This window comes from Ruditapes philippinarum, unplaced genomic scaffold (assembly GCF_026571515.1).
Source record: "Ruditapes philippinarum isolate M1 unplaced genomic scaffold, ASM2657151v2 ctg1457_1_1_1_1, whole genome shotgun sequence".
NCBI classification, from domain to species: Eukaryota; Metazoa; Mollusca; class Bivalvia; order Venerida; family Veneridae; genus Ruditapes; species Ruditapes philippinarum.
Genome location: NW_026853398.1, coordinates 114636 through 258814, shown reverse-complemented (window position 1 = coordinate 258814; position 144179 = coordinate 114636). Strand labels below are relative to the sequence as shown.

Sequence of the window (144179 nt, the reverse complement as noted above, 5' to 3'; positions counted from 1 at the left end):
CAGTGGGTATAGACTTGGCATTGTCTGTCTATTTGTCTGTCTGATGTCCATCTATCTGTCTCACACAGGAGCACAAAGCTATTTCACCTTTAAACCTAATACTTAATATGTGGTTACATCTCAATGAGAAGAAGTGTATGAGAAAAAAAATAGAACTATCTTTTGCAAAACTTTCGAGTTAATGCCCTTTGAAATTTTTCATGCGTAATATTTGTTAGGGGCATAACTCAAGCTGTAATGAAGATAAAAATTTCAAACTTAAAAAATTGAGAATTAAATCTATAACTCTCACTGGTTTAATTTTGGAGCTATTCTCCTTTGCTATTCTTCACACATAATTTTTGTCAAGAACATAATAAATGAAAATTACAGTGTATGTAAAATAACAATTAAAACCTTCACAGATATATGTCACTCCATGTATTGGTTCAGCACACAAACCTGTATCAAAATATTATCACCTTTTGTTTGCCAGTGTCCTTCACAAGGTTCTATTATTGGTTTGGGTATATGTCTGATTAAGTTTTTTTTAAACACAATTAGAATAGCAGATGATGTAATAAGCTTTTAGAGGGCTTTCTTGATATAAACTTGGTTGGCACAAAAAAGTCACTAAGATAATAAAAGTTAAAAGATTGATAATAATTATGAAGTTGTATTTATTTATCTCTTTAATTTAGTACACATGGTGGAGCCCTATTCGAGACATCACTGACTACTGGTTTGAATGGTTGTTCAACATTATACTGGTTACAATATGGTTGGCAATCACCTTTGGTCTACCTGTACCTGGGTGTCCTAGGTTAGTCAGAAATTTTTTATGTGGCTCAGAGTGGTTTTATTCAACAGTAAATCTATTTAGATGAATGTGTTTTTCCTTTATCTCATTTTCAGCCCCCAAACTGACAAAACTTTAATTTCTCAGCAATAAAGAATTTGATATGGAAGTAAAATACCACTTTGTTACGTTTAAAAAAACTTTTTATGTTTTTAAAAAACTTTAATTTCTCAGCGATAAAGTATTTTATATGAAAGTAAATTATCACTTTGTTACGTTTTAAAAAACTTTAATTTCTCAGCCATGAAGTACCGGTATTTGATATGGAAGTAAAATACCACTTTGCTACGTTTTAACATTCAAAGCAGCTTACTTTCTGCAATTTACAGCTAATGTGTTTTAAGTCTATTGTCAAAATATTAGTAAATACAGATTTGCTTCTTCTGAGGAAGAACAGATAAAAAAATTAGTCATAATGTGCTGTTTAAACCTTTCATTTATTTATGAGTAGGTTATCTTCCCACTTAAAATGTTGGGAATAACATTTTGTTGACATTTTTATGCCCCCGGGCATATAGTGATTGAACCGTCCGTCCGTCTGTCTGTCCGTACGAGGTTAAGTTGGATTTTGTCTTAAGTTCTACCTGTACCAATGGCTTCTAAGTTTACACACTTACTAATCAATACAAAGTACATGATCTGGGCAAGTTACATAACTCTGGCTTTCATATTTACCAAGTTATTGCCCTTTTCAGCACTTAGAAAATGAATAATGGTTAACCTAAAACGGCAAGTTGGAAATATCTTAAGTTCTATCTATACTAATGGCTTTATAATTTCCACACTTACTTATCAATATAAAGTACATGATATTGCCAAGTTATATAACTGTGTCATCCATATTTCCAAGTTATTTCACTTTGAAAATAGGGCCTTGTCTGGTTAACCTATTTCTGCAAGTTGGATTTATCTTAAATTTCTCCGAATTGCTTAATTTCTTTAATGATATCTTTCATATTTAGTAGGTGGATACCTTTGATGGTCCTCTAATTTTTTGTGGAGTAAGCGGTCTCTAGGGTCAAGGTCACTGGTTTAAAAAATAAATATAAACATTTTTGCTCATACAGCCTTTATTTTTTAGTTGATGACTTAGTTTAATACAAACATGCCAAGGGAGGTCCTCCTTCTTTAGTAGTAAGGGGTCATTTGGGTCAAGGTCAGTGTTACCAATGTCAAGGTCACCAATGTTAAAAACAGATTTTTACATTTATTAAGTGACAGATATATTTTATATTTGGTAGGAAGATAACTTGCATGGTATTATTCCTTTTGGGTCACTTGTGCTAAAAATAGATTTTTACACTTTTGCCCATACAGCTTTTATTTATTGACAGATGTATTTCATATTTAGTAGGAAGATAACTTGCATGGTATTCTTCCTTTGGATGGAGTAAGGGGTCAGTTGGGTCAAGGTCACCAGTGCTAAAAATAGATTTTTACACTTTTGCCCATACAGCCTTTATTTATTGACAGATGTATTTCATATTTGGGAGGAAGATAACTTGCATGGTATTCTTCTTTTGGATAGAGTTAGGGGTCAGTTTGGTCAAGGTCACCAGTGCTTAAACTAGATTTTTACACTTTTGCCCATACAGCCTTTATTTAATGACAGATGTATTTCATATTTGGTAGGAAGATAACTTGCATGAAGTTGAATATTTTTCAACTTCACAAGTCAGAGCAATGACTTGGCAACTTATATTTTTCACAATTACAAAATGCCATGACTTTGTCCAGCTATATAACTTGTGTTTACAATTTTTTGGCAATTTTTCTGTCCATAACTTAGTGAATGGGTAAACAATTTAAAACATATTGCTACTGACAAGAATCTGAGCCGGGGGCATTTGTGTTTAACAAACACGTTCTTGTTTCTATATCCTTCCATCTATACAATCATAGTGTAAGATTTGTCCAAAATACGAGTTAGAGAGAAAACATTAACTCAAAAAGTCCTGATGAAGAGTAAATTTTGAGTTGACAATTACAGGGGGTATTTAGGCCCAGGTGGTCTAGCTAATGATGGAGATGGTAAGAATGTTTCATTGTGCACTGGTGGCGCAGCATCGTACATTGACAGGACAATTTTCGGCGAAGGCAGAATATATCAATCACCAACTTGCAAGGTAATTGTGTCTATTTATAACCTGCCACATTCTGGAAACTTCAAGTTCATTGATTGAAAGAAAGCAAATTTAATTCCAACAAAAGGTTTATGCTGCATGGGACAATATGATCTTGAAATTGTCACTCCTCAAATGGATGGTGAGAAGTTAGTTGTATATATAGGCTCATTTTCACTACTACAACATAAATGTAACAACTACATGATTTCTTTATTTTGTTAAAACCTGTAAAGAAGCAATTTCATTGTTTATATGATTAATCGTAATACCTAGATTTAGAGTAAAATTTGTATGGGCTTTAGTGATTAACAGTCAAATGTGTGTCTCAAGGTAATTGCAGGAAAAGATGTAGAAAAATGTTCACAATTCTACTTGTAACAAGCAATTATCATAGTATTGCAAGCAATCCATAAGTCCCCTACCGGTAAGAGCCCAAGCAACATTCTGAAGGGCCATTGGCCATTCACTTATGTTCCTATTTTAAGTAAATTTGTTGAAAATGTTTTTTAAAAGTGATCACAGGAAACAGTTTTTATGTACAGACAGACGGACTGAGGGACACTCAAAAGTTATTTTTTAAACATCCCTGTTATCAAAATATAACATTTTTAAAATCCTATCATGATTGAAGAAGTTGGAGTAAAAATTACCAATTTCTCAAAAAAAAGTCTAAGTTCAAAAGGGGCATAATTCTGGAAATAGTCTTGCTAGAGTATTGAACACTCACAAATGTTGAGTGATAATAAGAAACATTTATATGAAGTTTGAAGTAGATACATTCAGAAAAAGAAGTTGTTCAAAAAAAAAAATGTTTTTTTCATGAAAATTTTAAGTTCAAGGGAGGTAATTCTGATAAATTTTGTGCTAGAGTTGTAAACCTTGTCACATATGATGTGGTTGATGACAAGCAACTTATATTTAAAGTTTGAAGAAAATACCTTAAGAAATAAAGAACTTATAGTGAAAAAACTTAAAAACTAGAATCAGAAATCTTGAAATTAAGTCTATTTGTTGCCATAGCAACCAGAATTTTCAACATAGGAAGATAAGAAAAGGATGTGCATAATTTCCATACTGCCATCTACCCATATGTCAAGTTTCATAAACATATTTTCAGTACTTTTTGTGTTATCACTGGATCCAGGTTATGTGTAAAATTTGCCATATTTTCAGTCTATTTGTTGCCATAGCAACCAGAATTTTCAACATAGGAAGAAAAGAAAAAGACGTGCATAATCTCCATACTGCCATCTATCCATATATCAAGTTTCATAAAAATATTTTCAGTACTTTTTGCGTTTATCCCGGGATCCAGGTTATGTGTAAAATTTGCCATATTTTCAGTCTATTTGTTGCCATAGCAACCAGAATTTTCAACATAGGAAGAAAAGAAAATGACGTGCATAATCTCCATACTGCCATCTATCCATATATCAAGTTTCATTAAAATATTTTCAGTACTTTTTGCGTTATCGCGGGATCCAGTTTTGTGGACAGACGGACGGAGGGTAAACCTAAAGTCCCCTCCGGTAAACCGGACTAATAATCATATCTTATATACCAAAATCTGAAATGCATGAACATTTTAAGATTTGTAAGCAAAACCCAGAAAATATTTTGAAAACAAAGCCAAGGTGCTGCATTTTTTGTGATAAAAAATTGTTAATGGAATGATTTTATAATGTTTGAAAACTTGTTTTCAGGAAATATACCACTCAACAGTACCACATGATCCAGAGGGACTTCTTGGCATACTCACTTCCTGTTTTATGTGCTTTCTAGGTCTGCAGGTAAATAAAGTTGCTATAATAATAAAGTCAAGTAAATTTACAAAATATCCTTGGTGAAAATGATTCATATATTTATATACTTACTTCAATTTGTTCTTGTTACCATGATATTGCAAATGTAAAATGTAACTTCCAGATGTGTTGTTGTTGTATATAAGAATTGGATGGGGTTTCACATGTCCATGAAAATATATACTATATCTAATTTATATACATGTGTATTAAGTAGAGCTGATCTACAAAACTCTCTAAATATTTAAAGTTTATGGAAGTTATGAAAACTTCCTTTATCTTAAAACCATAAAATGAAATTCTTATATAGATCAACTGATGCACTTAAAAGGAACAATATGCATAAAGTAATACAGAAATATACTTGGAAAGTAAATTGAAAATTATTCACTGTTATTCTTAACCCAATTTGAGGTAGAAAAAATCTGTATAAAGTTCCCTCGGAAGCATTTATCACTTCATTTTTGGGTCATTTTGCACTATAAAAATGATCATTTCGGAATATTAGTGCACACAAGTTATTAGCCAATACCCAAATCAAATTAACGGTACACAAATCTAAAATAAAGACGTCCAGTCCCTTATTAAATGTCTATAAAACTTAAGTGGATTTCTATTTATGTTGCTGTGAATTACTTCTGGTTATATATTTTATCATTTAAATTTAAAAAATTTAATATTGTGGTTTAATTTATTGACAGTTTTTAGTAATTTCATGCATTTTTGTATTTTTCAGCCTGTGAGGCAACATTTTGTTGAGCATTTTTGTATTCTTATACTTTGTCATGTATTTTACAGGCAGGCAAAATTTTACGTACATTTCCTGATTGGAAGGCTAGAGTCAAGAGATTTATAATATGGGGAATTATTTTAGTAAGTACAACTAAACATGTATATTTGTCCTACTGCACAATGCCTATTAAAAATTTTAAAAACATTTGTATTGATCAATATTTTTACATGTATTTGTTTTTAATGCTAATTGATTTTAGTATGAACTGAATACAACTTGAAACCTAGATCTTTTATAGCGTTTTACAAATCAGATGTCTGTGGTACTAGGAAATGTAGCACCAAGTATTCTCTTGCAGTGTCTTCAGTTATAAGAGAGAGAGTTATATCAGGGCAGAAAAATGATATTCTGGCAGCTACAATTATGATAAACATCTACATACATAGCAAACTATAGCAAAATCTTTGCAACAGACAATTGGAAAAAGGGATTCAATAACAAAAGAAGAAAAAAAAAGAAACTAACAATATGTAAACTGGTAAAATTTAATAGCTGACCAGACATAAAGCTGGTTCTATATTGGTGGAATAAGCTTGCAATTACTATGGTAACATTATACATGTGTATGTGAAACATTATATAGGAATTTTCCATTTCAAACTGCTATTTAACCCTGAACAAAATGCTACTTGAGTTTTCTTTATTATAGGGAGTTATAGCTGTTGCTCTCTGTAAAGGGGAGAAAAATGGTGGATATATACCAATCAACAAAAATCTCTGGTATATATGATTTACTTCATTTAGCTTAATACGAGGGTTGTTCGGGAAGTTCTGAGAATTGTTTTATAGCACACGTTGTAGTCGGGTTAGCGTAAATATAAATATATACGCATTTATTTCAATATATACTGTACAGTATCTGAAAATATCATCATCATACACACAGAAACTAAAACATAATTAAATAGTAAATAACCATATAACAAACACCCGGAGCACGCCGACGTCATTTGCAACGTTATGCGACGTTAAAGTCCATCGATCGTCGCACCTTTTCAACGTAGTCACCTGCAATTTCGATGCATTTCCTGTGTCGGCTGATCCACTTATTGTATGTTTCCACGTACTCGGTAAAGGACGAGACTATAGCTTGCGTATGCTTAACAAGATCGTCAGCTGAGTCAAAGCGTTTTCCACGCAGCTGTGATTTGAGCTCCGGGAACACACGGAAGTCCATCGGAGCGAGGTCCGGGCTGTATGGAGGGTTTCTTCCTTCTTTAAAACGAGCATGCCATCTATACACTGTAGCCGGACTGCATTTCTTGTATTTTCCTGTAGAATTGATCATTTTCATTGTTTCTGTGGAAGACTTTTCCAGCGCAACACAAAATTTCACGATGCTTCGCAATTCAATGTCACCTATCGACGTCATGTTGTTTACTCAGTGGCTCTGGGCAACAACTTTAAAACAATGTTGATCCGTTGAGAATTTAAATAACGTTATGATATTTTCAGGAAATGACGTCTTGACGTTCCGCTGCTGACCAGCGTTTTCGCGCATTTTTTACGTTATCAAAATTACGAAATATTATTAGTGTAGCGCGTTATACCTTTCTTTAGAGTCCGGCTGCTCCGGTGCGGCATTATAGTGTTGCTATGGTTACTGCTATTTCCGGCTATTGTTGTCTGAGTCTATTCAATTTTTAGGAATAGTTCCGTGATATGCTTATCTTAGTATGTGCAAAATATTACGTCTTAGAAACAAAAAATATAGGAGATATGACAAAATTCCCAGAACTTCCCGAACAACCCTCGTATTGTATGTTCACATTTATAATATTTTTTTGTGTGTGTGGTTTGTTTTTGTCATGAAGATAATTTCTGCTATTTCTTTAAGTATGACATTGTGTAATTTCATTTTACCTGACATTTTCAAGGTTTAACTATTAGGATTAGGAATTTTAAAATTATACCATTTATTAACTTTAATTATTGAAATTTATCATAGACTTATATCAATAAATGTTTTATATTTCAGGTCACTGTCGTTTGTGATATGTTTGTCATGTTTTGCATTTTTCCTGTTTACCTTTTGCTATATTACTATTGATGTGTATCAGATATGGTCTGGGGCACCATTCTACTACCCAGGTAATGTTTTTCTTATCAACTTTTAATGCTTCTTAATTGTGATTTATTAAACTAGACAAAATAACTTTTTTGATAGATTGTAGACACTAACATATATATATATGTATTTACATGCATTACTTTATGGCTTGAATTTGTAAAATATCTAGGAGTATACAAAAGTGCCTAAATGGAAAGAAAAATAGTTTCTAACAAATCCAGCTACCAAAAGCTCATAATGACTTGAATTTGATTAGAAATCTGGCTGAAAACAATATAGCTTTACATAACATGATACAGGCATGTATAATTTGATATTGTTACATATAGGCAGGAACTCGATCTTCATGTATGTAGCTCACCTGGTGTTACTGCCATACTTTCCTGTAAGCATTTATGTAGACGAGACGTCTCACTGGGCCCAGCTTGCTATGAACCTATGGGGACCGTCATTCTGGTGTCTTGTTACTTATTATATGCACCAGAAACTGATCTTCTATACAATCTGAGCATATACAGCTGTTATATTGTGATTATATTTACATGTTGACCTTTTATTGCACAAAATTATTATCCGTAACAATGCACTTTAAGCTAGTCATAATTATTTTCATGGTCCTAGTATGTTAATGTTGAAAAATATGCATCAACATACACTATATATTAAAAAAAAGCTAACTGTATTTCAGTATTTGTTTTAAGTCCTGATAAATACAGCTGGCAGTTTGTTTGTTTCATTTTACGCATTTTCCCAACAGCATTTCAGTCATATAGGCAGAGCAATTTATTAATTGAATATATATTCTACACTGGCAAAACTATTTTTTTTGAGGTTTCCCATCATTCAGAAACCAATGTATTATCTCTTGTATTTATACTCGGCACCAAATGTTTAAGATACCACCTTCCACCTACTTGTACCTTCAACCTGTTCTATTTCATTTTATACCTTTGGACAAAATTCTAGACAAACTTTTCTAGACTGACTTGGGCTAAGATCAGACATGATCACATGCCTAGCTTTTTAATGCAAGGAATTAATAGAAAATGGCTGTAAATTGTTTAACTAGACTTCCATCAAATTAAATGCTGAGGGACATACTGTTTCCACGGTGATTTATAGAAACTCAAAAAAAGTACAATAATATACTGTACATGATTGTTTATATAACTAAAGATGAATTTTATCGTTTTTATTTATAATATATGAAGATAGTTTATTTACACTAGCCACTTATTTTGTTATTTTTATTACATGTTTTATTTTTGCATACACTTTTTAGCTCGACTTTTCTATGAAAAGGGGAGCTATCCTACTCGCCCCGGCGTCGGCGTTAGCGTTGGCGTCACACCTTGGTTAAGTTTTTCGTACCACCCCACTTTATTTCAGAAGTATTACAAGTATGGCTTTGAAACTTACCATACTTGTTCACCATCATAACCTCCATCTACAGACAAGAGTACATAACTCTGTCAAGGTTTTTGACAGAATTATGGCCCTTTTTTGACTTAGAAAGTGTATTGAGCTTGGTTAAGTTTTTTGTACCACCTCACTTTATTTCAAAACCATTGGAGGTATTGCTTTGAAACTGACCATACTTATTTACCATCACGACCTTCATCAACAGACAAGAGGACATAACTCTGTCAAGGTTTTTGACAGAATTATGCCCCTTTTTGACTTAGAAAATACATTGAATATGGGTAAAATCCACTTATTGCCTTAACCCTTTGAGATATTGCTTTGAAACTTTTAATGCTATTTCACATCATTACCCCCATCTGTACGCAAGAGAAGGTAACTCTGTCAAGGATTTGTTTTAAAAATTAAGGCCTTTTATCGACTTAGAATCTTGGTTAAGTTTTTAGTACCAGTCCACTTTTTGACTGAACTGTTTGAGATATTAATTTGAAAGTTGGAATACTTGTTTACAATCATGATTCCCAAACATGTCCAGGAGAAGGTAATTCTGTCAAAGATTTTATTTGAATTATGGCCCTTAACTGTCAATGTTTTGTATTATAGGCAAGCACTAAAAAAGTCGAGCGCGCTGTCTTACGGACAGCTCTTGTTTGCTTTTAAAATTATAGTTAAATGTTAAATATTTCAGGTATGAATGCCATTTTATTGTACCTAGGACATGAGATTATCAACCAACCATTCCGGACATTCTGGGGTATAAAACCTAATTCTCACATGGTGTATTTACCAATCAACATTTGGGATACCGCAGTCTGGATAATACTGTCTTACTTCTTGTACTACAAGGAAATCTTCTTTTCTGTATGAATCTACAACTGTTGTATCAAAAAAGGAATCTTTACATGTGAAGAAGATGTTTGGACAGCGATTTTAACAATTTACTTTCCATGTTTTTAATGGAGATTAATCTTTGGACTTGGTGAATTGGACTGACCCTGTCTGGAAAGGGAGATGTCAATATTAATTCTAAAGAATGCTTATTAGTTATTTATTAAGCTATAGCATTATTGTTGTTCAAAGATGTTCAGAGGTTTATAATATACTTGAGGCAGAATTGTTATATATAATAATAAAGGTAGCTATTTTATATGTAATGTTAACAGCTTCATAAAGTGACTATCAAATCTTTATATATATTTATAAACAACTTTTTATTAAACTACCTTCAGTTTCTGCAATCAAGACTGGAAAAGTGTATATACAGTTAACTGTAAATTGTCATCAGTATATCTTATTGTGTACTAGTCAGTGTTTTAGCCCTATGCATCACTTTACAAATTAATCAAGTTTGCATATTCCCAGTTTTACTATATGCTTTAACCGAGTGATGTGCATCATTCATTGGGGATATCAAGTCATTAAACCTGCATATTTTACAGTTTTGATTATCTGATTTAAAATATTTTGAATGACCAGTTATATTGTCCAAATTGGTAAGTACATTTAAGATATTTAGCTTGGTAAAGGTTTAAATACTAGATAGTAGGGTTCATTAAATACTTATCATCTTATGCATGCAAATCTTTTAGTTCAACCTAGGGTTTGTTCCTTATGTCATGTTGAATTTTTCTTTTGTGTAACTTACTAAGGTTTGAATATTCTGTAAGGTTGCTTTTTTTCTTTTTGATATATTTTTCTATATGATAAAGGCTTGGATACCGGTGATTTACTTATCTTAATGCATGCAAATCTTTTAGTTCAATGTAGGGTTGAAATAACGTTTGTATTTGTCATGTTGATTTTTTTGTTTGGTTTAAATATTCTGTATGGTTGCTTTATCTCTTTTGATATATTTTTATATAATAAAGGCTTGAATATTTTTAAGGTTGACCTTTGTATAAGTAACATACAAAAAATAAGGGTTTTAATATTTTGATAGGTTGATCTTTTACTTTTTTTCTTTAACCTAAATTGTTTTTCCTACTTGTTAAATGTTGAAGAGTTTGTAAGATTGTAATTTTTCTGTTTTCTTTTTTTTTGATAATTTAAATGTTTACATTTTTTTCCACTGAATTTTGTCAGATTTCATTTTAAAGGTACTGTACTGCTAGCTGCATTTTTTGTCTGAATTTAAACATGTCAAAATTTTACATTTAATTTCCATAAAATATATATAATGAATGCTGTGCAAAACTTGCTCTACTAAGTGATCATAATTAACGATTCTTTCGCCATTTTATATATGATTGCATAGTTGGGTAAATTTTAACAGTACCTTTTACATAAATACTTTGAAATAGAAAGAGTCAATTTGCTTTGTTTGCTATCACAAAATGGATTATAATTGATAGTTTTTTATTGATATTAGATAACTTTAGTTCGGTCAAAAATGATAACTTTATTTTGGTCAAAAAGTCAGTTATCAAATAGATATCTGACAAAAAGAATCATTACAACTTATTTTTTTCTATTACTACAATTGATAAAGAGATGAATGTTTCATTTACATTAGTTTTCTGTTACAAATGGAAGGAAGATTGCTGCTTTTGATACCTTAAAATTGCCACAATGTGGCATGGCAAATCTGAAAGCTTAATACAAAATATAAAATGTTTGAATATTTTATTAAACTATGCTTATTATTTTTCATCAAGTATTTACATCTTAACATTAAAAAGTTGTTATTAATTAAATTAATAAAATTGTTTGCATTATGTAAATTATATATAATGGAGATGTACATTTTGTTAATAAAATAATCTTTAAAAGAATGTACTAGTGTACTTTATCTGTCATTTAATACACTTTCCAAATTTCTAATTTGTCACCCCTCGAATGAATTGTTTTGAAAATTCTTAGCTATATTTAAACATTTATATGAGCCGTGTCATGACAAAACCAGCATAATGAGTTTGTGACCAGCATGGATCCAGACCAGCCTGCACATCCGTGTAGTCTGATCAGGATACATGTTGTTCACTGTCAATTTCTCTACTTGTTATTGGGTTTATAAGCAAACTGCATGGATCCTGATCAGACTGTGCGGATACGCATGCTGGTCTGGATCCATGCTGGTTGCAAACAGATTACGTTGGTTTTGTAAAGGCGTGGCTCATATATTCTTATAAATTGTTTAAATTATAACTACCATACTTGATTTTTTTCTTATTAAAATCAGTCACCCATTATCAAAGTATTAAAAATACAAATTGCAATCACAAATGTCAAGGGGTTTTCAAACCAAAACAATTTAATGCAAAAACAATGGGATTAATTAACTTGTAGAGAATAGTTAATTAACAGTTAAATTGATATGTGAAATTGTTTCTGTCTTTGCCATATGCAAATGAATTATGTCATAAATGACCACCATTACAATACCAGGGTTAAAGGGAAAGATCATATTGTACTTTGTATTTTGAAATCTGGGTTTCAATAGTCCTACAGTTGGACTGTACACTACTACTTGCATTCTCAGTGCTCGATAGTAAAATGCAGGAATTTCCAAAGAAGATTTTGTTCACAATACATAGTTATGAACCTTATTTGGTGACCTGGAATTTCTAAGTTTACTAAGGGTCATAATTCAGTAAAAATCAATGCTAGAGTAATCGGTCTTTAACAGTGACCTTCAAACACGATTGCGAAAATGTGTGTGAAGTTGCAGGCAAATATCTGTAGGAAATGATATGAAACTGTACAAGAAGTTGCAACTAAAACTTTTACAAAGTCAAAAGTGTAATGCTGATAGAAGCACAAGCAACAAGGTAGACACACCATTCTTAAGATAGACAAGCTTATAATGTCCTTGCTGTGATAATGGCAGATATACATACAAGTGTTCATTGTTATGTTACGTAACAATTAAAAACCATATGACAACTTTCCAGCTGAGATGATTTCATAATTTATTTCTGGCTCAAGCAGGCATCTGGGTGGAAACCATTGATCCTGTATAATGTTCATGTACTTACCGGTATATATATATTGAAAATCAAATTGTCGTTTGTAGTTATTGGATTCAAAAGAGCAGGACTGTGTCTATGAATCTACGTAGAATGCATGCTAACATGCATGTTCAACAAGTTAACTCTACAGCAAGATTTATTTTTGGCACAATATACTTGAAAGTTATAAACAAGCTGTCTGTAGGACAGCAGGCTCAACTATTCTCAATACTAGATATTAAAATAAGAGCCTGGATATTGTTGGAATTAACCATAAAAAGATTGCAATTAATAATTCATGACATAGTTATTCCAAAGAATTTTCCTATGTTCACATAGGGCCATATGTCATTAAAAGTTCATGCCAAGAGTCAGAGACCTCAAATTAAGATCCCAGATGTTGTATGTTTTGTTTTAGTGACAAGTATATTATCGAGAATATTATATCTCAAATGAAACTCAAATGAAATGTCCAGGTAAAATACACTATTGTATGATTTTTAACTAGAGACAACAAGAGTATGTCTTAAAATTCCAAGATTTAATACACAAATGATGTTACATGTAGCATGCTTTGGAGGCAAAGCTTATCAGTAACTAAAGTCTGTTTCAAGATTATCAATATAGAACACCAGAGATTTGCTTAAAGAAAATTCCCTCAGGAGCTTTGAACATGTATCTTGTATGCAACTTTAAAATTACCAAAATTTTAAGTTAACAAAGGACCACAATTCAGTCAAAATCCATGCTTGGATAGTGACCTACAATTATGGTTACAAAAACACGTGTAAAGTTTAAAATGAATGCCATCAGCAGTTTTGAAGATTGATGCTGCCTATAAAACTTAACCATGGGCAATAATTCAAAATCCACATCAGACTTATTGGCCTTGGAGAGTGATCCAAACACGTTTTAAGTTTCAAGTGGGTGTTTCAGTAATTTTAATTTTGATGTTGCATGTAAAACTTAAGCTGAGAATTTTCTAAGTTCAAAAAGGACTATAATTCAATTAAAATCCATGTCAGTTATGGGACTTGAATAGTGACTACACTAGTACAGGTTACAAAGACACGTATTAAGATTTAAGTAAAAGCTTTCAATAGATTTGAAGAATGGTCTTATATAAAAAACTTAAACCATCATTAATTTTCTAAATTTGCAAAGGGCCATAATTCTATCAAAACCCACACTAGAGTTTTGGGCCTGGGAAAGTGACCTCCTTCTTCGATGTAAAACAAGTGTGTGAACCAAATATCTTTAGTGGTTTCTAATATATGATTATGCTGATGCAGACTCAGACACCTGGTTTATTAAGATAGCTCCATATTCATCGACAAGCAATGTCTTGTGTTGTACCAAATCATTCTTTCATCAATATCATATAGCTTTTTTAAAAGGAACTAGATATGTGTCATCATGCCACGGATGCCCCCGCATGCAGCCAAAATTTCAGATGTTATAATATTTAGTTCCAAATTTGTTTGCACAAATAATTTTTTTCATTTTAAGTTCAAAGCCCTTAAAACTTTTCAATGTTAACACAAACCATTTTCATACAATGTTCAAGGCACTGAAATTATTCAGTCTAAACCTTTTGAAAATAGCATATTTCATATTTGTAGCCAAAATAATGGCTACATACATTTCAGTGCTGAAACTGAAAGTTCAAAATTTTTACAACATTCAAGAAAGATAAGTTTGTCCAAAATCATTGAACCACGACCAAATTCAAACTTAAACTGCTTATTCCTAAGATGTATCTATATTATTTTCAAAGTGAAAGGGACATAACTCTGCAAAAAAGTCATCGAACCATGACCAAATTCAAACTTGACCTGCCCATTCCTTTGACATATCCATATGTCAAATTTGAGTAGTTGGGTAGATAATGAACAGAAACTGTAAATTTCATATTATTTTCAAAGTGAAAGGGGCATTACTCTGCCAAAAATCATTGAACCATGACCAAATTCCAACTTGGCCTGGGCATTCCAAAAATATATCCATATGTCAAATTTGAGTTGAATGTGTTTTACCATTGGGGAGATAATAAACAGAAACTGAAATTTCATATTATTTTCAAAGTGAAAGGGGCATAACTCTGCCAAAAATCATTGAACCATAACCAACTTTGAACTTGACCTGCGCATTCCTGAGACGTATCCATATGTCAAGTTTGAGTTAAAAGTGTTGTACCATTGGGGAGATAATGACCGGAAACTGAAAATTTCATATTATTTCCAAAAGTGAAAGGGGCATAACTCTGCCAAAAATCATTGAACCATGACCAAATTCGAACTTGACCTGTATTTTTCTCACGACATATCCATATGTCAAATTTGAGTTGAATGTGTTGTACTGTTGGGGATAATGAACGGAAACTGAAAATTTCATATTATTTTCAAAGTAAAAGGGGCATAACTCTGCCAAAAATCATCGAACCATGACCAAATTCGAACTTGACCTGTATTTTTCTCATGACATATCCATATGTCAAGTTTGAGTTGAATGTGTTGTACCATTGGGGAGATAATGAACGGAAACTGAAAATTTCATATTATTTTAAAGTAAAAGGGGCATAACTCTGCCAAAAATCATCAAACCATGACCAAATTCGAACTTGACCTGTATTTTCTCACGACATATCCATATGTCAAATTTGAGTTGAATGTGTGCAACCGTTACTAAGATAATGAACGGAAACTGATGATGACGGAATGACAGAATGACGGAATGACGGAAGGACGGAACAGGGTAACACTATATGCCCCGGCCATTACATGGCGGGGGCATAATAAAATACAGTAAAAACAAACAAAATTTTAAGAAATAATGTATTTAATTTTTCATATGTACAATAAAGTTTTAAGGAAAATTTTACACACTGGCTCATAAAATGATAAAAAGTATGTCACTTAATTAACATCAATTGATATAAAATGATAAAAAACTTGTTGAAAACACATATCAGCACATTTTTTGTTGTTGAATTTTTATAATAACAAAATAAAACAGGAATTTTTTTTAATTAGAGACAAAGTTTACAATGCTAATTTTATTACATTATGTATGATGTAGAAATATGCTGTTGCTGAAAAATAACACAAACTTTCACATAAACCACATTTACACCAATATTTATTTTATTGTTCTCTGATTTTCTGACCATTTTAGTGAAAACACAAATAATTTACACATTCATCATTTTAATTTATTATCCATATAAAATATTTCAACCAATAATTCAATTAGTGCTGCTTTACCTTTAATTTCATTACCAATTATCAATGTGAACTTATTTTTACCATTACCTTAAGTATACCTGGTAACTGTCAAAAAAAAAAGACATTAAAATAAGGAGTCTAAAACATGTCCATTGATAATGTTACATGTATTGCTACCTTGTAAAGCTTCCTCTCTGTCAAGTTCAGTAACCCTGAGTTGAGTTGTTTAGCACTTGATTTTGAAAAAATCATATTATAACATCAGGCTAAAACCAGTTTCTACAAACGTAACCTGGTGTTAACTGTTAACATGCATCATTTTCATATAGTCTTCAATTTCACAATATTGTCATGTCGTCAGGAAAATATATTAGCTGAAGTGCTTTAAAAAGCACATTCCTTGTCAATGGTTTATTTCTTGGCTATTTTCTTTACCATATTAAAAACAGTCACACTGATTAGCTAAACTTAAGAAAATACAGTTTAGCCTTGAATATCTGATAAAAGTAAAATATTAAATAGGTGATAATAATTTTAAAAGAAACTGTTAATTATTGTGCAGTCGCCAACTAAATGTTGGGGGTCTTACACCCAACAACTCCTTCAGATTTTTCATGTTGTAGCACCTTATTTCTATGAACAGATTTTATCCATTAAGTTTAATGCTTTTTCATTTTATTAAAACTGCATATTGCAAATAAGTATGAAAAATCTTCAGGAAATTGTGACCACTTTTATACATCTAAGTTCTGGCTAATCTAAAGAAATAACTTCTGTTTTACTTTGTAAATGACAAAGCATTAGGATTTTGTTCCTTTGAAAGAACATTCTGTAACAAGCTCTACTTCTTTTTGCAAAGAGTCAAAGCAAATGGAAAATAACAAAGAATTAATTCAATTCATTTCTGATTTTGTTAATTAAACTGAAGAAGAACCCAACTATGACCAGTCAAGATCTTCCAAATGAGCTGGTCATACAATATATTAAGATAAAGCATTTTTTCTCATATTCTCCCTATCAAATGAGCATGCAAGTGTTAATTAAAATCTGAAGAACTTTTTTCACCTACCATTTATCTTAACTGTAGACTACTTCATCTTTGAAATTTCACTGTTAAAAGAAAACAAAGCACCCTGATGCATGCTATCCAATAGGTTAAATGAAAGGCAACTGTATTTTCAATATAAATATAACTATTAATTTACACATAATTCTTCCTTCATTACAATTTTATGCCATTACTTAACTTTATCTACTTTTTGTTTGGCATTCAGAATAGATCTTAACCAAAAATTGATAATGTCTAGAAAAAAGAAATAACTATTCATTTTTTATATTAAAGAAAGTCAATAAAAATTTAGTCACCAACATAATACATATATCATGTTGGGGGCAAAAAGGCCCAACAGCAAATTGCTGTGACAACTTGCCTGCTTTTTTTTCAGGATTGTCTAACAAGAGAACAATTCTACATGACAATGTTGCATTTAAAATTTATCTAATATTGTAATATAAAGAACAAGTCACCAACGTATTGTTGGGGGCCAGTGAAGCCCAACAGCAGGTATATGTACCTGCTGTGACGACTTGCCTTTCAGTTCTGGTGTTTCCCCTGCAGTCTTCTACCAAGAACATGTACATTTTATAATATCAGCTAAAGACTTTACAAAAACAAGTCACCAACTATTGTTGGGGACCATATACCAGAAATGCTAATATTTATTGAGCTTAATTGTCCTCATGAAAATCATGTATGATAAGCAATAGGTCATCAAGGTTGTTGATGCATATTGATTTCTCATTCAGTCATAAATTAATGAATATGGCATTTAAATTGTAATATGTTGTTGTTTTTACAAAGTCTAAATTAAGAGTTACAACAGGAACCACATACTAGCATCTCTGAAAGGTCCAACAGTAACATAAAAATGTAACTGTGACATGACTTGCCTTGGTTCTGCTGCCGATTTCCTCAATATTTAGCACTAACCAAAACAAATGCCTAATATTCATTAAGAAAAAACTTCTGCAATTAGTTTTCAACTTTTAAAGTAACCCTGTATTTTCTGAAATGTTCCTTTTTAAGTGATACTATTATCCAATTGCTTTTTATTTTGAAGGTGTTTAAAAATCTCTTATTTAAATTTTATCTGTGGTAATAGTTCTTTTTTAAGTGATACTATTATGCAATTGCTTTTTCTTTTGAAGAGGTGTTTAAAAATCTCTTATTTAAATTATATATGTGGTAATAGATCCTTTTTTAATCACAACACCTATAATACATATATTTCAAGTAAAACTTCCACAAATAACGCAGTACACAATCATGTCTAATAAATTGATTTAAAACACAATCACACTTTACATACCTTTCAACTGCTGAAAGATCTGTTCATTATTTACAAATACTATATACATCATCAAATATTTCAAACAAAAAGTAAAATATTTATTCTCTGCACTTACCGCAGACTTTTTCACAAGCACAAGATAATTAAAAACTCTTCTCCATTCAATTTAACAGGCTTACCTTTTTAAAACTTTTACACAAGAATTGACCAACATCTATATTGAAATTCTGTTTTGAATTTTCAAACAGCATTACACAAGATTTAAATTTTTTACACATTGCACTATGCACTTAACTGATGGAAATCTCACAGCATTTCATTGTCGCTTGATTATTCCACTCAATTCCAGTTATTCCATGACAATAAAATAAATCTTTTTTCAATAACGTCCTGGGTACATTGGAGGCCGGTTTCCTTGGTAACCCATATTGTACATTCCCTGATTTGGCATACCCATCATGGCTGAAAGCAAACAAGTGAGATATATTTAAATATGTTTTTTCTTGTTTTTAGTTAGTTAACTGCTATACATTTTAAGATGTTTCAAATGGACTTGTCCATCTCAAAATATGGACAAAAACATTCATTATTTTTAGGAAAAATTTCATAATATGTACTGACTGAAAAGTAAACAGAGCAGTTAATGATCAGACATCATGAATGTGGCAGCTTTATCTTGATGTGCAATGGCTGCATGGGAAGATCGTGTTACTGCCAGCAGGCTAATGGTTAAATATGTATCAATCATAAACACTAACTGTCTGATGCATGTGTTATAAGACAGTGCATATATTTCTGATAGTTTCCATCAAATCTCATCAGAAGAACAAGACCTTTAACCCTTACAACACTGATAAGTTTCTTTTAATTTTAACATATATAATTTACCTTGTGGTGGCATTGGTGGTCTCATGCCTGGTGCACCTGGACCCATACCTGTGAAAATTTAACTCACAATAAATGAACTAAAATACATATAATAGAAATGCAGTGTTTCAACTATAATCAATGCAGGTTGGTTTTTTTTGTCCTCTTAGTCACATATAGTTTTTAAGTAAGAAAACATATTTAATTATAGTAGTCCATAATTTCAAAGAAAATTCTTTTAAAGAATTCAATACTCTAACAATATTCTAAGTCTACTAGAATCTTTGAAAGCATTTCATTTTTTTTGGAGGGGGGGGGGTTAAATTTCCAAGAACGAATAATTACATTTTTATGATGAGTGTACAACACGACAGTTTCAATATGTATTAATAAATAAGAGGGCCATGATGGCCCTGAGGTTGCTCACCTGTATATAGGCCCCCCCCCCCAACGTTGCAGAGCCAATTTAACCCAAGGGCTTTTATTTGCACAAACTTGGTAGACACCCATAAGAAGATGTTTCATTTGAGTTTTTACTATACACATATAGTTAAAAACAATGACACCCCTGGGGCCGGGCCAGTTTTGACCCCAGGGCTTTTATTTGAACAAACTTTGTAGACACTCACTAAAAGATGTTTCATGCTTAATATCTTAACTCTAGCTATTTGGGTTTTTTCAAAAAAGATTTTTTAAGTTTTTGCTATACACATATAAGGAAAATCAATGACCCCCGGGGCGGTGCCAATTTTGACCCCAGGGCTTTTATTTGAACAAACTTGGTAGACACCTATTAGAACATGTTTGATGCTAAATATCTTAGCCATAGTTCTTAGAGTTCTTTAAAAGAAGATTTTTTAAGTTTTTACTATATGCATATAGGGAAAATCAATGACCCCCCGGGGCGGGGCCAATTTTGACCCCAGGGCTTTTATTTGAACAAACTTGGTAGACACTTATTAGAACATGTTTCATGCTAAATATCTTAGCTCTAACTCTTTTGGTTCTTTAAAAGAAGATTTTTTAAGTTTTTAGTATATGCATATAGGGAAAATCAATGACCCCCTGGGGCAGGGCCAATTTTGACCCCAGGGCTTTTATTTGAACAATCTTGGTAGACACTTATTAGAACATGTTTCATGCTAAATATCTTAGCTCTAACTCTTTTGGTTCTTTAAAAGAAGATTTTTTAAGTTTTTACTATATGCATATAGGGAAAATCAATGACCCCCTGGGGCGGGGCCAATTTTGACCCCAGGGCTTTTATTTGAACAAACTTGGTAGACACCTATTAGAACATTGTTTGATGCTTAATATCTTAGCCATAGCTCTTTGAGTTCTTTAAAAGAAGATTTTTTAAGTTTTTACTATATGCATATAGGGAAAATCAATGACCCCCCGGGGCGGGGCCAATTTTGACCCCAGGGCTTTTATTTGAACAAACTTGGTAGACACTCACTAGAAGATGTTTCATGCCAAATATCTAAGCTCTAGCTCTTATGGTTTTTTAAAAGAAGATATTTAAAGTTTTTTCTTTCGGTTGCCATGGCAACCAGAGTTCTGCATGGAATTAAATTCTTTGAACAATTTTTAAAGGTGACCACCAAAGGAACATTCCTGTGAAGTTTGGATGAAATTGGCTTAGTGGTTTATGAGGAGATGTCATTTAAAGTAAAAGTTTACGGACGGACGCCGGACGGACGCCGGACGAAAAGCGATCACAAAAGCTCACCCTGTCACTTTGTGACAGGTGAGCTAAAAATAATATTAAGAAAATACTTACCCATTCCCATGTTATTAGGAGCCATACCCATAGCTGGATTTGGTGCCATGCCCATTGCCGAGACAGGAGGCATGCCCATAGTCGAAGTTGGAGCAGCCATGCTTTGAGGTAAAGGTGTGAAACCTTTAGTTGCAAAATGTGCATACTTGGACATAGACAATCTTTTCTCCTCCTGTTGCAAAAATAGAGGCAAACACATACACCATTAAAATAACCTAGTCAACAAATACAATCTAGATATATTAGCTCTTACCTCATACTAGCAGCACTGTACACCTGAAACCTTAGAACATCATTTTTACAGAAGATCATTTTACAATTACAAAACCAATAAAAACATTAAACCCTTAGAGATATCAAGGAAATATCTTACCTGAGAGACCACATTAGAACTGTAACACTTTTTTGGGGGAAAAAAGAACATTAAAAAAAAATGCAATATACTACACTTGAAGGAGATCTTAACGTATTTAGAAATAAATTTCACAGTACCTGCCATGTATAAAAGAGAGTCAAAGTAGCATACAGTCTACATACCAGAGAGATATCCTCATCAGGGTGCATCAATTTAGATGTCAAACCTGAACTAGATTCTGGTTTCTTTATCTGTGGTGCTCCTGTAATGGTTGCACTGTTTGATGTTGACGGTGACGATGTGATGGTAGCAGCCGAGGGGAATGTTGGCTTTGGCGGACCAGCCGTCGTAGCTGATGAGGAAGGTGAGGATGACTGAAATAAAGTTAATCATAACTTTTATTAAGATCAACCTATACCATGCTTTTGTATTATGTTGGTTTTTAAATAATATTCAATTGTTTTAGCTTGGTCATTTTAAAATATCTAAGGAATGACAGACAATAAGAAAATGGTAAATATAGTTCTTATACAGATAATGACGGCAAATGAACAATGATTTAAATGAAGGGATATATATATGGGGCAAAGATCCCTTGTTCAGCCTCAATATACAATCATCAAACTGTTTAGGTCAAGACATAACCAGGGGTGCAGACCACCTATGCCCAAGTTGTTCAACTCAGGACTTTTTGTCACAAGTAGTTTTTCCTGTACAACTTGTCCACAGACAAGAGAAAATGTCAGCCAGATTACAAGCAAAGTACTGCATTTTTATCCCTAAACAAAAAGAACATTTAAACTCCAAATTTTGTTATGAATTAAATGCCTAATTTGTGAAAATAGAACTTAAAATATTAAATACACCATATAAATGTACTGCCAAATCTCCAGACTGTTCCCATTGACTAACTGTTAAAACGATATCAGGTCTTTCTTTCAGGGAAATCTTTCTACACTTTACTATGCAAGGAAGCTGTAAGGTCATTTAAAACATTTATCATTTTCTTATATGGGCAAGTAAAGTTCAACTAAAGACAAATTTTCTGCAAAAAAAAATATATAAGCCAAATCATCAAAGAAATGAACACTTACTGCAGCTGCTGAAGGAAATAAAGGTTTAGAGGGGGCTGACATCTGGGATGCCGACATTGGTGGCACTGCAGCACCAGGCATTCCCGGCATGTAAGGTCTAGGTGGCATTGGACCCATACCAGGACCCATCCTGAAAAAATTTCAATCACATACAATGCCAAACATGTCTATTAAAGTTTATTTTCATTTTTTTAAACTGGTTGAACATGAATATTTCTTTCACTACAGTTCTATTTCGCACTACACAATTGGCAAAGTACATTCACAACATATCAATATGTATACTTCATAATTCAATGCATGAAATTTGGTATCAATACTACATCATTATTTTACAAGAAAATATGAAAAACAATTGAGGTATAAACTTACATAGGTCCCATTGGCCCTGAAAAATAAGAAGAAAAAACATTCAGTAATAACAAACTTGTGTTTTTCAGACTGAAGCTATATTGTTAAAAAAATGTTTTCACATTACAACCATGTTGTCACTCTCAAACCAAGAAACAGTTTCATATCTATAAGAACATAATTCTTTGCATGTTTCGCAGTTTAAATCTGGATATTTTTGTATCAAACAATCTGGTCTAATTGTTTTACCAAGTTAACTTAATGACTCAAGATCATTTAGAAAATGTCAAAATAACATCATTTTTGTATTCTTATTAACATGTTCTTATATACCAGTAAATTAAACAAGAGCGATCAGTAATCACATGTGTCGCCTCATGATGGCCAATTTCATGTTGGGACAAATTTTGTGACAGACGGACAGACAGACGGACAGTGCACAACTAGACTAACAACTTTGTTCTGATCATCCCTGTAAAGTTTGGATAAAATTGCACCAGTAGTTTATGAGGAGTAGTCCGGACAAGCTTTTGCGTATCTGGCAACACACAGAAAAAAACACCTTTTTATCAAAGGGCCATAACTCAGCCAAAAATCATTCAACCGGAAAACCCGTGCAATATGCACAAGGACTTGAGCTACAGATCAATCCTGTAAAGTTTCATTGAAATTGCATAAGTGGTATAAGAGAAGTAGTCCGGACAAACTTTAAAAATAAAAATTATTAAAGGGCTATAACTCAAACAAAAATCATTGAACCGGAAAATGCTGACAATATGCACAACTAGACTTGGTACTGATCATTCCTGTAAAGTTTGGATGAAATTGCACCAGTAGTTTATGAGGAGTAGTCCGGACAAGCTTTTGTGTATCTGGCAACACACAGAAAAAGAAACCTTTTTATCAAAGGGCCATAACTCGGCCAAAAATCATTCAACCGGAAAAGCCGTGCAATATGCGCAAGGACTTGAGCTACAGATCAATCCTGTAAAGTTTCATTGAAATTGCATTAGTGGTATAAGAGAAGTAGTCCGGACAAACTTTAAAATTAAAAATTATTAAAGGGCCATAACTCTGACAAAAATCATTGAACCGGAAAATCCTGACAATATGCACAACTAGACTTGGTACTGATCATTCCTGTAAAGTTTGGATGAAATTGCACCAGTAGTTTATGAGGAGTAGTCCGGACAAGTTTTGTGACGGACGGACGGACGGACAGACAGACAGACGGACAGACAGACGACGGAGAAGTGATCCCTATATGTCGCCACTACTCCGTAGAGGCGACACAAAAATGTTTCAAATATTCCAAATTCTTACCCATAGGTCCCATCCCAGGTCTCATACCCATAGGAGCCATGCCCATTGGTGGAGGTATAGGTGGCATTCCACCCATGAATGGCATAGGTGCAGATGCTGGTACTGGGGGTGCTGGTATTCCATTAGCCGCTGGCACAGGAGGCTTAGGTCCCTGGTTAGAGTCCTCATCACTATCATCACCTCCATCTTTGGCTGCTGCTGCTACAACATACAAAAAATTTCTTTCTGTTTCAAGACAAAATAAAACTATGCTCATTAATATTCCTAGTACTTCAGTCAACAATAAATATCAAAGATTAACTGTTCTTATTCTAATCATGTAATTCATGTTTGAATCTGTTTACATTTATTTAAGTATTTCAATGACTACCTTTGTTATGTTTTTGTCTCTCATGTTCTCTCAAATCATCATCTGGGATACCTTCCATGCCATATATTTCTATTTCTATATTGTGTCTACCTGGTACTGAATTAGGTACTTTGTCTACCTTTTCTTTATGAACCTAGAGATCAATGGAAAAAGAAGTTAAAAACACTAATCATTTCATAAAACACATATAATCTATCTTGTCATAAAACACATATAATCTATCTTGTGGTCAGCGATTCAGATAAGTGTCAGCCATGGGCAATATGCCAAATTTGACAACCAGTAATGTGTTAATGAAGTATAAGTGTAAAATACTTTTGAAAATAGTTTTAATCTCATTAATTATTATATCTTCACTAAAGTAAAATAAAGTCAAATCTGAATCACTGAACAAATTACGAATTACCGAACCAGATCTCTCATTTCACTTTTTTTGGCCACCAAAATTCAACCCCATTCCTTTCTACAATTCAAACATATTTTCCCCTATTTTTGAAAAAGTATACCCATATTTTTTATATACATAACTTTACTGTGTTCCTTTACAATAATTTTTTCTGCAATATACACGTTAGTGTTTGAAATTATTTTTTTTGTCCTATAGGATTGCAGTATTTCAAATGAATTGTAACACATTTACTTTGGTAAATCGGAAAACTGTTAATCAGTCTAGTAAATCAACTGTTTATGAAAATAATTTAAAACACTATGCTGATTAAATTTTTTTAGTATGTATTATAAAATTAAATTTTGTGGCTGTGCTGTGCCTGACCAATTATATTTTGTAAATATGTACTAATATCTTTAATCTATACTTCACTCTTTACACAAGTTATCCAAAATGTCATATCTATCAAATTTATATGAGAGAGAAGAATACCAAGACCCAGCAAACACCCGACGTTGACACAACGTTGGATCAACGTTGAAAATTGGTCGCGACGTCGGCGACCTTCACACAACGTCAAACCAACGTTGAAACCCCGACGTCTAACAATCGTTTCATTTTGACGTCGACCCGACGTCGGATTTTGGTCGGTAATCTGACAATTGGTAAATTTAATTTATAAAACCAATATATATAAATATAAGCATAAACAGTGAGAATTTTAAGTTTCTTTAGAAAGGGAAAATTATAAATTTATTTGCCTAATCAAAACAACAACAGTGTCACGTGGGTGGCTACCGTACGATATTCGATAGGTGGCGCTCGGTAAACGGATAGCCGCAGATCAGTATAATATATATTTGCTCTATTTTCTTTTTAATAATAACTTATCTCCTCGAATTAGTAAAAGAAGATTGTTAAATAATTAACAATGAAGTTGTAATCATTTTTGTGGGCTTCATTTAATAGTGGTAAATAATCTAGTAAATTCGAATTGGAGTCTTATCGGATTTGAAATTCAATTGTATTGGCGGACAAAAACGACGGGTTGACAGACAAAGTTGTATATTCCAAACAAATAGAAAAAGGTAGGCATACTTTATACATTGTTTTTAATGCTTATTTACCGCATGTTTGCATGGATTCGACGGTTAATTGATCATTGTAAAGTTTGACTGGTAAAACTTAAATTCACATGATTTCGCGAGATAAATATTTTCGTTTCCTCGTTAGAGCACTTTATTATTTGCTTTAGAACAATTTGTGTTATCGGATCATTTTTCCCACACTATATCGCCATTGCCAAATTATTTTTTTTTTTTGCATAAACAATGGTAATGGTAAAATATACTAGCAATTGAAATCAATAAAAGGTTAAATGCAGTACGTTAATTAGACTCTATTATTCAAATGCTGGCATATAAAATTTCCTCTTATTTCTTATCAACATGAATTTTTTTAATATGAGGGGCCAGTCATTTACACATGTATCAGATAACTGTAGGATCTCACGCACAGTTTTATTTTGATGTCTGTGTAGTTGTGTAACTACAGGTTACTTAGTGTTTCTTATATTATGATTATGATTCATGGCATTTTTTCCATGTAAATGATACAAATGATACAACTTTGGTAAGATATATCTGAAACCACATTGTTTTCGACTACTTATCTTTTCATTAATGTAATAAGACAACATATTATCAGTCAGTAAACTCATTATCAAGGTTATAAATCAATAAAAATAATAGTTTGTTAATTAGCCTGCTTATCAAATATAGTGAAACAAGTTATATGCTCATATCATAAAACGTTTGTACCCGCAGCCAGTCTGTCCTTTATACTCTTAGCAGGCCGGATCATGCTGGGCAGAGATATTATATCTATAAAAATGACAGTAACATGTGAATTTCTTTGATGTTGTAGCATTTATATAAATTATAATAACTATAAAAAATTTCAGTTTCATATTAAATTTTGCGCAGGCAAAAATCGTAATTTCTTACTAAATTTTCAGGTCATACTTAATGAAAATTAAATGTAATTAATTGAAGATTTTATCAGGTTTTTTTTCGTAAACGTGCTTTGATAATCGTAATATTGTTTTGTCTTTCAGTGAATATCAGAGATTGTGAAAATTATGATAATTCAACAACTGTCGAAAGTTCAGAGGAGGAAGATGAAATTATTAAGAGGAAAAGAAGAAGAAAAAAAACAAGATTTTGTGACAGGTATATTAAAAATATTACATTGATCACGAAGCCATTTTTATCAAAATCAATGGATATGGTTAGACTAAAGTAAATAAAAATATAAGCCTCTTTTGTTAAAGTAGTTGGAGAGTTTTGTCAGAATTTCATTTATTTGTAATATGTAAAAGTGATTTATTGCTTGCAATTGTAAGTGATTATTTGATTTATTTTTAAATTTCAGATAGTGTGAATGATGATATCTCAGGTTGGGGACGGTAAAGGTTCAGATTATGATATGCTTGAACTTTAAAGTATGCCCCAGATCGCCATAGTGGAGGTGGACGAAAGAAGAATGCTAATATATATGAACATTGATTTGTAGTAATATCAAATTATTCACAATATTGTTCCATTTAACATTCAGAACAAAAAGTACAAAGAAAAATATACAATCAGTGAGTTGGATAGATGATTGGAAAATCCCAACCTCAGGGTGATCGGTTCAGTCGGAAATAAGCCTTGGTGATATAAGAAAAACATGCATGAATGTTAACCATAAAAAATGTCAGTGTTAATGTTTATGAAGAATTTTGTATATCTAAAACATGATTATTTAATACATGAAGCGTTATTTACGTACATACTGTCAAGTTTAATAGTTCAAAATACATTATGTTAATGTTACATTTGTTATAGTACCACATTTATTGTTTTGTACATGTGATTCGTATTGAAAATAAATTGTTGAAATTATAAGAATGCTTATTTGTTTACCCTACTAATGAGCTTAAAATGAAAACATCATATTCCAAAAAGTTTGAAATAAGGTTAAATCATGGTCAGATAAGTTTGGATTATGGTCAGATAATGGTCAGAAAAGGTTGGATTATGGTCAGATAATGGTCAGAAAAGGTTGGATTATGGTCAGATAATGGTCAGAAAAGGTTGGTTTATGGTCAGATAATGGTCAGAAAAGGTTGGATTATGGTCAGATAAGGTTGGATAAGGGTCATTTTATGACGTTGTATAGACGTCGGATTCTGACGTCTAAAAAACTTTCAAATCCAACCTTCTGCCAACGTTTATCCAACGTCAGGGTCTAACGTCAGTACAACGTTGGTACAACGTCTTTTGTTTGCTGGGGATGACTAAAAGTACCAATTTATCTATAGAATTAAAGAGAGAAAAAAAATCATCATTCCTTACCTGCATACAATGTATAGATAATCCTGGACCGGTGTAAAGTTTCTTATGACAAATATGACATTTAAAATGTTTTGCTTTCTGATGCTGTATTAAAATCTTTTCATCATCAAATTCTCTGTTACAATACCTAAATCTTGTTAAGGAAAATTATTCTTTGATCTAATTTTAACATTTTTAATGTTATAACACCACACAAACCCTGTCAGTGAAAAGCTAGCTCACCACCAAGAGTATTTGTGCACTTATATAAAGAAAACATTCCCTTATGTTTATTCACCAACTTTAGTTTTTTGCATATTATTATGCTCATTATCAACAATATGACGTTCTGCAAAAATTGTTACATTTCTTTCCCCTCCAAGAAGTCTGGTCCCGGGACTTGGCCTTGGAACTCTGTAGGTACCATAACTCCAGTCTGGCAGTTGTCAACATTCCCCTAACTGGCCACCAAATGTAACATCTGATGATCTGATACTATACTTCATACTCATAGATTATATTATTTACAAATTCTGTAAAATTTCATAAAAGTTATTCTTTTCTCTCTTCAAATTCATAGTCTTTTTAACAATACCCTGAAAATCAACAAAATGTACCATTGAATTGAATAATTTTCCCTTTGATAATCAAAATAATGAAAATGAAAATGGATTGGGTAACTTTCCTAATAATCATCTCAAACAAATATGGGAGTGAAACGTCCATACAATTGACATAATGGGAGTGAAACGTCTAGGTGTGAACCATCTCAATAGTGAAATGTCTTGGGAGTGAAATGTCTGGCATTCCCCGGAAAGAGACAAACAACGAAACGACCACAACGAAACTCCTTGGGTCTAACCGGACAAAACTGGAAACATTAACAGATTAAGTATTCATGGATAATTAAAGAAATACGTGAAATCTAACATGTCACTGAAAAGGATACCAACACCAAGGCTTTAACTGCTTCTTCTTTTTTCTTCCCATTTTGATAAATTGAGCAAAATAATGTTAAAGATTTTTTGTAAAACAACAAAATTCCTGCGGAAGTGGCGTGTAAAGTGCCCGTATGAAGTTCACTAAACGCCGTACAATTACCGTTTTGACTTCCGGACAAAAAAAATTTACTTTCTCGATCACCCGATCAAATTTAATGTTTTATGCACCTTTTAATTGTTTTAAGAGTTTATTGATCTAGTTAAAAATCAGTTAAAATTGATGAATTATTCTTACCTCGTTATGATTAGACTTTTATCATGTGTTCATGTAACATATTTGTCTAGGTTAAATCACGGATATATATTGTAATTAGTCCAACTAATTAGACTTGTCAAAGAGACACCGAGATAATTTTGGACGGGCGCGGTTTGACATTGTAATATAAATCCGTGGTTAAATAGGCATTATTGCATTGATTTGAAATAAACTGCATTCGTTGCTGAATATAAAATCATACTATTCGCAAAAAAACGGAAACAATAGACAGTGTCGTATAAAGAAAACCACTTTTAACTTCAAAAGTTCAAATCGAGCGGTCCAATGACTTTTCCCCGCTTAAACTGAGCATGTTAATTGGCTATACACGGATTAAATGCACGAGTATTGCAAATCAAGTAATCAACTCGATCCGTTACAGAAGACATGGAGGATATTTGTTTAGTTCAGTGTAAGATCGGTTCAATATATTTCACCGAGTGAGCACCAAAAGGTATATTTCACGAGTGGCGTAGCCACGAGTGAAATATGAACTTTTGGTGCTCACTCGGTGAAATATATTTCGATCTTACATTAAACTAAACAAATTTTATTTTTATTATATGCAAAGAAACGTTTAAAAAGACATTTTAACTAAGTACTTGTTAAATGAAATGGGCGCCATATCATTAAGTTGGTTTCCAGTACTATGAACGCTTGTACATATTTCACTGAAACAACGTAACGGACATTGAAATTATCAAATTGATAATTTCACTGTTTAAAACAGTGAAATTTTCAGTTTTTATTTCACTGATATATTTCTATAAATACCGAAAATCATGTAATAAATAAGTTTGTCTAACTCAATCATCATATTCTATTTTCTCCTTCTATTCATGCAGGGTCTTTCAAATAGGACCCTGATTCCTGCATCTCTTTCCTTTGTTTCAAAAATGTAATATAATTAGTACAAAGATTTTCAAAGTGACGTAGGGAAGTAATACAATTAATTAGAATAAATTTCCATGCATATTTCTCCCCCAAAAAATTAATATGTGATTTAGTAAGGTGTTGGTAGTTTTCACTCCGGATCACGGCAGTAATAAGATATCATATATCAGAAAACCTTACATTGAATGTCCACATAAACAGGACACCCAAGCAAGAAAGCAAACCAAACCTAGCTAGCTATACGCAGGTTTCCTACGCAGAAACATAATAAAGATTAAATCCCAATCTATTAAGTCCATTTCTTACCAGACGTTAGTCAAACCCCAGCACGAATATGGTTCCGAAGTATGGTCTCCCTACACCAAAATACACATAGATCAAATTGAAAAAGAAGAGCAGCCCGATGGATCAAGCTGAATAATGGTCAGACCTCTAGCGTCACGGACATGCTTCACTCCCTTAAGCTTCGTAAACTGGAACTCAGACGTATCGATGCTATATCATGCTAGGTTATCCCTTTTCTATAAAGTTCATCATGGTCTGGTTGCTATCCACATTGAAGAATATGTAACACCCCTCCCGAATATCACGCCATGGCCATCCCCTGTCATATATTATTTTAATTTTACAAAACTCATTGATTTTCTTCTGAATAATATTTTCTAATTTGTCATGAAATTGTATAATATGCATGTAATATCTGAAATAAATATTGTAAGACTAACCCAATAAAACATAAAAAGATAAGAACAACTAATATCCATAATGGCATTTATAGTTTTTTTATTTATTGAAACTCAAGTAAGTAACTTCCGTTGCGCAAAGGAAAACTTCATTGTCGCACCCATTGTACCAAATAAAATGATAAATATTCAATTTCTAAAATAATTGAAGATTCCTATCAGACTGCGGTCTCTTTTATCTAACTGTTTCCCATTTGAGATGCTTTAATACTACACTATTTCAGCACAACTTGACTCACTCTGTACAGCCATCTCGTCATTTCATAATTATGTACTTGCAAATTGTACTTAAACGTCACCAAACTCCTCACAGTGATTACCTCCCTTGGCAGAATTGCCGAAGAATTAAGGGGAGATCACTGCGTGGTGAAATGAAACGTCACTGATATCGGTCTCAGCGGGAGAGAAAAGGAACAGCCGCACGTACATGTACAGTCCTTTACCAGCGTTTATTGGCAGTTTAACACCATTTTTCGTCTTTGTGTATAGTGACAAAGTCACAAGGCATATAAGAATAAATATTATTTCAACAGAGTTTCAGAAAATATGTTTGTAGGGAGAAAGTTTTTTTCAATAGTATGAATATGCATTTTGAACATGCAAAGGAAAATAATAAGGGTTTTAGATCAAACCTACATTGCAGTTTTTCTCCAGTAAGCATTTTTATTTCTTTGATTGAAACATACTTTTCTACAGAAGTTAACGTTGATACAATTATTAATGATTGACTCACATTGTCGATTTAATCGGAGAGTGTATACAAGCTTGTGGTGTTGCCATTATTAATATATTAGACAGATAATATCATGGATAATTGTTGTTGCGACATTTGAAAAAAGGAGAAACAATATGTAAATGGGATGATATTTTCTTTTATGATTCGCGAATGAGTTCCCAAGTGTAAACATGTAACGACTATATAAATCCTTTAATGTGTTTTTTTGTGTGTGTATGTGTTCATTTGCGCGACTTTTTAACCCAATACTTTTATTCAAGAACAGATATTTCAGTATCATTATCATTCGGTGTGCGGAAAATGCGGGTCATAGATATCTAAAACAGAACGGACGTTGTACAGGATTTTAGAAAGTTCTTTGTTTTTTGGGGTTTTTTTTGGTCAAATTTATAGCTGAATTCAGAAAAAATACTTAAAAACTACATAAAATGTTGGTTTTTGACCTGATAAAAGCTGCATGTGTACGGCTGGTATTGTTGGTGCACAGTTTGCTGGTGATATGGCTGGCAGCTAGTATAACTCACCAGCGTTTCTACTGGATCCTGGCACTGGCTAACATTGGTCTTCTGACCGAATCTTTTATTACGCTGATAAGAAATAAAGGACAAGAATGGAAATGGTGAGTTTCAATGTAATTTTTAATTTTAATCATAAATTAATGCTATAATACAAGGTAGAAGTACATAATTATCGAATAGAAATTAGTGATGGTTACTAATAAAACATAAACGACTTTATACGCGATGTAAATTACGATTTCTCCTTTAGAAATATCTTTTTTTATAATTTTAAACTTGAGCATGATTTCTTTTTAACTTTGCATAATTTTTATTATCTTAATTTGATGAACTAAAAGAGTAAATAGAACAGATAATTAAACAAGTAGGTTGGTGGCCCCCAATTGTTTTTCATAAATTAGTTTTAATTATGATTCTTTTTCATTACGCACAAAGTTCAAGAAATTCCCCGCAATAGTTTAAATTTTCCTTTTTTGTCTATGAACAAAACGTCGCTGCTGCAGGAAACGTCTCTACATGAAATTTTCTAAATTGAAATAATTTAAAAAAAAATCATAATAGCTATACAATCAAAACAATATAATATAATTATGATACATTTTGTCACTCGTACATTTACTGCAGGGATGTAATGTATAGAAATATATATTGTCTGTAAAATGTTTTCATTTATTTCTAAAATGGACATTAGAACCAAAAAAAAAAAAAAGAAAAAAAGAATGTAATATTTGCATCGTCAACTTTGTTGTTATGTTGAGAGTTACAATAACAACAACAACGACAATAACGATTTTATTTTTCAAGCCAGGTTTCAATTGAACAAATATACGAGTACATTTAGAATATTAATTGCCTGTAAGAGATTCTTTTAACGTTTCTCCAAAATTGATATGATTTAGATGTAGAGGATCCGTGTGTGTTCAAGTTTTGTAGATTTACGTAAATATATATATAAAAAGTTACTATTATAACAGACCATCTATGTTTAAATTTACTGAATTATTGTGTATTAAAATAAAAAAAAATGTTAATAAATGTTTGCAAATATATCAAAGAAGCTTTAAAGCTAAGAAATTCAATTTTGAACTCTCATTTGTAGTTTATCCTCTCATGAATTTGGTGTTCGTAATTGTTATGTTTATATTTATTATAATGACTCGCCATACATATATTTATGTGATTATGTTGTATATATTATTTAATACATGTTAACAAGACGATGTACTTTGTATAAGTCTAGAAAATAAAATTTCTGTTCTGTTCTGTTCTATGATATATTTTCTATCAGTGAGATATCCATTTATCTATAATATTTCGAAATTGCTCATTTACAGTACTACAAAATTGATGTTGTAATTCAAATATTCACAGTCTATAATAAAATGATGTTTATGTTGTTTCACTTTATGTAAACCTACTTAGATGAAAAACAAAAAATGATGTTTATGTTGTTTCACTTTATGTAAACCTACTTAGATGAAAAACAAAAGTTTGAAAGTTTCATCGAAACACTATTTTATCATTTACTGAACCATGCACATATTCAGTATATATTCACGAAATATTTAATATGTTTTGTTGTTGTATTTGTTATTGTCATCATCATCATCATCATCATCATCATCATCATCATCATCATCATCATCATCATCATCATCATCAATATTATTTTTTTACAAAGGGTGTTAAGAAAAAAGACGAGTTTTACTTTTTTGTAACTTAATTTCAGTGTAATTTGCCATTGGATTTTACAGGTTAAGAAATTAGTCGTTTCAAAATTCTGTATGTTGACAATCCTATTATTAATTGGCACAACACGAGCAGTCTGTAGAATAGTTCTTCACCGAACGTTATGTCTTCATAAAGAAAGGCTATTTGATATATTGTTGACTAACAGATAACTGACCCTATTTTCCTATATAAGGGATTATCATATTAACTACAAACGTGAAATATTACTTTCAATTTTATCAGTTAATAAATCCCTTCTCTCATCTATATTAACATAATATACTGGACGATACTTAAGATTTATTTACTTATTGCCCACAATGTAATATATTTTGCCCAAACAAGTCCTAAAAGATTCGTCAGAACAATGACCACAATTTGTTCTATTTGGTAAAGGTTCATTCAGCTCCTGTGATCCTATACCATTTTTATTTTTCAAAGACTTTTTTTTATATAAAATTGCCCTCACGTTTAGTTAAATTTCTATATAAAAAATCGTATATTTACATATGCCAACAAATATCGATACATACCCGGTTCCATATTCATATAGTACCCGTCGCCTTGGACAGATTTACTTTGTATATTTTGAACTATATCTGAACACAATATTACTTGTGTCACTATCATTATCTAAATGAAAATAATAAAAGTTTTTTTCGCTTATCACTCTGAATATTTACAAATTGAAGCTTCATAATTTTGCGTCAATACGCATTCTATATATGGATAATGTGAGATGTACATGTTTGACTAGGTAAAAATAATAACGGAATGTTCCGTAAAAATGCTAAAAAAACAAAACAATTAAAATAAAGTGAAAATCAATACATGCACTTTTTTATGTAAAAAATGCAAATTTTTAAGACCTACAACTTTCCTAGACACACACACACACACTGTGTTGTATGTGTAGAAACCGGTGACAGTTCGTTTTGAAGCAAAAGAATTGAACGTATTAGAAGCAGATTTGGTTAAGTTTAAAATAAGTCAGTTTAATAGGGGAATAGTGTAAAGCGTTACGCTTCACAATATGGATAATTGAAGATTTCAGAAAGAAAGGTCACGTCTTTTAACCGGGTTAATGAAAATGGAAACGCTCCCTTTTCATGGAAACATTCTAAAAGGTCATCTTGTAATCATGGAAAATTTTATTCGTTGTATGGCATAAACCTATCATAATGTTTTCACGCAAAAAGTGTTGCTGTGCTTTTTATGAACATGTTATATGGGAAAAGCATTTGTTTCCATTTATAATATTTTCTTCCTACCATTTAAATAATGTTAAAGGGGATAAGACTTAGACAATTCGTCAAATATCCTAAACAGTGTCGGTGTAAGTTAAAACTGAAACATACTTACAGTATACTAGAACTAATTTTTACATTTCAGTCTTATATATGTTACATTTTTCCGCTAGGGTACCTAAAATAATAACGTATTTCTAATATTTATTATATAGCATAAATTCTTCGATCTCCTTGCTTTTTTATTAATCTTTAAACAATGCTTTAGATACCACCCCCCCCCCAAAAAAAAAAGATAAAAAAAAACCAACAATTTTCTTCTTTTTATTATCACACCCACGATCTAATATTTTTATTAAAATACATAATATCTATTGTTTGTAAACAAACATTTGGCATGGGATATTTTCAGTTAATCTTAATAAATGGCTGCATCGTATATTCTTTTTCAGGTTCTGTCCATGCTTCTTCTTTTACCTGTGCAGCACGATTCCAGGTATCTGGGTGCTCGAGCTGGACAGGATGAATGGCTATCAGGAAAAATCCCGAGAACAGCGTGACCATAGCAAACCTATTGAAACCACGACGGTTAATACAACGCAGATCACTAGACAAACACTAGATACAATTCAAGGGGTAAATATCAATTCTAATACGGTATCATATTACTTTAAATTTCTAATATTCTGTTGAGTGAAAGTTGGTAGTTTAGTCAAGTGATTATCGCTGCTGGCATCTAAAAAATAAGACTACTTTTTATAGTTTGATAAATTGATTGTTAACTATGTTAAAAGGTTTGAAACTACTTTTCAAGGTAGTGTTGTTTAAGATAGTCTTCCGTTGCTAATTAACCATTAATTTTGCATAATATCAATATTGAAAATGCGATGAATATGATATTATCTAAATTGCTGGAGCAAACTTGCACGAATAGTCTAATCAATAGACTAATCGGAAGAAAATTATAACAGTACACTACTTTAATATTATACCCTCCTGTACTATGCAAAAGACGTCAGGGAGAAGTTAACAGTTATAATTGATGACTTTATTATAAGAACACATTTTAAATTTTAGATGACTATCCCCATTGTATTAGAGACGGAAACCTGGGTGATTATCATGGAACAACTCTTCCTGTATTTGATGATCCTTTCCCGATGGATTTTGCCAAGAGGGGAGATAACTCGAAATGAGTTGTCCCAACTTCTTTTCGTCTTTATCGGAATAGCCTCGGACATTACCGAGCTGTTCGCGTTGTTCGAAGAGTCTGCTGTACGCATGAGTACAAATCTTACCTACGTAATATTGTGTATTTGGAGCATCAGTTTACTTCAATTTACATTTGTTCTCACTTCCACTCACAGTCCAAAGAAAACACGAACTGCTCTTGCCACACCGACAGCTTCTGGTGTTGACGAGGAAGATAATGAAGAAAAACAGAACATAATCACAGCGTTCTTCCAGACCGAGGTTTGGAGTATTTGTATAAACTTCTTGCTCCAAGATGGCCCGTTTCTGGCAGTTCGACTGTTCACGATGATTGAATTCAAAGTACTCACGTACAGTATCATTTTCTTCACGGCCAAGAACGGTCTTCTGGTCATGCTACTTGTCTACCGTCTATCTGCCCTCTGCTTGGAAAGGAGGAGCAAAATCGGTGCCACAGAAGACGAGTCGTCTTCCATTGGCTCTAAGAAAGCTCTAGATAAATCTGCAGAGTTTATAGGAGAAATTGATGAAACAAAGAAAGACAGAAATGCAATGCCAATGACTGAAACTAGAAAGCGGAACGGAAATAATAGCCCTGAAAACGAGCAGTAATTTGCTTTATTAACATTATCAAAAGCCCGAGTTCTTTTTGATGTGCTTTTTCTAAAACCACAGTGCAGTAAATTGTTTGACAAAATTGTCAATACGGACATATTTGAATTTACGTCTTGTATGTAAATGTGTATGTATTCGTAAATGATTCTTTCTGTACCGAAATACTTGATGAACTCTGTAAAATTTAAAGTGCTTTCATTTCTTACTATTTAAATGTATATGTAGATATCATTTTCATTTAAAGTTAATAGATAGAGCTATCTAGAAATTCTGCGTGTATTTTTCGTCTAAATTAGAATAGCAAGCAGAAGCCCTTTAAATTCTAAAATTTTCATTTTTCTGTTTAATACGATGTCAATGTTGTACAAAATTCTTATATTGTGCTTGTATTTACTTCAAGTTACATAATTATGTATATATATCAATGTCTTGGTCAAATCTTTCTTTTCTTGTCATTCATTAAGCGCAATAAATTCGTATGTTTTCATTTACAAAGATTTACTTGATATATGTCCTTTTACGACACAATTAAGGTCTGAATTAAGAATTAAATCATACCCATGCCATTAAGAAGCCTGTACCGTTACTGTCTCGAAGATTTCATGTCGATGTTGGGTAGATATTGGCCTGACATCCTTGCAATGAACGTATGCCATTTTATGCTGTGATTTATTTCGGGGAAATTCTATTCAAGTATGTCCAATATCAATTAATAAAAGCGGGAAGGGCAGAAGCCGCCGTGTCTCTATTCACGGGACAGCCTTTGTAGTACTCTCCTGCGCATCGGTCGAATGTTCCACTATCGCTCACTTCTTACGAAGTCTGAAGTAACGCGAGTGTATTCAGTGAGCTGCGAAGGGAGCGTACCTTTGTAGTGGCTCAGTAACAATCAAAATTAATTTCATTAAATATATATCCAATCACTTTAGCCAAAACAATACAATGCTTGAACAGATTATGGGATACTTTTGTATAAGAAAGTGGCATTCCGTTAAATCAAGAAAAAATTGAATATTATTTAATATGCCATGTTTTTCGTCCGGTTTCCTAAATATTGAATTGAAATATGTTCATATATGTGTAGGCTCCTGCTGGGTAAACACTATTTGAAATATTTCCAGAAGAGAAATGACCTCTTTTGTTCAGGAAGGAGTCTATTTCATGAAAAAATTATTGGAATACTCGGCTCAACTCCAAGCATTATTTCTAAATGTAAGTACATGTACTTGTATCATTATATGTGATACGTTGAATAATGGAACAAACTTAAGTAAATTGTGATTTATACGTTCTGGCACTTAAACACTACAATAGAGAAAAACAGAACCCCTAAAGAACGCTCAAAACGACAAAAAAAATGAAAATGGTGTAGGCTCGGTTTGATTAAGCCTGTTCATGAACGGTAATGGAAAGTGCAAGTTACCGTCCAAGCTACCTAGCACCGGATTACGAAGAATTCATCATTTAAACACGAAAATGGTGAAACTTTGAAATATCCGCAGATGTGTTCATTCGGCGATTATCTCAAGACTCACTTATTGTGTTTAAAAGCTTAATCGTCCGACTATACTTAAAGGAACTCCACTGAGTATTTTTTTCGACATGATTGGACTGGAAATATTTGTCCAAGATTTGTGAACCATTCGATGTAGGTCAGGGTCAATAACTTGTGTACAACTTTTGAAGTTATTTCTCATCCTCTTGGTACAGAATAAAAAAATGCAAAATGACCAAAAAATGAAAAGCATTGCACACTTTGCATTCAAACCTGGCTAGGAATTGCACAAAAATATCGATTTTCAAATAAATTCTGAGTATATTTCTATTATCGTTTGCATTTTTTTTTCATTTTAAGTGCTCCACTTGGTCTTTGTAAAATTTCAGATTTTATGTTTTAGGCCTTTGGACCTCAGTGGAGTTCCTTCAAATCTCAAGTTCAGTTTGTAAAAGGGCATTATTCTATTTGTACAATCCCTTTCCTTTAAATTTTGATTAAAAGCATGCCATATGACTGGTATCCTTATCTAATATCTGATATCGGGTATAGAAACTTCCAACGTTGGTAAAACTTAAGGTGCGTGGGAACTACCGTATTAAAATTATTTTCATGAATAAAAGAGAATAAATATGTCGGTAACCTTTATCAACAACATGTTTTATCAATATAACTCTCATATAAACAACAAAGGGTTAACTCATTTATATAAAAAAAACTCTCATGTGAATTAATTCATTAACATAGCTTGGCATTTAAAAAAATAGAGCAATTGCTCTGCGTATTGGTTAAATTACAATGTTCGATCTTTTTGATGGCAGCATAATTACTTAACATGGTGTTAATATCGTTTATTTTTGTCGACTTTGTTAGTGTAATCATATCAACTTCCCGGAAGAGAGAGCAGCAGTGTTATTAACATTTTAATCTAAATATAAAAATGCTCAGAAATAATATACCATTTAATGTAAAGGGAAACAACAATAGTGTAACTTTAATGTGATAACCACTATGCAATGACGTTGATACATAGTAAAAAAAATCAAACAAAAATTCATAAACAACACAACACACTTGTAGACGAATTAAGTAGTATCATTAAAAACATACATGAAGAAAGGTAAACATATAAATAAAACACTTCAACTGGTTAACTGGATATTCAACATTCACACAATCTATTGTAGACAAATTAAATAAAAATATATAATATAGATTTGTTTTCATATTTTGAAAACCAAACTGTCTTTTATTTTATTCTTAAAAAAAACTGTTCAAATTAGATTTTCTATACTCTGAGTACTATGATATTAACACATTCTTGGTTGGCTTTTTTCGAACTTTTATGAAAATGAAATAAAAGAAGCCCATCTTCAATGTCATGCTATTTTTATTAGAATCGAAAAAAAAAATTATAAGTAAAACATGGTCAAATGTATAAATATTTTAATGAATTTGCCGAGACTTAGGCATGTAATGAAGTTCATAGAAATATTTATAACATGGCAGAAAAATATATAAAAAGACCTTACTCCGTTACTATCTTGCAAGAACAATGTTGATAAATGAGTCATATTTAGCATTACACGAGCAAAGCTTTTAAGCTCGTGAATAGTGTGATTTTAAATTCTAAATGATCTGGAGGAATGTAACTTAAAACAAATTACATGTATTACAATTAGGGTAAACAGCATATTCAACTTTGAAATATTCGCTTTAACAGTTAAAGTTCTCGGGATGTCCTCATGCCTCGTCACTGGAATTGTAGTAACTTTCACTGTCATCATCGTAACTTCCGGTTGTGTAACTTCCGGAACCAGAAGAATAACTTCCGGTTGCCTCGCTTATAACTGAAAAAATGTCCGGACTAGATTCTGAAACATACAAGTCTTCCATGTCATGGACAGGTGGATCAAATAATTTTGAGTGAGATCTCTTTATTGACAGGGCTTCACTAAAATTTGATTCTAAAGATGCCCTCGAGCGTGACAATCGGCGTTCAATAGATTTGCGAATTTGATGGGACTGTAATAAGCGATTTTCAATAAACTGAGCCAAGTTTTGATCATCCTCACTTTCTTCACTTTCATTGAGAATTCGGTTCTTTGAAAAAGATGGACGCCATTGTATCGTATTTTCTTTACTGATATTTTCCACTACACCTGGAGTATTGTTTAAGTCATCGCTTTCATTTTCGTCTTTTTCAGACCTTTTTTTATTCTCCTTCGGCTTAGACACTGCTATTCGTTTTAATAAGTCCTCCTCCCAAACAACTTTACTTTGTCTCCGGAGACTTACTAGAAAACTTCTTCGCAACCGTTTTGGTTTTCTTGGTTCCGGTGATACTGCTGGCTGTGACGTCAGAGCAATGGCGGTCTTTAAAATTTTCAAACGTTTTTCGTCGATAGGTAACGAATCGTCGGAATCAGAATCGGGCCAAAACGAACATGGTGTAGCAAGATTATGATCAGCTGATCTGAAAGTCGCATCTTTACCTGCTTTCTTTTTATTACTAGAACGTTCAAGTTCCTGTTGTCTAAGAAGATCAAGAAAGCTGTCCGTCCGTTTTGCTTTGTCTTCTTCTGTATCTTTATACGCAGCCGAGACTAAGCAAAGAGAGTGTACTTCCGGAAATCTTATTCCTGTTTGAGCATTTTGTCCTTTTATTGACGCAAGTTTCTTAAGTCTTGGTAAGAAATTACCAGTGGAAATATTTGGTAACCTATGCTGAATGCGATTCGCTTCTTCTTTTAGTGGAACGAACTCATTAAAATAAACATCATAAATTTCATGTTGAACTTTACTTATTCTTTTATGACAGTCTGCATCAAAAACACTTTTCTTGTCTTCTAATGACTTATGGAACACAGCGTTCTTGTGGTGAGCTTTTATCATACGTTCACTTCCGGCCATAAAGTCGAGTTTCCTTGGGCGTCTTCCGGTCACCGAGCCATGACGAAACATTTTTCGGATGTTGAGAAACACTTCTTTAATCCTGTTTACTTGATGTTTTAACCATCACAGAACACTTAAAATCTAATCTAAAAGTATTTAAAATGTTATTTACTTCCCTTGTTGAAATATCTAATTCTAGTTTATTAATGTGTCGTATTTGTTTATCTTCGGAAATTGTCCATTTGAACTTGGCAGTTTGCAATAGAGAAACATTTCAAATAACTGTTTATAAATTTCGCAGTTTAGGTTAACGACAAAAGGAAAGAATGTGTATTTCTTTCTTTGTCATCAGCCAGCCGTTATAAACAAAAATATATCTTTTTGAAGTGACTATGGAGAACAATAAATTGTTATAAAATTCTTGTGTTTTGATGCGGTATCTAGTATTTATCTAGCTACAGAACACCTAGCAACAATGCGTAAGCAAGAAATGCTTTCTCAAAGACTACTTTATCAGTAATACATACAGAGGTTTAACTGTTCAAGAACACAACGGTGTTTTAAAAGTCTTTTTATTCATAAAATTACTCATAAAGGTGTTGTAAATAATGAGAAATGTCATTAAGCTCGTTTTATTTCTAAATTAAGGAAAAATCTCGTCATGATCTTTAAATCAGTATTTTTACTTAAACTCATTTGTAACGCATCACTTTTGAAACTCATTATTTTTTAAAGGATTATTACTTCCATTTCAAATTTCTTTTTTTTCTTTTAAAGATGTTTATTTGCTTATTTAACATTTCAAACTGCAGTTACTTTTCTGTTTAAGGGGAAAACATAACACCATTTTAGGGGAAGATATATCTTTTTTTTGGGCTAGGGGAAACCACCTTTTGGCTTGAGGAAACAACCTGTCTAAGGCTGTAAGATATGCGAAAAAAATCATTATTATATCACACCGCTCCGTTTAAGAAATTAATGATAATTGCTGTGATATAATAACCTTAATACTTAGTTATGATTTATCCAAATGCAGGTAGGTGCTATGTTAAAATAGCTTTCAGTATATAACCATGTTGCTTTAATCAAAGATATAAAATACATTTTATGGTTCATTGTTTTTCATACATTTCATTTTTTTACAAAGCAAATTGATTAAGCACCATCGACTTTCTCTGTATGTTGTGGGTTTACATTAACACTAGTTCGAGTCATGTGTGTGACAGGTGAGTTCGAGTTATGTGTGTGACACGACAAGGTAGATTTATAAATAAACGTGACACGAGTTTTTTTGTGAGGAGTTAGTAGATGACTCTTTAAATTAATTCTTTGATATATGTAGAGAGAGAGAAGTCTTCACAAAGTAACAAATTAAAAGCTATACATTTAAAAGGAAAAAAAAACATATAACAATACGGAACTTGCATGTTCTTATACATGTTACTGAAATATATTGCTTACGATATACATGTAGATCTACTTATTTTGCAGAAATGAAAGTATAAACAAGTGAGAAGACACTTGAATGTTTTTATCATGTTTTTTTATGATATTTCTTCATTTCTTCATTGCACAGACAAACGGGTAGATCATTTTACGCTAAACGTTAGGGATTTTAGCAGAGCAAATGTTAGAACATTTGTGTTAGTTAGATGTAAACTAAAAACGTATATATCGAGAAATAAGCAAAGAAACTCTAACTGATAACTTAATGAAGTATACAAGATTTTACTTTGGCAGAACGACATACAACAATAGATAGTTTTTATTAAATTGCCATTTTGTAATATGTGTCAAAAACATTAGACGTCGGGATTTTAAAATGAATTGTTGATCACATCTTATATGTTAATAGATCAAAATAGTACCGTAGTTAAAGTGTATTTACCAAATGTATCGATGTGTTTCACATCATTACGGTTATAATTTTGTTACAAACGTCATTTTGTAGCCAACATAAGATAATAGTGGACATATAATTTAACTTTACTACAAGTCCAAAATGGACGATGTTCGGAATTGCTTGAAAACGCTGACTAAGTTGAGTATTCGTTCTTAGATGCAACATAACTAACATCTTAGGCAATTGACAATGTGGCCTTACGGGGGCAAAAAAACGTTCGTTTCAAACAATGGCAACCAGATCAAACTAACGGGTAATAGTTATTATCCAAATGGGAAACAAACTGGAGCTCCAAACAAAGAATATTTTAACCAAGTCACCATGTCGGTTTCCGTCGGATTAAATGGATTTCCAGCTAACAAGATCGCCGCCGACGGACGGATCATGAGACAGTATGGAGTTAACAGACAAGATGTCACAGATGACTTCATTACCAGAAATCGTGGCGGATTTAAACAAAGAATCTTTGCAGAAAGCGGTAAACAACTTCATAATCGGAACGTAAGTCAACTAAAAGTCGTGTTAAATATGCCGTCGCACCAACGTCGCGATTCGTTGTCACAAATCACGTCAGCCATCGTCAAAAATGAAGTTGTGCCACCTCTTGCCCAGTTACAAAACGACGAAATTTTGAGCGACCATATGAGAAAATCGGCAATGAATTTACAAAATATGGCAACAAAATTACCGCCTTTAAGGAGGAACTCTATACAGAAAGCAAAACATCTTGAACATGCTTTTTCACAAGGGAATGAAGGGAAACAACCGGTGAAATTGGATGAAAATTCTGATGAGGAGGATGAAGATGGGTTGCCTTATATCGACATGAGACTTACCAGACGTAAAAGTAGTGAGCATTTTGATGTTGGAAATACACAAAGGACATCAGCACCTTCAAACTGGAAAGCAAGTCTTATGAGGAGAAGGAAAAGTTTCAATATGAGATTCAACACAAGAACTGCGGGTGGTGTAAATGAAAATGAATCTATTTCTACGGGTTCTGATAGCGGGAATTCGAAAATTGACAGAGACAGAAAAGATTCGGTAGGCAGAATAACAGAATCAATTAGGGATCAATTTCGGGCAGTGGTTCAAGAGCAATTACAGTCTCAAGATCGCCAGTCAATGAATTCAGTTTATATGAATACTAATCTTTCAGTGTCAGGGCGTGTTGGGAATGAAAGTCTTGCAAAACAAATTCCAGCGGAAAGGGCAAAGAGCGTGACGAGCGGATATAAGTTGCGACACGAGTATGGTAAAAATCTTGAAAGAAACTGGTTTAAAAATCAATATATGAAGAAGTATGCAAAGGACAAAAGGGTAGACCAGAGCCCTAGCGAGAACGGTTACAACTTGCGCTTGGATATTTTCTATAGCCCAGAGCCCCAGTCTGATGAATTAGATGATTCTGCTGATGAAGATGCAAACATATTTATTGAAGAAGATGATGCAAGTATGCAATGTGGTGGTTTTTCAACGGCAACGGCGGAAAAGAGATCCCGAAGACAACGTTTAAGTTTGCAGTCAAATCGAAGATCTTCATCGTTAGATCCGCCAAAAGAAATAGACGAAGATACTGATGCAGAGTCTTCAGATTCTGATATTGAAATTATCCTGAAAGATAATCAATTAATTCAACGAAAAACGAAGCACAAAATGCAGAAGAAACGTAGGAGGCAAATTGAAAAATACAAGCCATATCTTAACCACGCGATGGATGCTGTCCACGAGCAACAAGAAACTATAGAGAGTCCCCGTCTTACAGATCAGGAGATTCGGGCACTTAGACTCAATTTGAAAAACAAAGACAAAATAAGACGATTAAAAGGAAAAAAGAAATTTCTCCAAATTGCTAATGTAATATTCGCCGTTATACAATTTAGGAAAATCCTCCGCGAGATAAGACGAAAGAAGAAGAATATCATTAGAAAACGGCAGCAAAAAATTGCACAGATGGTTGCGAAAAGATTGTCTAAGAAAGTACAGGATAATTCCGATGAGTCTGATCGAGAGCCGACACCAAAACCAACGTTAAAGGAACAATTTTTACAGGAAGGTGGACTTAAACTTATCTTTGATATAGAGAAACTGAACATTTCAAAGGAGAAAATCGTAGAGCAGAGTTCCTCGGAAAGTGATTCAGATAATGAAGAGCAAGAACCAAAGGAGGAAAAGAAACAACCGATGTTAACTGTTTTAAAACCATTTGAAAAAAAAGAGTCGAAATTCGCCGAAGAAATAAAGAAAATTTCACTGAAAGATCTCGAAAATCTAAACAATTTTCTAAGAAAGAAGAAGAAAAGAACTCGAAAACGGCGACATAGCGTCCCAAAACTTTGCAGGCCGTTTGAATTTCTGTTGGAAATCCCTGTCAAACAACGCCAACGTCAAAGCAGATCTAGAGCAAGTGTCACGAAACAGAAAGAGGTTCGAAGAACATATTCCCCACCTGCACCAAAATGCTCCTGTCACCGGTCAAAACATTCAGATATGGTTCAGAAATCTATACCACAGACGAAAAAATGTCCACATCAACCGGAAGTGAAAAAGCAGAAAACAAAGGTCATCAAGGTTCAGACGGCAGGTCTGATGAGAACATCTAGCCTCGAAAATCTATCAAAGAAACGTCCCATAGAGTTAAAAGATCTTTGCTGTATCGATACCGCAAAGGAAATTAAAATTAAGTTTTGCAAAAAAAAATTTAGACCCCCAACCGTAAAAGGCAACAAAACTCTTCCCCATGCGTTTCCAGCGACATTAAAAACCGGGGGAAAGCTGTCGAGTCGATTTGGGCGCTTTTAAAACGGTAAAAGTGTTTAGATTTTTTTACGGTGGACCTTCGTAGGATCTGGTGTTATGTAAAACCAAATGAAAAAGCGCCAAGCGACGTGGACAGAACTGACGTCGCGGGAAATTAAAGGAAAACCCAGATTGTAATCAAAAAGAAAAAATCCCCACATCCCTAACTCGGGGTTTTAATAAAAGCAAAATAACAGACTTAAAAAAATTTTTTAAGAATTTTTGACTTTTTACAAAACAGTACCGGTTTATCAGTTAAAATTGTCTGTGATAGAGATAATATTTAAAGATATTTATTTTGCTTATGTGTTTATTAAGTTGTTTTTACGTAGATATACAACTACATGTAGTTGTTTTTGTTAACAAATTTGCTTCCACAAAATTATCTCTCTTACTTGCTAAATGAATATGTCAGATATTGTTTGCTTCTGTTTTCAAAAAAATAGTTTGCAGTTTTGCACTAATTGTAGAATTAGAAATTTGTCACTTGCCAGATAACTAATTCGTTTTATTTTTGAACTAATAGGTTACAGATCTGCATAATTATATATTTATGAAATATACGCTACGGCTAAATAAAATCTAACCTTATGTAAAATGGTTTACTTTGTATTTTGCCAGACATTCTAGACAAGCTAAATCACAGTTTTAATAATAATTCATTACATCATAATACATAATATACGGGTATTTACAAATTCATATTGTGGAAAATGTAAGATAACGTCAAAGATACTTTTTACCGGTCATATCGAAACGCACTTAGTGCAAATAATGCTTTAAATTAAGGCCCGTTGATAAAAATATTTCCATCATTTAATTTTAAAAAATGTCACAACTTTTATAAAACCCAAATTTTAAAAATGGTGCAGAAGGCGCTTTAGATAGTCGTCAATGAGGTTCCCAATTTTATCGTAACGCGTAAAAAAAAAAGTCAAAAACCCAAAAAATTCAAAAAGTCGAATTTGAAAAAAAATTGACGATTTTATAGGGATTTTTCTCCTCAATTTTCAGGGAAGCATTTCTTCATCATACGCATATACCCCTGATATATGTCCCAAAATGACGAATCCGACAAAACAGTTAATGCATTAGTGTGATCAATTATCTTATTAATGAACTTTCCCGCAATATATAAATGGTTTTGCATAATGGAAATTGGGTTTATATCATATATCTGTCAGAAATTACACCAGTTTCAGGGGGAATATCCCACTGATAATGTGGCGACTTGTTGCGCACCCGGACCTTTTAATAATTAAATATATTTCCTGTCCAATCATATTTGGCATGTATTTGCTGATTTGGCAAAAACACTCTTAATCGAGGAAGAGCCATGAATTTGTTCCTTATTTGAGGTAATGAATTGGAATATATAAATATGCATTATGTCAAGCTTTACGATGTTTTGTTACAAAATAATATTAAAATAGAAATGGAAACGAGCTGATTCCACTACTAAATATATAAATGAAAATATTGACTAAAGTGTTGAAGATGAATATCATAACGAAATTTGAAAAGTTACCTGTTTTAAGGGTGTATCAAAATGAAACATTAAAATATATGAGTATTTGTAAAATCAAGTGACCCTCGAGCGAGGCCTTTTTTTAACTACAAGAGCCCGGTTTGAGCCGGGTGATGCTCCCCGAATAGGTTTTGGACACAGGAAAGTACACCCCTTGTAGTTTCAGAGTAATGTCCCTGGAAAAAGTTCAAAGTGCAATAATACCAAAATCAGGCAAGTCAGAGTTACTGTTCTTTGCACTGCACTTCTAATCAATGTGCTCTATCAACCTACAAAGTTTCTTGATGATATCTCTTATAGTTTTCCGAGTTATGTTCCGGACAACTTCAAAAAGTAAAAATAAACAAAGGGCAATAACTCCAGAATTAGGCAAGGCAGAGTTATGATCCTTGTGCACTGCATATCTACCCATTGAGATATATCTACCTACAAAGTTTCATATTGATATCTCTTATAGTTTTACAGCTATGTCCCGCACAAGATTTTTCTAAAAGGGGAGATAATTCAAAAATGAGGCTTAACAGAGTTATGGTTCTTTTGCACTGCACTTCTACTCAATGAGATCTATCTACCTACAATGTTTCATCTTGATATCTCTTACAGTTTTAGAGTTATGTTCCGGACAAAGTTCAAATTGTTAAAATTAACAAAGGGCAATAACTCCAAAATAAGGACAAAAAGAGTTATTGTTCTTATGCACTGCACATCTACCCATTGAGATCTATTCACCTACAAAGTTTCATGTTGATATCTCTTATAGTTTTAGAGTTATGTCCTGGACAAGATTTTTCTATAAGGGGAAATATATAAGGGGAAATAATTCAAAAATGAGGCTTAACAGAGTTATGGTTCTATTGCACTGCACTTCTACTCAATGAGATCTATCTACCTACAATGTTTCATCTTGATATCTCTTATAATTATGTTCCCGACAAAGTTCAAAGTGTTAAAATTAACAAAGGGCAATAACTCCAAAATTATGACAAAAAGGGTTATTGTTCTTATGCACTGCACATCTAACAAATGAGATATATCTACCTACAAAATTTCATGTTGATATCTCTTATAGTTTTAGACTTATGTCCCGGACAAGATTTTTCTAGAAGGGGAGATAATTCAAAAATGGGGCTGAACAGAGTTATGGTTCTTCTGCACTGCACTTCTACCCAATGAGACCTATGTACCTACAATGTTTCATCTTGATATCTCTTACAGTTTTAGAGTTATGTTCCCGACAAAGTTCAAAGAGTTAAAATTAACAAAGGGTAATTACTCCAAAATAAGGACAAAAAGAGTTATTGTTCTTATGCACTGCACATCTATCCATTGAGATCTATTCACCTACAAAGTTTCATGTTGATATCTCTTATAGTTTTAGAGTTATGTCCTGGACAAGATTTTTCTATAAGGGGAAATATATAAGGGGAAATAATTCAAAAATGAGGCTTAACAGAGTTATGGTTCTATTGCACTGCACTTCTACTCAATGAGATCTATCTACCTACAATGTTTCATCTTGATATCTCTTATAATTATGTTCCCGACAAAGTTCAAAGTGTTAAAATTAACAAAGGGCAATAACTCCAAAATTATGACAAAAAGGGTTTTTGTTCTTATGCACTGCACATCTACCCATTGAGATCTATTCACCTACAAAGTTTCATGTTGATATCTCTTATAGTTTTAGAGTTATGTCCCGGACAAGATTTTTCTATAAGGGGAGATAATTAAAAAATGAGGCTTAACAGAGTTATGGTTCTTTTGCACTGCACTTCTACTCAATGAGACCTATGTACCTACAATGTTTCATCTTGATATCTCTTACAGTTTTAGAGTTATGTTCCCGACAAAGTTCAAAGAGTTAAAATTAACAAAGGGGAATTACTCCAAATTTAGGACAAAAAGAGTTATTGTTCTTATGCACTGCACATCTACCCATTGAGATCTATTCACCTACAAAGTTTCATGTTGATATCTCTTATAGTTTTAGAGTTATGTCCCGGACAAGATTTTACTATAAGGGGAGATAATTAAAAAACCGGGCATAATAGAGTTATGGTTCTTTGACACTGCACTCTCCCTCAATGCCCTCTACCACTGTATGAAGTTTAAACAAATTATCTCCAAGGGTTTTCAAGTTATGCTCCGGACAAGACAACGGACGGACAGACGGACGGACAGACGGACAAGGCGCAGACTATATGCTCCCCCGAAATTTTTTGGGGAGCATAAAAAGGTCAATATTTGAACAAACTTAGTTATCGTCCGCTTTACAATGTTACACACAAAATATCTAAACACTATGACTTGTTGTTAAGCATATTTTAAATGGTTTTCCTATAATTTATGATCTATGTGAAAAAATAAAGTAATCCCCGGAGCGGGACCAGTTTTGCTCAAATGACACTTCTCCGCCTATGTTAACTAACAAGTTAACAAGATCATAATGTTCCCTAATCAATTAGCTAACTATAAAGGCTCTAAATGACTTTCTTTTTTTTTTGTGTGTTTTGTTTTACGGCGCACCTATATGGCGCTGAAACAGGAAATATCATTTTCACTAAACTCGGGTGTTTCAATCTTTAAGCAACACCAGGGTTCAGAACCACCTCACCTGCTAGAGCTAAGACATGCATAGACTCCAGTAATTCGAGCCCATTTATTCACCTATTAGGATCACTCAGGGATAGCCGGTGGCTGCAATTATGGATTCTCAGAACCAATTTATATTTATAACTATGAATGAAAACCAGGTACGTTTACGTTAGGTCAAATCTTGGTGAACTATTATCAAAATTCAAATTTGAATCTGAAATATGCACATGTAAAGTCACTTGTTGCTATTACAAACCAATTTTGGTATAGAGGTCACTTGTTACGAAGGTGAGTCAATGGTTGCTAAGGAAAGTAACTGGTTGCTAACGGAAGTTACTGATTGCTAAAAAAAATCACTGGTTACAATGGAATGACAATGGTTGCTAAGGAAAGTCACCGGTTGCTAAAGAAGTCACTTTCTCAGGCAATGGAAATCACAGAATTCTATGGATTATCAATGGTTGCAATGGAAATCATCCATTCCTATTGAAAGCCAATGGTTGCTTTGGAAGACCAATTGTTGCTACTGAAAACAAATAGAAACCGAACCCATTTGAACAAACTTGGAAAAGCTTCAAGCAAGATATGGCTGCCAAGTTTCATTAATTTGGCCTTGTGATTTCAGAGATGTCATTTGAAGCAACTGTGAACGCTGGTCATCTAGTAATCTTAGGTCACCATAAGATGTCATTAGAAGCAATTGTGGACGCCGGTCAGCAAGCGATCCAAGATCACAAAGAGCGTGATGTGCTATAAAGGGTATATTTTGCATAAAAACAAAAACTTGCAACTATACATAGGTTTTTCTCCACCAATTCAGATGAGGCTCTAGCCTATCAACTTTGGGGAAAATTATTGCTAAAATACTAAGAGGCTACTACTGTGAGAACATATTGTTTCTGAAATTTATGGAGGAAATCATGGTTTATTGACAAAAACATGGTAAAATATAAGTATCCTATTGACAAATAGCATAAACAGATTTTTTTTCATTATTTGATTTGCATAGACTTGGCAACATGATAAACCTAGCCATAAGGCCTTACAGGTTTTTATACACAACATAATTTTGATATACACTTTAATGCTGATTTCATAGCCAATATTAGCCATGCTAATGAACAGACAAAATTCAATGCAAATTTCTTTCCAATTTAAAGTTTATTCATTCAAAACAAATGTATATACCTTAACAAAAAAGTAATACAATCATATATAAAATGTGTTAAAAACAAGAATAACTGTCATTGGACATTCAATTCTATAGGGGGGAACATAACAGTTGTCTATAAGCTTTGACAAACTTTTACCCTATAATTCAATTGAAATTGAAATTCTATACATTAATGATTGGCCTTTCTGCAGGTAAAATTGAATGAAAAAAAAAAAACAATTAAAGCTCTCAAGCTATTGGCTAAAGACAGTACAGTTACACATTTAATTCACATTTAGTACACACTTAAACTTGTCCATCACAGACCACCCCTATTTATCTAAGTTTTGTTGAATTTTTATGCTTAACCTGTGCCACCAGTATTGCACCAGACAATTCTGCACGTTTTTGCAGTCTAAGGCCATAATCTTAGTAGCTTGGTTTTAGTATTTTGAAACTGAAAAAAATGGACTGGTCCAAATTCAAAGGTGGGAAAATCCATTACACATTTTAATGCTGTTACAATAAGCTTGTCCTGCGTCAACACAATGTGCAAACAATGATAAACTTTGTTGACATGTCTGTGAAAAGGGAAATCTATTTTTGCATGCATTTATTTACGATGAAACAAATGTTAAAAAGCAATGATCTCTTGTTACTTAATGTCACTTTTTTATTAAAAAATTTTGTACAAGCCAAAAATGAATACAAAAAATAAATTAAACTTATTTCATATTCAAACTGTTGTTTCTTTATGACAAGATGTAACAGTAAGTTGGTTTTTGTTGTACAACAAGATTACAAAAGGTATGCAATTAATGACTAACATTTTTTTGTTTTGGCTGTACCATACACAATATAATAGTGAGCAATTGGAAAAAAATCAGGTCTGTACAACTGAATGAAAAATAAAATATTATATCTTGTCATAGTAAAACAAAGGTACCATTTAAAATCATTCTTAAACAGATGTACATGACACCCCATAAGCAATTATGAAAGAACTAACATTTGAGTACTTTGTGCTTGTATGTGAACTAAAAAGAGATAGTACTAAGCACATTTACATATGTAGGTATTTTCTAATTATCACACAAATAGCAAAGTTACATGAAACTATCATAATCACATGGCAATTTATTTTTATGAAGTAATTATATACAATATGTTAAGTGACATTAGCCAACTACATGAACTTAAACACTCTTATTTCAATGTGTACAACCATGCAGAAACAATCATGAACAAATTATAGCATAACAAGAGAAAAGGAAAAGAAACAAATGACATTTTAAAATTTCATAAAAACAAACTGAGAAGCAAAGCGAAAATAAAAAACACCTTGCACAATCTAATTAAACTTTATTTCTATAGCTGAGGGTGGAAGTTATTCAATAAGTTATAGTCATGTGCAACCTTACATGTGTTTAGGTCTTTAAAAATTCACAAATAAATGACATTGTTTAGGTCAGGAAATATCTTGTATGGTTATTTATAACTTGCTTACCTCATAAAAAGATATTGAACTAGGTAAAGGACAGTTTACTTACCTTACTTACCTTACTTTACCTTACTTAACTTAATTACCTTATTTACTTACTTACTAACTTAAGTACTAGATAAAGATAATTATACTACACCAATATTGTACAGACTATGCCACTCATTTTTGTCAAAGTTTTGACATATGAGCTCGTACAAATCTTGAAAACCATTACTTACACAAGAGCGATCAGTAATCACATGTGTCGCCTCATGATGGCCAATTTCATGTTGGGACAAATTTTGTGACAGACAGACGGACAGTGCACAACTAGACTTGGTACTGATCATTCCTGTAAAGTTTAGATGAAATTGCACCAGTAGTTTATGAGGAGTAGTCCAGACAAGCTTTTGTGTATCTGGCAACATACAGAAAAAAACACCTTATCAAAGGGCCATTATAACTCGGCCAAAAATCATTCAACCGGAAAACCCGTGCAATATGCGCAAGGACTTGAGCTACAGATCAATCCTGTAAAGTTTCATTGAAATTGCATTAGTGGTATAAGAGAAGTAGTCCGGACAAACTTTAAAAATAAAAATTATTAAAGGGCCATAACTCTGACAAAAAATCATTGAACCCGGAAAATGCTGACAATATGCACAAACTAGACTTGGTACTGATCATTCCTGTAAAGTTTGGATGAAATTGCACCAGTAGTTTATGAGGAGTAGTCCGGACAAGCTTTTGTGTATCTGGCAACACACAGAAAAAACACCTTTTTGTCAAAGGGCCATAACTCGGCCAAAAATCATTCAACCGGAAAACCCGTGCAATATGCGCAAGGACTTGAGCTACAGATCAATCCTGTAAAGTTTCATTGAAATTGCATTAGTGGTATAAGAGAAGTAGTCCGGACAAACTTTAAAATTAAAGATTATTAAAGGGCCATAACTCTGACAAAAATCATTGAACCGGAAAATGCTGACAATATGCACAACTAGACTTGGTACTGATCATTCCTGTAAAGTTTGGATGAAATTGCACCAGTAGTTTATGAGCAGTAGTCCGGACAAGTTTTGTGACGGACGGACGGACAGACAGACAGACAGACAGACAGACGACGGAGAAGTGATCCCTATATGTCGCCACTACTCCGTAGAGGCGACACAAAAATGAAAAAAATAGAATTTAATCAACAAATTATATCTTAAGTTATGAGCTTTTAAAAAAACAAGAGCAATCAGTGATCACAAGTGTCGCCTCATGATGGCCAATTTCATGTTGGGACAAGTTTTGTGACAGACGGACAGACAGACGGACAGTGCACAACTGGACTTGGTACTGATCATTCCTGTAAAGTTTAGATGAAATTGCACCAGTAGTTTATGAGGAGTAGTCCAGACAAGCTTTTGTGTATCTGGCAACATACAGAAAAAAACACCTTTTTATCAAAGGGCCATAACTCGGCCAAAAATCATTCAACCGGAAAACCCGTGCAATATGTGCAAGGACTTGAGCTACAGATCAATCCTGTAAAGTTTCATTGAAATTGCATTAGTGGTATAAGAGAAGTAGTCCGGACAAACTTTAAAAATTAAAATTATTAAAGGGCCATAACTCTGTCAAAAATCATTGAACCGGAAAATGCTGACAATATGCACAACTAGACTTGGTACTGATCATTCCTGTAAAGTTTGGATGAAATTGCACCAGTAGTTTATGAGGAGTAGTCTGGACAAGCTTTTGTGTATCTGGCAACACACAGAAAAAACACCTTTTTATCAAAGGGCCATAACTCGGCCAAAAATCATTCAACCGGAAAACCCGTGCAATATGTGCAAGGACTTGAGCTACAGATCCAATCCTGTAAAGTTTCATTGAAATTGCATTAGTGGTATAAGAGAAGTAGTCCGGACAAACTTTAAAAATTAAAAATTATTAAAGGGCATAACTCTGTCAAAAATCATTGAACCGGAAAATGCTGACAATATGCACAACTAGACTTGGTACTGATCATTCCTGTAAAGTTTGATGAAATTGCACCAGTAGTTTTATGAGGAGTAGTCTGGACAAGCTTTTGTGTATCTGGCAACACACAGAAAAAAACACCTTTTTATCAAAGGGCCATAACTCGGCAAAAAATCATTCAACCGGAAAACCCGTGCAATATGCGCAAGGACTTGAGCTACTGATCAATCCTGTAAAGTTTCATTGAAATTGCATTAGTGGTATAAGAGAAGTAGTCCGGACAAACTTTAAAAATAAAAATTATTAAAGGGCCATAACTCTGTCAAAAATCATTGAACCAGAAAATGCTGACAATATGCACAACTAGACTTGGTACTGATCATTCCTGTAAAGTTTGGATGAAATTGCACCAGTAGTTTATGAGGAGTAGTCCGGACAAGTTTTGTGACGGACGGACGGACAGACAGACAGACAGACGACGGAGAAGTGATCCCTATATGTCGCCACTACTCCGTAGAGGCGACACAAAAAGTGTACTACAAAATCAGTGGAAAGAACAAATAATGCCTTCATTTATTATGTTGAATGACTTTTCTTCCCCATTCATATAATACTGACACCAAAACATTTTCCCCGGTTATACAAAATATATCTTCTCCGTTATATTGTTTCTGAAAATCGTGCATAATATAACAAAAAGTGAGTATCAGAGTATCAACATGCAAACATATCTCAATAACTTTCAAAAATCATCATATAGTGAAACAGTGACCTCCTTATAGTAGGTCAGCTTATGAGCACCAATATCTGCAAGCATATACACACTTGTAATAAAGATATGATAATTTCGTTAAATCATGCTATAACAACTTACCCTTAACCTGCTGGAACCAAGTGTGGTCAGCTTTTGCCATTAGCATCAAACCAGGTCAGCCTGCACATCCTTGCAGTCTGACCAGGCTCTATACTGTTGGTAGTTCTATTTTGATATTGAAATCCCTTAAACTTTAAAAATTGGACTGTTCCAAAACTGGACTGTTCCAAATTAAAAGCAGGGCAAATCTTTTACAGAAATTCAACAGGCTAAGGACTAAACTAGTTCAAACATCTCATAATAAACTATTCATGTTTTCAATATGAGCTTAAATCTACGAGTATTGAATAAAACGTCCTATTTTTAAACAAATCATGTTTCCGATGATATAGAATAATCAAATGATTAACAAATTTAACAATATTTATGCGGAGTTAAATGTGTATATTCTCATTTCTGTACACTATAGTGTTTGAAATACTGTATTTTCAGGATATGTATATGCATTAAAATTATTATAAGGTTTTGTTAACCTTTTATATACTATATATCTTCTTTGATATTCTAGTAACAAAACAAACATTTGATATTTTAGTAAACAAGAACCGGTTGAACCGGGTGATGCTCCCCGAGAAGGTTCTGGACACAGGAAATTATAAAAAAAATGAACAAAGGGCAAAAACTCCAAAATTAGGCAAAGCGGAGTTATGTTTTTTTGCACTGCACTTCTATTCAATGAGATCTATCTATCAATAAAGTTTCCTGATGATATCAGAGTTATGTCCCGGGTAAAATTCAAAGTGTAAAAATGAATAAAGGGCAATAAATCCAAAATTAGACCAGGCTTTGTTTAGGTTCTTTAAGCATTGCAGTTCTATCCAATTATATCTAGCTACCAACAAAGTTTCATGTTGATATCTCTAATAGTTTAAAAGTTATGTCCCGGACAAAAGTCAAAAAGTAAAAATATACAAAGGGCAATTACTTCAAAATAAGGCAAGGCAGAGAAATGATTCTTAAGCGCTGCACTTCCACCCAATGCGACCTATCTTTCTACAAAGTTTCATGTTGATATCTCTTATAATTTTAGAGTAATGTCCCGGACAAAGTTCAAAGTGTCAAAATGAACAAAGGGCAATAACTCCAAAAGTAGGCAAGACAGTGCTACAGTTCTTGTGCACTGCAAATTTACTGAATGAGATCTATCTACCTACAAAGTTTCACGTTGATATCTCTTATACATTTAGAGTTATGTCCCAGACAAAGTTCAAAGTATAAAAATAAACAAAGGGGGATAATTAAAAAATTATGCAAGGCAGAGTTAAGATTCTTGTTCACTGCACACCTACTCAATGAGATCTATCTACCTACAAAGTTTCATGTTGATACCTGTTATAGTTTTAAAGTTATGCCCCAGACAAATTTCAATGTGTAAAATAAACAAAGGGGGATAATTCAAAAATTAGGCAAGGCAGAGTTACGGTTCTTGTGCACTGCACACCTACTCAATGAAATCTATCTACCTACAAAGTTTCATGTTGATACCTCTTATACTTTTAGAGTTATGTCCCGGACAAAGTTCAAAGTGTAAAATAAACAAATGGGGATAATTCAAAAATTAGGCAAGGCAGAGTTACGGTTCTTGTGCACTGCATGCCTACTCAATGAGATCTATCTACCTACAAAGTTTCATGTTGATACCTCTTATACTTTTAGAGTTATGTCCCGGACAAAGTTCAAAGTGTAAAAATAAACAAAGGGGAATAATTCAAAAATTAGGCAAGGCAGAGTTATGGTTCTTGTGCACTGCACACCTACTCAATGAGATCTATCTACCTACAAAGTTTCATGTTGATACCTTTTATAGTTTTAGAGTTATGTCCCGGACAAAGTTCAAAGTGTAAAACAAGCAATTATCATAGTATTGCAAGCAATCCATAAGTCCCCTACCGGTAAGAGCCCAAGCAACATTCTGAAGGGCCATTCACTTCGTATCCAATTTTAAGTAAATTTGTTGAAAAAGTTCTTTAAAAGTGATCACAGGATACAGTTTTTATGTACAGACAGACGGACTGAAGGACACTCTAAAGTTATTTTTTAAACATCTCTGTTATCAAAATATAACATATTTAAAATCCTATCATGATTGAAGAAGTTGGAGTAAAAATTACCAATTTCTCAAAAAAAAGTCTAAGTTCAAAAGGGGCATAATTCTGGAAATAGTCTTGCTAGAGTATTGAACACTCACAAATGTTGAGTGACAATAAGAAACATTTATATGAAGTTTGAAGTAGATACATTCAGAAAAAGAAGTTATTAAAAAAAACAATGTTTTTTCATGAAAATTTTAAGTTCAAGGGAGGTAATTCTGATAAATTTTGTACTAGAGTTGTAAACCTTGTCACATATGATGTGGTTGATGACAAGCAACTTATATTTAAAGTTTGAAGAAAATACCTTAAGAAATAAAGAACTTATAGTGAAAAAACTTAAAAACTAGAATAAGAAATCTTGAAATTCAGTCTATTTGTTGCCATAGCAACCAGAATTTTCAACATAGGAAGATAAGAAAAGGATGTGCATAATTTCCATACTGCCATCTACCCATATGTCAAGTTTCATAAACATATTTTCAGTACTTTTTGTGTTATCACTGGATCCAGGTTATGTGTAAAATTTGCCATATTTTCAGTCTATTTGTTGCCATAGCAACCAGAATTTTTCAACATAGGAAGAAAAGAAAAAGACGTGCATAATCTCCATACTGCCATCTATCCATATATCAAGTTTCATAAAAATATTTTCAGTACTTTTTGCGTTATCGCGGGATCCAGTTTATGTGTAAAATTTGTCATATTTTCTGTCTATTTGTTGCCATAGCAACCAGAATTTTCAACATAGGAAGAAAAGAAAAAGACGTGCATAATCTCCATACTGCCATCTATCCATATATCAAGTTTCATTAAAATATTTTCAGTACTTTTTGCGTTATCGCGGGATCCAGTTTTGTGGACGGACGGACTGACGGACGGACAGACGGACGGACGGACGGACGGACGGAGGGTAAACCTAAAGTCCCCTCCGGTAAACCGGTAGGGGACTAATAAACAAAGGGGGATAATTCAAATATTAGGCAAGGCAGAGATACGGTTCTTGTGCACTGCACACCTACTCAATGAGATCTATCTACCTAAAAAGTTTCATGTTGATACCTCTTGTTGTTTCAAAGTTATGTCTTGAACAAGAAAAGGGGACGGACGGACGTAAGGAAAGACAGACGGACGGACAAGGCGGCGACTATATGCTCCCCCGAAATTTTTCGGGGAGCATAAAAAACAAAACATTACCATCTACAGAAGTTCCTTGAAAAAAAAACACAGGTCTATTTATTCACATTAAAATATAACCTTTTCTAAATATCTAAGGGAAACAAACATTTACAGTTGGCAGCAAGTAGGACAACAGACGAGACTATTCTCTGTGCTTAACTTGACAGTAAAACAAGAGCCTTGATAATACAAGAAATCATAAAGAGAAAGATTTCATTGAAAAAACATGACATAGGAATTAGAAATGGGTCTTTGACATTAACCTACAATTATTATTAAGACATGTATGAAGCTTCAAGTGAATACCTTCATTAGTTTTGAAGACTGATCTTGCACACAAATCTATAAGCAGAAATGTTAAAAGTTCACAAAATACCATACTAGACTGACTCCAGAATAAACAATATTTTTGGGTTTTCCGTACAAACAAACTTTTATATTTACAACTTCAAAAATATCCTTAACTGGTGGACTAATCTATTAGCTGTTGCTGCAAAGGTACCAGGTTTAACAATTATTCCATCTTTAGATAATACCCTAGTGGTTGATGATATATATGAAGTTGCATGTAACAAGAAGTTGCATGCAAAATTTAAACCAGAGTTTTAAGTTAACACGGACACAGGAGCAAGTATGACAGCACTACTTTTCTTTGAATATTTGGGCTAAAAGTCATTTTTGATATGATAAAACATTACAATGATATATAAGTACTAGTAAAAAAACAACATTTAACAATTCTGTAATAATTCAATAAAAGGAAATGTTTCCTTATAATGAAAATCCATATTATTGCCTGTGTGAGGATAGAAATAACATAGGAAATGTACTGTTCCACTTAAGAAACCTTGATTTTTGACACATATAATGTGTTATCTTCTGAGAACAAAAACAAAGTAAACATGTCTTAAAAGTTGCTATTAATTGTAAAAGGGTCATTTATTCATACTATTAACCACTAGTTCTTTGGTTATTAACTAAATGTGGCTTTTTGGTTGTTTTCTTTTTATTTGCATTACAGACACCTGTTACATGCAATTTTACCAAATGGCAACTTCATGTATTTAACTTGATGGTAAGAAGTATACCTGATGAGTCACCATATCCATTTTCTATTAAAAAAGAATCATCAACTATCTGTGTTTGTTTGAGTAGGCCAGACTGTCCCTGGTTCAAGAGTTAAGACTGTTTCTTCACACAAGACCAGTATTGGTTAGTTCCAGGAAGCAGACTGGAGAGAATTCAAATAAACTACAAGATTAGACAAATAATATCTTTACTGAAGATGTATATGCTGATTGGAATACAGATACCCATGTGGTAAAGGTTCGAGTTACACCAACATATACGACTCAACAAAAACAACATAAAAACGTGAGTCTGCCATCTCATGTAAGATGATTTAAAAGCTACTATTTCTTAACAAAAACTCTTTATCATCAATAATTATAGATAATATTCATAGATGAAACAGTGTCAATCATACTTCATGTTAAGGTATTTGCTATAAATAATTTTTCTTATCTATCAATTTTATATAAAAAAATAATTCTAGTTTGAACTGCCAAGACACATAAGCATACAAATCTAAAGCAAAGAAAAAAATATATGCAAAAATAGCTTATTTCAATCACATTTCCATTTTTGTTCACACAACTTACAAACACTTCGCAATAACATTTAAAAAAAAATTAAAGCATTTTTTCAACAGCGTAATCTTTCTGTATTAAATTAGATTAAAGACCTTGATTTTATTTTGATATAGTTAACTGATAAAAAGAGTAGGGCAGTCTTTTCACATACAGGCAGTTTTTATATTTCATTTGGATTTGTCAATATCAAATTTAAGTAAATCATCATTACAGTAGTCATTCTTTTAAAATAGGTAACTATTTCACATCAATTTGCTAGCGAATGAATAAGCAAAATGCAACTTCAAGAAAGAATTTTCTGCCAAACTAAAAATAATTAACAAAATCAAAATTCTATTGTCCATGACATATTTACTTCCTCCTTTAAAAAAACAACAACAAAATTTTTTTAAGCCTTAAATGATTGATACTTCATTTTTTCAATAAAGCAAAACAAGTGAAATCAAATCAAATCAACCAAAATAATTCAAAATCTTAGATTACACATATAATGTAAGCTGGCAGCATACAGGCATCAATATAGAGTGGAAATCAAGACTGCATCAATATAGTTAGTCAATTTTATTGGACCAAAGGAAATGTCCTATTTGTTGGAAGGAATTAAAATGCAGGGTAGAGTAGTCTAACTCTTCATCTAAAACATCATAAATGATTGACTTAAACAATGCAGCATCACAATCCAAATTAAGAAATATGGAATGCATCTAACAATAGGCAGGCAGGTTGTAGAAAAACAATAATTGGGTTTTAAGTCATTCTAACAAAGATAAAGTTTCATGGCAGCATTACTGGTGAATGAAGACCTCATGCAAACTTGTTGGATAATTTCCACAAATAAAAGAATTCAATGTTACAAGCCAGATTCAAGTCAACAACAAAGTCAGCTATGAACGACTTTGCCACATAAAAAAACCTTCCTGTATTTCAGAATTTTAAAATGTACTGAACTATAGCATTGAAGTTATCTTGCACATTTACTTGTGGATGGCCCATCATAATCATCTTGTGAACGTCTTCTCTTTGTACCCCTAGAATAGCTAGTAATTTCTGAGCTACTTTTTGTCGGAGTTTCAAACGGGCTAGGCTGTAATAACCAACTAATGTTATTTTCTAGAAATTCTCTCAAGCCTGGGGGCATGTCTATCACTTTGAGTACATCTAAATGTGCAGGAATCACTGTCCGTAATACCTGACAACACATGAACTGTAATGAAGTCTTAAATGATCGGCATTTTATCACTTTCATTCCACTCCTAGCTGCTGTTGATGACACTACTGGGTACAACTGTTTCCCTTGTAATCCTCTATATGCTATACCTGTAAATCAATATGAAAACCTCATGTACATACAATAAATATCTAACAGGGTTTTCATTTTTATCTGAGGCAACAGTTGCTCAAAAGAAAACAACCGATTATGCCAAGGGTCTAGGGTGATGCATTTATATACAGGCTGAAAATAACAGCATTTTAACTGACGGTTTGGATCGCCAATCAGTTAATGAAAACCCTAATTTAACATTTTCAGCTCGGTTAAACACAAGCATTTACACTATCTATAAAGTGATCAAAATCATATTTAAGGTTTGAAGTTGAAATGAAAATCATTTTAACTTAACTTTTGTTCACTTTGTTAAATAAGTGTATCGGTATTATTCATCTTATATACATGAAGAGAAAAATAAGCATTGCTGCATCCATCTGTTCTACTATTTCCTGTAATTCTTAGAAGCCTATCTAATCAACATACTGTATTTTCATAATGGAAGATCTGACAAGACTAAAGTTTCAACTTGATAATAGATTACTACATGCAAATGCAAACTTACTGCTAGGCACAACTTTTTTTTATAAAATATTAACAATTTTAGCAAAACTTTTAAGTGTATACATGACAATTGTTTGAAAAAACAATAATTTAACATGTAACAACTAAGTGAAACTAAGTATGTACAAATTAATGATTTATCATGCATTGTGACCCAAGCTCAATTTCATCCATAAGTTCAATCTCTAGGCTACTTTGAATGTACGATGAAACAAATTCAAAATAATGCTTACCAAGCGGTTTCCTATTTTTATAAAATGAAAGTGTTCCATGCCACATATCTAAATGTACTCCAATAATGGTTCCTTGTCCAAACTTTGATGAATATGTCTGTTTATGGCCCTTATGGTGAAGCATGCCTGTGTATGATAAACCCCAACTATCTCCGTCTCGTCCTACAAGACTACAAAATTTGTGACGGTATTTGTTCAGATCTAAATCTACTGTACCTACGCCTACCATCTGCAAATAAATAATAACATGTATATATGTATGTTATACTTTAATAGAAACTATAAATAGAATCAATTACCAGATGATTCACATATACAGTCATTAATCAAGTGCTAAAAACCATAAATTTTCAAATTTGGTTATAATATATGGCAGACAAAAATATGAAAATCTTTTAAAAATCAATTTTATAACAAACATTTGTTTTGTTCTACCAATTTAAGCAACTTGAAAAAGTATGTTTTGACTTTTTTTTCGTACTATAGCAATGTAAATTAGTACTGAACTACTTTAAATCACTTCTCACTGCAGTGTATTTTTTGTTCTTACCATGTCAGTGCCATAAACAGGAGTTGTCATTTTGACTTCCCAGTAATACTGATCTTCTCCCATGATTTGACTTCCTCTAACAGCTGCTGTACCACAGCTATAATCCACATGAAACACCACTTCACGCTGATCATGCTTCAAAAAACTTGCTGCAGACTTTGAATTGTTGTCCCATTTCCACTCAAAGTCTGTAAAATAAGAAACACTTTTAACAGTATTAAATATTTTTACCTCAAAATGCATTAAAAGAAGAATTTAATGAAAATGTGTCATAAAACTTTAAAGCTCAGCAGAAATAATGCATTAGATGATATTTCATAATATTAGTAAGAAGTATCATGCTGTATATATTTTAAAGCCATGTTATAATTTATAACAAATCATTATTTTCTTTATATCCCCTTGATGAAATCAATGCATTAATAAATACATATAGACTGAAAATGTGACACCACAAAATCATAACTGACAAAAGAATGTATTCTGCAGGCAAAGGTCACTCCCTGCCTGTACATTTAAATACATACTGAAAATCACTCCCTTGAATTTATTAACCTAATGAAAACTATGATGCTGTCAATCTTACTCATAGACAATGACACATTACAGATGGTTTGGCAGGAATGTTTTAGGATCAGCACCAAATTGTAACAGCATTTCCGCCACGCAAAGATAATTTGCAACAAATGTTTCTTCATTCAATCATTATTTGTGATTATCTCAAAATCATTAAAGAAAAGAGGCTGTAATGTGTTCATCAGATCAATTTATTCTATTACCATGAGACTAATCATTAGACCCTTCATAGAAATTATCAAATGATTACAATTACTTTTATGTTTTGTCAGTAATAAAGGAGTGAATAGCGGTATTTTACCATATGGCTTAATATAAGGGACTAAATCTCCTTAACACAGGATATCTTCAAAAAAATTAATAAATTGATGGTCATTTATTCAGTTGAAATCCTACTTAAGTGAATTTATTTTTTGTTGAACAGAACTTACATGATTCAGCAGTGTTTTAGCATGAAATAAGGAAGTAATGCATCTTTAGTCGATATTCCTTAACCTTTTCCCTTATACAGCCCCCTTAATTTACTGCTTTACACCCCATAATACAGTAGCCAGATAGATAATCAATAATCAATATCCTACTGATAAGGAGTCACACACTATCTCCATATAGGGTATGATAAAATATAGGTAAAATTGGTCAAATTAGATACCTATATACTTTAACTGGAAAATAAAGCATTAAGTTGTGTTTTGACAATTTTTGAATCAATGACAGCTCTAGTAAAATGATGTTCTATTTCACTGTGACACACACAGATTTGACATATTTTGGATGAAAACTTCTCATATAAGGTGTGTCAACTTTGACCAATATAAACACCAGTGAGATGGTCATAATTTTAATGCCATTCTTAGAGATTAATAATGACAAAAAGTTAGTTATAATGTCAACTAGCTTATATAATACTCCCAGCAAATGTTGTTATCTGAACCTGTGCTAACTTAGCACAACCAATAAACATGCCAGATTGACCTAAATTTTATTGCCTTTGATCATTTATTTAAACTTAGCAGAACATGTGTACTTTTAAGTAAAGATGCAATTTTACCAAGGTAACAAAGATTCTACTTCAGTTGCTGAAGACAATACAGGAATTATGGGATAATGACACAGCAAATACTGGTCACTTTCTAAAGAAGGAACCAGATGTTATTAGAACACAGATAAACAGTTTCCGAACTTACAGACTACAAGCTATTCTTATCAGTTGTGTTTTGAGGAAAGGTAACTGGCTTCGAGGCTACATATCTTTCGGTATAAATAATATGTAAAATGGTTGACAGGTTGCAAGATCAGTACATTTGGTATTTTTACTCCTTAAAATGTATGTAAAAGAGTAAAACATCTATTATGCTTCCATGCTTATTGTATTATTATACTATGTCAAAGTCATTTCCTTTGCTTTTTGGACTCCCTTGGTTTATAATCTTGCATAAATTTCTAAACGGCATACGTTTTATCTGAACCTGAGGCATGTTTCTGTTGCTCGTATGTGGCAGTGCTAATTATTTTATTAATTATAACCTTCACAATTACTTTTGGGTCGATTTTATTCGGCTGAAAATACAAGTCAATCGTTTTAACTTTTGACAGCGACATTGTACCATATGTTTATGAAATTGCGTTAATACCACCACCTTACTATACATACGATAACAACCGATGATAGTCAGAACTACAGGAAGTTACCGTTAGACACTTTTGGGTAATTGCAGAGCATTCATACGAAGTTAATTCAACCACCATACTATACATACGATAACAACCGATGATGGAAGTTAAGGAAGTTACCTGTAGACGCTTGCAAAGCGTTCAGACGAAATTAAAAATAAGATAATAACCAAGTTTACTTTAGGTTACGTTTAAGCAAAAGAAATGTTTCTCAATGCGTAACCTGAATTTTGTGCGCGTTCTCATACGCTTAAATTTTGAATGCGTAAACGTGTTATTTCCATGCGTAATTTACGCATATACACATCTTATCTGGAACCCTGATGTTTTTATTTTAACATTTTTACTCTTAAAACAAACAGTCTGCCATCGGGATAATCCGATATATACCTTCTTCAAAAATTATACTACATAATTCTTTCATCCGGTTAACCAGTTATTTCTAGTACCATGTGATGCTACAGGACAATATCTTACCTGTGACCCTGAATGCACAGAACCCAGGATCATATCAATTATAGAGGGAAACATATAAACAGCTTTGGTATTGATATTTATGGCACTAAAAATAATAATTGATAAATTATCTCTTAAATTTATTATGATGACCTGTTTATTGGATTAAACTTTTGCTTGAAATATGTACCAGAACAAATGTTGTGATATGTGATCATGATTAATAGATTGACTACTGTGTTACTTAGAAACCTCTTTAAAAGTTTAATGCCACCGTTGTCAACATCCTCTCTCGAATTAAGGGGCCAGTTATACTTACAATGGATTTATACATTAATTTAAACCTAACTAGACCAGTATTTGCCATTTACTTGAAATTTTATGTTCAGTTTACCATTTGTGTGTGACTTTCACAGTTTAAAAGGAATAATTTATATATCATTTATGAAAAAAATTTCGTACAAGCATCATCTTCCCCACAAATGCATTCTTTTTCTCTTCCAGTTTTATAACAGTCACAGAATGCCTCTCCTTTGACAGGTTTTGCAGAACCAACAGCTAATGGGGAGACAACCTCCTTGTCAGAACTATCTGATTCAGAACTCCCATCTGTGTCGTACTCTAATTCAAGATTACTACTTGAAGGTCTCTCCTCTATTTGAGGTAAATCTTCTTGTTCTTCTTCATTCATCATTAACTCGCATCTTATTAATCTAAATGATAAATTTATCACTACGAATTTATACACCAATTAACGTCATTATTTACACAAAATGCAACGTTGTAATCAAAAGTTTCCAAACAATAACATCCGGGACTTTTGGTCTGTGCTAAAAACCTTTTCCCGTTTTTTTATTGGTACAGGCTAAACACCACTAAATAATTCCCTGACAGATTTGTAAGAGTTAGGGACAATAGCAGAGACCAGAATAAATATATTTCATATATAGTTAAGAACTTTTTTTTCGAAAGCCTTTTCATTGAAATATGGAATTAGCTTTTATCAGGACATTATATCTATCTATTATTTCACTGAAATCTCTCACATACAACGTGCACAATTATTTTAAAATGCAAAAATGCACGGTACGTATACTTTCAAAGTTGAATTATCTCGGAATTTCTGGTAAAGAAAGTAATTTTACATGAGAAGTACTGGAATGAAATAATATGATTTAAACGTTTATGTTGATGGCGGCAACTGTTTCATGCGACCAGTGGAGTTTAAGATCAGCCGACATACACTTGGTGTCTTACAAGGTCGGTATTGTTTGCTATTCAGTCAATACATTATTTGGAAAGTCCTGTAAAGACAATGCATGCTTTTGTGCAGACAAGTCTGTTTAAGATATTTAGCGTAGGAATGACTAAAAGACTCTGTTGGGAGGACTGTTGCTAATGCTCTAAAGTTGTAGAACGACCCATTGACCATTTGTTTTTGTATTGTTCTTGTAATTATGAATATTTCTATAATAGTTACAATAAAATTTTATTAAGATATTGAGAGTTCGTTACGGGCCCATTCGATACGATTTCAATCCAGTCGATTGACACGCTACTTTGAAAAAAAGTAAAATAAGTGTAAATTGGAGTAAAACTATTTATTACCCTTCCAGATTTTTTCCGCCTTTTTGATTGGATATTGATCACCCGAAAGAAATTGATATAACCGAGCCAGACGGGTAATATACACACTAAATTTCCCCGTTTGGTACCCAACGTTGTAAACAACATGCGCGGAGATGATGCGCGTACGGTTCGATTTTACGCGGTCTAAATTCCGATTTAAAAACACTTTTTAACTGTCAAATGATAAATATTTACCAAAGTAGAGTTATGATACATATAACCATCAGTATCGAAAACAAATATGACCTTGTGAAAGCTTGATATTAATTACAAAAAAGTGCGTTCAATAGACTACTCCTTTTCTCTTGTTTACTTTTGTAAGGTACGGGAAAAATACGTCATGTATTTATGTGACGTCATGTTGTGACGAAGAGGTATCCTAAAGGGAATCTTATTTCGACGTTTCATTTGAAACAGCAATGATTATTTTAAAAATCGTCTAAACTCGGCAGGGGAAGGGTAATAAAATTATTATTTTGGTTTTGGAGTGATATATGTTGATATATTACCTGCCAAGATAAAATATTGATATAAAATCTTAACAGGTAATATATCCACATATATCACTCCAAAACCAAAATAACATATAATATTGGTACCTTTAATCACCACAGTTGTTTTTGATGGTCTACTGTTGATGCTTGGTATGTCACTGTAGGCTGGAAATTCAAATAACATATAGATTTTTGGGTAAGTACTTGTATGAATTTATTATGGAGCAAATGTGCCTGAGGCTATAAACAATGCTATACTTGTACACAAAAACTTTGTTCTGGCGCCATATTGTACCAATGAATTGTCTGGTAAATCGATAAATGATTTCGTTTCTAGCCAATCTAAATTATAAATCAAATCTAGTATTTAGGTTCAAACCTGTATATACTTTTTATTACGCTATATACTCAACATCACTAGTTCCGCGTCATCTTTTTTTTCACGATAATGGCATATTTACATATGACCAGTGTTAACATAAACATAAACACAATATTGACATATATTAGTCATACAACTGAACAATTAAGATTGTGTGCAAAATATTTTAAATCTATAGATTTTTTTTCGTAAACAGAAAACATTTTACAAATTTCTGCAAAAGGTCACAATAGTCCGTAAAAATGTATGCACACATCTGAAAGCAATCATCATTTTCTAAATGTTCCTGTTTGTCGGGAAAAAATGAGTTACAAAGTAAAGATTGTTTTAATAGTTGAAATTGAGCAATTCAACAATTGGTATTTTTAACTGAAACATAAAAAAACTAGAGTGTAACACCATTTACTGTGATTTAAATGATGACATAGTTTTTTTTTAAAAAAAAATGGTTGACCTATGGTCTACGACAGGCCTATTAATTTTAAATTTGATTTTGACTGTATATATTGTTATTTCCTTGCGTCATACACCAGAAAATACCTAAATGGTACAGCTTATAAATATTTTTATACCATAATTTTGTTGTTTGTTTTCCTTTTTGTTTCAAAGCGCTAAGTACCGTAAACTAAGAGGAGAACCGTATAATATTTATAACATAGGTTCCAGCCCTTATCGAATCATGGCCATGTTGATTCAATTTCCCCATATGATAGGCAGTACTGGTTAGTTCGAAGACCTGAACTCGACAGCAGTTCAAACTTTCATCACAATAGAGCTTAAATAAATCTGTTCAAACTAAAAACACAATTACATTGTATTCGTATCCGTGCTCTTTAACTCGGTTCTTTATAGACTGCACGATTTACAAAAAGGGCCAAACCACTGTGCCGAAAACATGTCTGTCTATGAGTACAGCTTTACGCACCAGAGAATATATTGTAATCGGGCCCTTGGACAAAAATAATGACAAACACAAAAAGCTCTTGAATCGTGGAATCGTGATAGTATGCGGTTGTTATCGTTGGCCGATGACCTCTAATTAAGTTCTTTCAGGTACATGTAAGGGAATTAATAATGCAAAGTCATACGGAGCCTAGCCCGGGTTTTAGTATATACTTATTAATGAAATATTCAGAATTGTTGATGAAATAAACATTTTCCGTATTTGTACGTATTCGTACTGTAAAAATTTAATTTTTCAATGCAGTGAAACACATATTTTCCGTATTATCAGTCCAAGGGGGTCATACGTACCATGCGCGCGCCTCCTCAAAATTCTAATACCGCAAACACTTTTTTCAAACGGTATTTTTAACAAAAACAAGGCATGTAAAGCAATCAGAATAGATTTGAATTTAATTTCTTTTGCAAAGAAGATGTCTTTACTCCTAGTTTTAATATTCATTTCATACCTTTCGATAAAAATAAACCCCATTTTTATAGAAAAAAACTTTAACATTCTCTATGTAGTCCGAGAACATCGGGTCTTTTGAGCTGCATAATCAGGTCTTGTCATGTTGTCATCGAGGCAGTGGCACACCTCGTGAAATGACAATTTTTTGCGGTTACATGTCTTACATTCATATAAGACTTAAACTCCTTTTAGAAAACTATCGCCCATAAAAGGACTCACTTTTTCGATTTTGTTTTTTATGACACTTGCTTAAATTTATACACATTTCCCGTGCGTGTGTGTGCGCGCGTGTGTGTATGTTTTATAGGAAGATATTTCTCTCTTGAAGACAAAATTTCTTCCAGCCTTACGGAGAAAATGTGTTAACATTAATACAGTTTGGTTTCAGCAAAATGGAGCGGCACCGCACACTGCGGGACACGTATTGGAATGGTTGAAAGAAACATGTGGCAGAAAATTTATCTCGTTTAAATCGGACAAAGTCTGGCCTCCACACTCACCTGATCTAAGTCCATGAGATTTCTTTCTATGGGGACACTTAAAAGACGATTTTTATAATCCAAAGCCAGACACCCTTGAGCAGCTAAAGTCAGCCATTCGCAAAGAAATAAGAAAAAATTACACGTGTAATGTGTGTTAACGCTATTGAAAATTTTAAAAAGAGACTTGACGTCGTAGTTGCACAAAATGGACGTCACATTGAACATTTGATGTAAATTTTGTTTGGTGAAATCCATTTTTTATTTTTCTATCAAACAGAATGACTTTAATGTTAAATAAAACTTTAAAATCTCGAGTTAAAATATGTGTTTTGATATTTAAAATCGTGTGATGTATGTAAAACATACAAGACACTGAAGTGGTATCAGATATTTTGAATCACTCTGTATTTCCAGTTTTTTTTAATCAAGCACACTTAAATGATTTCATTTAATGCTTTTATACGTATAACTTCAGACCAATACATAAACATATAGATAAAACTTTTTTTTAGATTTTTTTTTTGTATTTAGATTCTTAATTACTCCTTTTCACTTTTGCTTATATAGTTTTTCCCCTACAAAATGTTAGTTCCTGTTATTATTATAATTATTATTACTATAATTGTTATTGTTGTTGATGTTGTTGTTATTTTGTAAAACAAAGAAAAGACAGATGTTACTTCTGTCGCAGCTATGGGTAATCGTACTGTAAAAGGTCAGTAATAGGCATGCAATGGCTTGAGATATCATGCTTGTATTTAAAAGATAAGTACTATATATGTTCCATTAGCTTCTAAAGATGCAATACATACAACTGGTGCCACAATGCGGGCTACCGCCGAAAAAGGCTCATTCAATCCGAGTCTATATAATTTCCTTTATATCTCTCGGGCGAATTCTTTCGCAGAGAATTAATTACCACAGTGTTTTTAACTTTATTGAATTGCTTGGCATTTTGAACTCTTCAAGATTATTTTGTTTCACAAATGTTCTATGTAGAAACAATCCTATATACATGTACATTATCTACAACAACCGCATCCCACTCATAAATAAAATCGACCATTTTTTAAAGTTTCAGCTCGGACTCGATAGTATAAAAATTTTTTTCTTCTTTATTATTATCATTATTATCTAATATTTTTTTTACTGTTTAAACGACCCAATTCTTGATCATATCTTTACAGCTGACAATTACTAGGGTCAGCCTAAAATTGTAAAATGATCTCTGGGTTATTAAAGTTGAACAAAAACTTCCATTTCGTCATAATTATCGAAACATTTATGACACTGAACAGAATATTTATCAGTTTTAAACTGTTTTAAATTGTCTTTGGGCGTCTTGTCTGTGATATGCAGGCTTCATAACCTCAGATCCTCTTTCAAAATTCCATTTTATTTAGTTCCGCCCGTTGTTCACACACAGTCATTCTTTTAATTGGGGACCATGCGTCGTTTTTCATGGAATGGCACTACTGTGTCACATTGAAGGTTCCATGATAACCGCTGTATGAACACATCTGCGGATGTTTCTGAATTCAAAATTTCACCATTTTGGTGTTTAATTCCGCTTGAGTCGGTGCTTGGGGTCGCGGACGGTAACTTGCACTTTCCATGCAGTACCGTCCATGAACAGACTCAATCAAACCTATTTTGTTGTGTTGGGCTTTCTTTAGAAGTTCTGTTTTACTCTATTTTAAGTTGCTCTACTGTACTACATGTTCTCCAAAACGCATCTACAACATTCTAAGTGTATATTTTACAGTAAAATAGGCCACTACATCTTAGCTGTCTTGTATATTTTCCACGCCGTTTTATTGAAATAAAGTAGATTTCCCTTGCACGTGTTTCTTGTGCAAAGAAGAAAGGTAATTATGTACGCTTTATAATTTTTTATCTGCGCAAGTTAGTTCCCTTAGAATGTTTTCGATTCGGCTATCAAACCATAGACTTAAATCTCGATTTTGATATATAAAATATAGTTCTAAGGTTACAAAGCAAACACTTTGGAAAAACTATTGGTTTTATATTTGATGAAAATATAAATACATTGCTTTTCCTATTTTTCAGACTAAAATGACGATTTTTAAAGCCAGATTAATATTTAGTTGAAGTCGAACTCGTCTATTGATTTGCAATCCAACATGGCCGCAAATAGCAAAGATAACAACAGAGCGCTCAGAACAGAATTATGTTTTCTTGGAAAATTAAGTATTTGACATCTAGTTTGTAATGATAACTTAAATCAGGAAAATGGAGGACAAATTTAAAGAATTGTTGGAAGCGCACAGGTCAAAGTTCTCCGCCGTAGTGGACGCTGACGGTTTGTTACTGATTTTAGAACGAGCTGAAACTTTGACGCAGATAGACGTAGATGAAATCAATAAACAAACATCAAATAAAGACAAGATTGATAAAATTTTAGACATTCTAACAACAAAAGATAATTTTGCATTTAAGAGTTTGTGTTATGCGCTTGAACAGACATATCCGCATTTATTGACAGTTATGTTTCTTGGAAATAGCCAGAGGATAGGATCAGGTAGGGCTTAAGATTGTTCCAGAAAATGCTTCTTGAAAAATTATTAAACTAGAATATTTTGATCAGTTTACATATGATATCAATACAGGCAATCAATCTATGTGATATTTTGTTCTAGTTTAGAAATACATAAGTAAAAAGCAGGGCTATAGGGGCCGCCTTCTATTGCCACCCCAGGAATCACACCCATTGTCCAGACTTCCCAAAAAACGTCGGTCCGACGGACATGTCCAATAAATTTTGATTAGGTTCGATGATTTTTTATTCCTGATCGGTCTGACTGCCCGGCTTTATCCAAGTGGCATGTTTACAAAATGGTGTCGCAAAAGGTGCCAAACCTGGTAAAAAAATGAAAATCAGTGTCAGAGGAGCGTGCTGAACAGCACTTAAAGGATGAAAAGAATAGATCTGAGACAAAATTTAATGAAAAATGGAAGCAGGACCGTGAATCGTAGGTGTATGAAGGAGGAGATGAAAATTCGCTGTACAGACTGTGCGGATTTTTACGGTGAAAATATTAAAACCGAAAAGTGTCTTAGAAATACAAACACAAGTTTTCCTTTGATTTTGATTAATTTTATTCAGTCTGACAGATTTCGTTTCTGTCCAACAGATTTTCATGGTTTGTAGGACTGAATGTCTGACACTTTTTTTAAACTTTTGGGAAGTCTGTTGTCCAGTGTTCACTTTACTATACGTGCTCATAAAATAACAGACATTACTTCTGGACTAAAAAAAATTTAAAGTCCAGAGCTAGATTTTAAGATATTTTTTGCTGGGAGCAAAAATCTTGTTTTGTAGATGGATTTTGCTCATTTAAAGGTGCCATTCGGAATTTCATGCACTGATTTTGTTTTCACTATTTACCTGAAAATTGGTGATTGTTCCATAGATACATTACAAATGGCAGTGCCCAATTTGATATGACACTCAAAATTTCACTGCTGGGAACAGAAATCTCAATACTTTTTTATTGTTTTTTATTTGATTTCCTTTTAAGTAGACACATGTAGTCTAGCTGGGCAAGCCAAAGCCCTGACAATGTCTCTTGAAATTTAATTTGTATTACAATAAGTTACACTAGATTTAAAGTGAAAATAAAGGTTAAAGATGTAAAAAAATTGATAAAAAAAAGTCTTTATGTTGTTGCAACCTCAAAATCAGGCTAAAGAGAACAGGTCTGTATATACACATGAACATGTATACGTTTAAACTGTCCTGGAATCAAAGCAGTTCCCATTAAATGATATCTTATTTTAAAATGAGAGAAATAGAATTAAAAATAGAAATAAAATTATTTAATGGAAGAAATGTGGTGTCAGTCATAAAAATTAAGATTAAAATTTACAAGCAAGTCAGTTAGACTAACTAACTAAGCAGTTTTCACTGTAAATAACTAATCTATATTTATTAGATTTTTTGCTATCAGGCACTACTGCTGTTTAATAGTAGTTGTTAATCACAACTGAAGTAGGATCTATCTTGTTATTATTCCAGCAGTTTGTCTTTATTAAAGCAGTATCAGTAGTATTTTACTAGTAATTTATATTGTGATATTATTCTTTTATTTACTCTATAAGGAAAACCATTCACTTCATGTTTGTTAAAAGTGCCTTAATTGTGAGGAAGCCCACGCTCCGGTGATGTGGGAGCACTCATTCTGGTGGTGTGTAAGAGCTCATTCTGGTGATATTTTTTACAGGTGTTTATCACAAGAGTTTACTAATACTATTTGAGCATGACTATTTGAGCCGAGGATTTCTTTTGTCAGCAAATAAAACATATAGAAATGATCTTAAGATAGGTCAGAATTTATGAAAGAATGTCAAAAAGCACATGTTAAACTATTCTAAAAGATGCAAACTTTTTTACTCTTTTACTCCCCTTTTTTACTCTCAAACAGTCAATGGTTAAAAATTTCATGCAAATTGGCCCTTTCATAAATTGTTACACTATTGTGGAATTTTGTATGTGTTTTTTAAAAACCTTTAAGATTGGATAGAAAAACATATTATTTTACATAAGTCTTTAAATTTAATTTATACTTAAACTGTAATTTGTAATGAGATTTGCATAACCTGCAGAATAAGGGTTTATTTATAATAGTATTAGCTCTAGCAGTGATTAATGCTGAAGATGCATAAAAATGAGAAAAATGTGCCAGTGCCGTCAGGTAAATGCTAATATGACACGTTATAACCAAAAATATTACAGCTAATATTTTCATTGTTTTATGTTGAATTTCATAACTCATAACTGTTGAAACAGTTTGCTTATTTTATAGCAAGTACATGTAAAGTCCCTTCAGCCAATGAGTATTGCTTTACAAATTTTGTTTGGAACTCGCCAGACCCCAGATATTGTAATTCATAGAAATTGTTATATGGCCAAATAAGTGATTAAAATTGAGGAAAAAAAGAAGAAAACTTTCCTTTTATATGGGCAAAGAGAGGTCAGTCAGCGGAAACTTTTTGTAGAATAAACATTTATAAGGTTTGCCAATTGAAATTTTAAAATCACCAATGCCTGATGCCAGTGTTATTCATAGCGTTAGACATTCACTGGCAGAGCATTACAGTGTCTACATCAATTAGGGAATATAACTCCTGTAAACATTATCTGACAACTACAATGTGTCATTAATAAATTATCACTTAAGTTAATCCTTTGATAAAAAAAAATTATGTGTCTCATAATTGGGCCTGTCTACAACCGCTGAAGTCAGGGTCTGCTGCTTAGAATTGATGAATTTTTTTTTTACAATTTGGAACCCAATGTTTGACACTTAGTTTTTTTTTACTTATTTCTTTTCAAACATGTGCATTCTTGTACTGAGAAAAGTGAATTTATAGATAAGTCAGTATTAATGAGATACAATATGATTCACAAATAGAAATATTGTTACATTTTGGACAAACAGAACAAGTGTCGGATAGGTATTGTAAAAAATATTTTTAAAAGTAGAAATAAAAAGTAAAGGTGTTGACATTATTAATTCCATTTTGTGAACCTTAGTGCACTGTGAAGCTGTAACAGTAAAAGTTTGTATGTACCTGGGGATTAGATCAGAAAATTTTTCTTTTAACCAGGATAAAGCTATTTGTCAGAAACAAATATACATGTACATATTAAGTTACATGTAAGTTAACTTTTTCCTTCTTTTAGGTATTGAGACTCGTCTGCTGGAATATTTAAGATAGTTATTGGTTGAAGGTCCTGCTCATTACATTTTGTCCACAGAAATTAGTGATTTATGCCAGATATTCCTCTTCCTTATTGTCTGTGTTTAGAGAGCAATGCAAACATCAATTGATAGGTCACCAACAATGCTTTAAGATAGAACAAAAGCTGAAAAAATATCTCTATGTCAGTCCTTAAGGGACTTTTATATATCTACATGATACATAAACATATTTAGAAGTCTGCCTTAGAGAATATACAAATTTGAAGTAAAAAATTGATAAAATTAATATTGATTAAACTCACATTAAAATGATGATACAAATGAGTTAAGACTAATTCCAAGTAGCCTGTATAATTTGGGAGGCTTTAGTACCGGGTAGTCCTGAACCTTTTATGGGTAGGGTGCATATATGTTTTCAAGTAGTACTGAACTTTGATTTTATCTCTTTTTCTTATTTTAGGATCTTCACTGAGGTCAACAATTCTAAAATCATAAAATTTGAAAGTTTTACATAGATCAAGTGAAGCAGTTAAAATTGAAAAATCTGTAAAGAAAAATAATGAAATATGCACAGAGTGAAATTTGAAATTGATTGTTTGTTTAATTCTTAGTCCACATTATTTTTGGGTCATTTTGGAATTATGAAAATAATTCTGGATAAACACGGTGAGAGAATGATTGGAACATCAGCACACAAGTTATTTAACAAGACCTTGGCAGACAGTTTTTTGTAAAAATATTCCTAGTCCCATCATGTCAGTAAACCTAAGTGGAGCCCATTTAGTGGTAGAGAAATGAACAAACAGTAACTCTTGACAAGATTTCAGTTGTAATATCAGCATTCCAAAGACTTTGAATTTATTAGCATAGCTGCTGTTCATCTTGTTGCAATGATTGGTGTGCTGACCTTTGTCAGAGCATATAAGGTAAAGAGACCTTAAGGCTGTTGTAGGTTCAAATTGTGGAGGGGATGTTGACTTTTGGTAATGGTGCTTGCATTGGGTAATTGTATGTCCCTAGATCGATCAATTGGGAGAGCATATGGGTTTGGTCTGTCTGTCTCAGTCTGTCACAAATCTTTAACCTTGACCATATAAATATGGATTAGGAAGTCCTTCCAATTAGCTTTTAGCCACCAAACTTCACAGCTTCTTGTACCTTGATGAGCTCTATATGTCATGCCCACTTCGAGGTCTCAGTCCTAATGGTCAAGGTCACCATTTTGGGCATTGTGTTCATTGGAACATAGTGCTTGGTCATCTTGTTTGAAGATACATAATTTATTCTTTGGCTTACATTCAGTTTGCAGATAGAATTCTTAATGTTTCATCGGTATCAAGAAAAAAAGATATCTTATGTTTGCTTCTTAGATTTTGTTGAAAAAAAAAAAGAATGGTCTGATAAACCTATAATGATTTGAATATTGTGATTTTACAGTCTTCACAATTACAAAATAATGTTTGAACAAAGCAAAGTGTGTGTCTTTCTTCTTCTGTTCTTTGTTTGTCTACTGAGATTTTATCATAGTTACACACTAATTATAGTGTTTGCTCTTTATTTTGTAAACACATTTGTTTTACATTTATGAATACAGCCTGTACAAACAGTATTTTTAGTTCTTATCTGAAGAACGGCTTTAAAACACTTTCATTTGAAAAGAAATAAATTTAGAAAATTAGCTTTGAGTAACCCTTATGTCATTAGTTTTCCATGGTTGTATTTTTTAGCTTGCAACCATTAAGATATACAGATTGTAGTGATATGTTTAATACATCATGCAAGGGACATGAAGTTTTAAGGAAAAAAAGTGATAAGAGTTTACGATAAAACCTTGAAAAACATGAAATAGCTATTATTATGTTTGTAGGTTTTTTGTGGTAATCACTGCATAGCACTTTTTCAGTGCTGAGTCAGAGGACCCCCTCTTGCATGCTAGCCTGGTGTGCAGTGAACAGTGAAATTTGTTCAAGCTGTGGTCTCTTGATTGATTGAAGATAAACCATACCGAGTATATTTATATATATATCCATTGACATGTCAGTTTTTATTGCTGAAACAGATACCACATTCTAGTTTGTTTGTTTTTGTTTGATCATTTAGGTAGGAAATGGATTTTATAAGTTCAATATATTATTGAATGTAAATGATTGTTAAAGTTGATGCACAGAGGCTTTTATCTGTAAACATTTTAAGCTGAATAAATAGAAGCTAAATTGATATGAAGCTGTTGATTATACTTAATTATGGTTACCCATCATCTCTATATGAAACCTAATTAAGAAGCAGCTGACAGATTTATTGGAAGGAGAAAAAGACTGTTTCATCATCTGTCCTGCCAAAGAGAAAACATTAGTTTTGTCAAGAGACTTTCATTGCCCATCTTTGTTTACCTTTCCTTGAATGGTGGGCGTGGAGTGTTGTTGGCTATATGTGTATTTTTTGCGTTCTTATATTTTGTTGACTTATCTTGAGACCTATACCTTATACCAGTTGCCAATCCTAGCAACTATTTACTCAGTTGGAAGAGTATTTAAAAGACTGTAGTCTGTGAGTTTTGGTCCACATTTTGCACATTTTTTTCAACAACAATTTGGTTAAGGACTATGTCCAACACCATTTGTCCTACACTGTTGTTTACAACGGATAAAATTAATGTGAAGAAGTTGGTTGTTTCTTGTTTTAGACAGTACTCACTACTGAACATTTGTCAGGTAATACATGTTAATGTCCATCGGTATAGGCACTGGTATTGAACCGAAATACATCTTAAAGCAGCACTATATTCTATTTGTGTATTTTTTTTATGAAGCAAACATTAAATTTTAGTTCATTGTTGTCTGTGGTAGAATGGTTATGGTGGTTGATTTCAAACCATTTGTCCCTCACCACTGTGCCTTTGAATCCAGACAGGGACCTTGGATTCTTTCATGTGAGGAAGCTATCCAGCTAAGCTTACGGAATGTAAGTGCCATGGTTCTACTCAGGTGCCTGTTTGTATCAGAAATAATGCATGGAAGAGCACCTGAGGTCTTCCTCCACCAGTAAAGCTGGAAAATTGCCATTCCAAGTTCACTGTTGTAAAGTTTGATGAAGAACTGGTCATATTAATTATAGCTACCAGGGGATGTTGAATTATTAAATGAAGCTGAGATGTCTGGCCTTTGATTGTGTTTAATCTCTCACATCACATTAAGTGACTCACTCATTAATGAGATCTGCTATTCTCCAGATCTGGGCCTTAATAATGCAAGTATTGGATTATTTCTGAAGGAAAAGGGAAGTCTTGACAAAAGGAACTTTAATGATCTTTTTGTTTAGTCAGCAGTTTAATCAGGGTGTTTTTTATGACAAATCGTTTTTCTTTAATTGTAATAATGACGGATGATTCATTCTCTGTAGTGTACTGTTAGAAAACATGCAGTATCCCTATCAGAATAATGGACCAGTCACCATTACTGTTAAGTAAAACGTATTATTTTATGGTGTTTTGAGCTTAAAAGATATTCCCATATTTTTTAGTGACAGGCATTTATATGTGATCTGCATTGTTTGACCTTGCTGAAATGGTAGAATTTTTCATTATAGGTCCATTTCTAGCTTTTACTTGTTAAGGAAGACTCTATATAGTTATCTCTCATTGCCTGGGCTAGCATCTGAGGGGAAGCACCAAATCTTCTGCAATCTTGCTCAGGTTATAAGCTCCTTATACAATAGGGTTCATTTGAAGTTTGTACCCATCATAGTGTAGGGGCAAGTGGATAATTGATTAGTGTATTCTATATTTACATGTAATACAGGGAAACATTATTCTAGCATATCAGTAAAATTGAATCTGACATTCTGATAAAAAGACCAGTTTGAAATACTGATTTAACTAACGTTTAAGAAATGTAATAACAATCAAAGAAAAACAAAGAACTATTGAAAATTATGTTTTAAAGAGATTGTAATAGAATATGCAGGATATATATCGCAGCTTTATGCTAGATTATACAGAACTTAAATCAGTACTCAAAGAAACCTTTAGATTTACTTTTTGTTTTGAGAATTGAGCTTTTCTCATTCAAAATAAACACATATCCAGTGCAAAGTGTGTTTTTAAATAGATCAGATCTGAATTAATTGAAGTCTTAAAAAGTAATTGCACATGAAAATTTTCTTTTTCTCTCTCTTTCTCATGCACTAGAAATTACATTGATGTGCTTGTATTCTAAAAGATTTTATAATTTTGCCCTTGACAAAAAAAAAACTGGAAAGATTTACTTGAATTCACATTTTGATAATGACTTTGTTTTGCAGTAAAAATCGACCACACAGTGTGAGCATGTATTGTACTGTAGTCTGGGTCATACAGGTGTAGTCATTCAAATCACCTGGTTGTACCAAATGTTTAATTACAATGATAGCAAAAAATAGAGCATGTTTAATATCTGTTCGTCTTGCGTACATGTAATTAAGTCTGTTTTGAAACTGTTTCAGAACTTCGTATTCCAATTAAAAATAGATTATAATTGTTTTTTGTCAGGTTATTTTTTTTGATGTTTGACCTCATTTGTTTAGGAATTATAGAATAGTTGTATTTTGCTATTTGCACAAAGGGAGTTATAATTTTGAGGAAGTAATAATGACACTAGTGCAGATAAGACAAATTTTTATTGTTCTTTTATAGACCACAATTAAATTATTTATCTCACAATAATTTGGATATGTGCAAAACAATTAAAGAATATGCACTCCCACCGATCCCTACAGCCACAACCTTTTCCTTATACAAATCTGATCATTGACTTCTTATTTGTTAACATAGAACTAATTAGGCCATTATTATTTATATTCTGAAGAATTTTGGTACAGAAATAATAACTTACTTAATTAATAAAAACATGTTATTTTGTAGAATATTGCTGGTTTCCATGACATCTATTAGAAAAGTATGTCATTAAAAAAAATAGCTACATGCACAGAATTATATGTTTTGTATAAATTTGTCAAAATTCAACTTTGTGTTAATAATGTGACTTCGAGTCACTTAATTGTTGTGAGAATAAAGGATGTTAACCCTTTCTAAGTTACTACACTTACTTGCCTTTCTTTCAATTCATCATTTTTGCCAGGGAATTTGCTGACTGAAAAGTGAACAGTGCAAGCCATGATCAGTGGGCCTGACTGCTGGCTGATCTATGTCTGCACTGGTTGCATTGGAACAATACTGTAGATTCAGTTGTTCCCACTGAGGAGAAATTCATTCAGCTAGCCAACAGTTCTAGTCAGGTAGCTGACAGTGCCGGGAATAATGCATTGAAGAGCATCTAGATTTTTTTCTCCATACATACATGTATATTCAGTGTTCAAACTTCATGACATGTTTTCTCACAGCTGATTTAGAAATGAAATAAATATTTTAAAATCATGTTGAATAACTTTTTGATAATAAGTAATATTATGTATTTTAACAATTTTAATGATTTTCATGTGTTTTTTCCCTCGTGTTTTTCTTAAAATCAGTTTTCTCATCCTGAGAAACCATGATGTCCTGATTGTTTAAAAAGTCACATAAATTAAGGACTGTGTACTGTAACATAATCATTAGGTAAATTAAAGTTAGTATATGAATCATAACAATGAGTTGAAATTGCATGTGTCACCAGATTGCATGAATCATAGTATATATTAAATCATTTAATGCCATATTTATTACATATTGTATAAATGAAAGACAGGAATACATGATTTGCTGTACATAGAATTTCTAAGAGTGATTTCTGTTTGTTTAAAGGCCATGATGATGTTTTTCTGTAAAAAAAAAGAAGTAGTGGAGGTCAGCCTCTTGCATGTGGTAGCTAATTTTTTCAATTTTTCTAACAGGGGACATTTACTTCAAATTAACTCCTGAAAAAAATAGAAAAATAAGTGAATAAATAAAATAAAAAATAAATAAATTTTTTTTTTTAACCCAGTTGTTGAGAAAAATATTGGCATATTCCAATGATGTAAACAAGCTGTAATTTTGGTGAACATTTTTTTTTTATAGAATGTTTTTAGATTTTTCCAAGTGTGGTATCTTGTATTCCATTCAGTTTGGTCTACTTAAAATGCTTTCTGATTAACAAGAAAGTTGTTCAATTTATTTAATAGAACTTTGGTTGTTATCAAAGACTCTTTCAAACTCTGTAGGGGAACTTCTCCCAGTGCTTTATTTTTTTATCTACATGTATTTCATACCATGGAGAAGTACTTTGAAAATTTGTATACTATAAATTCACTTAATTTCATGGTCAAGAAATTTCTTGGTTTTGTCAAAAAGGACATTTTCATTGGTTTGTTTTATTCCTGGATGGTCTGCTTTTGAAAAAAAAGTTTAATCGAATAGTGTAATGCAATAGTTTAACAGCTTCTATAGGGTCAATGATACTCATAAATTTATGCATTCGATGGCTCAGCGCAATACTGGTCTAACTGCTATTTTTGAAAATGTTCAGGAGAGACAAAAAACTGATTTTATTCAAAAATACTTATATTAGAAAATATTTTTTTGCTATGTTAACATTAATTATAATAAGAAATAATGCCATGTATATAATTTTTTATTAAAATGTTACAAATTGTGTATTTTAGAGTTAGACCTTTATTGCGCTGTAATTCTGAGCGCAACACAAGACTAACTTGAGTTAGACTCAAATTCCCTCTTGCAATTTGGTAAAAGTGGTACAAATATTTGAGTTAGACCTGTTTTATGTTAAATATTCTGATATAATGAAATTTTAAATTTTGAACAACATTGTTTTGTTAATTTAAACATTGTTTAAAATATTTTGCAAGTCTGTAAAAGAACTTTACAAAGACTAAATCCTTTAATATTTTTTTATTAATATATCATGCGAGCTGACTTTAGATGAAAGTACACTTCTTTCTCCTTTTTCAATTTGTTTGAGATTCAGATTTACTTAAGATCTTTTGCAGATTATCTGTGCAATAAATTTGAATTCTAAACAAAATGCAAACAGTTTTGATTCATATAGTGTTATGAACAGTAGTTATGAACAATGATGACTGACGATCCAGGTATATATTATGATATCAAACAGGGAATGTACATTTTGTATAACTCACATTTGTACAAAGAAGACACATTTTATTTTCTCAATGCACACCATTACCGCCATTGGTGCTTAAATGCTATGATTCCGATATTACTTTTATGCACTAAATCTTAATGAATTTAATGTATGTGGTCCTCTTTTCTGATGATATAATCATTTATAAATATCAAATATTTTCAAAAATGAAAACCGCTGTTAGACCATGCTTTTATTACAACTTTTGTATGTACTTTCTCAACTGTTTAGGGTATATTTTGAAAGTGTAATGTTCAAATTTTATGACATGTTTTGCTGAAAACTTTCATTTTATACAGTTGACTCTCAATAAGTCAAAATCGCTTTACTCAAAATTCCATGTTAGTCGAAGTCCCGTCAAATTTCCTTCCTTATCTTTGTATTTTAACTCCGCTTAGGTCAAATTTTGACTAACCGAGACTCCTGTTTAGTCGAAAAGAAAATTTGGTCCTGTCAGTTAAAGTCCAACATATTGTCATCTCAATTAGTCGAAGTGTGAAAACAGCCGACGGATCAAAGGTCGGCGACATCAAGATGAAATGTTGCCACTCGTGATTCAAACGTTTCATAGTAATTTTAATTGTTGGTCATCATGTATTATTAACACGTCGTAAAAGTGGCTTTAATCGGTTTCAGGACTTAATTGGTTTTAAGAAAGTTGACTCGGGTGTTAGTTAAATAACAGTCTAGGTATTGTTGTGTGTTATCAACGTAACTGACATTTGTATAATTAATGTTCCGTCATATTGCATACATTAATATGTACTTCTGGTTCACGATAGTTGCTACTTTCGTATTCGTCCGATGATCAATTCACTCCAAATATTAGATAAACATGTACGAATGTCAACGTAATGGCGCAGATCCACTTAACTCGAATTCCGTTTCTCTCGAAGTAAAATACCCAGTCCCATGGATTTCGAGTTACCGAGAGTCAACTGTATATCAAAGTCATTTTACCTCTAAATTTTGACCAAATAACAAGAGGTTGTCAAACATATTTTAGAGAAAAAAGTAAGGCTGTACAACCCACTATCAGGGATTCATAGAACAAATTATTGTTAGCACATGATATAATTCAGAATCATTTTAGTAAAGTTAGATGTGCTTTAAACACTAACTTGCAACCACTTACTCATTCAGATATGAAAAGGCGCACACCTGAAAAGCACCATGTGCACACCTTAGATTAGCACTAAACAATTAGAATGGATAAATGTTTGAATTTTCTCATTGACACTGATACTATACCAAAAGCAGTTGATAGTCATTACATTTTTAATTTCATTAAATTTGATAGGTAAAATTAATGGCTTTTAGATCTAAAATGAAACATTTTTATCAACTTACAGCTGTTTCTGCCACATAAGTCAGAGAGTTTTTGACAATTGCACTCTCGAAAATTCAATGGAGCTGTGTGATGTAAAAAATTATCAGAATACAAGAACTGAAAAGGTCATTATAATGTATAATTGTGCATATTTTGATTTTTTCTGCACATATCACATCAGACAGAAAGATATTGTATCAATAATATAAGTATTGTGAAGAGTGTGATTTGCACATATTGACACTATGTTGTTATTGTATTGTTTGAGTTGATAGTGTAAAATTTATATTTCTAACACGACCCGCATTTTTCCCTATTGAACATAGAAGAACCGAAAGTGTGTGTTGTTATGCTATAAAATCACTGTTTGACGTTCTATATTTAGACGTGTAACGTAATCATAATACACGTGACGTAACCACTAAAAATGTGACGCGCTGATAATAAGAACGGAAACAAATCAGGCGCAATATAGCTAAATATCAGGTACGGCAGCATTTATTTGTTAGAATCGAAATAATATAACCAAATTGGTGATTTTATTGCTTGATAACATTACTGTTTGTCGTTCGGATGTGCATCATTATATCACTTGGGCTGCGCCCTCATGATATAATTCCTCGCATCCGAACTCCAAACAGTGATGTTAATGAGCAATAAAATCACAGTTTGGGATATATTGTTTCTTAAATAACTTTACTTGATTAGAGAGAGTGATACAGAAGTAGATACATAATTTAAAAATAAAAACCCAAGAACGCCCTCAAACCTGAAATTGTTCATTGTGTTACAGGCTAAGTTTGATTTGGCAGTGAAACAATGTACAGTCTACCGCCTCAATTCATCTTAAGCAGAACACAAAATACTAAATTGTACAAAAATGATAGTTTCAACTGCACTTTATGTTAAATATCAAATAATACAGTACGAGTATGATGTAATGACTTCAAAGACAAAATAAATGTTTAATTGTGACACTAAATTATTATTAATTTTTTTCAAGATTTTTCGTTTACAGTTACTTGTACATGATATGCAATTGGATAATATTTTGCGAATGATACAAAGCACTGATGAAGGCAAATAATTTCTAGTTTTTTCATGAATTCTCACATTCTTTATAACACATTTCAATGGGATATGCATATTACATGTATTTTATTATTTTTATTTGAAACATTTAAGGTCTAACTCAATGATTTTTGAGGAAAATTGATATATTTGACATGGCAATAAGAGACAAACTCAAGTTAGACCTATATTGCACTAACAAAATTGAACTACCTGAGATAGACTTTTATTTTAAATGTAAATAAAAAAGGCAAAAAAAGCATAAAATACCCTAAAATTTTCACAGAATGTGTATTTGACCTTACATGATCAAAATATGTAAAAAAGTGATTTTTGGTAAAAATGTCACTTAGACCAGTATTGCGCTGAGCCATCGCATTGACCTATCTATGAAAAGCGCTGAAATCAGTGCCCTACAAATTATAATGATTTTGCAGTACATTGATATTAAAGTTTTAATTAGAACTTTTAACATCCCTTCAACCAAAAATCATAAATGTGTTAAATTCTGATGCCCTATACCTTAGTGCAATTCTGGATGATTTATCTCATAACTGATTGTAACGATTACTGTAAAAATGTCTTCATAATTATACTTTTGATGAAACAGTAGAACAAAGTTGGTAATAAAAGTAAAACTACAGACATAAAGCTGTTCAATGTGATGTGAATGTGGTTAAAAGTGGATTATCTGGTAACAGTTTGATGGATTTCCCTGCTTGTGATAATACATTCAGAAATCTGTATAATCTCTTTATCTGGTAATGAAGCTAATTAAGGGGAGAGAAATCTCTTTGCCTTAGACTGAGATAATCATGTCTGGAGTTACTGGTATTGGTTTATTGGAAAATGGTGAGGTAATTTAATTACAAGCCATAATGTGGGAACTAGAAAGAATATACCTGATTAATAATAATGTTTAGCCTATTCTTAATGATAAAACATAGGCAGATGTTTGTGTTTTGGAGAGGAAAACAATCCACTCCACCCTATAAACTGATAATGGAGCTTTCTCTATGTTGGCTTCAACAATATTAATGGTATCATTATAAAACTCCCCAGGTTGATAATAAAGATCAAGTGAACTTGCAACTTACTTGTTTTGTAGTTTTTATACAACTGTTTTTCCTGGCATAAATTTTTGTAATATGTCAGAAGCATAAAGTTTATGTGTGTTGTTTGCTGTCTTTTGTGCTTTTATAAGTTGCATCAGAATAAAATCTGAATGCTTATTTTTGATAATATTGTGATCTTTTTGTTTGTTCCTGTCTAATGAGTGGAGATCAATATGTGAGCATCTGATCGACTTTTGTTAGTAGTTTTAATTTTTTTTAAACTTGTAAACAGAACACAGCTAGAATTTATGACTTTGCTGTCATATCAGTCAATCAAAATTATTCAATCTTAGGTCTGGGAGATATTTATACAAATAAAATTATATAATATTCCTTGTGGGTGCATATTCCGTATCCTTGTCCAATGGCGTGGTCTAATTTGCATCAATAGCTCTGCATACAAACATGGTGATTGACCTGCATGTTGTCTTTAGTATATACTAATTTAATTTTAGTTTGAATAGAAAGCTATAAGCTTACTGAAACAATTCTTCCCAGGAACCAACATAAAGTTTCTTGCTCATGGAAACAACGGCTTGCCCCAGACAGGGTTTGAACCCACGAGGCCAGCATTCCTTAAATTACTAGTCTGAAGCCTTAACCACTTGGCCACGTCACCATTATTGTCTTTGAGCATTGACTTAGTCACTTTGATTGATATGATCATATGAGTACTTTTACGTTGAGATGGAGCTGTCAATACCAGGAAAATATTAGTTATTGTAGTGGAAACAAGCCCTTCTAATTATTACAAATATACAGAAATATTAAGTAACATGGTACCAAAGGGCATGTGATTTAATTAATTTCAGTAGAGCAGCCCCTTAAATACTCTTGTGACAGCAATTTTACTCTTTTGTTTTAAGATTTATATTGTAATGGTTTTAAAAAAAGTTGCAGAAAATCTTTTTTAGTAAAGCATAAAACTCAAATTGCAAGAACTGTTAGTATAGTTCTAAGAAATTTCAATCAAAATTTGTTATTTTTCTTTTTTATTTATTTATGTTCATATAAATATCTTAATTCTAGTTAAGCTATAGATGAAGGAAGTTAGTGCTAATGTTAATTCTTAAGAACTTGGAGAAAATGAGCAAATTGCTGTTTGCTGGTGGTAATCAAGTTTCACAGATGCTTGCAGAAGTGGTAGGTAGATCTGGGTCACTGAAGTGCTTCTGTAAAATAAGCCTGTGTTTGTGAAGTTTTTGATGGTAGAACGATAGAGCTCGTTTTTTTTTTTAGTTAATCTAGGTCGTTTTGTGAGGATGCTGCTTCGATGGCTGTTTCCTTCTAATAATGGAGGGAGTAATAACTCTACCGAAGGTTTGTTGTAACTTTTTCTGCTTAAAATGGTCGTCAACTCATTTCATGTAATTTGTATTCTGTGTTGTAGAACATTCTGTAAATCATAGTTGTAACATTACACTGTAAGAAATGGATTATTTCTGTTGCTGTTGTACTTGTCCATGATTACAACTTTAACACTCTTATTACATACCATTTTGTCAGTTATTAACTGTTGACAACAATTTATGCTTTAATAATGCTGATTGTGTGGTAAAAGTTGCTTGACATTTGTGGCAAAATGTGATATTTCCTCATAAGTAGTGACAGAGAGTAGTATTTATTATTAATCTTTTTGTATTTTTAAGGTTTTTATTAAGGCTTTTAGTTATATTACTGTATTGCAGATTTGCTGAATAGTTGTCTTTGAAAGTTCCTGTCATTTATCAAGTGTTATCCATATGTCAAAATTTAGAACTTCAGAAACTTTTGTTAAAATACTTTCATGTGCAAACAGGGGTCGACACTAACAGTATCCCAGTGTCCCGAGGACACCAAAATTTCATAAGGAACTCCTGGAAATCAGCATTTCAAATAGTGAGGTGTCCCTGATTTTGCAATAATATGCCCAAGGGACACCTGTCGAAAAAGTTTGTCTCTACCACTGGCAAAGCTAGATTCTGAAATATTTTTTGTTTGGGTATTGCCCATGCATAAAATAGCACAATATCTCAATTTGTTACAATTAGTTAACTGTTTAATAAAAATGATTTGAAACAGTAGCCAAAAGTAGGCCAGACTAACTGTAAACTGACCTAAATGCACAGTGTAATCTGAGAGTTCTCTGGGTGCCAGGCAGATACTTATGTCTTACATCGATCAACCAAACACCCAACCCAAAACAGATGCTCTGTCACAATGTAAACAAAAAGTGTTTTGCTTGTTGTTGGTGTCACCACCAGTTCATCTAATAGTCATTAAAGCCTAGGGGTTAGTTTGTTTAGTGACTTATATGTTATGATTTAAATTACTTTGGTTATTGTAAAATGGTACATAACTACATGTACATGTTTGATCTAGTTTTTTTCACAGGCTGATCATTACTGCAGATTTAAACTTTTGCCCTTTGGCTTCAATTTAAAAAATTCTAATTATTATGTAATCAAATATTTGAAAGGTTTATCAAAAATTGTAATCATGTTAAATAAAACTTAAGTATAGATTATTACAGAATTATGTCACCTGGACTGGAGCCTGAGGACAGTCTGCACATCCATGCAGTCTTACTGTAGGCATTATAATGTTGGATGCTGAATGTTATCATCCTGCTAGCCTGCTGGCAGCAACACATTCTATACATATGACCAGTGCTGACCAAGAACTGAGCCAGCTCATATAGTCATGCAGTCTAATCATGGTCTGCACTGTTTGCTATTCAGAATATATATTTTGAAATTTTCCCAGGAAATGATGAATGGTCGATCTTGTCCAGATTATAAGATATACAAGTGACTAGTGTTAATCCATTTTTTTAATATTTTTATAGCATCAGGTTAAAGAGTCGGATAAGACTTACTGTCTTAACTCTCTTTGGACAGTTCAAAATTACAACCTCTGCAAGACCATAACATTGTTATACAAATATCATTTAACAGGTTATTGGTAAATTTATGAAACTGAACATTTTCTGTAAACTTTTTGAAATGTGAAATATTTATAAACAACTAATTACATCGTTAATATAGATACATCATATATATGAGCAATATATGTTATGACATATTTAGTCCCGAGGCAAAATAGCTTATAACTGACTTGATATATGTGAATGTACATTGGTATCTAATTTTGGAATAAACTCTTTAAGTTCTCGATAATTTTCTAAAGGAATCAATTTATATTTTTGTGTGGATTTTTGTTTTAAGAAGTAATGTAATGCATATGGTAAGTTTCAAGTAAATACTGATAGAAACATATTTTTTATTAAGAAGACCAGAAGTTATATGATAATTTTAAGTCAAGTCTCTTTGGGATATTTAAATATCAGTGGATAAACAGACATTATAAAAAGTCTGGATATAATTTATTTTTATTAATAAGGTAAACAATTTGATGATAAATCAATTTGCTGCCATAATTGTTGACGTTGTTATGTTGTTTGTGACAATTCAAAAGTGCCACAATGAAGACTTACTGTCTCAGTGGCTGTCACATAGAATAAAAGATTATAACAGAAAATGAATAAAAAATTCTGGGAAATTGTCAGACATTGGAGGAATTAAAATAGACCAAAAATATCTCTTTTTCCTCTCTTAAAAATTGAATAATTCTGTTGTGTGCTTGAATTTTGAAATGGTAACTTTTTTTAACAGGTCCACTTACGTAGATGCTTAGCAAGTTTTTTTTTCTAGGAAGGAAAGAGTAAACAAATCTCTATTATCCTTGTTAATTGATAACTTTATAGTTTGTATTGTTCATTTAATACTTAATTGACCTTTTTAATGTCAAAATGTTTTCTTCAAACATATACATTTGGAACATTCCTGTTGTTTTAAATTATTCATTACAACAATTTATTTTAAGTAAATTGTTCAAAGTGAAATCATAGAACTGGCGGTCAATGGATTGGTCAAAAGTAGCGATAAATTTCTGCTTATATAATTTTTGTTTAACTTTCGGTGTCACAAGATAGTTTGCTGATAAGTTCAGTCATTGTTTTCATTTGGGATTTGTGTATGGTAGAACTAAATTATTCATTGCTACTAACCATTGTAGTGTGATATTGAATTTTGATTAAATATGGGAACTTTTGACGAACGCTGTCTAAATATTGACAAGTAAAGGGAAATTTGTCACTGAAGGAATAACTTTAAAAGTCAGGTACGTAAAGATACAGATTTCATTGTATAGTTTAAAACTTTGAGATGTTCAAAATGCATAGGAATTCAATTTGCTAATCAAACTGTATAATTGTGCTGTATACTGTATTATCTATGTTGTGAAATTTAAAATACAAACTTCAATGAAATGGATATTAAGTTGTTTTGATTGGTATGTTAAAAAAAGTTTGCTATCTGTCTGTCATTTCATTATACATATTATAAATAGGGTTGTCATATGAGATGAAATTGTAAAAAAATCCAGTACAAGTTGCTCAGGCATGACCCTGTCCACAGGCAAGTTGTATGTTCATGTAGCGGAACAACTGTCACACGATTAACAAATCCGACAGTGCATTGTTTTTTAATGCTTTGGACATGATATACTGAATATATACTGTGTCATTGTGGGCAGGAGTTGATTAAAGTGTAATTTTATTGTTTAAATCTCTTGGAAATATTGATTTTAATGCTGATTACTGTCAGGTAAGAGTTGTTGTTGTTGTTGATCGTATGCTTGATAAGATTGTCAAGTTGACAGATCATTAAATGGGATGGGAAGGAAAGTATGTCAGTGTCAAACTACGGATTTATTTAATAAATCAGTTGATTATGTATCTCTTTTAAAGTTAAGTTTGCATAGATCTTTAAGTTACCAAACTTTTGATAATGGCTGTCAGTAGAAATATCTCACTTAAGTTTCCAGTTTGATGAGATCTTGTCTCAAGTCGGATAACTAGGTCATCTGTTGACATTTTGAATGTAATTTGAAGGCTTATTTTGACAGTGTAGATCTACATGATCTTACTGAGATATAGTTATACAAGGGACTTTTGTTAGCATAGTTTTAGAACATATGCTATAAAAAGTCATGATAATTATATCAAACAAAGTTTTCATTGATAAATCAAATATTCTATCTTAAGATATTCTACATCATGAACTTCAACTTATGAAATCAAATGAAGTCTCAGCTACTTGTAAATGCATTCAAGTGTTTTGATTTGTAGATGACTAAGAAACGTTAATCTGAGATGGCCTAATGAGACGACCTACATATTCATATTCCGGAATTGTAGGCGGACACAATTCCTTGATAGAATCTCACAAGTGTTTGCATTGACAGTTGGTACTATTTGTTGAGTTTGTTTGACAGACCTAAATGAAAGCCGCCCAAGTTTTCAGACTTTATTTTGGCAGATCTATATTATAGTGATTAGTGCCTAGATTTCCATGTTTTAAACAGAAGTAGGTTCTTGTGTACACCAAGCCAAGGTTAAATATATCTAATTAAAATGAGTGTTGTAATTTGTCCATTCTTTCATGTTGAATATCATGTAAGACGAGGGTAAATTTCCCCCCACTTCTGACTTAGGATAAAGTCATTGACTTTAATAATGTTGTAGTCAAACAAGATTATTTCTCATCCACCCTTTACCACTCTGTGATGATTGCATGATAATTTAACATTATTTAAAAGGCATAAAACCTTGTGGCTAATTTTATACCAATGTCACTATGGAAGAGTAGTTTGATGTTGAGATATGTTATTTGAGGAGTAGATGCTGCATTATGCATGACTAGAATTACAAAAATCTTAACAAATTGTCATCTCAGATGTTTCTATTGTCATACCTCCCATCTTGACTCTGTACTGTAACTATCAATCTGTGTATACTTGTGTAGCTTTGTTTGGGTTGGTCACACCAACACTGTAAAAGTCATGAAGTGACTTTCCAGCTTTACGAGTGGTGGAAGACCTCAGGTGGCCCTTCCTGCATTGCATATTAGGTTAAATTTTAATTATTTTTTATTTTGATTGTTTTGGTTTTTGACCATCTTACCATATTTCCTAACTACCAATTAAGTGGTCTTTAATTGAAAAATCATTTTATATTTTCAGAACCAAGACCAGTATCTGTAGCGTCTGATTCAGAAGATGATGTTCTTAGAAGGTCTAACAGTACAGGTAAGAAAAAACCAACAATGAAAAATAAACACACATGGAGAGCTTGGAAGACTCAACTTCCTAATCTCAGATAGATAGATATTAAAAGTTGCTAGGGTAAAATGTATTTGTTTCAAAGATGTATAGCCATGTTTAGAAAGAATTGAGTTATTTCTGAAATCTCATTTCTCTAGTGGTCATAATTATATACAACAGTAGCATTATAATTTTGATTGGCAGTTGTCTGGAATGAAAGAGCAATGCATGGTTTATTATACAATAATTAATGGACAACATTCTTTAAAAAACATCATTCTGATGGGATGGAAATCATGAACTATAGGTACTCATAAAAAGTCTCTTGTCTGATCTCAAGCAAGAAATTTTGAAGAAAAAAGTTGTTGTTTCTTCATATAAATTATTAGACAATAAAGCTTATGATACAAATCTGTATAAATAAATAAGCACACCATTTAATATTATCATTGTTATGTCCTTGCAATTTATTTTTACTTTTAATATCAGTGAAAATATATGTGAAAAATATTTTAATATTTGACATAAAATTGCTTCTAAAATGACATGTCTGCCACTCGGTATGGTAATATCTGTGTCTAATTTTCCTCCTACATTGTAAAGCAAATTGCAGGCGCTTACATCACTTCCCTGGAATTTTATAACTACTGGAGAGACATTTCGAGGGGAAATTGAAAATGTCAGCTGGATGCTGTTCCTGCCTATGACATTTTGAAATAAAAATGCAGCTTTTATTAAGGGAACTGAATACCTGTATAGATACAAATCTGCTGTAAAAACTATAAAATCTGGTGCAATAACCTTTGAATGGTTGTAGTGACAATGCTAGAGCTATGCCACCTGTGCTGTCACTTTATTTTACCATTTCAATTTTGCGATATTTGAAATGTTCCAAATTCGAAATAATACAAATTCAATAGGATAAAAATAGTTAAAACTTTGGTACATAAAATTTTCAGTTTCCATGTGAAGTCAAATAAACTGTGGCTAACTGGTAATGTTAGGTTAATAACTAAAATATGCAAGTTTCAGTTTCTTTATACAACTTTTCCCAACTTTTGTAACAGTGTGTGAAATACAAACTAAATATGTACGGTAACCGGCCATTTAAATTGCTTAAGCAAATTTACTCTAATAACTTGATTTGCCTGTAAACCTGGTATGCAGTTGAGGCGTTTCCTCAATCATGGGGAAAAAATGAAAACAAGATTGACCTGAAGTTTTTAACATTTTTACGTGAGGCTTTAAGTCCTTTTTCAATGAATATTGAGTGACATTGAATTCAGTGTCTCTGGAAACTGAAGTATGCCATTCTTTAACATAGTCATGAAAGTAAGATAAAGAATCTGTTTGTTTTTTGTTTGTTTTGTTTTTTCACGACAGAAAATTCTTGTACCACTATACTGAACATGTTCTCCTGTTGTCTATGTATTATCACATTTTACTTTATAAAAAATTTACATGAAGAAAGTTTTCGCAAGTTTTCCAAGAAACCTTCAGCTGATGAAATTTCTTTGAAGTTAATACATGTATATAATAAATCTGGATACGAAATTATCAATACATAATCAATTATGACATCATGTGCCTAAACCTTAAGTTTGTGAGAGAGACATTTAGTTACATGGATGATTGTAACACTAGACTCTGACTGTCAATGTAAGATGAGGTTTCGGGATAAGTGAAAGTTGTTTTTGATATAGGCCTATAGGGACTACTTTTTTGTTGGAGACAGAGCTTGTGGGATTTATTTTTTTCGCTCTCAAATGGAAGAATGGATAGAGGGAGAAGAAATTTGTTATTGTTAAACAGAAAATCTGTTTATGTACAAGGTTAGTGTATTTGTTTAAAAAGAATATTGAAATAGGAGTAATTCAATTATGATCTAATGAGAAAATGTTGTAAAGTAAGTCAGTTTTTATAATGTATGAAAAAGAACAGCTTAGTTTCAGGTTAAAAGTTAACTAGAATTACAAAGTGGTTGATTTTTCAGTATTAAGGAAACTGTATAGAACATGATTAAATAATTTTTTTTTTTCTGTGTGCTAAATTCAATATTGCAGTAAAATAACTTTTGTATATTATGCACTGATAGGATGTAAAAATTGAATATATTAAGCTAAATTAATCAGAGACATATTTCATAATTCAATTTTAATTTGCTTTCTTTTTGTTTCTTGTCAGTCTTCATAGCGTTTTAATCGCAATTGCTCTTTTCATTACTTAATTAACATGTTTATTGTGAAAATTAAATTAAGATTATAATTTTTCCTTGAGTTTAGAAGTTTGGTAACTTTAAGTAACAAAAACATCAAATGAGATGCCTCAATGGTATGAAAAAATGGTACAAAAAAAAATTGTCATAGATTTATTCTTAAAGAACAAAAAAAGTAGTGTGTCAACAGAAACTGAGTGTTTGAATGAGCAAACATTAATGATGTGTAAAAGTGAAGTAACTATGATATGTATGTGTGTTTTATCACCTCATACTATCACCAGATCACCAAACTTACTCATCTGTTTGAAATAATATATCTATCTCTTTATGAAGTCTTCCCATATTTTCAAAACTTTGTCATAAAAACTGAAGTGTTTCTGTTTTTATTTTTATCAGGATGATAGGTAATTTCTTTCATTGAAATAGGATTCTACTTTTACTAACTTAATTTTTTTTTTTGATCTTACTCATTTGTCAGATGTTTAGGATGATGTTAAAGTAAAATGATGTAAACATGTACGTAGTTATAATATAGTAATTGTTTTAAATATAGGTCATAACTAAAGAAAAATAAAAATTATAACTTCTCTTAGAGACATACCCGGTATTACTATAAAATGTTGTATTGTTATGAAATGAAATTAAGGAAGTTGTTAATGATTTTTTATTTTATGTCACTTTTTTAACTATGCCAAATTTGAAATTCATCATCAGTCCTTTGATAATAGGAATCATTTCTAAACATTATTGTGTTCAGTGTGAAAGTGCATTTTTTTTCTTCACATTTTGAAGACAAAACAACTGATTCAACAATGTTTATAAAAAAGTTAGCAGGAATCAGTTATTCATATGTATGCCAGACATGAAAAAAGAAAACCCTAATAAAACCAGCATATTGTCATTAAGAGGACAGGGCTAATTAATATTGTCACAGTAAATTTTATGAGACTTACGGTAATTTGTTTCCTCTAACATAGCACTAAGCCAGGTGTTCAGAAAAGATAATAAAACTTTAAAGTTATTTTTGCATATTATTTTTATAATTATTCTGTGTATAGATTTTACATTATGGCATATTGTAGGTTACATGTTAATTTTTACATTCTTATATTTCAATTGGCATTGATGTCAAAATGTCAAGTAATTTAAACTATAAAAGCTTTATAGATTAAGATATGGCATTTCATTATAATATTCCCTTGAAATTTAAAAAGAAAAGAAAAAGTTAATTATTAAACAGAACATATAGGTAATGAAAATGAAGAATTTCAAATTTTTATTCTTGAACATTTTTGTTTTGAGTATGTTTTTAATTTATTTTGTGTTTTAGAACTTTCTGAATTTTAAGTAGTTCTTTGTAAAAAATTGTTTTAATTTTGCTAATTACTCAAAATTGTAGTTCATTTGTATCACCCAAGGCTACAACTTACAATAACAACAATTATATACAAGGTTTGACAATGATTTATATTTCTTTTTCTTCTCAAGATCTATAAAAGATTTCTCTGTTTCACATTATCAATCTTACGGTTGATGGGAGTAAAACATTATAGACATTAAAAATGAGGTTAAATAATATGATACAGCTACTGGAGGAAAATAAGTTACATTCTTACACCCTAAACATTTAGCTATACATTTGTTGTATTTGAGATGTCAGGGAAAACTTATGTTTTTGTGTCTCTCCTGGAGGAAAATTCAGAAATCTGAAACTAATAAGATGGGTCAAGTAACTTAATGGTGTCACTTGTTGTCATAGTGATCATTTATATTATGCTGAATTCTTTATTTTCTCATTCTTTTGGCTTATTTTTAGCAGAAATATAAACAATAAAATAAACATTTGGCTTGTTTATTTTTTTTCTCTTAATTTGCAACCATTCTGTTATAATTTGCAGCATTTTGTAGTCTAAAACCCTCTTCTTTGTTAGTACTGCGGTACTGGTAGAATTATTGTGAATACTAAAATTCATGGGTATTCCGTTGGTTTTCTGAGTGGATTTATGTTTAATAACTGGAAGGCAGTATATAACACGGGGGTGGAACCCCATATGAATCTCAAAAATGAGCATCGGTAAAAATGATATGTGAATTTCCGCTGCACCAGATGTGAAGCATAACACCAGATGTGACTGGAAAAATAGGCCGATCGCAGGGTAAGTTTTCATCTTTTTAAACATTTATATAAAATTCAATCCTTTTTTTAAGAAAATCGAAATGTGATTCTATCCTCCTGACTCTCCTCTATATTACCTCTTGTTGTTTTGGATTTCTATGCAGTCTTCATCGAGATATTCTTTCCGTCGTGGGTTCTGGTGTGTCCAAAACATACAATATGAATGAAGAAAATGTCACTAAACGGACTCGAAAAACATAGATTTTACGAAATCTCACTACAGGTCGATGCTAAACATTCAAACAAATCCTGGTTTAAATATTTATTGAGATTTGGCTACATACAAGGGAATCGCTGCTCAAAATTGCATTTGAGCTCCAGATGTGCTGAAGAGATTCATATGTGCATAGCATGAAAAATTAGCAACAATCTAGAATTTATTCTATTGTGTATCATTCTGTAATAAATTCTATTATCCGAAATAGACACATTTTCACGAGACGAGCTTGAATAACATAGTATCCATATAGAAAGAGATATAAGACATTCTGCATACGAAAGGTTTTTAAAATACGTAGATATGGTGGGAAGGCCTTGCTTATTTTCACTTATTGACGTCGTGTGTACTGCAATCTTCCCCTTTTATGCCACCATGCATTAATTAATTAATTAATTATTCACTCGACTGCACTGTCTGCTTAATAGGAGAGTAATGTGAAGCGTGTTTGAATTTGTTATGATGCTGTAAGAAAGTTAGTGATAAACTTTTAAAAAAAGATCAAAGAAGATTTGCATATTTATTTTCCACATTAAGAAACGTCCCTGCAGAATATTTACATGGTTCACTTCATGCCCACAGTCGCAATTATGGGTCATTGCCTATCTGAATTTTATGCCTGCTCTGTAATTCTTTGAATGGTTTTAAAGAAACTTTAACATATCTTAACAGTATTGAGCGGACATGCGTAGCTCATAACATAGATTGTTTCCTGAAAATGTTCATGTACGCAAAAAGATCAATGAACTTATTCTCCGCTTTATAACTGTTATTTCAGTGGGAACTGTAAATTATAAACACTTTCGTAATTCGTTTCTTTTGTTATTTTTAGGAAAATGGGTCGTTTTCTAGGCACAAAAAGGAAAGGTTTAAAACTTTCAAGAATAAAACGTCACGTGTATCGTTTTAAAAGAGGAAGTCATCAGCGCTTACATCTCCTTTTTCGCCTTTTAAATTGTCCCCATGTGTCTAAAGATTCCGCGTATCGCAGACTCCAAAGTCCAAAAATTCACCAGAAAGTGCACGTATTACTTTTTCCAATTCAAAGAAAAAACGCTTAATATTCAATTAACAACTATTAAGTCCCATGAAATGTTCTTCACAGAAAGGATTTGCAAAGATAAATAAAATCAGTTACAATGAACAGATAGACATTATGGATGACATGGGTTACATAAAAAGTAACCGAGGTTTCGGGTGGGAAATTTTATTTATGGAGAGAAGCCAATCATAAATTGAAATTTTATGTTTATTAAAATTCTCATTTCTGTTTATCATGCGATAAAACAGTTATAATATATCGAACTCGACTATTATGTAGAAATATCATGACCTGGGCGGCATCTCGGGTTTTCCTTACAGACAATGTTCTCGGCCCATATCCTGTAAAGAAAAACCTTCGATGCCGCACCAGGCCATGATATTTACACATAACAGTCTGTCGCTATAACTATAACTTGTGGAATATTAAAGTGATAGATATTTTTATGAATGTAAACATTATTAAAGAAACATATTATATGACACGATAGCTTTACAAAGTTCAATACTCTCAGTTTGGTTTGTCCAAGTTACATATCATTTATTAGTGAATTGTTTATCATAAGAGTACTATCCGCTCTGCGTCAACATTTTCATGTACTCGGGCCTTTTAGTATTTCTAATGCTATTATAAGCTAGTAAGCTCTGTCACTGTGGTAATCAAACATACTAATGTTACAATTAAACTTTCAGCCAAAGATGCAAAACCTATATTGTTTCTATACATTGGCTATTCAATGATTATATGGAAGTGGTCCGTAGTTTTGTAGATGGTTTTCACTTATGAATCTCTTCAGCACATCTGGAGCTCAAATGCAATTTTGAGCAGCGATTCCCTTGTATGTAGCCAAATCTCAATAAATATTTAAACCAGAATTTGTTTGAATGTTTAGCATCGACCTGTAGTGAAATTGCGTAAAATCTATGTTTTTCGAGTCCGTTTAGTGACATTTTCTTCATTCATATTGCATGTTTTGGACACACCAGAACCCACGACGGAAAGAATATCTCGATGAAGACTGCATAGAAATCCAAAACAACAAGGGGTAATATAGAGGAGAGTCAGGAGGGTAGAATCACATTTCGATTTTCTTAAAAAAAGGATTGAATTTTATATAAATGTTTAAAAAGATGAAAACTTACCCTGCGATCGGCCTATTTTTCCAGTCACATCTGATGTTATGCTTCACATCTGATGCAGCGGAAATTCACATATCATTTTTACCGATGCTCATTTTTGAGATTCATATGGGGTTCCACCCCCGTGTATAATGCCACTGGTATTCCATTGATATTATGAGGTAGTCCACTGTAAAATCAGCGCCATTGGATTTATGATTGTCATCATTAGAATGCAGTTGTTTCCCACTTGTATAATCTTCTAATATTTTAAGTTGAGTTTACCACGTCATTGTGATTTAAAACCCAACAAACAACCCATTCCCCAGTCAAAGGAATTTAATTTTTTCAGTGTGGTCTAATGTTGGCAGTTCGTTATAATTATGCTGGCTAAAACAATAATTCAGTCAGTGGGGTTTTCCTCGATCTGTCATAGTGGTAAATTTATAATGGCCATATAACTATATCAGGCTGTCAACCAATTCCTATATTCCTATAAAACTCCTATATTTTGGGTCAGAATCCTATATTTTAAAAAACCTCCTATTTTTCCTATATTCTCCTATATTTTGAATATTTTTCCTATATTTTTATAAAAATATATTGCCGAGGAATTCAAAGAGATTTAAATTTTGGTACTGCTTTTGGCCTTTTGTATTTTACAGGTAAGAGAATGTGTATGCCTGCATCAGCATCACATTTCTATGCTCAAGGCTCAGCTGTGCTCCACATGGTCGCCATGAAAAGCAGTGCATCAGTAATTGTCAACTTTATTTCAGGTGACCATTCAGATGATGGTCATGCATTGCTGTAACTTTCTGCCTTGATGCTGATGCTGTGGTCAAAGCTAATACAGGCTGTCCGCTGCGTCCCTAAAATTCCTAAAAAAATCCTAATTTTTTTCAGTTTGGCTAAAATTCCTAAAAAACTGAAAAATTCAAAGGTAATTCCTAAAGATAATATTATTAATATTATATTTTCACTGAAATTCCTAATTATTTTTATCTTTTGTTATAAACATACTTATAACTTGTAACCCTGTCAAAATAATCATGGACATAACTAAAGACAACCATGTTTTGAAAATGGTCAAAAATGATTTGGCCATGATTTGCCAACTCAAAATTGATGACATTGAAATAGTTTCATTTTAACTAAAAGTTACTTTGACTATGTCAGTAACATTGCTATTTCATAATCAAAGCAGTTGTTGATATTCATGTTGACAGTTAACAGCAAAAACACTACCATATCGTTGTTCTGAAACTCAAATCATAACCATAAGAGTCCACTTATTCTGGAATATTTTGACACTGATTTGCCAACTCCAGATATCTTGAATTTTATGTTTGTTCATTTTATCCAAATTTCTGAAGTGGTCCATTTATATCATATCATATTTAAAAATGATCATTATGAAGCTGTTGTAACACAATCTTAATAAAAAAACATGTATAAATAGTTGTCAAAAGTTAATGTACAATTTGTTTACTCACAGCTCTTTTATTTAAATCTGCATAATATCAAAACAACATTGTAAAGTACTGAATGGGTTAACATAGACTTTGAAAAATTAATTCTTTCCCTTATTCTTATTTATCCTTTTCGATGTCTTTGTAGGAGAGTTTGCTTATTTTGCCACAAAGTTATCAATTTCATTCAATTCTTGTTCTTTCTTTCATCTGGTACAATTTATTAGGAAAAGGCAGACTAATGTAATTAATCACACTCAAAAATAATTTGGCAGTTCAGTAATATAAAGCTCATTTCCAATTGCAATGTACACACATTTTGCAATTATATGATCTAGAAAAACTGCAATTGAATTGTCTGTGTGATGAACTTTTTTGATGTGCATGTCTTTGTGTTGATCATAGATGCTTCCCATTTATTCGAATGACTGTACTAAGGCAAATGACTTTTTACTTCCTACTTGTAGAAAAAAAAATCATTTTTCCATATTCAAAAAGCTGCATTGTGCAAGAATTTCACTGTATAAGAATTCCTTTTAGACACTTGTGGTTAAAACATTCCCAAAACATAGGTAGAACAGTCATGTTCTTTTTGACATGTTCAGCTAGTTTAAAGAATATGGTTTGAACATGATTTTGACTTATATAATGACCATTTCCGCAGGGGAGGCAGGTGATCAGTGAGTTCTTACTGGTAGCACCTTTGCTCTAACTAAACTAGAGCATTATTTGTGAGTTACTTTTGAGTCAAATATGCAAAGATTATTCCTCATCATGGTCCTTTGGGACCTTAGTTAATTTAGTGATAAAATTGCAAATTTTAGCCCTAAAATTTCTATTATGTTCCCTAACATTCCTTATTTTAGCCCTAAAATTTCTGAAACTTTACCCTAAAATTTGCCCTTATTTTATGTAGGAAGGTGCTGGACAGCCTGCTAATGGTGTCCTTCACTTATACGGTAGGCGTTTTATTGTTGAAACAGCATGTGTAAAAGTAAGAATAATTTACTTTTATATAAGCATTGGTAAGTTAAACAATTTAAGTTGAAAACTCCTATTTTTTGCCTCAAAATGGTCCAAAAACTCCTATATTTCCTGCTAAAATATTCCTATATTCCTCCTTTATTTTGGATAAGACCTGGTTGACAGCCTGCTATATATACCTTAATGTCTGTCTGACTTATAACCCAATGGAATCAAAATATAACAAAATAACAGCCAAAACAACAACAAATTAGATAGTGTTTTGACCTTATAACAATTTATTACCAGAGATCCCCCTCTAAGATAAATGATGAAGCCAAATTGTCATTCAGTTAATTCATTTACCCTCCAGTTACTCACCAAAAAAAGTTTGACATTTAAGTCTATTGTAGTTGATGTAGTTTAATATTGAGTGTTTGTAGCAATTTATTTGTTTAATGTCTGATTTTCCACATGGGGGCTTTGACTTTGATAGTTAGTCTAAAATTTTGGCTCTTGGGTATAATAACTGAAAACATCAAAGATAACTTACGTAGACTATATTTACATACAGGTGATATTAATAATGTTTTTCATATCTACTGCAATATCTTCCAGAGTTTATTATAATGACTGTGAGAATACTGAAAAAGAAAATGGAGAAATTATTATCAGAGGAAAACTTTTGCCCTTTGTCTTTTGTATGGTTCATAGAACAAAGAAGTTAGTCACAGAGATTGATTGATATTAATTCTCTCCCTTTAATAATTAAATACTTCTGTACTTGGTTGCAGGTGAAAGTTGTTAACTTTTTGAGTTGATTCCAGGAAAAAACAACCTTACCTCACAACAATCAAGGCTGCTATAAAACAGGATATTGAAGAAAACATACTGAGGGAAAGGTGGTTTATATTATAGTCACATGATTTAAGTACATTTATAAAACATTGTAAGTTAAGGAGGAGTACTTTAAAATGTATAATGCACCTAAAACTGATATACAGATTTTGTAACAATTGAATGTTTAAACTTAAGAATCTTTAGACGACTTAGTCACACAAATCGCCCAGTTGCCAGAGCCCTGTAATTCACAGAATAATTATATCATATTAAAATTAACATTATTTGTTATGCATTATTTTTTGTAAATTTTAACATTATATTTATAAAAAAACAAAAAACAGAACAATAAAGACCAACATTATAATAAGCTCGGCACTAGTTTTATGACTATTGGAGAGACACCACTATCTAAATTACCCATTCATAAAATACTCCTATCATGACATTATCATTGTGTTTGTCTCCAGATTGCTGTGAGATTTAACCCAATTTTCAATGGGACTCGCTTATTGTTTACTAATAACACAACCTTTACAAATTTTGGGCAAAATGTACATAACTGTTTACTTTGGAATGCCAAGTTTGTTCTTTATAAAGTTTTCGGCTATTGTGTCTATTTCACTAATAATATACCTGACTTTGACAATTAAGATATCCTTAGGAATAGTCTTGTGTGTTTGGTAGTTTCAGTTACTGCTATAATAGATGGTTTTGTTGAAACATTTGTAAGATTTGTCTATGATAGTGGTAAGCTTTTTGTGGTTTGATTTTTCGTGCATCATAGAAACAAATCTATTCTAAATAATTGGATTTTGAGTACACAAAGAAGTTGGATGAGTACAGTGAGCTACAGAGATCACACAGTTGACAAGGAAATTCAGGTTGATAACTTAAGTAACAAAAGATGATATTTACTTATTAAGCTACATAAATTTTTTTTGTTGTTTTCATTTAATTGTTTAGCCTTTAGGGGACACAATAATAATGTGATTTGGATTTGTCAGGATGTCTTTTGTGTATGTTTGTTAAGTTTACACAAGGAATAGAGTTTCATGACATAAGTTGCTTTGATGGTACGGTAATTTTTCTAAGTTAGAAAAAATTGTATTGCTTTGTCTTAATTATGGCCTGTTAAGGCAGGTTTTACTGTTGTATGTCAGGTTTACTTATATTCTATTGTATGGTTACCGTAACAGATTTTATATAATTTTATCAGGTGAGCAACATAATTAATTACATTAAGAACAAAAGTAATTTATGATTAAAGAGGGTTTTTAACTTTTAAAAAGTATTTGAAATTATAAAAGGCAATTAATATGTTATAAAAAAACATAAAATATCTTAACTTCAATCAACAAGCCCTTGGTTAGTTGTTAATCAATATGAGCATGTAAAATTATCCTTTTTAACCCATTGAGCTTGTTGACAACATGCTACCAATGCAGACCAACATCCATAAGTAAATATTTTGTTATTTTTTCTAACATTGATGAATTTTGAAAATAAAAAATTTAGCATGGTTGTTTAAAAGTTTGGAAGGTGTCCCAATAGTTTGACAATTAGATAGTCAAAAACATAAAGCTTGATTTATACAAAATACTTTCTGTCATACATGCAGCTCTATTTAGCATCATGTGCCACCATTCTACCGGTACTTTATGTACATTCACAGTATAAAATTCGTATTAACTTTATTTATAGAAACATAGAAAATAAGTATGCCTGTATTAGAGATTATCTGCTGCAATAAATTGTCTTAGATTCAGATTGCAAATGCCACTTGAAAATTGGTTTGGAATGATAAGATGAGTATTTTATTAATTTATTGTGATGTCTTTTCAAAAATATAGCATTTCAAATTGCTGGCACAGATGAGATAAGAAAGAAATGGGATTTAGAAGATTTTCTGTCTCAGATCTGTACAATCAGCTCTTTTCTGTAAGAAATCTGTAGGGCAAATATTTCTGTGCAAGTTCATCATCATGCAATAAAAATGATTGCAGTAATGTTACAAGAAAAGCATTGATGCAAAGCATCAAAGGGCGACGCCAAAAGAATTTGATCCAGGTTTGCACCTAAATACTTAACAAAAGATGTGTACTTTATAGCAGTACCATTTCATGTGACCTGGAGGCTTGGCCCAGTTTATGTTGAAACTTAAACCAAAAAGAATAGACTCTGTCTTGCCAAGATGCAAAGACAATTTATAGTCAATAAACCAATCTTAAGATTTACTTTACCAGATATAAGGATACCTGAGTCATCATCATATAATGACAGGCACAAGTATCACACGTGGGAAGAAAAAATATGACCAGATTAATAAAAAATCTGTGTTCATCTTAAATTAAAGTGTCAAAAACCAAAAAAAAAAATGTAAATAATGACCCCCTTTAAAAATATACTATTAACTTTAAGTATATTTTTAAAGGGGTCATCATTTACATTTTTTTTTGGTTTGTGACACTTTTAAGATGAACACAGGTTTTTTTATCAATCTGGTAATATTTTTTCTTCCCAGGTCTGATACTTGTGCCTGTGCATATAATAAAAGCTTATTGCTTAGGGTTGCAGACATGTCATTGACATATATTAGACATAAAAGAGGACCTAAAATGAACATCAGGGGGACACCATAGGTATTCAGAGAGAAGGAGTACCAGCCACATTCACCAGCTGCTATCAGAGATAAGACTTGAACCATGCAAGAATGTCATTACATATGGCAGATGCTTGAAGTTCCATGAAGAAGAAGAAAAAAGAACTTCTTCATGTGCAGTATAGTGTGATCAACTGTACCAAATGCTTTTTGTAGATTTAAAAGTATCACGCAATACTGCCTTTGTCCATTTCAAATTAAATGCAATCTATTAAATGAATCAAACATGTGTCAGTTGAAAAACCACTTCTAAACCCTGACTGAAACTGCCTGACCATGACTCGAACCCATGACTTTCAGAAGACCAACTGAGCTATCCAGCCGGCTACACATTTTCTCTTTAATAATGAAACAGTTCTAAACCTAAACCTTTTTCCCCACTATATTGATTCATGTACAGTACTTGAATTTCTGATGTTTACAGAGCATAGTAAATTAAACTAATGGTTATTTGCAGTAACAGGATGAGAAAAAATTTCAGCTTGACCAGAACTCAAACCTGTGACCCACAGAATAATGTACCGCAGCTGTAGCGATTGAGCTATCTGGCCGCTTACACATTTTCTCCCCTAATAGTGAAACAGTTCTAAACCGTGACAGATATTTAGATTTTTAAAATTAACAGATAATTAATTCTTAATTAATAAATAAGAAAAAAAAACCTTACATACTCATAGTCTTAATTAAAATAACAATTTATATAATTATTATTGTATAATTATTTTACTAAAAAGGCTAAGACAGTTATTGGTTGTGCCATTATTTATAACAGGTCAATTTGAAAGTGAATATAACTGTGCTAATACATGTACAATATCTATGATAAGAAATTTTATGAAGGCTTGATTTGTATTTTACATCAAGGGCACCGGGCGAAAACATGAAAATGCAACAAACGAACCACTTTGTGGTAGATTGTATTTTCATGTTTTTCATCTGGCGCCCGGTTACTTTTTGTACTTTGTTGTTTTCATGTGGCACAAAATCACCCACTATAAATTTAGTGCACAAATTTATTCAAGGACAAGTAACAATCTACTCTATGAAAAGTCTGTTGTCGGGTTGACTCAAGAGACCTGGAGGTTGAGACCGGTGTCCCTCCATTACAAATAGATAAGACAGAAGCTGTCCTTTTCAAACTATGCACATGTTACGAAAAAAAGAATAAAACTATTCAGAACATGATTTTTTGAGGCTTTATCAATTATATTGCTTGATCCACAGTTTCAGGACATTTTCAATCAATACATGTATTATCATTTATAACTTTAAATGAAAGTCTCATCCCTTTAATAATAATGACATAACTGCAACTCTTTAAATTCAGAAATATTATAAGTCTCATCATACCAATATACTAAGATATAAATGTATGCACATAACATTAATAATTCCAAGTTTCTATTAAATAAATATGAAATATTGGGTATATAAAGCCAGTAAAAGTATATATATATCAATATTCACTCATCAGGGCCTCTATGCTTTTGATGACCTTACAACTGGTAAATTTTATAAAACAAAAATTGTAAGTAATACCTAAGATAAGACAGAAAAGAACAAATAATTTAGTAAACATGAGTTACTTCCCCTTGAAATAAAGAAAAACATGAAACCCAAAAGAACACCCTAAACATCAAATTAAGAAATGTTGCAGGCTCATTTTAATTATGCCATGCAAATTAATGGTAAAGTATTCATAAAAAAGTAGATGGCCATGTGACAGCAGTAATTGCAGAAAATCGGATAGCTGTCAACATCCGGATACTGGTACACTTTGTAAAAACAACCATTCTGTTCAACAGATAAACGTACTATGGATAAAATCAATGGGATAAATCGTTTACAACAGTCCATTACCTATCCTAATACTCATTTGCAGTGAACTTTCTTCTTGTAGGAAAGTTTTGAAAATATATAAATGAATGAGCATCAATGTAGACCACAACGATATTCGAAATCCGGGTTTTGAGTATTGTCAATAAAACAAAGGGACAAGCTGTTAATCAGAGCCTGCAATTTCGTGAAAATAATATCACAATGCACATGCTTTTTATATAAAGTTATTAAATACAAATATAACAACATATTTGTTTACTTGATTTTTACGAATCAAAATAAATATAATTAACACAACATGAAATTAACTGCTAATAATAACAGCTCCTTCCATAGGCAAAAATAAAAAGCATTCCATATAAGACGACGCCGCTCACCGGCGTCGCCAATAAAGAAGTCAAATAAGCTTGCTTTTGCTGTAAGAAATCAATTAGAAAGGAAAAGTGGGTTTTAGAAATTCACATGTGAAAATATAAACAATGATAAATTCTGTTAGTATTGTTAAGGCTTAGGCTGTACAATTCTTGTCCCCAGGAACTCAATGACTGTCAATAAAAGTAACATCACTGTTTTATATTGGTTTTTCTGATTTTATCAGTTGTCATGTACACTCTTTTTAATGGATAATTCATATTTCAATTATTTTTTGCTGTTACATTAGAACATAAATGATTTGTTATTTTTTAATGGCAATATTAATGTAGGTAGTATTAATGATGACATTTACAATAATTTATTTTACATACATGATAAACTAGGAATTGAAATAGAATGATTATTATGAAATATATGGTAAAATATTATTTCAAAGTATTGTGTGAATTTTTATGCCCCCGTCATATAATGGCTGGAGCATTATAGTGTTGCCCTGTTCCGTCATTCTGTCCTTAATTCCGTCATTCTGTCATTTCGTCATCATCAGTTTCCGTTCATTATCTTAGTAACGGTTGCACACATTCATCTCAAATTTGACATATGGATATGTCATAAGAAAATACAGGTCAAGTTGAATTTGGTCATGGTTCAATGATTTTTGGCAGAGTTATGCCCCTTTCACTTTGAAAATAATATGAAATTTTCAGTTTCCCTTCATTATTTCCCCAATGGTATTACACATTCAACTCAAATTTGACATATGGATAAGTCAAAGAAATGCGCAGGTAATTTCGAATTTGGTCATGTTTTTGATGATATCTGACAGAATTATCCCTCTTGAACTTTGAAAGAAATCAGAAATTTTTTTAGTTTCCGTTCATTATCTCCCCGATGTTTGTACACATTCAACTCAAATTTGACATAAAGATACAATAAGGAATAAGCAATTTTAGTTTGAATTTGGTAGTGGTTCAATGATTTTGGACAAAGTTATCTCTCTCGAATGTTGGAAAAAATTTGAATTTTCAGTTTCAGCACTCATACTTTTGTGGAAATGTATGTCATTATTTTGGCTAACAAATATGCAATATGCAATTTACAAAAGGTTAACACTGAATCGTTTCAGTGCCTTGAACTTTGTATAAAAATGGTTTGTGTTAACATTAAATAGTTTTAAGGGCTTTGAACTTGAAAAAAATAGTTTGTGCAAACAAATTTGGAACTAAATAAAGTAAATATTATAACATCTGAAATTTTGGCTGCATGCGGGGGGCATCTGTGGCTAACGACACATTTCTAGTTTAATCATATATTTCCATTATAATTATAGCAACACTTTTAGTAATATGCAAATATATAGTTAAATATAGCACCTCTAATTTTTTGGGAGGTTTGTATCACTTTAAATTTTAGTAAGAGTTGGAAATGTTTTGGGGTACCAGTTTAAAAAGTGTTGGGGTACCATGTTAAATTGTGAGAAAAGTTGAGAGTGAGTAAGGAAGGGGTGAACTTGTTCAGTATATAAAGGTTTTGTGTTGAAAAGAACAGGTATAGCAGGTGTGATAATGGTCTATCTAACACACTTCATCACCTGTTGTTATAGTTACCTACATTATACTGTAGCAGACACAGCCTCTCAGATACTTTTATATACTCTAAAATTACTGCTGCACCATGTTTTAAGACTAAGTGAAATACAATTGTTATTTTTCAATTATCTGATTTCTGTTATACTACTTCAGTTTATCTTTTGCTTTGATTATATTATACATATTATTTAAATCAAGAGGAAAAAATACTGTAAAATAGAGCAACAAAATACGTTTTTTACAGGATTTCATTATTAACAGATTGGCAATCCATATCATTGGTTGAAATGCTGTTAAGATTGGTTGTATTTTCAGTCTGTAGATTAAAAGATTCCCTTGACTCGTGGTCAAATCGGTTGTTGTTGCCTCAGATTAAAATGAAAACCCTGATTTTAACAAAATCTAATTGTTTTGATTTTATTTATATTAATACACAAAAATTAATGTAAAGATGCATTGTAACACTCATAAACAGACACTTTGGTGGCATTGAAGAATATTTAAGTAAATCAATCTGTTGTTGCTCAGAATTATTGTAACTAAAATAACAGGGATTATTATTCCTATTGGTAAGAATAATAAGCCAAGATTGAAGTAGAACAGTTCTAAAGATGTGAAGTATACAATATAGAGTACCTGGAGAGAGACCTAGTTTTTTTCTGGTTTGTTTACTTTCTTCATACAGAGTCTTATGCTGATAAATTATGGCAGAGGTAGAAGATATCGAGGTCGAATAGGTGCTAGTAGTTTCTATAAATGGACCATCTTCTTTTAACATAGGTAAAAAAAAAAATGGGGTAAATTTCTATAATTGTTGAAATGGAATTTCAAGAAATTTCCTTGCGTTAAAAATATTGCGCAATAGAATTCTGAATATAGGTAAGTGCAGTTTATAATTGAAGTGCATCATGTGAAGGTGTATATCTAGATATTGACAGTTTTATTTTTGTATCATGAACTTTGCTTCAACCTTGGTTTAACACAGCCGACTGTAACTGACAGTGAAAATTTACATACATGTGTGCTATAAAAAAAGTTTTGAAATGAAAGTGTGATTTTGGATTAAATCGTAGAAAAAGATGAGATTATCTTTTAATTGAGTATGATTTGTGTGATAGAAAGGTGATGTGAGTAAACAGTCGGATAATGTTATATAAACATGAGCGGTGTTTAAAATTTAAGGATATTTTATTATCCAATATTAGATCATGTGAGGAGAAATGATATCAACAGGTACGGTGTATATTTATATGTTTATATCATTGAAACAAAGAAACATATGTCCAATCATAAGCTGTTTTATAAACAGTTATAGATTGTAAGAAGGAATGGTCCAGGCCTGTCAGTCAAAGAAACGTGGGGTCAAGATGTCAAGCCATATGTCACTAGTGCTTCTTTGTACATCATGAAATAAAAACTAAATAATTCTTTAGCCTATAGCATGCAGACATGAGGCCATGATCAATCCTAGCTTCATATGGACACAGTTTAACTTCTTCAGGGTGGCTTCCCCCCTTCCCCCCCCCCCCCCCCCCTAAAAAAATTCTTTAAGACCACACAAAAAAGGTTATTTAAATATTTTTCTTCCTCTTTTGTAAAAATACTGTATTATTTTTCCTTAATTGAAGGGAAGGGCCCAACCTGTACCTGTGAATAGAAACCCCTGGAAAAGTAAGAAATATTGCAAAGAAGTGTATTTAACTGTTTCAACTTCTGTAATTCTATGTCGCATTGATGTTAGGAGTGCAAATTTCATTTTGGTTTCAAATACTTATGGTTGTAACAAATACCACCAGATGTTGATTTATGCCCTGGCTGTTTTGTGAATCATCTATTCACATGGAAAATTTATTTATAGCCAAGGTGAAATTAGATCCATTAAATAATATTCATAATGCATGAATTAGGTAGTATGTAAATAATTCTGTTTTAAGATCAAGGTCCAGTCTTGAATGATATGACTCATTAAAAAACTTGTTTAGTATAGATTACTCTTTTATATCACTTTTTTTTGCAGACCAATGAACAGAATAGGTACAATTTTATCAAATATGAATGGATGCATTTACAAATTATTGTCCGAGGCAAAAGCAAATAATTTTACCTGGTTTGAGAATTTTGCACCTTTGGTGTCCGAAAGTTTCCCATATTAGAAGCTTGTACAGTGATTATAAACTTGGTATTTTTCAGGTGACGCAAGATCACAGGATCTAAAGACTTATACCCGCATCATACCTTCCTATGAATACGATGATTTCCAAGATTTGGATCCTTCCCTTAGTGAGGGACATCGTTCTGGGGCCAAACATAAACATCACTCAGGACGCTATAAACTTGGTCTGAATGGTGAAAATAGACAAAGTGGTCATAACAGAGATTATGATTGGCTGAAATCACAGTGTGAAAGAGCCATGTCTGAACTTCAGGCTTTGAAATCTCAGCAGACGGACAATACAAAACGTTATGAAGCAGTCATGAATGAATCAGATTCATATCGTCAAAGTTACGTGTCAACTCTCAACCAGCTTCAACAGAGCCGAGAGGAGGTTAGTGAAATTCGTGGACAGAACCATGATTTAATAGCAGAAAATAAAAGACTTGAACAGGAAGTGAAAAACTTTAAAAAGTTGAGAGAAGAAGACCAACAAGAAATGGCAGAGTTACGTAAACGTCAACGAGACATAGTTAGTCAAAATGGTTCTAGTGAAGTGTTAAATGCTTTGGACATGTATGATAGGATAAAGCAGGAATATGATTCTCTTCGGGAAAGTTATTCTGATCTAGTCACCCAGCGTAGTGCTTTAGTAACTAAATATGAAAGTGGACAAGAGGAGATTACCCAGCTGAAAAAACAGTATCAGTCTGTGTGTAGTGAACGGGATGCTGCTGTTCATGAAAAGAATGGCTTAAAGCAGCAATGTACTGCTGCAATCAGAAATTGGGACCAAGTTCTACATGAACGTAATGATTTAAATGAGAAAATTATAAAGATAACTCAGCAAATGAACCAAGCTCTGGCAAGTCAGTTACATTTAAAGAAAGAGCTAGAAATTGTTCAGAAAGATAGGGACGCTATATTAAGAGAGTATACTCTCGTGATGTCTGAAAGGGAACAGGTTCATAAAGATATTGAACAACTACAAGAAACTCTTTCAGATGGAACTAAAAAGATTGATGCATTAATGAAGGAGAAAAAGGTTGCCCAAGATGAAGCAGAAACTTTGAAACGTGAGATATCATCAGCCCTTCAGGACAGGGACAGAGCTGTGAAAGAAAGGAATGAATTTAATGAAAAGTGTAATGAGTTGATGTCTAAACATTGTGCTATAGAGAAACAGAGAGAGGATTATAAAAAGAATTACGAAAATTCTATTGAACAAAGAGATATTGCAAGGAAAGAACGACAAGAAGCCATGCAAGATCGGGACCGAATTCTACGAGAAAAATACGAAAGAGAACAGGTTTGTATATATAAATTAATATAGCCGTTTTTTCTGAATCTACAGTTTTTCTAAAGCCCTTTTTTCAATAACAATACAAGCATCACATAAATAACCTAATTGATTTGAATACTTATTCATCTATAGATAAAGAAGTAGTCTTTAAATTCCTGAGCTATAAAACCATCAATCTTTTCATAAAACTGTTGAATTGAATTTAGCAGAAAAAAAGTGTTCATATGATGAGTTGCTGCTTAACATGTTTCATTGCATTCCTAAGTTAACTAGAATAAAGTACATAGATGAACAGATAAGTAAATATTTTGCACAGATAAATGAATTAGAGGATGCAGTTTAAAGTCAAGGTCACCAAACAGGTTATCTTGCTCTCTATTATTTCGTGATTATTTCAGTAGGCCCACCCAGTATTATAGCTTAAAGCTTTCCCTAAATACTTCCTATTTTAGTTGGTCATCATTATAAACTTAACATCCATCATTGTCACTATTACCATCATTGTTATCATCATCACCAGCATCAGGGTCATCATCATAATTGGTATCATTATAGTCATCATCACTTTGTCATCATTACCACCAGCATCGTTGTAAACGTCATTACATCATCATCATCAACATCATCATCATCAACATCATCATCATATCACCAGGATCATTGTTATCATCAACATCAAAATTATCATCATCATCACATTGGCATCATCATTGCCAGTATAATCATAACCATCATTATTGTAAAAATCACTTTGTCATTATCAATATGCACTTTATCATCATTATTATCAGAATTATTATCATTAGCATGATTGTTATCATCATCATTGTGATCATCATCACCAGCATCAGGATCATCATCATAATTGGTATCATTATAATGATCATCACTTTGTCATCATTACCACCAGCATCATTGTAAACATCATTACATCATCATCAACATCATCATAATCACATTGTCATCATCATTGCCAGTATAGTCATAACCAATCATTATTGTAATAATCACTTTGTCATCATCACCACCCACTTTATCATCATTATTATCAGAATTATTATCATTAGCAGGATCGTTATCATCATCATTGTGATCATCAGAATCATGATTGAAAATTAAAAAGAGAAACAACAGTCTCATATTCAGTTATCACTATTGTCAGCATCATCATTGTAACAATCATGTATAATATACCATTCTATAGAATCAAACTGTCTATGCAATACAGAAAATACACAAAGAAATAAAAACAATAACACATTTAAAGGTTTTAAACGTATTTGTTTTAATATGTTTCTGTTTTCTGTCAGAGATCGATCTATTTTGTGAACTTTGAGTTCAGCTATAACACTATACAGTGTGAGCAGTTTTTATACAGTTAATTCCCAGCAGCTGTTGTTTAATTGAAAGCATTTATTAAAACCCTCTGCATGTGTTTATAATTGTTTCATAATTAGACTTAATTATTGAGAGAAAAAAGGCACTATTTATTATTCTATGCAAAGTTTATACTTATTACTAGTAAATGAATGCTTGAATTGCAAATTGATATTACATAAACTGGTCACTTATGAGAAACTTCTTTCAGTTCTTTTTCATGTTGACTACACCAATTGTAATTCATTGCAACATGATTGTAATATGGTTGTGTTTTATTGTAATATTATACTAATAAAGCATGTGGTGTGTAAATTTAAGAGATGTTTACTACACTTTGTTGAATAAAGGTCTCAGTGTCTGAGTTTGAATGAATTCTTATAGCAATATTCGACCTGGAAAGATGATCTGTTTTGTCAATATTTGTGACCTAATAATGCAATTCAAAGAGTTTCAGATTTTTTAAGTGCACAATAATTATTAATCACCTCATTTTTAAAAAGTGATGTTAAGCAGTATGAATATATTTTACATAATTACAAGATCAAGAGTTAAGAGTAGCCTGAAAAAGTCATTAAAATGTGACTATTAGTCTTATCTCATACTCAACACATTTGACCAAGGCTTTTGAAAGTTTACTATGCTTGTTCAACCATCATGGTTGGTATATTACGTAACCTAAAACTTTGAGGTTACTTTGTGTTAAAAACACTAAATAGATTTGGCAACAACAAAAACCACAAAAAAAGAAAAGTGACAAAATCACTCAATTGATTCATAGCACAGAAAATATACAAATTTAATTTATGTCACTCATTGTAGGGCACTTGTCAAATATGAATTTGTCATTATATTTCTGGAGAAATATTCCTGATATTTTACTGTTTAATTTTAACAGTTTCAGAAAGAGAAGGCAGAGATTATGGATCAAGTGAATAAAGAAACAGAACATCTAAAAAAACAAGTGGAAAAACTCCAACAGGAATTATATGGTATGCAAGATTCAATAATATTATGTCCCTTATTTTCATAACTTATCTCCTTTTTGTTGTAATTGATACAATGTAGTTTGGCCTGACCAAGGGAGATTGTTGTAAATGAGCAAATATACAAAGGTAAAGTGATGTTTGTGAATTAAACATCACTCAGCTCTTGAAGACACCTTTCAGTGTTCAGTATGTTTTGTGTATCCTTGAGCTGTACAGGGGGTGCCATGCTGGTAGTATTGAAATCCAGTTAGAGTTTTTGCAGAAAAAGTAATCAGTAAGAATGAGGTTAACAAAAATATGTCAGTGGTTATAAAGCAATAAAAAGACTTGTCTTACTTACCTGTTGCTGATAATAAAATCATAACTTGTTGCAAAAAGAGTTTTGCTTGAAATAGAACTAGTGCTACTGTCCTTATAATTGCTTTCATGTACAGGTTACTTATAGGTCATAGGTAAGACTTGAATCCTGTAATAACTCTTGATTATGACATTTAAATCACTCTAAAAGATCATGCTTTTGAGAGGTTAAGTGATTCTCCAATGTGCCAAATGTGAATGAAATGATCCGTCTAAAAATGATGTTTTTGGTATATTATATGTGCTTATAGAATTTTTTATATATGATATATCATTGATGTTTATAAGATGATCAGTTAATTATTAATAGAGTAGTATTAACAGTGAATTATAAATACATCATGTCAAGGAAACTGTATACCATGCTGTCTCTATCTTTCATATTATGATGAGACACTTTTGATTTACCAAATGTATCAATGTATGTATGCACATGATATGCAAAACAAATCATATTTCAATACAGCAATCAATGTTTGCGTTAATTATCACATTTGACAGGCATATTGTAGTGTAAATGATTTATATGTCCAAAATACAAACAAATTAAATGGCTTGATTGTTTTACAAGATTGTATGCACGAGGCCGAGATAGCTAAAAGTCGGAGAGACTGGGCGATGAGTGAGAGAGACAAGATTGTACAGGAGCGGGACAGTGTGAGGACCCTTTGTGATAACCTGCGGAGAGACAGGGATCGGGCTGTCAGTAAACACGCTCAGGCTCTTAGAGACTATGATGAAATAAAGAAACAGAAACAAGAGGCTCTTCGAGAGCTGAAGGAAACAAAGTAAGTTGACACTTGATAAATTGAAAATGTATAAAATATAATAATCTTATTATATTATAGTCAATAAAGGCTCAATACATGAAAAGTTTCTTACACTGACTGTGGTACTAAAGGGAATAATTAGCTCAGGGGTAAATGTTTATAGTTATAATTTGGCTGTGTCAGTTTCAGCTAAATTGGATCGCTAGGTATTCCCATCTGTGACAGCAGCCTGTGTTTGATTCTTTTTCTTGCATATTACATATTAATCGTTAATTCATTAATCATAATTCTGTAATTACTAATACTTATATTTCATAACACATTTTTTTTTCTTATCTTTCTATGCATGCAAATAATTCATTAAAGACACACAGAAATCATTTCATTTAAGCATGTGACTGGTTTTACATTGGATGTATAAGACAGGTTTTTCTAGCACTGGTATAAACAGTTGAAAATCCTGTCTGATAGGCAAAAAATAAATTCTCATACATGCTGCATTTAATTAATAATGCAATGTTAGCAATGACAAAATGTTCATACGTGTTAGATTTTGGACTTAAAATTAATTAAAACACTTGAAGTTGTAAGATATTGAGTGTAACATTAACATAATATAACATAAAATAATGAAATAAAATAAAAACTAAAAGAAGTTCATATAAAACTTACTAGTAGCAACTATTCAATTGTATTTTCAGGATAAATTGCTATACAAAAATAATATCATCATAACATATTTCTTTCTAAATAACTTCTCTTATCAGGCTTTTATCATTAATAAATTATATACTATGATAAATGTAACACATTTATATTTAGACAAATGTTTAATATTGAAAAGTGATTACAGTGTAACCTCTATGGAATGACCCTCTGTATACCAGTAACCTCTTATAGTGACATTATGCCCATCAGAGTGAAAATGGTCAGTGAACAGATAAAAATCAAAACAACTTGACATTTTGCTATATTTGTGTTCAAGTCTACATTTCAAAAACTAATCATCAATCCATGTAAACAACAGAAATTTCTATAAATATTGTTCTGAATGTATTGGTAACGTTCATTTCTTAAAAAGAGTGGGACAGTCATTTTATAAAAAAGGTTGTTTTATACTGTATCATAAAGATTTTTCATTATCAACTAATTGTCAATTACCATTATAATATTCAATCTTTTGAAATATATTACTACTTCAACGCAACTTGAAAGTGAAAAAATGAGTATAATGTCACTATAGCAACAATTGTATGAATTATTCCAAATGTAATACCTCATAATAAATTAAACTTCTGTACAGCAATACCTCTCCGCTACAGCCAACATTCTTGTCCTTCAAAATGGTTGCTATGCAGAGGTTGCACCAGATACGACATTTCAAGGTGCGCTTGAAATAAGCTCTGCATCCTTTTTATCTATGAAAATAATGACTTTCTCAAGGAATCAAAGTTATCTATTTGAAGGAGACATAACATAAGCCTCTTATACTTCCTCTCTGACTTAAGATGTTTTATTTATAGAAATAAAATAATTAATTAACATGTCAAGTTTGAAAGAAAATGTAACTATGTAGATATGATGGTAGCATATTCAGTGAACATTTATCAGTAAATTGTTACAAACATTAATACACTCCATGCATTTCCAACAAAAACAAGACAGGTTTTTCATAGTGTAATTATTTTCTTGGCTGGTGGAAAACCTTGTTATGTCAAATTTGATAAAAGATGATTTGATTAATTTATAATGCCAGGTAGATTGGAGGCCAGTCTTTTATTCTGATTACAGTCAATATCATTACAGTACAGATTTCTAGTGACTTTGTCTGTTCTTCTGTCTGTCTGAATCAGTTTGTAATTGGGCATCTACAGAAAAGTGTTTATAAAGAAACTTTACATGCTAAGTTGAGTGTTTGATGTTTACAGGTCATGTATATGACATGTTTAAGATCAAACTTTCATGCAAAGTTTTGATACATGGGTCACAACAATGCCTATTCTATAGAGGTTAATGTAAATTTTGGAATAGTCTGAAGATTTCTAAAAATCTATTAGATGATTGAAATCCAATTCACATATAAAGTCTTATAATACTCTTACATTATATCCTGGCAGGATGTTTTTGTCATTTTTAGTGCCACTAGTCTCATATGTTAATCAACAAATGGGAATTTTAGCTAAGTTTGGAACAGCTTTATGGGTTTTAATAGGAAATTAGTTTCCTTTCACTGTGTCACCAAGTGTACTTACCTTTCAACTACCAGCTCAGACAAATAAATCAGTGATTTTTATATCTTTCTAAGTATATTTCTTGAAAAAGCAAGAATAGTGATTACATATGTAACTTTTTGTCTGAAAATGCATTGTTAGTACACAGATTTAAGACAGTTATCAGCTTTTTAAGTACACAGATTTAAGACAGTTATCAGCTATTTAGTTTTCTTTAACTCTAAGAATGCAGTGTTTAGTTACAGTGTCACAGGGTGTCCATGGTTAAGGTTGTTGACGGCAAGAAGTTGCCCCTTACCCCTGTGGTTTTGCATACCCCTTGAAACTTTGGATTTTTTCACTCTATCTATCTAGCTTCAGGAACTTTGGTTTTGCTTTTGAGGTGCCTTTTCATGTCTGAAATAAATCACAGACTTCCTACTCCAATAAAGCTGAAAAGTTGCCAAATGACTTTTTAAAACTGTTGTGGTTCAAATCCAACAAAAAAGACATGTCATGATTGCAGTCATAGCATCCTATCTATACATTTACACTGGTGTATAAATTCAGCATTTTGATATTAAACACCAAATGTACCAGTACTGGTTCAAGTTATTATCAATAAATAGTTATTCAAAGCAGCACTAGTTCATTCATATTGTATATTAAATTTATTATGCACAATTTTGATGATGATGTTTAGATAGGTAATGTAAAAAGACTTAGTTGTATGATGTAAAAACAAAAGGCAACTATGTACTAAAATCAGGTTGTTCTCATTTGCCAGGCACTTTAGTTTGTTAAAAGATTTCATAGAACGACTCCCCCCAAAAAGTTGTTTTTATTGTAGTTAGATTTTTTTATCATAAGAAGATACAAGTGTGAAAACAATAGGGATTAGCGGAAGATAATGCAATGAACAGACTTTATTATAGAGATAACACTTAAAACAGAAGCTGTAGATGATGTTCTTTGTACTTGTAATAAGTAGGGCAGAAGTGTTTCAAGTACGTGTAATACACTATCAGTTACAGATGCTTGTCTTTTCAGCTGTGTTTTTTCCTCTAACAAGAGATTTCCTATACTTTCAGGCTTAGAAGCTCTTATGTATTATGGTCAAATTTTGTACTCCATTCAAAGTTGCATGTAACTATTATTCTTACAATTTTAAATGTTTTGAATTTGTTAATAAGTTAAGTCATTTGTGAAGGCTTTCAGTGCCTTAATGCATCAAGTTAATGAACATATGTTGGAATAAAGTTGATATTATTCATGAGTAAATAGCTAACTGTTTGAATTTGTTCTTCAAAGAAAATCAGAAATCTCTCCTTTGCAATGCCTGAGAATTTCAATGTCTTACTAGAGTTCTAGAAATTTAAGAAAGCAAGCCTGAAACTTTGAATGAACATTTTAAAAGTGTTTGTCACTGCCTATTTTCCCTAACATGCTTGTGAAAGAGTCAGACCATTTGGCATATCCTATTTAAATGATACTGGTAGCTCCTCAGTTTTCAATAGTATTTTAATTCAGGGCATATACACCTTAACTCTAGGGGCCAAATAAAGACCCCATTTCCCAATGCAAATTTCACTGCAAATTATTTTTCCCAAATTAAAAATAAAATCCCAACAGTTGCTCAAATAATCAAACTGTTTAAACTTCTGGGAAAATTTTTGTTTTAACATTTCTTAAAAGAAGTGACAGGTTATATGATCATTCAAATGTTCAAAAACTAAAAAGTCATGTGTAAGGTAGTGGCTTTTTTTTTTCTTCAAATTTTCCAAAATGTTAAATATTTTTCTTCCATAATATTACCAGAGACCTTTACCCAATCTGTTCTTGGAAAAGACCGTGTAGTGATATTGAAATCCCTGAATGTCACAATGGACATTTCCTAGTTCAAGCAGGACTAGTCCATTATAGACTGTCACCAGGGTAAAGGTTAAATCTCTTTATTTAACATATTAAGTGATGGTATAAATTTGAAAAGAAGGGGCTTGACTGAATGACTTTATTGTAGGAAGTAGATAACAGTAGCCAATTTGTTTGAATTGCTTCTGTTTATTGTATTGTAAGGACAGCAATTGTTTTTTTCATTCATGTACCGGATTATCACAATTAAAACCATCTTTTTTTTTCCAATAGATGACCAGCTTTTAACCACTAAATTTCGCTGACACATTGAATATGACATAATGTTATCTTGATAACAAAAGTTTGCCATTAACTGATGTAGAGATATGGTGAAGATAAAACGGAGATAGTGTATTAAAAAAAGATTGGCTTATTTACAACAGCCACTTGAAACAATTGTTGTCAACAGGCCTTGGATGTAAATATACTTAATTTGCATATCATGAGAGGCGTTATGAATATTAATAAGATCACTTCATACAAGCATAATGAGTGGTTGTCCTATTTGAAGCATGTTACAAAAAAGCAGTTTAAAAATTGTTTCCTGGAGATCAAAATAGTAATTGTATTTTAACAAGAAAGGTTGTTTTGTCATTATATTCTCAAGTGCTAGCTGCCCTTAAACTTGGCAATGTCTACAGTGAAGAGCTTAGGTTACCAAAGGGCCAATCAGACTCCATGTTGTTTGATTTGATTGTGGTTATCCAATCATCTGGTGTCCCATTGAATCTTTTGTTTTTCAATTCAAAGCAATATAACTCCATTACAAAAATTCAGAGTTAAAAATCTGCTATCCTGTCCTGTCAGTTCAGCATAAAAAACCCAATGGTGGTTGGTTACATGTCTCATTTGTTTTAAGCATTCTCAATTACTTTGAATGATGGACTTTGTTTAGAAATTTAAACAGTATAAAAGAGGCTGGTCAGGCTACAGAGTTCCTGTGACTATTGGTGCAATGCACAAGCCTGCAATATTAGCAAACACTGAACAGGATATTTTATATTTTACAATAGGGTTGTCTTCTTAATTAACTTTTGTACATTTAGACCCCGATTAGATAAAAATGTCATCATAAATTTTATCTCCTTTGATCATGTGATATTGTAGTTATAATGATTTATCATCCTTTAATTAATAACATCACAGAATTTTATACACAAACAGAATGCACTCAAATATTTTTATTGTCAAATTAAGCATCTCGTCTGACTGTTTGATCACCATCAATCATGATATCTGTTCAGTAGAAATAGATAAATAATTGGAAAAGTGAATATATATGAGCTGCGCAATGACAAAACCAACATAATGCGTTTGCGACCAGCATGGATCCAAACCAGCCTGCGGATCTGCGCAGTCTGATCAGGATTCATGCTGTTCCCTTACAAACCCTATAACAAGTAGAGAAACTGATGGCGAACAGCATTGATCCTGATCAGACTGCGCAGATGCGCAGGCTGGTCTGGATCCATGCTGGTCACAAAACCCATTATGTTGGTTTTGTCATGGCACGGCTCTTTAATGTTGAATTAAAGGGAGATATTGTACATATTTTTCAGGGTAAATGTTCAAACAATAACAACTGTTTTAGAAAGTCTTCATAGGAAAATATTACAATTTATGTTAAGTATACCCATATATCAGTGGTTATGACAAATTTGTGCCCTGTACATAATTAATCAAAATTGTTTTTTTTATTTAATTGCAACCTACACTGTGCACTAATATTCATATATTACATATATATTTGTACAGTAAGATGGGCTGGTAATATATTGAGGAAAAGCTCAACTTTTCATACATGGAAGTGAAGATAAATGTCAGGTTAATTACTGATGCATTACATTTAGTGTAAAATTAATTAGACAATAAGGAAATGATTAAAGCAGCAATTAAACTTTTGGAACATTAGATAGTTGTAATCCTGTATAGTTTAAGAGAGAGAAACAATAAATCTCCTATTAATTGTTGATTATAGTTATATAGATGTTCCTAGGATTCTTTGATGTATATATCTCTTTTTAGCTCGACTATTCGAAGAATATGAGAGCTATTCTAGTCGCCCCGGCGTCGGTGTCAGCGTCCGCGTCGGCGTCTGCGTTGGTTAAAGTTTTTTGTAAAGTCAAATATCTCAATTACTGCTAGAGATATTCAATTGAAACTTACAATACTTATTTATAGTAACAAGGTACATCAGATTGACAAGTTGGATAACTCTGCCTACAATATTGACAGAATTATGCCCCTTTTTAACTTAGAAATTTTGGTTAAAGTTTTTTGTAAAGTCAAATATCTCAGTTATTGCTTGAGATATTCAATTGAAACTTACAATACTTATTTATAGTAACAAGGTACATCAGATTGACAAGTTGGATAACTCTGCCTACAATATTGACAGAATTATGCCCCTTTTAACTTAGAAATGTTGGTTAAAGTTTTTTGTGAAGTCAAATATCTCAATTATTGCTTGAGATATTCAATTGAAACTTACAATACTTATTTATAGTAACAAGGTTCATCAGATTGACAAGTTGGATAACTCTGCCTACAATATTGACAGAATTATACCCCTTTGGAACTTAGAAATTTTGGTTAAAGTTTTTTTTGTAAAGTCAAATATCTTAATTATTGCTTGAGATATTCAATTGAAATTTAAAATACTCTTTTATAGTAACAATGTATATCAGTTTGCAAAATTGCATAACACTGCCTGCAATATTTGCAGAATTATTTGCCCCTTTGAAACTTAGAATTTTTGGTTAAAGGTTAAAGGTCTTCAAAGATATTTACTTGAAACTTTACACATGCACTTAGGGTCATAATTGAAGGGTCATAATTGTATGTCACTGACCAAGTTCCATAACTCTATCTTGCATTAAGGCTGATTCATATCCCCTTTTCTACTTAGTCTCTTGGTTAATGTTAACATGATAGTTTTACATATCTCAATAACTATTAAAGATATTTATTTAAAACTTCACATATGCATTTAGGGTCATAATTGTAGGTCACTGACAATGATCCATAATTCTATCTTGCATTTAGGCTGATTTTTCTCCCCTTTATCAACTTAAAAATTCATGGTAAAGTTTTGCTTGTAACCTGTTATCTCAATAACTACTGAAGGGTTTGTACCTTTTTTGGGACAATTTTATGCATTCATAATAATAAAGCAGTGATTAACTTGATAAAACATCTTAATAACAAGCCTTTGTACCTTTTCTGTCAAATGTATGTATTCATAGGTAATTAGTATTATTTTACTCAATTAAACACCCTTGTGACATTACCTTCCGAATAGTCAAGCCAATACTGTATAATTAGACTCTCTCTAAGGCCTATAACATGAATTTATGAAAAAAATTAGCTCTTTTGTGAACTTAAAAAATTTAACATTATAAAGGCTCTTTTACTATCAAGCACTTAGAATAGTCGAGCGTGCTGTCCTACCGACAGCTCTTGTTAAATCTCATTTTCAATGAAATAAAGCAGATTTATTGCAAATAAATTAATTTATAATAAAGGTTGCATTTGTATTTTTTGATTAAATGTAATAATTTTGAAAATCATGTCAATAAAATATGTCCTTTAAAATCATCTGATTTGATTGTTAAGATAAATATGTAGGGTATATTTTGTTAAGTTCAGTTAAGTGTAAACCTGGAAATTATAATTAAAGTTTAATGTGAGCATATATCATATCAAAGGGAAATAACTTGTGAATCTGCAGCAATTACTGATAGGTATAGTAAAACATGATTGTGTTTTCATCACTGGGTTCGAATGGAGCTGATTTTGACTATTTTACATTACTGTATCCTCAAAAGATGAATATATTAAATTTTTGTTTCAAATATGGCACTGAACTTAGAAAGTAAGTCAGATATTTTATTAACTGAACAGAACATATAATTTGTTTTGAATTAAGTATATACAGCACATCTTCATATACGACAATATAAATTATACATGCATGAACACTTATTTATGTTACAATTGGTCCAAAAATCCTACAAACTGTGCAGTATTGTCATATTTTGTATCAAATTTGCTTTGATTAACATTTAGTTATTAATTTCCTGAAGTGCAAATTAATTCCCTGTGTGTGAAATATTAATTCTCTAATTTCAGAGAGAAGTATGAATTGGTGAATGATAAAGAGTCCAGAAAAAGTCAGTTGAATTCAGTTGGTCACAATCGTAGCCGAGACTCTGCAATAGATGCAGATCTTCAGGAGTTTGAGACTGAGACTATTGATGTAGAACTGGTAAGTGGTGATATTATCAGCCTAAAAACTAAGTTATCTAACTTGGACTCATTGATTTGACTTGGCCAATATCAGTCTGCAGTGTGGGTCAGATTGTTTTTCATCACCTTTGAACTTAAACTGAACATTGAGGCAGTTGCAGAGCATTTAGAGACAGGTTTTTAAGTTTTTATCTTTTAAGACGTCAAATAACCAACTGCTGGTAAGTAAACAAGAAACAGATGATAGTTAATAAATAAGAATCCTTATTATTGTTCATATCCTGATAAACAAGATTTGTGAATCAAATGTAAAATAAATGTAGTATTTATGTTTAGTAATATCCCTGTGCATTGACATATTTCAGACTGGCATGAATAAAGATGACCTTGGATTTGACCTTGTCGGAGGGAAAGATGACCCTCAATATCCGAATGACAATTCTATTTTTGTAAGTCATGTAACCAAAGGGAGTCTAGCTGAAGGAAAACTAAAGTAAGTACTAGTATAAGCTTTATAGTTTATTTTGTACATTATTGCCATGATGATGGATTCATAAAAAGAAAATGGGGCATGCTAAGAACATATTACTATTGAGTATGATTCAAGAGATGCTTCAAATGTGCACTTCATCCTGGTCTGTAAAATTTGTTAAAAAGCATATGGTAAACAGAAGAAAAAGCCAAGTACACTGCTAATATAGTTGTAGGGTATAAATGGAAAGACTTAATTAAAGCACGGAGGAAGGTAGTCTAGTACTGGTGTAACTCTCCAGGAACAAAGGTTAGGAAACTACCCGCCTATTTGACTGAAATACTGTTGGGAAAAGGCGTAAAATGAAACAAACAAACAAACAAACTTAATTAAAATAGGTGCAAAGAGTTGACTTAAGAAAAAAGGTGAATATGAAGATGTGTCACAAATCTAGTATCAGTTACAGGAATTTACAAAAAGGTTGAATGACCTTCAACTTTGCCTTGCTGAACTTGTATAATGGACTTTATTTGTATGTAACTGTCCTTTTTAATAGGTATGTTTTAAATATCAAAACATTGAAAATAATCAGCTGATTTCTGTGTAGTTTAATTATACTGCTAGGATTAATATCATAATATTGCAGTTAGCTCTCTAAACACAGAACTATTTTAGTTTATACTTATTTATTTAAGTTCTATTGTGTAGGAAGCTGTAAGCTTATTGAAACACTCTCAAACCACCCAGTACTAACTAGTCTGAACTCTGATGCACTAACAACTCTGCCATGCCACCACCAGAAATACTTTCATTATTGTGCCTTATTTTATCGTTGTGTATTTAGGATGAATGACCAGATTCTGCGTATCAACAATAAAGATGTGACAAATGTAGATAAAAGATATGCTGTTGGTCTGTTGAGGAACCGATCAGGAATAGCTACTGTGGTGAGTTTCAGAAATTCTGTGTGTGATAAATACTTGATCTTAATTGCTAAAGGAGCTAACTTACAAAAGTAAATATTAACAACTTTACATACTTTCATTTAAAGAAAAAATGACCGACAACTTCACATGTTTTATATTAAGAAAGATTGTTATTATTCTATTCTGATGGAAATTTTAACATATCAGCTTACTGATTCTTGTTTTCACTAGCACTATCTTATACAAACGTAAGGGATATATATTTCTTATGAATCTTTTGCTATGATGTAAGTTTGATTTTAAATATGTGCACCTTGTGTCAGCCTTGTAGATGATATTTTATATCATTCAGACTTTATTCTTCTGTGTACTTCATCAGCAACCTATATAAACTACATGTCGTATTATAAAAGGCAATTAAGTTGGCTTTTTACATATTAATGTTCCTGAAAAGGGTGTTTTATTTTTTTTTGCACGTTTATTTTTGTGCATTATTTGAAGGGAGGTAGAGTGTTTTACAAGGATCGACACCTGTTTCCATTTTATGTGGGTTTAAGAGTTTCAGATATATTCCACAGTGTTGTACACTAAAACAATTGGCTCCTTTTGAAAAATGAAATTAATTTGGGGAAAAAAAAAGCGAAAAAAAGTTTGATTTAGGACTTGTGTTTGATAGTTATGTATGCTGTTCTGATGGTTATGTTATGTAATGATTTTTAATTCTTTATTATAATAACATAATAGATTGAATATGTAATGAATTAATTTTGAGCAATTCTGTTGTTTTATATTACAGCAGTTGTTAAGAAGACGTAAAATTTCACCATCTACGAGTAGATCCTGGCAGTCTATACAGTTCAGCATACCTCCGGGAAAAGGTACATTATCTTTTACAGTTTGTAACAAAGTCAGTGACCAAAAATATGTGACAACTTCAATGATATTAAATTAAACAATCAAAGATAAATTTTGTGTTACCTAGACCCTCTTGATAATTTGTAAATAAGATGCAGTATAAAAAAAATGTTTCTTTTAAATTTTTCGTCCATACCTGCAAAATATTGCATGTCCCATGGTTCAAAACTTGTGAAGCAGGTGAATACATGTACTTGCAATTAAAATTGTATTTAATTAAGCTGTAAAATGTAGACAGTATGATGAAAAGAACTAAACCTTTTAAGAAATTTCTTTTATGCTATAGAGTTGGATCACATTGTATATGTGTAGAGGATGGCATGGCTGTAGGCATTATTATTATTACTACCTCCGAAAGTCCTAAGGTAATTATTAGGACACAATACCTAATGCTGTACATGTCATGATTGTATGTTTTACAGATATTGGAATACACCTGGAGAATGGTCTTTATGTTACAAGAGTGAACCCTGGATCTTACTCTGCTAAAGAGGGCCTAATTACAGTTGGAGATAGAATAATGAGTGTAAGTAGTTAAATTACCTGTTAAATTGATATAAATAATTTATGCCAGTAAAAGGTTAGCTACAGAGGTTAATGACCAATGGAGACACCTGGGGTCTTTGTCCTACATGAACCACTTTGCAAGTTACCAATTAGTCAAGATGACTTCAAGTTATTCATGAGAAGTTAGTGTTTTATGTAAAATTTTGCTCTAGATTTGAGCAGTATGACAAGTATTATTATCCCTTCTCAGTTGTATTGCTGGTTAAAATGCAGGTGATGCTTTAATATTCCACATGGCTAAATTACTTTATGCAATTCCGGAGGAGAGTTATCAGTTACATTCAAAGAAAAAAGGCTTAATTTGTGGTGTGGGGTAATTGATTGAGCTTCAAAGAGAAAAATAAAATAATAAAATTTTGCTGCATAATAATATTCTGATTATAGTATTTGATGGGCAATTAGAATCAATTAGGGTTTTTATCAGTCTATTGCTTGGAGAAAATATGTTTGATCTTTAAAAATGTTAGTATGATTTAATAGTACAGACGACCATTATAAGTTTGTTGTAACAAAATCATTTAAACACGTTCTTTCCAGTACAGTATTGATGTTTAAATGAAATATAAGAAATGTTGTCAAATTCTATCAGTAAATGGATTTTTCTTAAAATGACATTTCATTGTTTTAAGTAGTATTAAAGTGTTATGTTTTTATTTTAGGTGAATGGGCGAAGTGTAGAGAATATGAGCCCTGAAGACTTGCAGAAAGTACTATATCAATGTGGAGGGGAAACAATAATGCTTGATGTATGGAGACAGACAACTCCGCTCAGTTCTGCTGGTTCTTCACCAGTTCCCATTGTAGCTAATGTACAAGAACAGCTTCTTAGTTCCCCATTGAAATCAGACTCCTCAAAACGCTGGGAATCAACAAGTGAAAGTAGTAAAGGCAGTATAAAAAACATAAAAAGTAGTGGTTCTCAGACAGACAGTCTGGATAGTCCAGGAATGCCGAGACGGCCCAAAGACAGAAAACATTCAGACAAAGATTTGGATAATAAAGGCAGACATAGTGTACATATTTTAGAAACTGTAAACAAATTTTTCCGTCCAAGGCATAAGAGTTCTGAAAGAACTGACAATGAAAAAGGGACATTGACCCTAAGTAGACCTCAAACTATGATAGAAGACAGTAGTGGTCTTGTTGAATTTTCATTTCCAACACACCGGAGAGATAATTCTGGGTCATCAAACACTAACAGGAGTAGTGGTAGGAGCAGGGATTATGATCGTGAAATAAGTGGCACAGGCACCTGGCCAAATCGCATTAAGATTTCAAATACTGCCAATAGCAATGGAACTGTGATACAAATACAGAAAAACCACCCAAAACGCCCAACTATTGATGCTGTGATAAATCATTCAGGGGAGAACATCCCCACAGCTAGAGTGCCACCTCTACCCCCAGAGAGAAACAATTCATCATTTGTGGCAACAAGGCATACACCACAGAATTCAGATTCAACCATTACACATAGCTCTCATCCTCCATCACCCTCATTATCACCACAGCCTAGTACTTCTAGTACAAGCTCTTACTTTCCTAAATCACCTACACCTAGAAGCTCATTTAATATCCATGAACCATCTGATTCACAGAGTTCTCTTAGTCAAGCTGTCTTTTCACATTTTCAAGGTCAAGGTCATTCTCAGAACCAAACACATTCTCAAAGTCAACAAGGTCATCTAAACCACAGGTCAACAAAGGTTAACAATACAAGAAATCCACCAAGAATGCCACACATACCTAGCCAAGTGGCCACAGGACAGTTTAATTTGGAATTTAAGTCAAGCAATCCAGGTCGAAGAAGACCATTATCAGGCCAGCCTCATGAATCTAGAAATACATGCACGTACCTGTCACCAGCTAGTCACCAGCCTCCCAGGATGGAATATGGTCAATTTGGTAGTCGTTCTAACAACACCACACCAGAACCATTAAAACCACCTCCACCTTGTTTGACAGACAGGCCACCTGGTGGAAGACCGCACCCAACCCCCAGTTCATTGCCATTAAGGTAAGTTAATCAAAAAGAAAGCACTAAAATTAGAATTCATTTAAATCTAACCAATAAATTTCTGAGGTTGTAAAGTAAAAATACTGTCATTCAAGTATGTGTGAAAAACTAAATAAATCAAATGAATTATCTGCTATTTCTGTAATATCTGCACTTCAGTAAAATTCTACTTCCTATATTGATACAACTGTTGAAATACATTTAAAATGACATGATCTGTGCTTATTTGTTTGTTTTTGTTTCGAAGCATTTTGTTGCCTATTAATTTTCATAGAAGAATGAGCTAACCTCATGAAGTACAGACTTATTATTTTTTTAACGGACATTCGCACATACAATATAAATGTGGTTATGAGAATTGAAAAATATTTACACAATATTGAGGTTTTTTTTTCACTGGAACACTATTTCTATTCACAGTTTGCCAGGGGAGAAGCCTTTACCAGTTGCATCCCAACCAGTTGTAGCAAAACCATACACAAATGTACACCAGGCGACAAAGTCAATACATATGCCACCATTTATTACCCCACTCCCTGGAGCAACATTCCCGGACAGTATGCAGGAGTTAGATCATTTACCACCCTACAATGGCAGTACATCTGAATGGAGCTCCCCAAGTCCATCACAGTTCTCTGCCATAGAGAGTAGCTTTACCCCAACACCAAGTGAGCATTATCCTAACCATGGATTTCCAGGGTCCTCCCCTGTTGGTCCGGGCATTGACTCAGACTTTCATTTACACAATAGAGGGTACCATAACAAGTTTAGGATTCCATCAACTCCAAGTATGACTACCAATGATACATCAGGCTCTGTTGAAGTTGGTAAGTAATATTTCGAGTGATTGTAATTTGGAAATACACATACTTGTTGTAAATTTCATTATAAAAGAATTCAGCCATCAGTTAACAGAATTTGATTTCAATCCATACATGGAGAAAGATTTGATGTAGCAATTTGATCAAAATGCCCATCTAAAGATATACTATGCTCAAATTTGATATCAGAAAATATTGATAATTATGCTACACAGTCTATATGTAGAAAATAAACATGTTTTGACTTCTCACAAAGATATGTCTACATGCTATAGGTGGATTTAAGGTCATTAAAAAAAATGGCAGTTTCTTTTAGAAAACACCAACTTTACTTGAACTGTTATGGGATACGCAGCTTTATATACATAGTTTGTTCATTCTTTTATTAAAATTAGACATATTCAGTAAAAATTTCATAAATTTAAAGAAATCTCTGTGATTAAAGTATTTTACTAAAGAATGAGCATGTATATCTTTAAAATGAAAATGTAGTTCATTTGGGCAGCTATATGGTGTGTGACTTATAAAGGGAGGTAATTTAGTATTGTTTGTATTTTAGTGTCAGACCGCAGCAGTCCTGGCTCACCATTCCATGATTTCAGCATTCCCAAGATGTTGCCAATTACATCACCTCATGCTGATTCCATTCCATACAGGAAAAAGTATGTAAAATATTTATACTATTTGTGTATATATCAAAAGATTAGAGTCTTTATTGTTTAAGGTAACAGATTGTCAGCTTGTTGCTGTAAGGAAAAGATTGTTTTGCCAATAATATCCTCAATGTAGTGGAGTCGACAGACTGTAAATGTAAGACAGGTCCATTTAGAATAATTTTACATATAGTAATGTCAATCTTGTGTCATGAAAATCACAAAAATTACTGGTCAGAACTAAATCACATCTTCATGTGAAGATGAAGGTCAGGACCAATGACATGTCTTGCAAAATTTCTGATCATTTGCTTACTCCATTTTTTCCAGAATAGTAATTTTTGTTTGCAAAAATTACCCCATAATGAAAAGTGCTTAAATTCTTTTAACTCAAACTGGGCTAAGAGTCACACAAAAAATCAATTTTCAAATAGATTCTATTCTGAGTACAATTTTATTATAACCATTTGCACATTTTTCTGTAAAGTGCCCAAGTTGATCTATATTAGAACTGAAAGTTTAATACTTTTAGACTTTTGGAGCTCAATGGAGTTCCTTTAAGATAATGAATTATGTCAATGAATTCTAGGATCAATACTTAAAGTCATTGACATGTATGTTGAATTATTTTCAGACCCAAGTCAGGGGAGACAAGAAAGATCAGTATAGAGAAGACATCAAAACTTGTTGGTTTTCAGATTGAGATGGGACCGAGTGGTGGTATATTTGTCTCTTCAGTTAACGAGAACAGTTTGGCGGCTCAGGCTGGACTGGTAATTGGGGACCAATTACTTGAGGTATTTTTTTTTCGAATAATCAGTTAAAGAATATTGTGTAGATACCAAGGCTAGGCAGAAAATTTGACTGTAAACACACTATGATCAGGTTTTACTCCTGACATACAGAAATGATTTTAAAACACCATTTTACATTAAATTTGAGTAATTTGTACATGATAAGGGTATGCAAAACAAAAAGAAGAATGTAAAACTCTTAGTAATAAAGAAAATCAATTTTCATTTTTTCTTTTCTTATGTGCCTTACTTAGTTTTGTATGGTATTTGTGATAATTTATTAGAACATTTATAAAAACACTATGTATAGGTTAGAGTGCATATTGGGTGTTCTTCGTAAATAAGAAAGCTAAAAAGGAGCGGAGCTTGCGAAGCGACTGTAGCTTTCTTATTTACGAAGAACATCCAATTTGCACTCTAACCGGCTTAGTGCTCCGCCCACTTGCGTTTTATAATATAAAACGTCCAGTTTATATAAAATCTGTTCTATTAAGATTTGTAACCTGAAAATTTGAAAAATCCTCGTCGGTGATTGGCTTAAAAAAATTGGCGAGCACTAAGGTCAGTTAGTCTGCAGCAAGTCAGTATCCTAATACTATATGTTATATTTATTCTGAAAATTCCATAACAGTCATTACAAACAATGATGTCAAACAATGCTAAATTAAATGACATACTCTATATGTGATGGACAATTTAATTTGTCATATGATTTCTTTTTAGATTTGTCTTTTTATATAGGTCATTATTTCACTGCTTTATACTGTAAAATATAACTTTTATTTTGCCAATAATATTTAGAATTTTAGGATTAAGAATATACTGTATTATGTTACAGATATGTGCAATCAACATGAGAAATGCCACATATGATCTAGCTGCACGAGTATTACAACAGTGTGGTAATAACCTTACCATGCTGGTACAGTTCAACCCTGAAAGTATGTCTTCTTGATATTCTATATAATTTTCTGTTAAATATTATTTAGCAGGTGAATATGATGTGATATGTACTGAAAAAAATGATATTGACCAAGGCGATTTTTATTAAAATCTAATATTGATATAAGATTTTGCAGCTTAATTAAATTAATGTCTCAGTTATTTAAGCTAATATATTGGGTATTTTTATGTTCAGTTACTATCTAAGATTAGAATGCCCAAGGATGAGAACATATTCTTGTTCATCACAATTTAATCTTTAAGCTGCTAAAACCAAAAATGAGAAGCCTTTTCCAAAAAATGACTTCAGTGCAGTCTGACTATGCACTATACTGTTGGCTTGGTAACTTTAATATCTATCTTGATGACTTCTAAGTTGGTAACGGATTGTTCCTAAATTGTAAGTCGGGCAAGTCCATTAAGACATTTAATTTGGTAAGGGTTAAAGAATTTAAGATAAGATGATTATGCAGGTATGACATTGTTATTGTAGTAATAATAATACAATGGTATATTTAATATTACAGAGTATAATGATAATGACAGTGGATCATCGGCTGCCAGTTCAACAAATACGTCTCCACTAAACTCTCCAGATGCTAAGTCAGGCAAAAGTAGAGTGTTTAATGGCATCTCTCAGAGAGAAACTCCTAAATCTCCTTCTCGTGTACATAGTCATAGGTATGTAGAAAAAATTGAAAGTTTCATATTGAATAATTATAAATTCTAAAGTATAAGCTTAGGCAATATAGGTCATACGCCAACAATACTGTCAATCCAGTCTCTTATTTTATATGTTTTAACAAAATTGTATATCACTGTTCAGTTTGATGTTAAATCAAATAGTTTATGAAGAATATAATCATGTTTACATATTGATTTCATTTTGAGTAAGCCTGTAAAGTATATTGATTTTAAGACATGTATTTACATATGTGTTTTACAATTCTAGTCCTAAATTCACTCTAATATTAAAGTTTTGTTCATATTGTAATTCTATAATTGATATTGTTCATTGGTGTGCAGATAAATTCTTTCGAAGATAATTTTTCCTGAGGAACTGAAATTAAATTGATATTATTTAGTAGTTCTACCAAGGTGCTGGTTCATCCTTTAAATCAGGCTGGTGTTAGAGAGGCACTTGCATGTCTTCCTCCGCCTGTATACATGTCAAACATCTGTTTATGATATTTTTGTAGCTTTGAATATAAGAAAATAACAATTTAAAAAAGTTGTATATTTAATACTGTGTATTTGTTTTGCAGTAGTTCTATGGGAAAGTATGATGCTCAGAGGAAGGTGTCATTTAAGAAACCAAATCCAAGTGCAAGTCTTGGGATTTCACTAACTGGAGGTAATGCTACTGGTATATTTGTACACAATATAGAGGAGGGAAGTCCAGCTGCTGGCCATAATGGGGTACATCAGGGAGATCAGATTCTTGAGGTATGGTAACATCTTAGTCTCACTTCATTTGATACCAGTATAATGAAATGATAAAATTTGCTTGAATTGGTATATAGTTTTTCTTCATTTTGATGAAAACAACACTAAGGATAGTTAATTATTATGAAGGTTATGTATATATTGTATTTGTAGTTTTCTGCCAAGTAAGTGTCCCTTGCTTGATACGCAAAATTTAAAGTGAAACATGGAAATTACAAAAAATAAATTCATATATACTTCAAAGAAGTATGTTTACAAATCAAAGTTATATATCTTTATAAACTGACTGTGTTCTTTTCTATTTTCTGTCCAGTACAATGGTATAGACTTCACACGTGCCACAGCAGAACAGGCCTACAGACATCTAAATGAACCATGCTCGTCTGTCAGATTCCGAGTTAGATATCATCCTTCATGTAAGTTTTTTGTACATCTTGGTTTAGAGTTTGGACAGGTTACATTACATATCTTGCTAACTTACCAGGCTCTATATTGCAGAGTGCTTTGTGTTATCAGTTTGAAATAGAATTTGTTTAAATTTACAATTGATAGCATTTCAAAAGTGGAAAGCAGGGAATGCATGTTACAAAAATTATGAGGTTAATGATAATAAGGTATGAATATGTTTTGTTTAAAAATTAATAATCATTTACATTTTGTACTTGTAAATAATACTAAAGCTATAATACAAAGAGCCAAACATTATTTTAAAGAGTTTTTACAGTGATGAAGACTTGTTGTTACCACTGTTATAGAGCAAGGAGAGCCTACACATTGTAGACTGGTAGAATTGATAGATTACATTATTTAAGTTCTTGAGCAAAAATTGTACACAAAAAAAATTCATGTACCAATATTCCCATTTGAAATGACTTTACAATTCTGCACATGTAATTTAAATATATGTAATGAATACTGTCAGCACCAGTGTAATGTATGGACTTTATGTTGTCTTTATTTTCAGTATATAACAAAGTGCGAAACAAGAAAAGTGTTGATTCGATATATGTCCGTGCTATGATAGATCATAATGCGGAGAAAGACAAAGAAGGTGACCTGAGTTTCCGTAAAGATGATCTCCTACATATAGAAGATACGATGCATAAAGGACAGAAAGGTGTCTGGTATGCATGGATTATAAGTGATTATGGTGAAAAAATCAAGGGAGGGACCATTCCAAGTAAAGATAGGTATGTTATGGTAATGTTTGCAAATAATTGTGAAAATCGTTCTCATGTAATTTATACATCATGGTATTATTATTAATAGGATTTGTAATTATGCTGACTGTGTGAGTTCAAACCCTGTCAGGGGTAAGCAGTTGTTTCTTTGAGCAAGAAACTTTACATTCATTGCTAAGTACTGGTTAGTTCCAGGAACGGATTCGAGAGTATTTCAATAAGCTTATAGCTTCTGACACAATCAAACTAAGATAAATTTGTATAAACTATTTATGTATTTGTAAAACTACTTTATTTTGGTTCAGTGGCATGAAACCTTTAGTGTGAACAGGAATATGATTATTTACAAATAATTTCACTTACAAGTGCTTCGTAATCTTTTGACTTTATTAGCACTAAAATTTGACCCTTTATTTGCCCAAATAGAGATGTAGATTAAAGATTTACAAACTTTTTTACATTAGAGGAGAAATAAACAGAACACTAAATTCCTATTCTGAATCTGTAATAATTTGTATGAAATAAATTAAATGAAAAACATACTGCAGAAAATATAAATTGTTTCTTTTATTGTAAGTTGGTGCCTAATACCATATTTTACTGTTACTGCTTCACATTTGATAAATTTTTACTATGACAATCCTTATATAATATGCCAATCATAATATTATAAAAAAACTGTTACTCTGAACTTCAGATTAGAGGATAACTTGTCGTTACATAGAAGTTTATCGGACAATTTGAGTGTACATGATTCAGAGGAATATAAAACTCCAGCAAGACGAGGATCAGGTTCGGCGAGGAGAAGTTTCTTTAGAAAAAGCAAGAAGCATCAGAGGACCGGATCTAAAGACAGTCGGGAATTTAATTCTTTCTCTGATGTTTCTTTAAACAGTGATTCTTTACCAGTCCTTGATGGTAGGTGTCCTAAAATGTTCATTTTATTATGTGTTACAAACATATACATATATAGATAAAGAACTTCAACATGCCATACTGTAGGTCACCAAACATCTACTAATTATTTGGTTTGAAAATATTTCAAGGACTTAGATATTTACCAGTTATAACTGTTATTTCTGATGCAAAACTATTTTATATCACATTTATTTCTTAACTTTTTCTTTCTGTGTAATCTTTGAAAATTTTCATTACAAAAATTTAGTTTGAATTTAAACTAATTTTTACAAAAGTTTGAATTTAAACTAATTTTTACAAAGCTTGATATTGTATTTACTGTTAAATTTTTTTATTTCAGATGTATCCATGTATACATACCTTAGTGTAGAAAAACTTGAATGTAAGTATAATAGACATAGAATTTATCATGTTGTTACCAACAATATTCATGAAAATTGTAAAGTTACTCATTATATGTATCTAGAAAAGGTAAATTTTATTCTTTTTATCACCTCAATATTTATCTGTATTGTTTGAAACTTCACATTTTGGATATGTATTTATATAAATCGAAATTGACGTAATGTGTAGCATAATGGAGCTAGTACAATAAAAGTTATTACATGTTTGATGCATGAAGTTCAATGTTATGGTTATCATAAATGATAAAATGGTACTGGTTACCTTTGCAGATAAAAAGACTCGACCTGTGGTACTGATAGCTCCGCTGGCGGACGCTCTGATACAGAAATTATCCTCAGAATCTCCGGATAAATATTATTATTGTGAACCATGTAAGTATTTTTCCAAGTTTGAATTTTGTGGTGTGATTTTATGAGTAAAAAGGTTATAAGAGTGCTAGGAACTTCTTCTTCACATAATTCTTAACAGTATGCAATCATGCCAATGTCATTTGGTTCTATAAGTTAAAGGGACTCCACTAAGGTTAAAAAGCCTTGAATTTCTTACATACATGAGCTGAGGCACTTTAAACAGAAATATATGCAAAGACAGTTAAGAAATATACTTTGAAATAAATTGAAAATCGTATTTTTTATGCTTTTCTTAGCCCGTTTGAGTGAAAAGCCTTTAAACGTCTTTCATTTTTTGTCATTTTTTTAACAATTTGAATAATTATTCCGGAAAAAGAAGTGTGCGAATGATCTGAAATTTTGCACAAAGATTAGTGGTGTAAACCTACTTCAAATGGTCCATTTATATGGAAAAAATATTTTCAGTCCCATCATACCAAAAAACCTCAGTGGAGTCCTTTTAATACCTAAATACTTTCACACAACATATCTCTGAAGGAGAGCTGCTCTTAAATCAGTCAATATATAACCTTGACCTCTCCCTTATTGCATTGACTTTTAAGGGTCAAATTTTCCAAAAATTGTGTGAGGATACAAGGAGAATGCTGTGTGTTTAATGAATACATTTTCTTTGTTCTTGAAATAAAGTATTGTAAAAGCACATGTATACAAATTCCAAAAATATTTCAGCTTTAAAATTTAGTGGCAATAACCATTTCTAAGAATATACTAAATTGGTGAACAGTTGTTCTGATATAGCTGTAGTTTACTATGTTTGTTATGATATGTGTTTTTAGCTGTAATCCAGACATCTCATCACTGTATGGAGCAAGGTTTGAAGGAAGGACAGTTTATAGATTATTGGCAACAAGATGAACGTTACCTCTGTATCCGACTCAAATATGTCACTGATATCTGTGATAAGGTAAACCAGTCTATAGATTAAATAGTGTTACTTATTGGAATGCTTAATTAATTGTTTTAACATAACGGCTTCCTGTCAGTTTTGTGGTTGTATTTAGAGGACTGTACAAGACTGTAAAAATTTTATAGAACTTCTTTAAATTTCTTTCTTAGAGCTTTCAAAATGTGGAAAAAAAACCAACGTAACTTCAGGCAAATACAGGCAAACTTGGACCTATGAATTTATAAAGATTATATGATATAATCTTTAAAACTATCAAAAATGGTGTTCTTTACCTTGTCTTAGAATTTAGTCCATTTATTTGTAAAATCATTAACATTTGTAGAAGCATTTTATTACCAGGGGTTAAGATGGATTTTAATGCTCGATATATTACCTTTTTTATGAATTTCATTATTTATGTACAAATGTTTGCCTTGTTTATGTTTAAATGCTATATCTTGTGATTACAGAATATCCACTGTTTGCTGAATGTAAATCCTTTGGCTATAGAGAGGTTACAGAGGCAACAGATTTATCCAATTGTTGTTTATGCTAGACATAAGTCTTATAAACAACTTAGGTAAACATTAACTTTTATTGTTCTCTTTATATTATGTTACTATTTATACAAACTTACTTTTGAGTCATGCTCAAGTTAGACAAGCTATATGGAGAGTTCAATATTGGGATAATTTAGGTTAAGCATGCCCTTTGGTATCAGTTATTTGGAAATAGTTCATTATTATGAGGAAAACCTATTTAGCAGGGCAAGCATATAGCAATGAAAAATATTGTTTCAATGACAACCTAAGTTTTTCAAAGCTAGCAAAGTGATTGTATTGATATTGTTATCTTTATTTCATGAATGAATTGCACTAGCTTTATAATAAGCTCTCAATGATTCCATTTGTGTGATGTGTAAAATATGGTTGATTGATGTTTTTCAGGGAAATAAAGGATGTGCAATTTTTGCCTGAGAAGTTGGGTTTGAAGTCTGCAAAAGAATTGTTTGAATATTGTCAAAAAGCTGAGCAGGATTACAGGCATCTTATCTCTGGTAGGTTGTTTACTTATCTTTTTATGTCATTTTAATATTTTTTTTATTTTATAAAATAATATTAATAAGCACACAACATGCTTAAGGCATTTTTTTTAAATTTCTGTTATATATTTATCTTTAACTTAGGTAAAAGTTATTTTTATCATAATTTCTATCCAGCCAGCTTATGGTATGTCAGTGGTTCTACTCTGGTGCCCGCTCATATCTGAAATAATGTATGGAGGGCCAACTGAGGTTTACCTCCACCAGTAAAGCTGGAAGGTCGCCATATGACCTATACAGTGATGGTGTGATGTATAACCTAACAACAAAAAATAATAATCATCATAATTTAATCTGAGTTAGCAAATATTACTTTTGCAGCCACTTTCCTTTGTTTGCATCCAAGTATTACTGAAGTTAAAAAATTTCTGTCTTGCAGAATAATATGCCATAGTATGCTGATTTTAAGATCTTTTGTAGGTGTTTGGTTTCTTCTCCATGTTTTTATACAAGATGACCTTTCTAATTCTTTTTCTTGTATTATTTATTCTATATGTATTATATGAAATAAAAGTTCATGGTGGGTGACCACATTTAGTGTTTGTTGACAAGCCTAAAACTTGCAGACATGTATATATGTTTGGTAGTAATATTGAAATATTGATTATATATTACAGCTACTATCCAGGGAGGTAATCTAGCAGAGATGGCCCAGCAGATCAAGAATGTTATATCATCTGAACAAGAAAAACCAATCTGGGTGCCTTCATCTATATTGAGATGACGAGACGGATGTATAAACATGTACTAGTACATATGTTATAATGATATAAGGCTAAGAGACTGGTGAAAGATCATATATGATAAACATAACGACTCATTTTATTGTATATATTTACAACATCATAGTGGGCTTTCAGATTGTATTAGGTGAAATGTCGATTCTTGTTATGAAAGACTGGAAAAAAAGTACATGATGAAAATGTGTAAATTGTTGGCTTTATTAGGAGTTAAGGCATTAGAATTGATATGTTTTATGTGATAATTATATTAAAACACTTGAGGGTATGCTATAGAATGTGAACAATGTAGCAAGCTTTCTTGCCTATTCAGGTAGATAGAATTAAAGCCTGTAACAGACTAGGTTTGTTACAAGAAAAACATGAGCTTTTTAGTTGTTGCTTAAATTAAACATAGTAAACTTCAGGTGTAGGGGGATATGTAATGAAGCTTCTTTTCTTTTTATTCAAAGTTCTGACCAAGTTATTATAATTGGCATTTATAAAATATCATATAGCATTATTGAAATTTAAATCTAAACTTCTTATAAACATTGTCATTTTTACTGGAGGGAAAAAAAAGATTTTAAGGTGTTAAATAGAACTTTACTAAAAACGAAAACTTAAATTGTTCATATGTTTGCATTTTTCTATACTTATGAGAACATGTTTACATGCATTTGTTTAGTATTCATTTTTGGGGACCATTTTGTGTTGTTTTATTATTTATTTTTTTCTGATAGATGTTGTAACATTGTCAAACCTCAAAATGACTAGGTTGTGAAATTTTCTTCTTTTCATGCATCTGTGTTATAGTGCACCTGTTTGTGTTAATTGTTTAGTCTATGTAATGCTGTAGTTCCTAAAATTGACTTTTTTTTAAAAGATTAAAAACTACCTGTAGGTATTCTGTTATTACTTTATATATCAAATCATGTCATTACTTATTTTATTTGATTCTGATTGTAAAAAACCTAAGTGTCAACTTGCATGTATACTTGACCATGCAATACAATGTAGCTTTTAAGAACTATCAAAAAAAAAAAAATGGAAATCTTTAGGAACAAAACTCCTTTGCTTTAAAGAATTATATGATTAGAAATCTTTGGGTCGCTGGTTCGATCCTTAGGCAAGGCGTAATTTCTTCGTGACAAATGAGCTCAGACATTTGAGTCAATTGATCATTTTTTTCTCACTTCTGAATCAGAAATTGTGTAGGCAACTTGTGGTGAAATTGGTTAGTACTGGTTAGTTATCCACGAAAGCCAGTTAGATGGATTGAACCCCAAGATATGACCAAAAAAATGTGTTAAAATTGTTATGAAAATTTGAAAAACAAACAGTACTAAAGTTGATTTGCATTTCATCTTGGCTTTGTTAACAAGTTACCATGCTGGTCGCAAACCCATTATGTTGGTTTTGTCATGACGCAGCTCAGTCATGATTTTTTTCAGGTAGTGGACATTGTAATATACATGTATCTTCTATTTCTCTGAAAGTTTTCTCCATTAACTTACTGATTTTACATTGTTAAATGTACTGTATAGTTTTTTTTTGTTGTTATTAAAGTGCAGAAACATAATATGATTTTATTATGTCAGTGACTTTGTATGCTTGACAGTGCTTATTTATGTTGTGAGAGGTATATTTGTTCTATTTGGAATCATTTAAACTTTGTGATTAAATCACATTTACTTTTTACCATGGAAGACAAATTATTTGAAATAAATGTCTAGAAACTTAAATGTTGTTTTCATGTTTTTATTTCAGTTTAAGCCATCAACATTAAGAAGAATTTTATCTAAGTACCGGTAATACAATGTGCATGTATATCATTGTAATGGATTCCATCCAGTAAAGTTCTGTAGTATGACAGAATACAAGACCTTATAGAAGTCACATTAAGTTTTTTTTTATTACAGATCATCAGAAATGTTATTTTGCTTTACATGAGAAATACATCTTCACATAGTTGACCCGTTTTAGGTTCATAAACTCTTATATGTTACACATCTGCTTACACAGAATTTTGATAATCTGCAACACAAAAAACTAATTTACTTGGATAGTTACAATGTATCGTCATACATTCAAAAATTCATATGGTTTACTTAATTAGAGAACAAGAATTGTTACAAAGTTCTGGAAGTAGTAGCCAATGTTTGATTAAACTATCATACCAAATAGCATTGAATTTATGCACCTTGGAAGATTATCTTAATGATAGTGGAATGTATATTGAAATCCTGTATTGAGCTTTTTCTTTAAGTGTATACTAGTATAGAAAAAGAAAGCTCTAAAAGTCCAGAAATTATCCCCAAAACATTATAATTTGAAGGGTCAAATTTAGGAATAATACATGTACATGCAACCAGAGGCATCCAAGTATTATGTGAGCTGTCTGGGAGGAAATGATTTTAGGAATAACTTTATAATGATTTTAGGAATAACTTTATAACATTTTATTGAAAACTTACTATTGTCAGTGATTTGTTTTCCTCTATACTTGTAGATGCACCACTTAAGTTTAGCAGTCAGAAAATAATTATGAGGTTATTATTGTTGAGAACAATACTGAATGGCATTGGAAAAATACACAAGTTACCGTGAAACTTAAAATGACCTCTTTATTTCAACCAATTTTAAGTAGGAAAAACGCAACATTAAAGAAAACACTCAAAATCAACAGAATTTAATTTTATTATACATGTATTTAAAGCAGAATAATAACAAGGCTAGAGAAAAATATGAATTTTATCTAGATTCAATGGTCTTGGAAAATTAAACAATCAAGAATGAAAAGATTTTTACAATGTATACTAAATGTATAAACAAGTATATTCTCTGTTATCACAAGAAAGGTACATGTTAATATATATAGGTTCCCAAGAACGGTACACTGATTTGTAGTAACAAGTGCTTGTAATTGCAAGACATGGTACACACTGTAAAGGCTTGCAAAACAGGTGGTGGTGTTGGTAGTTTTCACTCTGGATCACGGCAGTAAGCCACTTTGAATTTACAAGAGCACAGTTCAGCTACCGCATTGTTCCTGGGCATGCTGTCAAGCAGTTTACCAGTACTAGTTGCCTTCACTTTTGCAAGGAACAGATAACTTCTGTACATTGTGCGAATGACTGTAGAAAAGATTTTATGATCAATCACAAAAGTTACCTGCACCATCCGGGAATCAGACTGGTCGCCCTATTCATAGTCTAATGCTCTACCCACTGAGCTAACCTAACGGTCTTAACAGGGTACAGTGATCGAGTTTATCTACAGTGATACTGGAAGATGACATGGTGCAAATGCTGGAAATTCATTGGTTACAATTTACAAGATGTGAAATATTATTCAATACAAGGATTCATAAAGAAACAAGCAATATTTATATCTCCAGACTTTTATTCACAAACTTTCAGAAGGAAAATATATAATCTCAAAATCATTGAACATTATTTAACATTAGCCGAGATTCTATGACAGAAAATATATTATTTCTACAAATTAAACTGTAACAAAGAGTACTATCTTGACAAGGTGTGATTTGATGGTAACATTAAATCCCATTTATTACCATAAAAATAATCTTCCTGCTACAAAAATAATACCAAAACAATTTCAGATTGTTTCATGTCTAAACTGGTATGGGATGAACATATTTTCATTTTCAAATATACTGTTTGTGTTTACGTATTCTACAGCGAGTTTTCTGAATTCTGTCCATAATATATCAGTAGCATGTTGTGAGTCTGCAATGCACTGTAAACGCTAGAGTATGTTTTATAAACGATATTGAGTATTATAATAGATCTAATGATTGTATGATATTTTGGTTATGTTTATTCCGTGGAGATAACTTTTCTCTCTCTTTTGATAGCTACACCTCAACCACAGCCACTG

The 144179-nt window shown here is 32.1% G+C and overlaps 6 protein-coding genes and 1 long non-coding RNA gene across 16 annotated transcripts in view; 5 read left to right on the top strand and 2 right to left on the bottom strand.

Annotated features, from left to right (window-relative positions):
* Positions 1 to 11823, top strand: part of LOC132736766 (heparan-alpha-glucosaminide N-acetyltransferase-like) — a 25373-nt gene extending 13550 nt beyond the window's left edge. For 4 of the 5 annotated variants that reach the window (XM_060723988.1, XM_060723987.1, XM_060723986.1 and 1 more), the window contains 7 exons: positions 681 to 802; positions 2829 to 2964; positions 4668 to 4754; positions 5565 to 5639; positions 6209 to 6279; positions 7538 to 7650; positions 9741 to 11823. In XM_060723988.1, coding sequence (XP_060579971.1) covers positions 681 to 802; positions 2829 to 2964; positions 4668 to 4754; positions 5565 to 5639; positions 6209 to 6279; positions 7538 to 7650; positions 9741 to 9919 — 783 coding nt within the window. In that variant the 3' untranslated portion in view covers positions 9920 to 11823. Of the gene's footprint in view, positions 1 to 680; positions 803 to 2828; positions 2965 to 4667; positions 4755 to 5564; positions 5640 to 6208; positions 6280 to 7537; positions 7651 to 7959; positions 8159 to 9740 lie in introns of all 5 variants that reach the window. The other variant, XM_060723985.1, reaches the window with a different exon arrangement.
* Positions 11824 to 16034: 4211 nt separating this feature from the next.
* Positions 16035 to 29586, bottom strand: LOC132736765 (BUB3-interacting and GLEBS motif-containing protein ZNF207-like). 2 transcript variants are annotated; one of them, XM_060723982.1, is made up of 10 exons: positions 29432 to 29586; positions 28504 to 28630; positions 24718 to 24850; positions 24348 to 24548; positions 23046 to 23061; positions 22674 to 22803; positions 21762 to 21953; positions 21225 to 21396; positions 19463 to 19510; positions 16035 to 19036 (listed from the first exon to the last, which is right to left on the bottom strand). In XM_060723982.1, exons 1-10 carry the CDS (start codon positions 29470 to 29472, stop codon positions 18954 to 18956), a joined length of 1143 nt encoding a protein of 380 aa, XP_060579965.1. In that variant the 5' UTR covers positions 29473 to 29586; the 3' UTR covers positions 16035 to 18953. The 2 variants fall into 2 exon arrangements, with proteins under 2 accessions (XP_060579965.1, XP_060579966.1); XM_060723983.1 differs by having other exon boundaries at positions 24348 to 24545.
* On the top strand, positions 25602 to 28444 carry LOC132736757 (uncharacterized). The gene is made up of 3 exons (XR_009626620.1): positions 25602 to 26193; positions 27222 to 27336; positions 27539 to 28444. It is a non-coding gene; the product is annotated as an uncharacterized LOC132736757 (long non-coding RNA).
* A 2316-nt stretch (positions 29587 to 31902) lies between the features above and the next one.
* LOC132736756 (transmembrane protein 26-like) lies at positions 31903 to 37940 on the top strand. The gene is made up of 3 exons (XM_060723962.1): positions 31903 to 32731; positions 36061 to 36244; positions 36686 to 37940. The coding sequence occupies exons 1-3, from the start codon at positions 32541 to 32543 to the stop codon at positions 37430 to 37432; spliced, it is 1122 nt and encodes a 373-aa protein (XP_060579945.1). The 5' UTR covers positions 31903 to 32540; the 3' UTR covers positions 37433 to 37940.
* A 5977-nt stretch (positions 37941 to 43917) lies between these two features.
* On the top strand, positions 43918 to 46530 carry LOC132736758 (uncharacterized). Its single transcript, XM_060723964.1, has 2 exons — positions 43918 to 45404; positions 45612 to 46530. The coding sequence occupies exons 1-2, from the start codon at positions 43918 to 43920 to the stop codon at positions 46528 to 46530; spliced, it is 2406 nt and encodes an 801-aa protein (XP_060579947.1).
* A 13562-nt stretch (positions 46531 to 60092) lies between these two features.
* LOC132736764 (SPRY domain-containing SOCS box protein 3-like) lies at positions 60093 to 67199 on the bottom strand. Its single transcript, XM_060723980.1, has 4 exons — positions 66832 to 67199; positions 63664 to 63851; positions 63114 to 63342; positions 60093 to 62369 (listed from the first exon to the last, which is right to left on the bottom strand). Exons 1-4 carry the CDS (start codon positions 67061 to 67063, stop codon positions 62014 to 62016), a joined length of 1005 nt encoding a protein of 334 aa, XP_060579963.1. The 5' UTR covers positions 67064 to 67199; the 3' UTR covers positions 60093 to 62013.
* A 5695-nt stretch (positions 67200 to 72894) lies between these two features.
* LOC132736763 (disks large homolog 5-like) lies at positions 72895 to 140553 on the top strand. 5 transcript variants are annotated; one of them, XM_060723976.1, is made up of 26 exons: positions 72895 to 73312; positions 93191 to 93256; positions 111973 to 113243; positions 115513 to 115606; positions 116532 to 116748; positions 124986 to 125121; positions 125468 to 125595; positions 126419 to 126521; positions 127300 to 127378; positions 127838 to 127941; positions 128642 to 129999; positions 130420 to 130826; positions 131380 to 131482; positions 132108 to 132270; positions 133106 to 133208; positions 133737 to 133890; positions 134475 to 134655; positions 134969 to 135071; positions 135620 to 135845; positions 136534 to 136754; positions 137095 to 137136; positions 137429 to 137530; positions 138346 to 138473; positions 138926 to 139035; positions 139403 to 139512; positions 140175 to 140553. In XM_060723976.1, exons 1-26 carry the CDS (start codon positions 73024 to 73026, stop codon positions 140279 to 140281), a joined length of 6105 nt encoding a protein of 2034 aa, XP_060579959.1. In that variant the 5' UTR covers positions 72895 to 73023; the 3' UTR covers positions 140282 to 140553. The 5 variants fall into 5 exon arrangements, with proteins under 5 accessions (XP_060579959.1, XP_060579958.1, XP_060579960.1 ...); XM_060723975.1 differs by having other exon boundaries at positions 127297 to 127378; XM_060723977.1 differs by lacking the exon at positions 72895 to 73312 and adding an exon at positions 88322 to 88447 and having other exon boundaries at positions 127297 to 127378.
* Positions 140554 to 144179: the final 3626 nt, after the last annotated feature.

What these genes read in the sequence shown, in the direction of transcription:
- LOC132736765 (XM_060723982.1), bottom strand. Translation starts at nt 29,472, where the DNA reads ATGGGAAGAAAAAAGAAGAAGCAGTTAAAGCCTTGGTGTTG. An exon ending in TCCTAATAACATGGGAATGG is followed by an intron (nt 19,511 to 21,224) that starts GTAAGTATTTTC and finishes AAATTTTCACAG; the next exon opens with GTATGGGTCCAGGTGCACCA. An exon ending in ACCACCAATGCCACCACAAG is followed by an intron (nt 19,037 to 19,462) that starts GTAAATTATATA and finishes GTTTGCTTTCAG; the next exon opens with CCATGATGGGTATGCCAAAT.
- LOC132736756 (XM_060723962.1), top strand. Translation starts at nt 32,541, where the DNA reads ATGTTGGTTTTTGACCTGATAAAAGCTGCATGTGTACGGCTGGTATTG. An exon ending in AAAGGACAAGAATGGAAATG is followed by an intron (nt 32,732 to 36,060) that starts GTGAGTTTCAAT and finishes ATTCTTTTTCAG; the next exon opens with GTTCTGTCCATGCTTCTTCT. An exon ending in CACTAGATACAATTCAAGGG is followed by an intron (nt 36,245 to 36,685) that starts GTAAATATCAAT and finishes TTTAAATTTTAG; the next exon opens with ATGACTATCCCCATTGTATT.
- LOC132736758 (XM_060723964.1), top strand. Translation starts at nt 43,918, where the DNA reads ATGTGGCCTTACGGGGGCAAAAAAACGTTCGTTTCAAACAATGGCAAC. An exon ending in ATGCAGAAGAAACGTAGGAG is followed by an intron (nt 45,405 to 45,611) that starts GCAAATTGAAAA and finishes TATACAATTTAG; the next exon opens with GAAAATCCTCCGCGAGATAA.
- LOC132736764 (XM_060723980.1), bottom strand. Translation starts at nt 67,063, where the DNA reads ATGATGAATGAAGAAGAACAAGAAGATTTACCTCAAATAGAGGAGAGA. An exon ending in CTGTTTATGGCACTGACATG is followed by an intron (nt 63,343 to 63,663) that starts GTAAGAACAAAA and finishes ATTTATTTGCAG; the next exon opens with ATGGTAGGCGTAGGTACAGT. An exon ending in TAAAAATAGGAAACCGCTTG is followed by an intron (nt 62,370 to 63,113) that starts GTAAGCATTATT and finishes ATTGATTTACAG; the next exon opens with GTATAGCATATAGAGGATTA.
- LOC132736763 (XM_060723975.1), top strand. Translation starts at nt 73,024, where the DNA reads ATGGAGGACAAATTTAAAGAATTGTTGGAAGCGCACAGGTCAAAGTTC. An exon ending in AGACTATTGATGTAGAACTG is followed by an intron (nt 125,122 to 125,467) that starts GTAAGTGGTGAT and finishes GACATATTTCAG; the next exon opens with ACTGGCATGAATAAAGATGA. An exon ending in ATATTATTATTGTGAACCAT is followed by an intron (nt 137,531 to 138,345) that starts GTAAGTATTTTT and finishes ATGTGTTTTTAG; the next exon opens with CTGTAATCCAGACATCTCAT.